This window comes from Acinonyx jubatus, chromosome E2 (genome assembly GCF_027475565.1).
Source record: "Acinonyx jubatus isolate Ajub_Pintada_27869175 chromosome E2, VMU_Ajub_asm_v1.0, whole genome shotgun sequence".
Lineage (NCBI taxonomy): Eukaryota > Metazoa > Chordata > Mammalia > Carnivora > Felidae > Acinonyx > Acinonyx jubatus.
Genome location: NC_069396.1, coordinates 47,367,609 through 47,505,762, shown reverse-complemented (window position 1 = coordinate 47,505,762; position 138,154 = coordinate 47,367,609). Strand labels below are relative to the sequence as shown.

Sequence of the window (138,154 nt, the reverse complement as noted above, 5' to 3'; positions counted from 1 at the left end):
TCTGGGTCCATTTTTCCAAAATTTCTCCCGATACCCACTTTGGCCTAAGACCTCACCCTACTTACCTCCAACCAAACGTGGCACACAGGTTCATATCTCCCTGTCTTTGCTCTTCTCCCTGAGATGTGTTTTGTGGGCCAAGCAGTGTTCAGGATCACTATGGGGGTAGCAGCGTGTGACCAGGGTCAGAATTCACTGAGTGACTAGGACCCAGCTCAGTGCCCAGGCTGAATCGGGGCTTGGGCTTCAGATTGTCAATTTCTCATTTTCTCAAAGTATTAACTGACCTGCTATCAGCTGATATTTGGAGATACCTGAGTCCTGGCCCATTCAGGTACCAGAAGAATCCAAAGTCTGGGGTCACAGGAGTCCATATCAGATCTGAGCACCTCAGTGACCTGCCTGCCCCGGACTTCCAGCACCCTTCCTTGTCCAGCTATCCCTGTGCCTCAGATCCACTCCCCTGCCCCTCCCTTCCCCCCTCCCCACCCGCACCATACATGCATGTGATTGATTGAGAATGAGGCTAGGAGAGGTTAAATTTTTGAAGAACTTATCTGCCAGATCTAGAACACCTTTGTCCTCAGTGAGTCTCTAAAACCACCCCATAAGGGGCGCTTGGGTGGCTCAATCAGTTAAGCATCCAACTCTTGATCTTAAGATGAGGTCATTGATTGGCTAAAATCCAATATGAGTGTGTCTTTATTTTTATTTTTTAACGTTTATTTTTGAGAGAGAGAGAGAGAGAGAAAGAGAGAAAGAAGGGGAGGGGCAGAGAGAGAGGGAAACACAGAATCCCAAGCAGGCTCCAGGCTCTGAGTTGTTGGTATAGAAGCTGATGCAGGGCTCAAACTCAGGAACTGTGAGATCATGACCTGAGCTGAAGTTGGATGCTTAACTGACTGAGCCACCCAGGTACCCATAAGTGTGTCTTTATAAAAAGAGGAAATTGAGGGACGTATGGGTGGCTTGGTCAGTTAGGTGTCTGACTCTTGATCTCAACTCAATTCCTGATCTTCTGGTTTGTGAGTTTGATCCCTGCAGGGGACTCTGCACTGACAGCTTGGGGACTGGAGCTTCTTTGGGATTCTGTTTCTCTTTCTCTCTGCCCCTCCCTTGCTTGTGCTCTCTCTCTCTCAAAACAAATAAACAAACTTTAAAAAACTAAAAAAGGAAATTCAGAAGGACTCTACATGAAGAAGAAGGCAGAGATCAGGTGATGCTCCCACAAGCCAAGGAACACCAGAGATGGCCCACCAATCACAGAAGAGTCTGGAACAGACTCTCCCTCACATACTTTGGGAGGAATAGCACTGTGACACTGATTTCACGCTCTTAGGTAACACATTTGTGGTGTTCAGGCCACCCGGTGTGTGGTACTTGGGTGTGGCAGCCCCCGCTGGGTAGCCTCCTAAGGGTAGCCCTCTGCCCTGTGGGCTGCCCATGCTGCTCTCCCTCAAGGCAGCCACAACAATCTCGTCAAAATACAGGTCCGATTGTGTCCCCACATTGCACTTGGGATAAAAGTCCAAGCCATGGCCCGGGCATTGTTGGCTCAACCTATCTGTCCAGTCCATGGGGATTTCCATGACTCATACCTTCAGTGCCTTGGGGCCGCTGCCGTGTGACATCCCCTCATCTGACTGCCCAGCTGAGGTGGCAGCCTCACTGAGCTCTGGTTTCCTTCAGAGCATTTACTGCCCAGCGTGGTGTTTCATCTGTGCTTACTGATGTATTGTCTGCCTCTCCACTAGAATGCAGGCCCCAAGCATCCGAGAAATGAACATCAGAATGTGTGGAATAAATGAAGGAATGGGTGGGTGAACTCGGAGTGAGTGAATTCTGTGCAGACCTTTGGTATTAGTTTCCAGGGCTGCTGTAACAAAGTGCCTCAGACTGGGCACCCTCAACAACAGAAATGTATCATCTCGGTTCTGGAAGCCATGAGTCCACCAGCAAGGTGTGGGCCAGGTCCGTTCCTTCTGAGGCTGTGGGCGATAACCTGTTCCCTGACTCGCTCCCAACTTCTGGTGGTTTGCTGGCATTCACTGGCATTCCTTAGCTTGCAGAATGCATGTCCCCGTATATGTGTCTGGGTCCAAATTCCCCCCTTTCATAAGGACGGTGGCCATATTGGATTTGGGGCCCACCCTACTGCAGTATGACCTCATCTTCATTAATTACTTCTGCGAAGGTCCTATTCCCAAATAAGGTCACATTCTGAGATACTGGGGGCTGAGAGTTTAACATGTGAATTTTGGGGAGGAGGATGGAGACACAAATCAGTTTCTGACCCAGTCAGTCACTTCACCTTGCCATTGCCTTGGGCTTTACTCTGCATCAGAATCAGGCTTTAAGGTGTCCTCACTCTCTGGGCCAAAGCCCCTCACAAGAGGCCTGGCACAGGCAGTCAGTGGGGTCTGGCTGCCCCCAATCAGTGTGGGTCCAGTTCTCTCTGAACCAGAACAGCCCTGTCCAGGAAGGCGTGTGGACAGGAGAGAGAGAACCGATGCCCTCTTTCAAGGGTACATGGCATTCTCCCATTCATTTCCGCTCCTCACCTTGAGTTCAGAAAATCTCCCTTGACTTCGGGGACAGAGTCGATTGTCTTCTCCCCTGAATGACTTGGATCCCACTGTGGGCTAGATTTGAGAAACTCCGGAGCAAAGAAATGACTCCTCTTTGTCCTGTTTCTCTTTTGTCCTCCCTTCCACAAAAGCAGTCATTGCAAAATATTCTCAAATATCCTGGCAGGCCAAAGGGGCCAAGGACCGAAGACACAGGAAGACACAGAATGGAAGCAAAATCCTGGTTACTATCTGTCTCAGGGTTCTAGCGGGAAACCAGCGTCATCCTCCCCTCAAGCCAGGTAGTCAGGAAGAGTTTCATACAGGGACTGTCAGCGTGCCAGGGCTGCTATAACAAAACACCACCGACTGGGTGGCTTGAACAATTGAAATTTATTTTCTCACCGTTCTGGAGGCTGGAGGTGCAAGATCAAGGGGTGGGTAGGGTTGGCTTCTGGCCAGCCCTGTGTCTTGGGCTTGCAGATGGCAGACTTGTCACTGTGTGACCACGTGGTCCTTCCTCCATGGGCATGTGCCCCTGGTGTCTCTCTGTGTGTCCAAACATCCTCTTCTTACAAGAACACGTGGGTTTAGGGCCCAACCTCATGGCTTCATTTTTGTTTATGGTCTTTCTGAGAGATTGGGGGCTTCCACATGGCTTCCAAATGTGAGTCCAGCCCATAGCACCAATCCCTCCTCTCTCCCTAATTTTCTTTTTTTTAATTTTTTAATGTTTATATTTGAAGGAGAGGAGAGAGAGACAGAGAGTGAGTGGGGGGAGGAACAGAGAGAGAGGGAGAAACAGAATCCAAAGCAGGCTCCAGGCTCTGAACTGTCAGCACAGAGTCTGATGCAGGACTTCAACTCACAAACCATGAGATCATGACCTGAGCCGAAATTGGACGCTCAACCAACTGAGCCACCCAGGTGCCCCCCTCTAATTTTCTGTTGTGGTTTCTCATTATCCCACTCAACTGGGGTCAAGGGCAGATGGAGAAGGGCAGAGAGTGGATCCAGAAGGCAAATCAAAGATACTTTTCATGGTGTTCTCCTGCCAGATTTCCCATCCTCATCAACTTTTGCCTACTTAGACGGAATCAGAGTTCCTCTTCCACCACTCCCCCGACCCATGTTTCAAAAGGGTGGGAATCAGGGCTCTAGCCCAAAGGGCTTATTTTGTTTTGTATTTTACAGAGAGAAGGGGGGGGGAGCATGAGTGGGGTAGAGGGGCAGAAGGAGAGAGAGAGAGAGAATCTCAAACAGGCTCCACACTCAGCATGGAGCCTGACAGGGAGGCTTAATCCCACGACCCTGGCATCATTACCTGAGCCAAAATCGAGAGTTGGTCACTCAACCGACTGAGCCACCCAGGCACCCTTTAAAACAGTGATTCTCACATGAAAGCAGCACGTGGCTCTGCAGGAGCTCCTTTCCCACCCTTGACCCCTCCAGCTCTCCAGGTTAGACAGGTGAGCCAGGAAACCAGCCACTACTCAGTCATCCAAAGGACTCTTCCTTCCCAACATGGCATGCATCCACATTCTATATTCTTTCCAGAATTTGGGAGCCCCATACATCTCCCCCTGAGCCACAATAGGCTCCTAATGGAATGGTAATCACCTATCGGAAGTAGCAACTAATTGTCTTTGTTCAGGTGATGACCATGGGATGCTCAGTCTGGGTCTTTATCTGTACCCTCTTCCTCCTCCTCAGCGTATCATCCTCCCCTTGGCCCTCAAATGTCTAATATGAAAAGGGAAATGGATGTTTACTGAGCTCATGCTCTTCTACTGTCCCCTTCTGGCTTCCCAAATTCCTAGTGGAGTCATGGAAATTGCCATCCACTGATACCATCCATGGTGAGTTTTCTAGAGCATAGCTAGATGGTGCCATTCCCTGCTTAAAACCTTTCCTGGCTCCCCATCATCCTTTGGGTGACAGTCACCTCTCAGCCTGACACTGAAGACTTGCACTGTCAACCCTCAGCCCCTTCTCCCACCATCTTCTCCACATGTCTCTTTTCTAAGTAGCCCATGCTTCTCACCAGGCTCCCAAACACTGTCCAGTTTCATGCCTGCTGGCTTTTCTCCTGCTGAATCTTCTGGAATGTAGAGGCTCATTCTGGAGCCAGGATAAGAACCCAGACTGCTAATTTTCCAATCTCTCTACTTTTTGGCAGTCACCTGCTATTCTGAGATTGTCCTGGCTCTGTTTATTTAGACCCAGGGGAAATATTTTAATTTTTAAGCATCAGATATGGAGCTCCCCAGAAGTCACTTTAGCCATGCCCCAGCCTCCACAGTCAGGGAGCACCACATCCTTAGAATCCTGTGATACCTCACTTATGGAAGTTCCCTCCATTTAGTAGCCTCTCCTGTGGGCATATTAGAAGAGGAAAGAAGGGAAAGTATGAGTACATATTGAAGTGAAATGTCTACGTCTCAGAAATACTCATCCACCACCTTGCTTAATCTTCTCAACAACCCATGGGTGTCATTATTACCTTTTCAAAGCTGAGAGGCGAGGTGATTTTGCCAAGCTCCCGACAATACTGAATTAGGATAAGTAACACCAGTTTCCCTAACAGATTCCAAAAGACCATTGACTTAACTCAATACAAGTTTACTTTCCACTTATGTAAATTAGGTGTATGTAGCTGGTGGGTGGACTTTCACGTGATCATTCAGAGACCCAGGCTCCATGCGTCTTCAGGCTCCATCCTCTCTCTCCTGGGTTCACAGAATCCATGCCGCTCAGCCAGCAATTGGGGTGGAGAGAGAATGAGCCCTGCACGTGGGAGGTTTTTGCAGAGCAAGTTTGCAACCTGCAGAGAACACTACTTCCGCTTGCATCCCATTGGCCAGAACGCATCACATGACAAGGCCTCCCTGCAAGGGAGACTGGGAAATGTCCTGGCGTGCGCGGGGGAAGAGGAGGGAAGGTGGGTGTTGATGTTTGTTAGCAGCCTCTGCCTCAACCATGCAGAAGGCGACCCTCGGAGGGGCGCGTATGCGGTGTGTTGGCCAAGGTTGGCCCCAAGAAGCAGGAGAGGAGCCCGCGTCCTTCCCTTCGTTGCAAGGAGTGGACCTATAGCTGAAGTATTTTGGTGGACAACACGGGGGATATTGGCAGGCCCCAGTAATGCTGAGTGGAGTACCTGGTCTGACCTCAGACCTAGTTCTGAAAGAAACTCCTCAGGAGATTAAGGGCTTGTTGCCCAGAGTATTTATTTGACCTTACAGGTGGTTTCAAATGAGGCCTGCGCTCAGGAATGTCTACTGAGAAGACGCCCTGGCTTTGGCCCGTGTTCCTACACTTCTGCTGGGTGAACTTGATGTTAATTTTTGGGCTGAAGATCCCACTTCCTTCCAGAAATGACACATGATAGGTCCAAGTAGGGGTGCCATTACCGGTGTCTGACACCTGAACAATAAGAGTAGACACCTGATGGATGGTAGGAGCAAGGTGGGGAGACTGAGGCTCGTGCTAACCCTTTCGGTGCTGGATTCTGGGAGGTCTGGAGGTGCTGGGGTGGGCCCGAGCCATATGGGAGCCACATGGGGAGACCCTCAGGGTAGTGACTCTTTACCAACCAGCATGGGAAGTACTTAGATATTTTACCGACATTACAACCATGTCGCCCTTGGCCCCACGATCCTACAATGCTGTAGCTCCATAATTCAAAGACTCCATAGCTCCTTGTGTCAGTGCAGCAATACCCGGGAAGAGCGTGGAGTTAAAATTTAGACACACTCGCTTTCAATTCTGCCCTTTCCAGTTCCTCCATCTCTTGGAGTTCCTGCATCGTGTAGCATGCCATACATAATAATGCCTGTCATGTATGAGGACAAGATTCACACGCAGCAGTGACCACGACATGGAATGGTTGCTGGGTTATTGTGACACAACATGATGTTATGGTTAAAAGCTTGACCTCTGAGGTCAGGCAGGTCCTGTTTAAGTCGTAGGTCTGTTGCCTACTAGCTGCGTGATCTTGACAAAGTCCTTCTTTTCTCACCTACCTCTCCCCCTCTTTCTTACTAAATTCCACCTGCACTGGCTCCCTTGCTGTTTGAGAGCACACCAGGCCCCCTGCCTCAGGGCCTTTGCACTGGTTATAGCTCTTCTGCTTGGTATGCTGTCCCTCGGTATATCCAAATGGCATATTTGAGAGACAAATGTCTAGACTCAGATATGATCAGACAGGCTTAAAGAACTAAGGTTGACTTTGTGGAACCAATGGAACCCCTTGGAAAAATTGGCCTGATACCTTCCTTGCAGGGATCCTGGCAGCCTTAGCAGGCGAGTAAGGAAGGTCACTTCCTGGTAGGCCCAGGAGCCTCAGGATATTTGGGGGACCTCGAGAAGAGAGGAATTCATTTAAATCTATAGGTTTTTCAGGCAAAATGTGATGATGAGTGCTTGGCTTGGCTCCTTAGCCTCCAGAGGCTTTTAAACATTCGATCTGAGATTCCTTATGAAACGTTCCAGCAAAGCAGACTTAAAAGTGTCTATATGGTCAATCACTATTTTTTTTTTCAACGTTTATTTATTTTTGGGACAGAGAGAGACAGAGCATGAACGGGGGAGGGGCAGAGAGAGAGGGAGACTCAGAATCGGAAACAGGCTCCAGGCTCTGAGCCATCAGCCCAGAGCCTGACGCGGGGCTCGAACCCACGGACCGCGAGATCGTGACCTGGCTGAAGTCGGACGCTTAACCGACTGCGCCACCCAGGCACCCCAAGTCAATCACTATGCTTGCTGCACTTATGTAGATGACCAGGCCAAGTTTAATGAGATTAGTTAGTCATATTTTGATTATCTTTGGTAGAAATGGGGGTTATTGTAGAGGGAAAAAATATGTTTCAGTGACACACCTTTGTGGCTATCAGATTCTAGTGCTGTTGTCTTTGAGGTTTTGTTTTCTAGCTATAAATTGGACTGGATACTGAATTCTCCCTACTTGCTCCCATATCTTGCTACAATTCTTCAAACTAATGATTCCAAGTTTTCTCCCACCTTCTGACTTGGACTCATTGAAAACAAACACTGCCTTTTTCCAATGCAATGTAAGCTGAGATGGGACAATTTGATAGAAACTTCAAAGAAGTCACCCCAGCAGCTCACGTATGGGCAACCTTTGTGCCTGTTGCTGTGTGGGCCACTCAGAAAGACCAGAGACATTCAAATTTCAAACCAGGAAAAGCATCAGACTATCACTGCCTGCCCTCACTCCATCTGAAGATGCTTTGAGCCTGACATCTGGAAATCTCCCCTGGCTGCTTTCAGAACTCAGAAGTGGGGATTATAACCTACTCCAATCATTAAACTTTGTTTTTTCTTTTGTTTCTGTAGAAATCACTCTTACTAAATACCTGAGGGGCACCTGGCTGGTTCAGTTGGTTAAGCGGTTCGACTTCAGCTCAGGTCATAAACACACAGCTTGTGGGTTCGAGCCCCACGTCGGGCTCTGTGCTGACAGCTCAGAGCCTGGAGCCTGATTCAGATTCTGTGTCTCCCTCTCTCTCTGTCCCTCTCCCGCCTGCGCTCTCTCTCTCTCTCTCTCTCTCTCTCTCTCTCTCTCAAAAATAAATAAACATTAAAAAAATGAATAAACTTAGGGGTGCTTGGGTGGCTCAGTCAGTTAAATGTTTGACCTCGCCTCAGGTCTTGATCTCACAGCTTGTAGGTACGAGCCCCGCGTCAGGCTCTGTGCTGACACCTCCAAGGCTGGACCTGCTTTGGATTCTGTGTCTCCCTCTCTCTCTGCCCCATCCCCTGCTCATGCTCTGTCTCTGTATCTCTCAACAATAAATAAATGTTTTAATTTTTTTTTTACAAATAGATAAACTTAAAAAAAAAAATACCTGATGCACCATGTAGGCCTAACGTGGGGGAACTCACCCACTTCCTCATCTCCTGAAATGAGACACAGCCCTTTAACTGAACTGGCCTACTCTCAGGAATAAAAAAACTGGTCTGATGAGATATGAAGCAATCTACCAACTCGGGACAGGTTCAAACCTACCTATACCAGCTGGCCCAAGGTGTTAAAATATCTTGCAATATTACCCAAATCCTTGAACAGATTTCCCCATGGTCACTAACCTGTTTTCATGGCTTGACCTTGTCAAGTTTGGGGCAATGTTTACAGACTGGATTTCAAATACTGCCTGTGTAATTATTATAAGATTTGCTACTATCCCACTTCCTGGTTACCGTGGGCCCTCCTCCTGATTTAGCACATCAGCCACCTAGGCAGTTAATGTTCTCACTATTGACTGGTGCCTTGGCATCACAAGGTGGATGGTAGTGTAAACCTTGACACTTTTTTTCCCTTTTCCTTTTTATAATGCAAGAGCCTGACTTAAGATTTGATTCCCAAAGCATCCACTTGGATGGCTTTCTCCAAGACGTACACTACCAGCCACACATCTAGATTAAGAGGCAGGCCATCTCCCACTACTCAGGCCCCTTACTTTTAGAGATCTTTGTTGATTTTGATAACTGTGTCATTTGGAACACTTCTTTTTTCCCTTTCCATGCTTTAAATTTCTGCTCTCATGGGGCGCCTGGGTGGCTTAGTCGGTTAAGCGTCAGACTTTGGCTCAGGTCATGGCCTTGCAGTCTGTGGGTTTGAGGCCTGTGTCGGGCCTCAGAGACAGCTGACAGCTGTGTGCTGTCAGCTCAGAGACTGGAGCCTGCTTTGGATTCTGTGTCTCTCTCTCCCTCTTTGCCCCTCCCCTGCTTGTGTTCTGTCTCTCTCGCTCTCACAAATAAAGAAACACTAAAAAAATTTTTAATTTCTGTTCTCAATTCACCAATAAAGAGTAAATCTTCAAAACCCTATTCCACCACCCTTAAGATCCCAATAAATGCAGAACCCCAAGGCCATGGGCTCCCTTTCTTTCTTCCTGCAACTTCGCTGCATGGCCCCAGGTGTGCTGTGTAATTCCCAGGTCCTTTAAGTAATGCATCTTTAGTTTTTTTTCAAAATTTCCTGATAGCTACTGCTGAAAGGCATCTTGCTCTCATAAGAACCACATGGGTCGGTCCAACCACAACACTGATGATTGACAGATGGAGATTGCACAGAACAGCAGGACATTTCAAGTCCCAGCTTCCCCACCTACTAGCTGGTTAACCTCTTCGGTTTCCTCAACTGTAATATGGAGAGAACAGTAATCACCTCTTGAAGCTGTGGGAGCATTGAATGACCTAATAACTGTAAAATATTGACAACATTGCCTGGCACAGAGTCAGTGGTTAATAAAGGCCAGCTATTTTGGGGGCACCTGGGTGGCTCAGGCAGTTAAGCGTCTGGCTCTTGGTTTTGGTTCAGGTTATGATCTCATGGTTCGTGGGTTTGAGCTCTACAAGTGTCTCTGTTCTGACAGGAGCCTGCTTGGGATTCTCTCTCCTCTCCCTCTCTCTCTGCCCCTCCTCAACTCGTGCTCTCTCTCTGTCTCTCTCTCAAAAAAAAATAGTAAAAATAAATAGATAACTTAAAAAAAATAAAGGTCAGCTATTTTGGTTGTTTGAAAGACCTACAATTCTAACATTCAACCTATTTATGCTATTAATGATTTAGTTTTAAAGCCTCTAAATCTTTTATTTTTTCCTAGATAGCTAGGCTGTAAAGTCAAAGTGCATTTTTGTTTTACTTAAAAAAAATTTTAATGTTTCTAATTTATTTTTGAGAAAGAGAAAGAGCACGAGCGGGGGAGGGGCAGAGAGAGAGAACGAGATACAGAATCCGAATCAGGCTCCAGACTGAGCTGTCAGCACAGAGCCCAATGTAGGGCTTGAATCCATGAACTGTGAGAACATGACCTGAGCCAAAGTTGGATGCTTTACTGACTGACCTACCCACGTGCCCTAAAATCAAAGTGCATTTAAGAGTCTCTTATATTTTGGCTCCCTCCCTCTCTAACCTTTATTTTTTCCTTCCCCTCCCCCATGGTACTCAGGAGGGCACCTGATGGGATGAGCACTGGGTGTTGTATGGAAACAAATTTGACAATAAATTGCATATTAAAAAACAAAAATAAAAAATAACAAGCAATTGTATAAAGCTGCAAAAAAAAGTGCATTTAAACCAGAGACAATATAATTCATTATCTTCACTAGGATTGTTTTCAGAGCAAAAGAGATGCTATTAATAATTAAGCCAGGGGCACCTGGGTGGCTCAGTAGTTGGGGCCTGAGACTCTTGATCTTGGGGTTGTGAGTTCCAATCCCATGTTGGGTGTAGAGATTGCTTAAAAATACAATATATTGTTTATTTATTATTATTTTAATATTTTTTTATTGTTGAGAAATAGAGCGTGAGTAGGGGAGGGTCAGAGAGAGGGAGACACAGAATCCGAAGAAGGCTCCAGGCTCCAAGCTGTCAGCACAGAACCTGATGCAGGGCTCGAACTTATGAACCCCGAGATCATGACCTGAGCCCAAGTCCGATGCCCAACTGACTGAGCCACCCAGGCGCCCCTACAGTATATTTAAATTAAGGCATGTACATGGTTAAAACATTTTTTTTAATGTTTATTTTTGAGAGAGACAGATTGCAAGCGGGGAAGGGGCAGAGAGAGAGAGAGAGACAGAATCCAAGCTCTGAGCTGCCAGCACAGAGCCTGATGGGGAGCTCAAACTCACAAACTGTGAGCTCATGACCCGAACCGAAGTTGGATGTTTAACCGACTGAGCTACCCAGGCACCTGTACATGTTTTTATTAAAAAAAAACACAAACTTTTAAGTTTATTTATTTTGAGACACACACACACACACACACACACACACACAGCAGCATGAGTGTGGGAGGCACGGAGAGAGAGGGAAAGAGAGAATCCGTGCTGTCAGCACATGGAGCCCAATGTGGGGCTGGATCTCATGAACTGTGAGATCATGAACTGGGTGGAAATCAAGAGTTGGATGCTTAGCCAACTGAGCCACCAGGTGCCCCTGTTTTTTAGACATGGTGCTATTGCACACTTAACAGACTATAGCATAGTATAAATGGAACTTTTAAATGCACTGGGAAGCCCAAATATTAATTTGGCTCATTTTATTGCATTAGTAGCTTTATTGCAGTGGTCTGGAACTGCACCTGCAATACATCCAAGGAAGGCCTGTTTTTCTGCTGTAACTCGGGCCTGGAGAGGGCGTCTGAAGGGGGCTTCTCAGAAACAGATCCAGGCCTGGGGCGCCTGGGTGGCTCCGTTGGTTAAGCTTGTGACTTTGGCTCAGGTCATGATCTCGTGGGCCATGGGTTCGAGCCACACATCAGGTTCTATCATGGCAGCTCAGAGCCTGGAGCCTGTTTCAGATTCTGTGTCTCCTTCTCTCTGACCCTCCCCTGCTTGTGCTCTGTCTCTCTGTCTCTTGAAAAATAAATAAATGTTAAAAATTTTTTTAAAAAAAGGAAAGGAAAAAAAAAACCCAGATCCAGGCCTGGGTATATATCCAAAATATGTGAAAGCAGACAGAGACTTGGAAAGATAGTTGTATGTTCGTGTTCATAACAGCGTTATTCACAATAGCCAAAAGGTGGAAGCAACTCAGGTGTCCATCAACAGATGAATGGATACACAAAATATGGCCTATCCATACAACAGAATATTACTCAGCCTTAAAAAAGCAAGAGAGTCTGAGATGAGCTAGAACATGGATGAACCTTGAGAACATTATGTTAAGTGAAACATACCAGTCACAAAAGGACAAATACTGTATGGTTTTTCTTTTTCTTTTTAATTTTTGATGTTTTATTTATTTTTGAGAGAGTGCAAGTGGGGGAGGGGCACACAGAGGGGGTCAGAGGATCTGCAACAGGTTCTGTGCTGAGACTAGCAAGCCTGATATGGGGTTTGAACTCATGAACTGTGAGATCATGACCCGAGCTGAAGTCGGATGCTCAACTGACTGAGCCACCCAGGTGCCCTTGGTTTTTCTTACATGAGCTGATTCACAGAGACAGAAAGAGTGGTCCTTACCAGGGGCTGGAGGGAAGGAGAAATAGGAGGTGATACGTAATGGGTAAGAGTTTCAGTTTTGCAAGGTGATGAGTGTGGGAGATGGATGGTGGTGATGGTTTCACAAAACGTGAAGGTACTTAATGCCGCCTAATTGTACACTTAAAAATGGTTAAAATGGTAAATTGTATGTTAGCACAATGTAAAGAAAGGAGGAGGAGGAAGAAGAGGAAGAAGAAATAGATCTAGACCTTCTGACCCTCCTCCAGCCATGCCCAGGAGGAGGGAGGAGCCTGTGGGCTGAGGGTTCCTGCTTTCCTGGAACCCATGACTCTGCTGTGGACTTTCCCTTTGGGACTGTAGAATTCCCTGTCTGATGGCCTCAGATGCCTCTTCTCCAGGTCCACCCTCCAAGGGCAGTCTACATCTTTGGCGTGTGCACACCTTGACCTGAGGGATGGTCAAGAGGTGGCTGGATATGGGTGTGGACAGAGCTTGGCACATATGGGCTGGGGGACAGGACGGAGCTGTAAGTGGGAAGGAAACAGAGGTGGGTCTGGGGCAGGGTGACTCTCTCTGAACGGTCACATCCTCTTGAGGAGCTCAAGATCATCCAGAACTCCAGAAAACATCCAGATCAAAGCTTGCTTTCCAGGTTGTTGGGAAGGGTTCTTTGTCAGGGAAGGAGAAGGCAAGCTTTACTGGGTGGTTGTTGGTTGATGTGATGTTGCCAAATACTCAGAGAAGGCGGGACCTTCCTTGGTGTCCTGCCCTGTGTAGGGGAAGCTAAGGTGGCCACCCAGGCCTGCTTTGTGACTGAGATGCTCACTTCTAGCCCCTGCGAGTGTCCACTGCTAATGGATCAGAGCTGATTGATATATAAGAATCGAAGAAAGGCCTTTGGCCAAAGGGAGCTACCTCACCGAGTCGGTGGTGTCCCCCAGAGGAAGCCACATCCAGCCACTGGTTGATGCAGGAGTATGAAGCCAGCCCCTTGCTTCAGTTTGGGACAGCTCCACATGGGACTGACTGGGTCCTCTGTGCATCCGGGTCACAGTCCACCACCACCTGTGGCCCTGACTTCCCTGCAGGTGTCATTATGTGCACCTCCATCTCAGAGTCTGTTTCTAGGGATCCGATCCAAGACATTCTGTGCTCACTGATGGTAGTGATGGACCTGGGACTTCTCTCTCTAGGCAATTTCCTGAAGGCCAGGAGCCTCATCTCTCTTTCATGGTGACATCTCCACTACTCCTTCCCCCTGACAGACACAATGCCCCACTTGGACCAAACCAGACAGAGTATAAAAATTATACAGTCCCGGATAAAGTGTACAAAGAGTTGTTCACTTGGGGGCCAGGGAAGCCCTCCCTGAGAAGGTGATTTCTGAGCAAGTTCTGAAGGAGAGGAGAGGGTGAGCTGCGAGGGTGTCTGAGGGAAGGGCAATCTAGGTAGGAGAACAGGCAGTGCGAAGGCCCTGAGGTGAGAGAAGCCCTGGAATATGCAAAGATAATGAGGAGGCTGAGTGTTCTGGAGTGAGCTAGGAAGAGAGAGTAGGAGATAAACTCAGAGGGGTGTCTGGAGGCCATGCAGGGTCATTTGGTTTTTACTCAAAGTGAGATGGGAGCCGGGGGAGTTTTAAGCAGAGGAGGGATGTGACCCAACAAGTTGTATTAGATCACTCTGGCACTGGCATTGACAACAGACATCTGGTTGTAATAATAATCAAATACCTAAAAATGTTGAGCCTTTACTATGTACCAGTAAGCCGCTGGATCATGGAGGCAGTACTATTGTGTCCACTGTATGGAAGAAGAGAGCAAGTCTCAGAGAGGTTGAGTCACTTGTCCAGAGTAACAGAGCTGGGAACTGGAGGTGCAGGGATTCGAGGGGACTTCAGAGCCCTAGATCTTAACTGTGGTACTTTGGTGCTCCATCAGGGAGCTGGCAATCTCAGCCCTGGTTGGGTTGAAGGAGGTCAGGTGGGGATCAGGCTCTGGAAGGACCCAGGAGCCAACACTCCCCAGTCTGGCAGCCCTACCTAGGAGATCTGAAACACCAGCTGAACTCAGAGGACCCATACTCAGCCTATACCTTGAGGATGTGGTATCCCCAGAACTGGGTGTCCTGGTTGACAGCATGGGGCACACCCAGAGGCAGGATGTCTAGGAACCTAAGGAGCTCGTGGAGGACAACATCTGTGTCTGGCATCCAGGCCCCGTCCCCCAGGCAGGGTAGTCTCTCTGGCCTCATGACTCAGTCAGTCTCTCACTCTATAAGCTCCATTCAGAAAAGGGTGGGAAAAAGTTCTGGCCACGGGAAGGCTTATTGCCTTGGGCATCTATCTCCACCCTCAGCATCCCAGTCTTCAAGCCCACGATTGTGATCGCGTTAACAGCAGTCATCCTGCATCCTCTCAAATGATACTCTCCCCATCCCCCAGCAATGTGCTGGGAGTCCCAGGTCCTTGCACCCAGCCTGCTGACTTCAGGCTGAAAGCCTGAGTACTTTAGAGGGGTCAAGAGCCCATATGTGAGGGTGGTATTGGTGGTCTCCATCCTGGCAAAAAAAGATGTCACGAGCAGAACTGAAAAAATTCTTTTGGCTGAATTGTGTGCGTGGGTCCCTTGCTTCTACACACAAAACCACACAATGTCAGAATCAGAGAGAAGCCAAAAGAAGCCATCTATCTAGACCAGGGACGGCAGACAGATGGCATTCCTTAGTACACTTCCACTTCCTTGGTCTTTGTCCACAGCAGGCATTATCAATCAATCTCAGCACTCTTTTTTTTTTTTTAATGTTTATTTATTTTTGAGACAGAGAGAGACAGAGCATGAACGGGGGAGGGGCAGAGAGAGGGAGACACAGAATTTGAAGCAGGCTCCAGGCTCTGAGCCATCAGCCCAGAGCCCTACGCGGGGCTCAAACTCATGGACCGCGAGATCGTGACCTGAGCTGAAGTCGGACCCTTAACCAACTGAGCCACCCAGGCGCCCCTCAGTCTCAGCACTCTTGTGCACTAAACCTCAGAATCTTTCTCAGACTCTCATGAAATGAACGTTGACACATGAGATGAAGCCCATTTATAGTCCTAGATCTAGACCAAAACCTCTGTTATCAGGACATCAATTTTACTGATGGAAAACCCGAGATCCAGAGATGTGGGGAAAACTACCCGGTCACGCAGGCAACTAAAAGGTAGAGTGGGGGATTTGGGACCCAGGTCTCCTGAGTCCCATCCAAGGATGCTCCAAGACCCTCAGCCCCCACAGATCCCAGAATGGAATGAATCTTACTCCAAGGCTTCCCTGCTCCCCATGTGGATGGGAAAGGTGTCAGTGAAGATCCAGGGAGAAAGGGGCCCTGGAGAGAAAGTATCTTGGTACCTGTTGCTCCCTCTCCCTTGAACACTGTTCCCCACCATTCTTCTCACTTCTCCTGGGTCATGCCTATTTATCACTTGGGTCTCAAATTAGATGGAGTCTCCTCCAGAAAGCCTTCTCTGACCTCCAGACTGGCAGGCACTGCTTGAGCTTCAACTCTGACCCCTCTCCCCGAGCCTCCCTACCCCCCAACACTGTCCATGAGCCAAACGCTGAACTGGCCACTGAAAACACCAAACAGATTAGGCCCTTGCCCTGGAGGAACCAGAATTTGTACATCTGAAAATCTGCCTCCTGCCCCTCACTCTTCACTTCCACTTCTGAAGACCTCTGTTTATTGCTGTTAATTCGGTGGTGCATTTGGTCCATATTCTTGTTTAATGCTTGTAACAATTTGGGAAAAATTTACGACTCCCCATTTTATAGATGAGGGAACTGAGGTCCATCGGGGAGGACAGCCACTTGCCAAGACTTACACGTGGTAGAACTTGCTTTTAAATTCAGGCGTACAGGACTCCAGGGTGGCTCAGTCGGTTAAGCGTCCGACTTCGGCTCAGGTCATGATCTCATGGTTTGTGGGTTCGAGCCCCGCGTCAGGCTCTGTGCTGACAGCTCAGAGCCTGAAGCCTGTGTCAGATTCTGTCTCCCTCTCTCTCTGCCCCTCCCCCACTCGCGCTCTGTCTCTCTGTCTCAAAAATAAATAAACATTAAAAAAAAAAATAAATAAATTCAGGCGTACAGGACTCCAGGGTGCAGGTTTGAAGCCTCTAGAGCAAGAGTTCTTGAACTGGGGTCCAGGCACCCCTAGAATTCAGGGGGCCCTTGAACTTGGGTGGAAAATAAAATTGCAGTTTTTCACTTACCTCTATCTGAAAGGTGGCCTTTCCTTCGGTTACGAAGGCAGATGACGGTGACCGTGGTGTTAAGCCGTAATGGTGCCTTTATCACCCGTGGAGACCATAGGCATTCTCATAGCACATTACAGGTCTAGTTCTTTTTTTTTTTTAATTTTTTAATGTTTATTTATTTATTTATTATTTATTCTTTTAATGTTTATTTTTGAGAGAGAGTGAGACAGAGCATGAACGGGGGAGGGTCAGAGAGAGAGAGAGAGAGAGAGAGAGAGGGAGACACAGCAGAATCCAAAGCAGGCTCCAGGCTCTGAGCTGTCAGCACAGAGCCTGACACAGGGCTTGAACTCACGGTGCACGAGATCATGACCTGAGCTGCAGTTGGACGCTTAACCGACTGACCCACCCAGGCGCCCCGAATTAAATTTTTTTAGAATCAAGTTAGTTCACATACAGTGTAGTCTTGGCTTCAGGAGTAGAAACCAGTGATTCATCTCTTACGTACGACACCCAATGCTTATCCCGAAAAGTACCCTCCTTTAATGCCCATCACCCATTTAAACCATCCCTCCACCCACCTCCCCTCCAAAAACCTTCAGTTTGTTCTCTGCATTGAAGAATCTCTTATGGTTTGCCTCCTTCTCTGTTTTTATCTTATTTTTCCTTCCCTTCCCCTATGTTCATCTGCTGTGGTTCTCAAATTCCACACATGAGGGAAATCATATGATATCTGTCTTTCTCTGCCTTATTTCACTTAGCATAATACGCTCTAGTTCCATCCATGTTGTTGCAAATGGCAAGATTTCACTCTTTTCATTGCTGAGTAGTATTCCATTGTGTACATACACTACACCTTCCTTATCCATTCATGGACGTTGAAGGACGTTTTGGCTGTTTCCATAGTTTGGCTATTGTTGGTAGCACTGCTATAAACATTGGGCAGGCACATGCACCCTAATGAATTAATTTTTTCTAAGTTTATTTATTTTGAGAGAGAAAGAGAGAGCACACGTGCACAAGCAGGGGAGGGGCAGAGAGGGAGAATCCCAAGCAGGTCCTGCACTGTCAGTTCAGAGCCTGACGCAAGGCTTGAACTGATGAACCAAGCTGTGAGATCACGACCTGAGCCGAAGTTGGATGCTTAACCTACTGAGCCACGCAGGTACACCATGAATTAAATGTTTTTAGTTGTGGTAAAATACACATAAAATTTACCATTTTAATTATTTTAAATTGTATATTTCAGTGGCATTAAGTCCACGCACGATATTGTACATCCCCCCCTGGAGCTAGTTCCTGAACTTTTTCATCACCCCAAAAGGAAAACCCTGTGGTTTTAGGCAGTTGCCCCCCCACCCCCCCTTACTCCCCTGGTCTCTGGCAAAGACAGATCTGCTTTCTGTGTCTGTGGATTTGCCTCCTCTGGACATTTCATATCAAGAGAATCATAGTCATAGACCCTTTTATGTCTGGCTTATTTCATGAATTGAATTCTATGCAGTTTTAAAAAAAAGTATCCTAAGAGGCCCATGGTACCATCATGCACTGTAATGCGTAAATGGGCCAAAGAGGATTTGTAGCAAACCTCTTGTCTCATGAATTGGGTTTTAGCAGAAAAACATGTTCAGTGAGCACATACTATGTGTCAGGGTCTATCTAAGTGCTTTACACACATAACTGACTGAAATCTCACAGCATCCCTGGGGATGGGGAGAGAGCATTTTACAGATGAGGAAAGAGGCACAGAGAGCTTAAATAACCCTATAGCTGTCCTATGGAAAGGGCTGGGGCTGGGATTTGAACCCAAGTCCTCTGGTTCTAGCAGCACTGGGCCATGATGCACTGGCTCCCCCCTTAGCCTCTCAGCCTAGCTCTGAACTCTCACTGCCCCAGCTCCCCACTCATGCCCCCTGACCCTCACTAATCTCTCACTAGCTCCCCCTGCACCTTGCTAGTCCCTCAGCCCCTCACTAGTCCCTCAGCCCCTCACTAGCTCCCTCTGCCCCTCATTAGTCCCTCTGTCCCTCACTAGTCCCTCAGCCCTTTATTAGCTCCCTCTACCCCTCACTAGCTTCCCCTGCACCTCACCTGTCCCTCAGCCCCTCATTAGCTCCCTCTGCCCCTTATTAGTCCCTCTGTCCCTCACTAGTCCCTCAGCCCTTTATTAGCTCCCTCTACCCCTCACTAGCTTCCCCTGCACCTGACCTGTCCCTCAGCCCCTCACTAGCTCCCCCTGCCCTTCACTAACTCCCCTTACCCTTCACTAGTCCCTCAGCCCTTCACTAGTCCTTCAGCCCCTCACTAGCTCCCCCTGCACCTCACTAACTCCCCTTAGCCCTCACTAGTCCCTCAGCCCCTCACTAGCTCCCCCTGCACCTCACTAGTCCCTCAGCCCCTCACTAACTCCCCCTGCCCCTCACTAACTCCCCTTAGCCCTCACTAGTCCCTCAGCCCCTCACTAGTCCCTCAGCCCCTCATTAGCTCCCCCTGCCCCTCATTAGTCCCTCAGCCCCTCACTAGTACTCCCTGCCCCTCACTAGTCCCTCAGCTTTTTATTAGCTGCTTCTACCCTTCGCTAGCTCCCCCTGCTCCTCACTAATTCCCCCTACCCCTCATTAGTCCCTCAGCCCCTCACTAAGTCCCCCTGCATCTCACTAGTCCCTCAGCACCCCTGTCTTTCCTGTTCTGTCTCTCAGTGAGGCTTCAATCTCCATAGGTCTGTGTGTCTGTCTGTCCTCAGTCTCTGGGCTCCCGCATTTCTCTGGCCATCTCCTCATCTCTCCACCTGCCTCTGTGCCATCTTTACCCTCACAGCCTCAGGTGTCATGGTTCCATCTTTGTACTTTCTGCCCTGATAGTGACACGTGCCGCTCTCCAATGTGAGGGTCTCGCTACCTTCCATTCAATACGCGCAGCCACTGAGGACCACACCGGGTGCTGGAGGGGAAACCACCAGGAAGGACAATCGAGGGCAGGATGCCTGAATATTGCCCTGTCACTCTGAATCATTCTGTATTGATTCCTGTCTTATTGTCATCTGTCCCTCCCACTAGCATGTTAGCTCTGTAAGAGCCAGGTATTTATTTACCTGTCCTGTTCATTGCTGCCTCCCCCATGCCTAGAATAGCGCCTCCACACAGGTGTCCAATAAATGTTTGTTGAATGAATGAATGAGTGTTTACCACGTGTCTTGTTGTCTTAGGAGAGCGGGTTTCTCATTCTCTTACCATCTTGTCACATGACGAGTCTCCTTCAGGGTGTGTCTGATCTTCCACTCCCTTTAGCCTTGGCCTCTGGGTCTCTGGGTCTCTCCTGTGGCCATTGTGCATTCACCGAGCACTTAGTGTGTCCCAAGCCGTGCACATTGGGTCTCTTCTCCATCCTCGCGGTGACCCCATAGGGTAGGTACTCACACTTCCCAGAGGGAGAAACCTGACGCTTGTCTAGGTGTCTCTGACACAATAAATACATGACAAGGCTGAGGTTTGAGACTGAGTCTGCCTGACTCAAAATTAGTGCTTTATTTTCACGTATGAACACTTCCTAGAATGTCTTCCCTCAGAGTCCCTAGACTCTCAGATGTGCTGGGGAGCTGCTATTGACCCTCCTGCCCTCTTGCTGGGTTATTAACAGTGCAAATTAGCATTCTAAAGGCCCTGAGAAGTCCTGCAAGAAAGGAACCTGCTTGCCTTTTTCAATCCAATCTCTCCCTAGTTAATTTTTCCAAAGAATCCCTTTTCCCCAGAATTTACAGTTCTCTTCTGTCTCTTGTCCTCTCTCTTTTTCTCTCTGCTTCTCACTGTCTGCTATTTCTCTCCATGTCTCCGTGTCTCTGTATCTCTCTCAGAAAGGCAGCAGAGGGAAGTGGTTGAATAGCAGGTTCTGCAACGAGACCAGATTTGACACCGGATTCTACTTCTAGACTGCTATGTGAGCTTGGGCAAGGTCTTAAGCTCTCTGGGTTTCACTCTCCCCATCTATGGGGATGACAGCAATACCTGCCTCAGAGGGTGAGGATTAGGTACCTTACTCTGTGCAAAGCACTTCACGGCTCCCTATCAGTGACTCCTGGGGCTGAAATGAGGCCCCAGGCTCAGTGCTAGATCACACAGGACAGAGGGAACCAGGACTTCGCTGGGGCCAGGGAAGTCCACAGTGGCACCTCTCCAAGGTCAGGAAAGTACAGGTTCCACCCCTGATTTCACAGTATCAGGATTATCAGTGCCCTCCTCCTGGGTTAGAGGTGTATGGGGAGAAGCTGGGCCTGGCAGTTTCGACTTTCAGACTCAGATAAAGCATAACCTTGCCTCCCCCTCATGCATGTGGGGTGACTCAGCCACCTCACCTCCTAGATCAGGATTTTTGTTGCTGGCAGGTGGCTTGTTTAGCTTTGTAAACAAACTGCTGGTTCCCCATTTTAAAGGAAAGAGAAAACGGGTGCCTGGATGGTTCAGTTGGTTAAGTGTCCTACTTTGGCTCAGGCCATGATCTCACGGTTTGTGGGTTTGAGCCCCATGTTGGGCTCTGTGCTGACAGCTCAGAGCCTGGAGGCTGCTTTGGATTCTGTATGTCTCTCTCTCCGCCTCTCTCCCCACTCTCTCTCTCTCAAAATAATAAATAAATATTAAAAAAACATTAAAGGGATGGCACAAAAACAGACACTCAGATCAATGGAACAGAATACAGAGCCCAGAAATGGATCCACAAACATATGGCCAACTAATCTTTGACAAAGCAGGAAAGAATATCCAATGAAATAAAGACAATATCTTCAGCAATGGTGCTGGGAAAACTGGACAGTGACATGCATAAGAACGGACCTGGACCACTTTCTTACACCAGACACAAAAATAAACTCAAATGGATGAAAGACCTAAATGTAAGACAAGAAGCCATCAAAATCCTCAAGGAGAAAGCAGGCGAAAACCTCTTTGATCTTGGCCGCATCAACCTGTTACTCAACATGTCTCCAGAGGCAAGAGAAACAAAAGCAAAAATGAACCATTGGGATCACATCAAAATAAAAAGCTTCTGCACAGTGAAGGAAACAATCAGCAAAACTAAAAGGCAACAGACAGAATTGGATAAGATATTTGCATACAACATATCAGATAAAAGGTTATTATCCAAATCTATAAAGAACTTATCAAACTCAACACCCAAAAAACAAATGATCCATTTTGATTTCTTCAAAATGGGCAAAAGACATGAATAGACACTTCTCCAGAGAAGACATCCAGATGGCCAACAGACACATGAAAATATGCTCAACATCACTCATCATCAGGGAAATACAAATCAAAGCCACAATGAGATACCAGCTCACATTTGTCAGAATGGCTAACATTAACAACTCAGGCAACAGATATTGGCAAGGATGCAGAGAAAGAGGATCTCTTTTGCATTGCTGGTGGGAATGCAAGCTGGTGTAGCCACTCTGGAAAACAGTATGGAACTTCCTCAAAAAATTGAAATTAGAACTACCCTATGACCCAGCAATTGCACTACTAGGTATTTATCCAAGGGATACAGGTATGCTGTTTCGAAGGGGCACATACATTCCAATGTTCATAGTGGCACAATTGACAATAGCGATACATGGATAAAGAAGATGTTGTGTATTTATACACACAGTGGAGTATTACTCAGCAATCAAAAAGAATGAAATCTTGCCATTTGTAATGATGTGGATGGAACTAGAGGGTATTATGCTGAGTGAAATTAGTCAGTCAGAGAAAGACAAATATCATATGACTTCACTCATATGAGGACTTTAAGACACAAAACAGATGAACACAAGGGAAGGGAAGCAAAAATAATATAAAAACAGGAAGGGGGACAAAACATAAGAGATTCTTAAATATAGAGAACAAACAGAGGGTTCCTGGAGGGGTTGTGGGAGGGGGGATGGGCTAAATGGCAATGGGTAAAGGGCATTAAGGAATCTACTCTTGAAATCATTGTTGCACTATATGCTAACTAATTTGAATGTAAATTAAAAACAAATTAAAATTAGAAATGAAAAAAAAATTTAAAGGAGAGAGAAAGAAAGGGGCTGATAGCCAGGCAGAGACACAGAGAGAGGTGAGGATAGAAAACAATTTGAAAAAATAATGGCCGAAAAAAGTTCCAAATTTGGCAAAAATGTAAAAAACACAGATCTAAGAATCTTAACTAAACTCAAGCGTGCATGCGCACGCGCGCACACACACACACACACACACACCAAACTTATTACAGGAAAAAAAAAACTACCCCAAGACATGTCATAATCAAATTCCTCAGAACTACTCTTAAAAAGAAAATCTTCGGGCTCCTGGGTGGCTCAATCAGTTAAGTGTCTCACCCTTGATCTCAGGGTCATAAGTTCAAGCCCCTGCATAAGGCTCCATGCTGGGCATGGAGTCTTCTTAAAAAAAAAAAGAAAAGAAAAAAGAAAATGTTAAGGCAGACACAGAAGAAAGACACATGATGTAGAGAGCAATAAAGCGGGCATCAGATTTCTCATCAGACACAGTACAGCTAAGAAAACACTGGAGCCACATCTTAAAATCCGACATGGCAAACCTCTAAATCTAGAATTCTACATCCAGCTAAAAATCTTCTATAAACAAAGACAAGACACAGGTGTTTTCAGATACACCAACTTTAAGGAATTCCTCACCAGCAGCCCTGTACCCCCAGAAATGTGAAAGGGAGTCCCCCAGGCAGAAGGAAAATGATGTCAAATGGAAATATAGGGATCTACACCAAAGAATGAAGAACCTGGACATGTAATTGTAATAGGCAATAGGTAAGATTTTCCCCCCAACTATCTAAATCTTTTAAAAAGATATTTGAATGTTTAAATAAGATAGTTACAATGTAGTGTGAGGCTTACAGCATATGTAAAAATAATCCATGTGAAAACAGTAGCCCAGAGCTCCAGAATATTTTATGGACAGGTTCTTATGAGATATGTGACGTGACATAATACTACCTGAAGAGAGACTACGACAAGGTAAGGATGTATTCTGTGAACACTAAAGCAACCACAAAGATAAATCAAACAGTTGAAGCCAGTAAGCCAGTGACGGAGATTAAAGGGGATTTGTTAAAAACAAAACAAAACAAAACACACACACACACACACACACAAAACAAACCCAAAAAACATCAAGTTCAAGATGTATGCTGTCAACCACAAAAGTAAGCTAGCAGACAAAATGGAATTATGGAAACTATGTGATCCCAAAGAAGTCTGAAAAAGAAGAAAGAGAATGAAGAACACACAGATACCAGACTGAACACCGAGAAACATCTCTGATCATATTCAGTGCAGACGGTTGGAACACCCAAATGAAAAGGTCTGGGAATGGAGGGAAACAAAAGCAAGACTTAACAATATGCTGCCCACAAGAAACATACTTGAGATGCAAAGACACAAGTAAATTAAAAGGGAAGGATGGGGGTGGGGGGAAGGCACCGTAGCAATGCTAATCAGAAGAAATCTCAAAAGGACTAATATTAATATCAGAAGAATCAGATTTCTGAGAAAAGAATCTTACCAGGGATAGAGAAAGCTATTTCATGATGATAAAAGTCAATTCATCAAGAAGACATGACAGTCCCAAAGGTGTATACGCTTGAAAACTGAGCTTTAAAATGCATTCAGCAAAAACAAATAGAACTGCAAGGGGACACAGGCAAATCTCAGTTATACTCAGAGATGGGATTACCCCTCTTTTAATAACTGATAGAACAAAGGGGGTGGAAATTCAGCAAGGATATAGTAGCAGAGAACAGCACTACCAAACACTTTACCTGAGTGACATTTATTGCACACTGAACCCTGTAAGGGCAGAACACATTGCTTCCATGTCTTGGCTCTTGTAAATGATGCTGCAATCGGCAATATGTTTGTGTGTGTGTGTGTGTGTGTGTGTGTGTGTGTGTGTGCACGCATGCTTGCCCAGGCAGATATCTTTTTGAGTCAATGTTTTCTTTAGATAAATGCCCAGAATTGCAATTGTTGGACCCTATGGTTCATCTATCTATGTATCTATCTATCTATCATCTGTCTACCTATGTATCTATGTACCTATGTATCTATGTATCTATCTATGTGAGGCAGAGGTGGGGGGGGCGGGGAGAGGCAGAGGGAGAGAGAGAGTCCCAAGCAGGCTCCTTGCCCAGAGCGGAGCCCAACACAGGGCTCGATCCCATAACCCTGGGATCATGACCTGAGCCGAAATCAAGAGTTAGATGCTCAACCAACTGAGCCAACCAGGTGCCCAGGTATTTCTATTTGTAATTTTTGAAGGGACCTACCTACTATTTTCCACAGTGGCTGCACCAGCTTACAATCCCACCAACAGTGCACGAGCGTTCCCTTTTCTCCACATTGTCGCCAACACCTATGTTTCTTGTCTTTTTAATAACAGCCATTCTAACAGGTGTGAAGTGATGTCTCATTGTGGTTTTGACTGGCATTTCCCTGATGATGAATGATGTTGAACACATTTTCATGTATTTGGCATCCTTATCATTGGCCAAGTGATTGCAACATTGGCCTATTTATATAGTCCAGGATAATCTCCCCATTTGACAATCCTTCATTTAATCCCATCTCCAAAATCTCTTCTACCATTTTAGGTAACACTCACAGGTTATGGGGATTAGGACAAGGACACATTTGAGAGGCCACTATTCAGTTTACCCAGACTGCAAAATAATGAATACCTAGTGGAAAGAAGGTAGGCAAAAAAGTATATACCATATGATTCTACTTAACAGAAAATTTACAAAGTGCAAGCTAATCTCTAGAGACAAACAGCAGATCAGTGGTTGCCTGGTAAGGGGATTAAAAATGGGGGAGGGAGAGGAGTGCCTGGGTGGCTCAGTTGGGTGAGCACTGGACTCTTGATCTTGGCTCAGGTCATGATCTCACAGTTCGTGGGTTTGAGCCCCATGTCGGGCTCTGCACTGTGTCACCACGGAGCCTGCTTGGGATTCTCTCTCTCTCTCTCTCTGCCCCTACCCTACTCCTGCTCTTTCTCTGTCAAAATAGATAAATCAACATTAAACAAACAAAACCCACAACTCTTCCACAGCTGGCGGCCCCACTTGTGCCCCCTGCAGACTCTGTCCCCATGTTTCTGTATCTCTGCCTCTCTCTTGCTCTTCTGTTCTCTTGCTGTTTCTTTTGTTCCCTCCCTTCCTCTGCCTCCATCCCTACACTATATTCCTTGTCTATTTCTTGGCTTCTCCCTGTCCTGCCTCTGACTCTCAGCATATCTTTTTTTGTAATCTGGTGTGTATTTCGCACTTACACAACACCTTGATTGGGACCCTGAATTTTCTTCAGAAATACTTAATCTGTGTTTAGATTTCATGAAATTTGTAACTGAAAAACTAGGTTCACATACCCAAGTTGCTCCAAATGTACTTGTAAGTTTTCTAATCACTGAAGTGAGTATCAATTTCTAACTAAAATTAAGTTTCACATTTTCTGCTAGCCATGTTTCGAGCGCTTAATAGTTGCATGTGGCAAGTGGCTACCATATTGAATGATGCAGCTCTAACCTGCCGTTGTGTCTCTTGGTAAAACTGTCCACCTCTCTTTGCCTCACTCTCCCCATTTATAAAGTGGGGATGACAACCATACCTACCTTAAAGGGTGGGGATTCAGTGAGTTAGTCTGTGTAAGGCACTTTATGGCTCTCCTTCAGTGATACCCGGGGCTCGAATGGGGCCATGGCTCAGTGCCAGATACACAGCACAGCAGGGGCCAGGTCCTGGGTCAGGAAAGTCCATGGTGGCACCTCTCCCACATCAACGAAGTTAGGGCTCCACCCGTGAATTCAAGATATCGGGACTATCAGTCCTTTTCTCCTGGATCGGAAGGGTATGATTCAACCTCTGAGGCCAGGGTCCTGCAGCCTGCAAAGGGTTTGTCCGACACTGCAAGATACACCTCGCCTCGTGTCCCCCCGGTCTCTTTTGAGGGAGAGAGTGACAGAATGAGGTGGAAAGCCAGGCCCAGGGCACGACAGGTGGATGTGGCCACATTCATTTACATCCTGGGCATATCTGGACTGAGTCTGCCGGAGGCCCAGAGGCCCAGCGTGATGATGGAGACACACATGAGCCCAGGGGACATCAACCAAAATGTACCTAGTCCCCGCAATACAGGAGCTGAGAGTCTAAAGGCAGAAACAGAGACACCAAGAAGTGAGAGATGGCAAGAGATAGAGTCACATAAGACTGTTCCAGAGGGTCAGAGAAATGTCCTTCACTGTAAGGGCAGAGCCAGAGGCGGGGACAGAAGTGCCAGGCACTGCTCAGAGCAATCACAGAGCCAGGGGTAGCCGTGGGGGTGGGGAGGGACCTGAACGCTGCACCCGCCATGCCTCTGTCTCTATCCCTCTCTCTCTCTCTCTCTGAGTCTCCCCAGTTCTGTGCCTCTCCCCTCCTCCTGTCGTCATCATCACTCTCATCAGTGGCTGTCACTGGGGGGGGGGGGGAGGGAATAGGGGGGTGGAGGTAGACACCGGGCACCTAAAAGTCCCACACAGACAGGGACCGGGAGACGCACAAACAACGCAGGCACACCCAGACTCACGCACGGAGACGTGCACCCAGATGCACACAGCCTTTCCCAAATGAATCCACACAAATACATGTAAGCCCCCACACATGCAAAAACATATATGCAACCTCATGCAGACGCATACACAGAAACACGCCAGCACGTTCACGTGAATACAAACACCACTCTGCATAACGCACACGCACAGACGCAAGCAGGCGTAGGGAAACGTATGCAAGCGCGAGCACGTCGAGGCGAAGCTCATGCTCACCCATAGCCGCAAGCAAATACGCCCAATGTGTGCACCAGGCACATGCACTCTTGTGGACTTTGGAATCGGTACCACCTGGTCTCTGCCAACATGTACAGGGTTGTGTGAGCCGGAAGAATGGGACGTCCCATACTTGAAAAAGCACATCACTCTTTAAAGTTCACACTCCTGGACATGATGAGAAGGGAGGCGGGGAGTGAATGCAGTTACATAACTGGGTGGGGCAGCCAGCTCAGGATAAAAAGCCCAGGATCAATCAAGGCTGAAGTTGGGACAAAGACAGTTGGGCCGGGCCATGGAGCTCAGTGTCGTTCTCCTTCTTGCTGTCCTCACGGGACTCCTGCTTCTGCTGGCCAGGGGCCATCCGAAGGCCCATGGCCGCCTCCCGCCAGGCCCCCGTCCTCTGGCCTTCTTGGGGAATATTCTGCAGATGGACAGAAGAGGCTTACTCAAATCCTTCCTGAGGGTGAGATGCCGATGCATGGGCTCTGAGGGTGTCTCCCTGCCCCTGGATCTGGGGGTCACTCCCCAGAAGGAGTGAAGGCATCCTTTCAGGCTCCAGGTGGGGTGTATGAAGGTGGCAAGGAAGGTGCATGGAGGTGAAGCATGGTAGCTGGTGGTCAGATGGTCAGAGGCGTCCCTGCTCAGTTGAAGTGTGTGGGCACTGGCCCCGGAGTGGGTGGGTGGGTGGGCACGCGGAGGCGTCTGGGCGCAAGCCATGGGTATAGAATTTCATACTCTTCTGCCTCTGCCTGTGGAGTCTCTGGGCGTCTGCCCGGCCCTGGAAGAGAAAAAAGAAGGGGCAGAGTCACCAACTGTAAGTTTCTCCTCTGGCAAGAAAAGAGAGCGGAGATTGGTCCAGGTGGACGCCAGGAGGAGAAGGATGACGGGAGGAGGCACAAGGTTCTTATCAATAACGGCCACAAACAAATGTGCAGTAATGGCTGACACTGGAGTGTTTACCAGGCTCTGTATCACTGCTTTCTATGCATGCTTTTACATGTGATTATCGATTTATTTATGAATAATGTAATCTACATCGGTGCACCCTCTTGGCAACAGAAGAACTGGGTCACTGACATAACTGCCAGCTTACGTACCCCGAGGCCACCACACTCCTGAATCTTGGGTTTGTCATCCCTTTGCTTTTAAGAGAGAGAATTTTCCCACAAGTGGAGGGATGGGTATGCACAGACCCCGAGTACTTGTTACTTCAGTGCCTCCCAAGGGCACCATGCTTTTCTGTAAACTCCTGGGCTTGATTTCTTTGCTCAGATTTACATGGCTAGGATTTATCTGTATCGCCGTGGGAATTCATCAGGTCTGGCTTACCACACGCCTGCGGGCGAGGTGAGGTGCTATCCTTATGGACCGTGAGGCTCAGCCTGGGGAAGACACTTGTCCTCAGTCACACAGCTGGGACTTCATGGAGGGAAAGCTGGGGTCTGGCACAGAGGTGTCCTCATCTCCAATGTCCTCCTGGGCCAAAGCTACCTAATGATTTGGGGATCACAAATCCTTTGAGAATTTGGTTAAGCTGTGGGCTCTCTCCCCTCCAAATGTCCACAAAGATTTTTACATAAAATTTTGAGAGTTCCAGACCCCCTCAAGTTCTTCCATGGAACTTCCAGGATTCTTTAGGGGTCCATGATCCTCCATTATTATTGCATGTTTGGAGACAGGAAGGGAGAGAATGGACTAAGGGGTGTCACGATGGGACAGGCCGGAGAAGGTGGCCCCGCTCCTCCTCCATTCCCTAGTATGCTCCCAGATCTTTCTAGAGTCAGACAGATGTGGATTTTGTGTTCCAGAGTCAACTCTTACTCATTGAGTCTCAGTTTCCTCCTCTGTTAAAATGAGATGGTGGTAAGAATGTGTGTCTTATAACATTAATGAGGACTGGGTGGCATACTGCATAGAGCCTGGTGTATATAGTAAGTGCTCATTAAATGGCAGCTCTTTTGATCCATTCATTCAACAGTCCTTTACAGGGCACCTTCTGTGTCCTGGGAATATTCTAGGCATTGATGATGTGGCTTTGGACAAGGCATACAAGTTAAGCAAATAAGGAAATACTAGGTAGACAAGAGCTATGATTAAAAGAAAGCCAGGTGCTATTTTAGAAAGTGGTGGAGCTACTTTAGATTGAATAGTGGGGGAGAGGCTCAGTCTCGCTGTGTCTGTGAGCAGACACCTTGCAAGATGTAGGAGCAAAGCACCGTAGAGAGGCAGGTGTCAGTGCAAGAACACTGAAGTGAGAGCAAGCTCGGCATGTTTGGGGGAGAACATGGAGGCTGGATCTGAAGGAGGGAAGGGGCGAGGGGGAGGACAAGCAGAGGGGTGATGCAGCCACCTCATGCAGGGCGATGTGGATCAAGGTGGAGACCTCAGATCTTACCCTCAGCGCAGTGGGGGGCATTGGAGGGTTTGGAGCCAGTTAGGGGTATTAATTAATTTACATTTTCATAGGGAATACTCTGGCTTCAGACTGGGGTGAGGTGGGTGGCCAACTGATCATAAGGGGATGGGAATGGCAGTAGGGAGACCATAAGGAGGCTCTGCAGAGATCAGTGGGAGAGATTTTGCAGTAAACTTAACCTTTTCATGATTTTAAGTCAAATTTTAGTGAGGCTTAACATGACCCCTAAAAGTGCACAAGTCCTAAACGTTAGCTCAGTGAATTCTCTCAAGCGACATACTCCTGTAATTGATATATAGGTAAGTAACGACACGTCCTGTCCCCAGAAACCACCCTCCAGTCCCCTTCCAGTCACCACCCTCTCACTATCTTGACTTCATAGAAATAGAGTTAGACATATGGACACTTTTGTGTCTGGTTGATTTGGCTCAACACTACGCCTGTGAGTTTCATTCAAGTCTTGGCAGTAGCGTGGGTTCTTTTTCATTGCTGCATAATTATTCCATGGCATGACTATATCGCCATATATTTATTCTCTATCAGCGTTGCTGAGAATTTTATTTGAAAAACTTCAATGGGCGCCTGGGTGGCTCAGTCTGTTACGCTTCCGACTTTGGCTCAGGTTATGAACTCGCGGTTTGTGGGTTCAAACCTGCATCGGGCTCTGTGCTGACCGCTCAGAGCCTGAAGCCCGCTTTGGATTCTGTGTCTCCTTCTTTCTCTGCTCCTCCCCTCTTCACACTCTGTCTGTCTCTCAAAAATACATAAACAAAAGTTTTAAAAAAATCTTCAGCGAATCAGGTTGTTGGTATTTTGGTGAACCCACGTACACATTTTGGTTGGGCGCACATCTGGGAGTGAAGTTAATGAGTCATTGAATGTGCATGTGTTTAGCTTCAGTAAATACCACGGAGCAGTTTTTCAAATGCCTGTGCTGATGTTCTGTCACGATCATCCCCGAAGCCATCATTTTCTCTTCATATCTACCAAGCGGTTTAGGGTAGTTCTCTGGGGAAATTGTCAGGAGAAAGACAGCAGGTTGACGTTGGGTCACAGGAAGGATGACCCTTCAGTTTCACTGCTGGGGAGCTCTGGTTTGACTCAAGGGTATAGGCAGAAGTAAGAGATATTTAACCATCTGTACTGCTTAGGGCACCAACCATGCAGACTCTGGCTGGGTCATGGGTTAATCCTTTAGTTGCCGGGTCCTGGGAGGGGAAGGCACCCTGGGGTGGAGGGTCTTGGGGTACTCAGTAGCTAATTGCCAATCTATACATGAGTGTTTTTGTGGTTTAACAACTGGGATGGCCACATGGGTGCACATTGGCTAACAGTAACCTTGGGCGTGGATATGCTTCACAGCTCCGAGAGAAATACGGGGATGTCTTCACGGTGTACCTGGGGCCAAGGCCTGTGGTCATGCTGTGTGGGATAGAGGCCATACGGGAGGCCCTGGTGGACCAAGCTGAGGCCTTCTCTGGCCGCGGGAGAGTCTCTACTGTAGAACGAATCTTCCAAGGCTATGGTAAGGACCTCAAAGGCACCTGGAGGGGAATGATGGAAGATGGAAATTGGGGAGGGTGAGTCTGGGAAGGGGGGATAAGAGGCGCAGAGGGGCCCGGAGTCCCCTTCCAACCCTCTTGGCAATCCATGCCTTCCCTACACCCGCAGGTGTGATCTTTGCCAACGGGGAACGCTGGAAGCTCCTTCGGCGATTCTCTCTGGCCAACATGAAGAACTTCGGGATGGGGAAGCGGAGTATAGAGGAGCGGATTCAGGAGGAGTGTCAGTGTGTGGTAGAGGAACTGTGGAAAACCCAGGGTGAGTCCCCGGAGAATGGGTATGCAGGGTGCGTGGCAACAGAAAGACTGAGGTGTATCTGTGGGCAGAGAAAGAGAGGCAGAGACAGAGAACGACCCTGAGAGACCATCCAACAGAGGGACAGACAGAGATGGGTAGGAATGGAACACAGGGAGCCAGAAGAGATATGGGGTGTATAGTGTCAAGAGTAACTCAAGGACATAAACTTGGTTATGTATTAGCACGCTATTTACTTGGGTTCAGGGAAACCAATCCATGGATGACGTGTATCTGCAAGGGCAAAAATAAGACTTACATAAAAGCAGGCAAAGAGAGAAAGGGGAAAATGATAGACACTTTGCAAATGCCAAAGTGGGTTTTCATTCTTCTTGAGTAGACTATTGACAAGCTGTCAGCGAGCAAGGAGGGCAGCTGGGGCGTCCTGCCCTCAGGCAGCTGGGATGGGCTATCAAAGAAGCACTTCTGAGGGGGGCCTGGGTGGCTCAGCTGGTGAAGCATCTGACTCTTGCTTTCGGCTCAGGTCATGATCTTACGGTTTGTGAGTCGAGCCCTGCGTCCAGCTCTGCACTGACAGCACAGATTCTCTCTCTTTCCCCCTCTCTCTTTGCCTCTCCCCCACTCATTCTCTCTCTTTCTCTCTCAAAATAAATAGACTTAAAAAAAAAAGAGAAAAGCACTTCTACTTACTTTTGGATTCTCCATAGAAGGGTGTTTATGAGACATAAAGATGACAGGGTCCTTTCATAAGAGATTTCGAGAGGTAAATGTACAGGCTGGGAGGGAGAGGCAGAGGCAGAGACATAGGGAGCAATAGAGGACTAGGGGCAGCAGACCATGAAGACAGACTCAGATGGAAAAAGAGCGACTCAGATGGAGAGAGATAGGGAAGGGAAAAGAGACACAGATGGAGAGATGAAGACAAAGAGAGACTGGAAGAGACCGGGAGAAGCAAAAAGAAACCAAGGCAGAGAGAAACCAAGGTAGTGAAAATGAGACTGACAGACAAGCTCAGGAAAGGGTGTGCAGGGGAGCAAGAGAAGACGGACAGGTGAGACCTGCAGAGAGAGGCTGATGCCATGACACTTCCGGGTGGGTGCACAGTCCCTGCTCCCCTCCCATCCAGGGAGGTCAAGTGCAGAACGATTCCCTGGAGACCAAAGAGCCCTGGAGGTGGAGAGAAGAGATGAAGGGAGGGGATGACAGACAAGGGACAGGGAGAGCAGAGCTTTTAAACTTGCACATGTGATTGACTGAACACCTGCCCTGCACCCATCTGCCCCTGGGACTTAACTACCTGCCCCCAGGGTCAGAGCTGAGGCCTGAGAGGGATCCACCACACAGCCTCCATAGCCCGACGACCCTGCAGACAATAACAGAACGGCACTTTCCCCCCAGGGTTGTGCTGGGAATTTAGTAAAATAATACCTGAAGTGCTGAGAACAGGACCTGGCTGGCCCATCATCTGGGCTGGTGAACGTTAGCGGTTCCTGTTCCTGCTTCTTTGTCATCACTGAGCAAGGGAGGGCAGTCACATGCAGACGGGGCAGTGGTCAAGTGCTCCCAAGGCCTTTGTTTGAGTCCGTGTCCCATGACCTGTGCCTCCTCCTCCTAGGAGCCTTCCAGGACCCCACCTTCCTTTTCCACTCCATGACTGCCAACATCATCTGCTCCATTGTCTTTGGAACACGCTTTAGCTACAAAGATCCCAAGTTCCTGCGCTTGCTGGACTTGTTCTACCGGAACTTCACGCTCCTCAGCTCCTTCTCCAGCCAGGTCAGGGAGCTGGTGTGGGAGGCTGGTGTGTGAGGTGGATGTCTAGGGCACAGGGAAAGGGGTGATCTGCTTTGGTGTCCCCGAAATGCAGCTTTGGGCTGGAAGGGGGGCACAGACAGCAGGGAGGGACAGGGACACTGAGCAGTAGAGGGCGGGAGGGATGGGAGACAGGGATGGGGAGCCTAGGATGAGGAGACAGAGATGGAGAGTCAGAGAGTCAGCAAGAGAGACCAAGACATGAGGGTTTGGAAGAGGAGAGAGAAGGACAGGGCGAAAGTGACAAGGAAGAGCAGAGATCAGAGACTCTGAGAGGCAGAGTGGCGGAGACAGAGGGAGAGAATAGGACTCAGACTGTCAGGCTCTCTATTCTTCTGCTCCTGATTCCTGCAAATCTTCACCTCTGTCTTTGGCAAATCTCCTCAATTGAAGAAATTCAAGGATACGTGAAAATAAGGGACCACATTTCTTCATTTTCCCCATTTCCCCACCCACTTTTGGTCTTTTTAAAAATATCTCCCAGATTATAAAGTAATATGCTCCTCTTTTAAAACAAAATAGCGTGGTTTCTGTTTCTCAACGAATCTGGAAATACCCCAATTGTACATTAAGTTTAAAAAATTAAACTGCAGAACAGTATGCCTCATTATGGTTCGTACCCAGGAGCGTATGTCAGATTTGTGTGTAGGACTGTTCCAAATGGTTAGTCACAAACTCCCATGACCTCCTGCTAGACAGTCTGATACAAAAAGCTAGGATGGGGCCCAGAGTGAATATTTGCAACAGGTGCAGCAGGTGATTTCACTTTTCTCTTCCCACAGAGAACCACAGAGAGAGAAAAATCTAGAACGAGATTGACTAGAGAGTTATCAATGGTTATCGCTAAAAATTAAGAAAGATTGGGGTGCCTGGGTGGCTCCATTGGTTAAGTGTCCAACTTTGGCTCAGGTCATGATCTCGCAGTTCAAGTGTGCGAGCCCCGCATCGGGCTCTGTGCTGACAGCTCGGAGTCTGGAGCCTGCTTTGGATTCTGTGTCTCCCTCTCTCTGCTCCTCCCCCACTCATGCTGGCATGCTCTCTCTCTCTGTGTCTGTCAGAAATAAAGAAACTTGAAAAAAATTTTTTTTAATTAACAAAGAATTTTACATTGTACTCTCTGTTTCCACCTTTTTTTTTGGCAATTATTTGCAACAGTTAGGTATTACATTAATCCTAGACAATCCAGTAGAAATATGTTCCAAAATAAATAGTCTTAAGCAGGCAGTAGGCTCATCTTGTGTATGCATCATGTTATCAATGTTTGGTGCAGCAAAGGAGATGTGAGGGGTGGAAAGAGTCAGAGAGGTCCGAGCCAAACAGATCCACTGGGCAAAGTAGGCAATAGAAGCACAGAGAGCCAACCACCTGGCTGACTCAGTCAGTAGACCAGGTGACTCCTGATCTCAGGGTTGTGAGTTCGAGCTCCACACTGGGTGTAGAGATGATTTAAAAGAAAAAAGTAGCTGCAGGGAGACAAGTGAGAAGAGACACACATGGGTAAGGAGAGGCGCCAAGGAGAGAGGTGTGGCAGCAACCAAAACAGGACGGGAGGATGAGGGAGGAAGAGACAGAAGGAGAAAACTGGGAGAACAACAGATCAAAGGAGACTTAGAATCAGTGAGTGAGAGGCAGAGACAGAAACAGAGAGGCAGAGCAAGATGCGATTCTGCCCTACCCAGGCCCCAGGAGGGCTCTCCTCCCTGTGACTCACTGGCTCCACCTCAGAAGGACCTCACAGCCCCTTCTCTGCTGCAGGTGTTCGAGCTTTTCTACAACTTCTTGAAGTACTTTCCAGGTACACACAGGCAAATCTACAAAAACACGCAGGAAATCATAGCCTTCATAGAGGACGCTGTGGAGAAGCACCGTGAAACCCTGGACCCCAGCACCCCCCGGGACTTCATCGATGCCTACCTGATCCGCATGGACAAAGTGGGGGTTGGGGGAGGGGAACAGGAGGGGGCAGGGAGGGAGGAAAAGATGGCAGCGAAGAGAAGAAGGGTGGGGAAAGGGGGAAGGGAGTGGGGAAGAGGGGAGGGAGATTGGGAAAGGGAGGAGAGACTCAGGAACCAACTGAGGGGAAGAGGAAAAAAGGGGAAAGTTGGGAGGAGAGAGGGAGAGAGAGACAGGTGGTGTGAGACCCAGCAGCAGGGGAGGGCGCCCCCAGGCAAGAGCGTGCAGCAAAGCCCCCGCTCCCCTGACACGCCCCCTACCGCTCGGATTCAGGAGAAGTCCGACCCCAACAGCGAATTCCACCATCGGAACCTCATCTGCACGGTGCTCTCCCTCTTCTTCGCCGGCACGGAGACCACCAGCAGCACGCTCCGCTATGGTTTCCAGCTCATGCTCAAGTACCCTCACGTCACAGGTGGGTGGGCGGGGACAACCGATCGAGGCAGGGGGCGGGGGCTTCTCACCCCTTTGGGAGCTGCAAAAGTGCAGCTGGGATCCTTCCTGAATGAGAGAGGAAGTGTTCACCTCCTATATATACCAGGAGCGCTGCAGGTTTTGAATGAGCCCCTGACTAAGGCAGCCCCGCCGGTGGATGGATGAACAATCCGTCGGTGTGTTCTTCCATCATGTAAAGACAGACTCCTCTCTCTGCCCACCCATCCATCCACTTGTCTATCCTTTTATTTGGTACCTGTATTGATTACCTGTATACTCAGATTCTTTCACCTATGATTGATTCAAGGACCTAGGCTTCCATTATTTACTTGGATTAATTGATTCAATTGTTGATCTTTTGAAACAGGGATTAATGAATGAAGTACTTGTCATTGATTCATTGGCTCGTTTGTCCATGCATGCATCCATCTGCCCTATGAACTAGATTTCATACCTTAATTCTTCCATCGGTCTTTCAATCCACCCTTCATCCATTTATTATGCATTTAGTTCAATTAATTCATCACTGATTATTTATCTGTCATTCAATCCCTCCACCTATTTGTTCCTTTTTTATACCTATTTTATTTTATCTATTTTTATACCTATTTCATCACTTTTTGATACCTGTTATTTCACTAATCTATTTATTTATTTATTGCTCTATAGATCTAGCCATCCATTCATTAATGCAATTGATTTACTGGTTAATCAGGTTCACTTATTTGTCTGTGGGCCATTTATTAATTAATGGCCCAATAATTCATATATTGATTGATAAACAAATACATACATCCATTCACTAATGTTCTTCCATTCATCACTCTTTCCATTCATAAGTCGACTGGCTTATGTACTCATTTATCCAGGTGTTTGTGGGTTAATCTATTGATCTATTTCATGGTTATATTCCTGAGTACCTAGCACAGTGTCTCATCTATAATACACACACAATAAATATTAGGTCATTTTCTACTCTTTTTGTTTTTAAAAATTTCAATGTTTATTTTTGAGAGAGGGAGAGAGGGGAGAGGGTGAATGGGGGAGGAGCTGAGACCAAGGGGACAAAAAATCCAAAGCAGGTTCTGTAATGACTGATGTGGGGCTCAAAGTCATGAACCTTGAGATCAGGACCTGAGCCGAGGTCAGACATTTAACCGCTTAATTGACTGAGCCACCCAGGCTCCTCTTCAGTCTTTTTAGAGGGAGAATTTTGACAGGTTTATAGCCTTGAGTTCTTATGTGAAATTCTGTGCAAAATTGTGGGGTGTGCATGTGCGCACGCACACACGCACGTGAGTGTGTGTGTGTGTGTGTGTGTTTACCTGTGCCTGTGGGAAGATAATTCATAAGATTCAATAGATTTGAAAGGGTGAGAATTCTTGCTTCCCACCGGCCCCCCCCCCGCCTCCCCCTCTTCCAGGCTTGTTGCTCTGAGGGGTGTCGATGACCTAACCCTTTATTACAGGTTTTTCCTGGCTCATTAGCCCACACAAAGCAGTGTCCCTGCTGAAATGTCTCTTTAAAATGAGGTTCCCTCAAACTGAGAGTTGATGGGGGGTGGGAGGGCAGGGAGGGTGGGTGATGGTTACTGAGGAGGGCACCTTTTGGGATGAGCACTGGGTGTTGTATGGAAACCAATTTGACAATAAATTTCATATATTGGAAAAAATAAAATAAAATGAGGTTCCCTGGTCCCACTCTTCTGTTCAGAGAGAGTCCACAAGGAGATTGACCAGGTGATTGGCCCACACCGCCTTCCATCCCTTGATGACCGAGCCAAAATGCCATACACTGACGCAGTCATCCATGAGATTCAGAGATTCAGTGACCTCTTCCCTATTGGCGCGCCGCACTTGGTCACCAAAGACACTCACTTCAGAGGGTACTTCATGCCCAAGGTGAAGCCAGCTGGGCTCCCACATTTTTCCTGTGTGGGCATCCTGGGTTCTCTTAATCTCTGCACTTGACCTGTTTTTGGTTTTATCACTAGGGCCCTCTTGGTTTTTCGTTTGTCTGTTTGTTTGGTTTTGTTTTGTTTTTAAGGGTGGGCTGAGGAAAGGAATGGCAGTATCTGTTGACCTTGTGACTCTCCCTCAGGGCACTGAAGTATATCCCCTCCTGCACTCTGCTCTCAATGACCCACATTACTTTGAAAAACCAGATGCCTTCAACCCTGACCACTTTCTGGATGCCAATGGGGCACTGAAGAAGACTGAAGCTTTTATCCCCTTCTCCATGGGTAAGCCAGGCCTGCACTCTCTATCCCAGACACCAGAGTGAAAGGCTACTCTCTCTTTGAGACAGTCCAGGAGAGATCTTGGTTCATTGAGCAGCTACTATATGCCAGTTGCTTTACCTTTAACCCACTTCATCTTCCCTGCAGCCCTAGACAGGGCTTAAGAAGACCACATCCCAAAGGCACATCTTGGTAAGCTGGACCTTGGGAAAGTATTTTAACCTCTCTATGCCTTGGTATAGAGATACACCTTGGTATAAAATAGCTGATGAGCACTACTCTGAGCTCAGTGCTTTAATGGGGGCTGAAGATGACGCACTGGGCAAGTCACATAGAGACACAGTCCCTGCCCTGGGAAATTTACAGTCCAGCAGGGGAGATAGGCATTTATCATTTGACCACAAAATAATACCTAATTAAACTTAATTAATGCTTGCAATGTGCTTAGAACTGCTTGGCACAAAGTCGATGCTCATGGATGTGATGATGATTATTATCATTAATCATAACTGTGATAAATGCTCTGAAAGGGACTTTGGGAACACAAAGAGGAAATACTGACTACTCTTGGTGGTTCGGTGAGGAAAAGCTTTCCTCGAAGCACTGGCTTCTAAGCTAAGACCTCAGGGGTGAGTATCAATCAGCCACTAGGAAGAGTGTTCCAGGCAGAGGGAACAGCAAGTCAAAGCCTGAAGGTGGAGACAGCATGGCGTATTTGAGAAACGAGACAAACCCAGGGAGTCTGGAGTGTGGATTCTAAAAGGGGAGAAGGGTGAAGATCTCAGCTGGAGGGCCTTGGAAGCTGGGGGGAAGTTTGGGCTTGACATGCCCTGACCTGTCTCTTTCCCCGTTCTCCACTATGTGGCCCTGTCTTGAGAAAACACCAATGCCCAGAATCCTCATCCTTTGGGAGAAAGGAGGACCCCCGAACCAAGGCCCTAGTCTTGAGTTCCATCAGTGACCCCAGTGACCCAGATCCCCTGGCTCTGCCCAGTGCTACGGCTTCCCTCATTTCATCTTAAGTGAGAGTTGGGGGACTTGTGGGATGGTGGGGTGGGGCCCATGATCCCATTCACTAGTCCTGTTCTAAGGTTAGAGAGAGAGGCAGAGATGTAGAGAGGGAAGGAGAGAGAGAGACAAAGGAAGAATGAGTGAGAAAAATGGAGAGAAGGACAAAGACAGACACAGAGAGAGATAATGACAGGGGACAAGTGACAGAGACTGAGGCACAATGAGACAATACAGTGAGGAAGGGGAAACAGAGAGGGAATAGGAGACAGAGAGAGAGAGGGGGAGGGAGGGAGAGAGTTTCAGATGGAATCAGATCCAAATGGACAGAGACAGGGAGCTCAAGATTGAAGAAAGTGGGCAAAAGAGGAAGGAGACAGAGGAGCAATGTCTGATGGGAGGTCAATCAGAGCAAAAGACTGATGCAAGATTGCCATGAGTGGAAAGAACGACAAACCAAGCCAAAAGATGTTAGAGCCAACGGGATAGTGAAGGGTGTCCCAGTGGACAGTCCCAGGGATTGGGATTGGAAGAGAGGATGGGAGGGAGACAGTAGGAGTCAGGCTGTTCTGGAAAGAACTGGGTCACAGAACCAGTCACAGGAGAACTAGTCTAGAGCCCTGCTCTGAGTATCTCTAAGTCCCTGTTACCTAACTTCTGATGTGCCAAAAAGATACAGACATTTCCCCCAGAGCTGTCCACATAGGCGTAATGTCTGACACCTTGACTGGTCTAGGAAATATCTGAATGGCCTTGCCATGGTGGCCAGCTTGCAGATCAAGAGCCATTGAGGTGGGGTGCCTGGGTGGCTCAGTCAGTTAAATGTGGGGCTTTAGCTCAGGTCATGATCCACCCTTGGTGAGGTCGAGCCCTGTGTCAGGCTCTGTGCTCAGAGCTGAGAGCCTGCTTCAGATTCTGTCTCCTTCTCTCTCTGCCCCACCCCCCTGCTCCCACTCTGTGTATTTGAGAGCGCTCTCTCAAAACTAAGTAAACATTAAAAAAGAAAGAGCCACTGAGGTAAAGGAGGATTTCGGTGCCTCTTCCTGGGGTTCCTACTCCCTTTGTGTTATTTCTCTTCAAGCCCATGCTTCATAACCTACTGGAGGCTCTCACACCTCTGGGAATCCAAGGAAGCAGACCCGTTCACAATTCTTTTTATTTATTTATTTATTTTAATAGCACGTGAGCATGGGCTCCTGAGCAGGGTAGGGGCCGAGAGAGAGGGAGAGAGAAAATCCAAAGCAGGCTCCGTACTATTCATGCAGAGATCAAGACCTGGGAGCCAAAATCAAGAGTCAGACACTCAACCAACTGAGCCACCCAGGTGCCCCGCCCCATTCACAATTTTAAGTGTAGTTTGGTTTTTCCCCCAAACTTTTGAAGCTCATGGGTCTCGGACTGAGATAAAATGACAACCCAGATACAGAAAAACACACACAGTGCCAGATACACCCTCATGCTCCCAACCGCACACACTGCCTCCATGTGTTCCCTGCCCCCCAATCCTCCTCACACTCTCCACCCTCATACACTCCCCACACAACTCTCCTCCACACTCCCCTCCATACTCTCCCCACATGTTCCCCACACAACTCCCCTCTACATTCCCTCCACACACTCCTCCCACACACCCCCCCCACACACCTCCCACCCCTCCCTTTCCTCATTACCTACTCCCCCCAACACACTGCCCACCCCCACCCCTCCCCACACCCCCTCACCCCCACACTCCCCACACAATTGCCCTCCACACTCCCCACACAACTCCTCTTCACACTACCTCTCATACCCCCACACACAGTCTCCCCCCAATACTCCCCTCCCATTCCCCCCTACCCACTCCGGGCCAACATACTCTCTGCCCCCACCCCTCCCCACACCCCTGCCCAGCTCTCACCCCACACAACTCCCCTCCCCACTCCCCTCCATACTCTCCCCACATATTCCCCACACAACTCGCCTCTACATTCCCTCCACACACTCCTCCCACACACACCCACACACACCTCCTGCCCCTCCCTTTCCTCCTTACCCACTCCCCCCAACACACTCTCCACCCCCACCCCTCCCCACACCCTCACCCCCCCACACTCCCCACACTCCCCACACATACTCCCCACACACACCTGTTCCCAGCCCACCCCTACCTCCAAACACTCTCCACACATTCCCCTCCACATTCTCCCCACACACGCTCCACACACTCCTCCTGACTCCCCCTACACACACCCCACACCCCTCCCACACAAACTGCCCACCACATATACATTCCTTACCAGACACACACACCCCCCCTACCAGATACACACCCTACCACAAGCATACACTCCCCACCCCCCACCCACTCCCACACACTCTTCTCACTGCACACACCCAGAAACATACACAAACAATAACTACACCTATAGTATCCTTAGTACAGGCCAGGTCCTAGTCTGAGAATTTTTACAAATGTTAATTTCTTTAAGTTCATAATAGTCCTTTGAAATAAGTACCATCCTCCTCATATTAGAGATGAAGGACATTAAAAATGTTGTCAGAAATGTGCACACACCTGCACATGTGGAGGCAGACACACACACACACACACACACACACACACACGCACACACATCTAACCTGAAGTGGGTGTTTATTCTCCAAGTGGCCACTGAAGCCTCTGGAAATCTCACAGAAGCTACAAACTCTGCTGGAAAAATGTGCAAGGCACCTCCACCCAAACGTTAGCCCCTGGTTTCAGAGGGCTCGGGACGCCCCTAAAACACCACCCTGGATTGCAGGTTGAAGGCCAGTCCCATACAAATCTGTTGTTGATGGACACAGAAGTCTGGGCTTTGGGATGTGACCGGCAAGGGATGTGCATCGGCTCTGTGCCCACATTGGTGACCTTCTGTGTTCACAGGGAAGCGCATTTGTCTTGGTGAAGGCATCGCCCACATGGAATTATTCCTCTTCTTCACCACCATCCTCCAGAACTTCTCTGTGGCCAGCCCTGTGGCCCCCAAGGACATCGACCTCACACCCCAGGAGAGTGGCATAGGAAGAGTGCCCCCAGTATACCAGATCAGCTTTCGGTCCCGCAGAGGGGACTGAGAGAAGGGCCTCAAAGGATCCCAGGATCAGGAAGTATTCCCACCTCTGCAGAAGCCAGTTCCTTGACTGGCCCTGGGTCTTCCTGCTGCTGAGAGACCCACCACAAGCCAGTGTCTCCCCCCTCCTCGGTTGCTGCCTCTGTGGGAGAGTCCTTTCTGCAGCCTCATCTCAGACCATCACTCTGCAGCTCTTGTATAGACTCATGGAAGTGTTTTCCTTTCCTTTGTTAACAGAGTTCCCAGTGTGGTGTATATATAGAAGCTGGGGGCTAAGACGGGAGACTTGACTCAGATGCTCTTTGCATTTGTGCCTCCCAGGCCACGGCTTCCCCCAGGGGCTTCTCCCTTCCTCAGAACAACCACAGTCTCCATTTAGCAACTGTTTGCGCTCCATGATCTGTACATACGTGACCTCCCTGGAATCCTCTAGCAGTCACTCCCCATTCCCCCTTCCCCTCAGCTCCTGGCAACCACCAATCTGCTTTTGGTCTTTATGTATTTGCCTATTCCGTGTGTTTCATGCAAATGGAATCATACAATACGTGCTCTTTTGTGTCCGGCTTCTTTCACTTGGCATAATATTTTGGGGTTCATCCACATTGTAGACCATTGCTTGTACACTGCCATCCCCATTCTTACTGAATTTCCCTACTTCCGTCCCTCTATGCAAGGGCCTCCTCGGCCCCTTCAGCTGCATGATTCTCCCCTGGTGCCTTGGATTCCCTGGTATTCCCCTTCAAATCCCCTGAGACTGAAACAAACATCCAAATCCTGACATCCCCTGGGAAGATGGTGATCCATGCCATCTTACGTGAACCCACTTATTGTCAGGTCACTAGGGATCTTTCTAGAAGATGAGAACTTCTTCACCTCAAAACCAGGCCCAAGAAGGCAAATATTTGCTAAGGAATGAATGAATGAATGGTTAAATCAGGCAGCCTCAAACCCACCCAACATGGAGCTAGGCTTCCCCCATCAGACCTTATCTTTTTCTTCATTTCTCATTCTCTTCTGAGGCCCATAGCAAATCCTTCTTTCCAGCGATCTCAGGATGCCTCAGTTCGGTCTTCTAGCGATTTCCAATCCGTCATGATGCAATGCCACCCTCTAAGAAAATCAGCCAAGAGCCACCCTTGCAGTAGACCATCCTACACCAGGCTCTGCCAGCTGGCACCACCGCCCTTCCCTCAAGAAGGTACCCCAGGTTCAAGGGCATTGCCTGCTAAGATACGTCCGGCCAGCCAGGGGCCAATGGGAAGCCAGTTTGGGGATCCAATAGAGAGGCTAAACTTCCTGGCTTTTGTAGCACCTGCCATCTTTGGGTTCCCTGATGCCACTGGGGAGTTACCAAGAGCTGTGCTAAAGTATATTTTTGGCACATCCGCCCCGACGATCACAGAAAAGAGAAGGTGACACACAACAGAGCAGCCTACCTTTTAAGAGGGACAGCAGGATGGAAGGAAGACATAGGCGGGACCATGGCAGTCACAGCCCCTTGCTGCTCTGGGGCCACCCGGCTTCTCGGAGTCAAGTCCCTCCGGGACTGTGGCCTCTGCCCTTCCTGGGGAACTTTTTGCAAATAAACCCCAAGGGCTTTCTCAAGTCCTTCCAAGCGGTGAAATGGGATGGGGAAAGCGGGTGGAATGCAGGAGGTCGGTGGACAGGAGACAGCTCACAGGCAGGAAGGCACTTGAGGGTCAAACTGTGGGGGGACTTCGCAGGCCAGCTTGGGGACTGACTTCTCCCAGCTGGGATCGGGCCCATGAGAGAAGCTTCTGGAATTCTTATAAGAAGGAATGCAGGGAAGGTAAACCGGAGAGAGAAAATTCTGATAGACATGAGGCTTTGAGCTCTGGTTCTGCTGGGGTGGGAAGGGAGAGGTACTAGAGCTTATGTGTGAGGATTCTCTGTAATTTTTAAAATTCAAACCTGGGAGAGTTCTTGTAAAAGCTGAAAGAGGAGGGCATTTGGGGCAAGGGCACATGACATTTGGGGCAAGGGCTTGGAGGAGGCCACAGCGTTCAAGTGTTCATGCTTCCCTGATAAGGATGCAGTGGGGAGGGAGTAGTGGTGGTTTGGTTAGGCTGGCACATGTGATCCACGTGTGAGGGTGGATACTCTTTCCTTACTCTTCTCTGGAGTGAGAGTGAGATCTGCACCCTGCCCCCACAGCTGCGGGTGAAGTACTGGATGCCCTCACCATCTACCTGGGCCAGTCATCAACCTGTGTGGGTACAAGGCAGTGAGGGAGGCCCTGGTGGGTCAGGCTGAGGCTTTCCCTGGCTGAGGGCACATCGCCATCATTGATCCCATCCTCAGGGAAAGAGGTGAGTGGGGCATAGGGGTGGGTTTGGGGAAAAGAGGTGGGGACATCCCATGTGTCCTCCCAATCTTCCATCTATATCCCACCAATCAGGTATGATCTTCGCTAATGGAAAGTGTTAGAAGGCCCTTCAACAAACCTCTCAGGTCACCATGAGGGACTTTGGGATGGGGAAGCGGAACATTGAGAAACGAAACCAGGATGAGGCTCAGTGTCTGGTGGAGGAACTGAGGAAATCCCAGGGTGAGCCCTGGGGACTTCTCAGGAGTTGGAGGGGCAGGCAGAGGGTGGGACAGAGAGATCCAGAGACAGAGAGATGCAGAGACAAGTTCAGGGAAAGGGAGAAGGAGACAGAAAAAGAGAAAAATAATGAGGAAAACAGGGAAGGAGACAGAGAGGTGGAGAAAGCAGACAGAGAAAGCAAGACAGAGGAAAAACCCAGGATACCAACAAAGATCAATCCAGAAGTAGAAACTATAAGGAAAAGACTTAGAAAGAAAAAGGTAAGGAGAGAAATAGAGTCAGGGGAAACAAAGACTGACAGTGAGGCCAAGGACAGGGCCACAAAGACAGACGGGACACAGAAAGAGAGAGAACAGAGTAGAAGGGGCTGATTCTCAAACAAAGACTCAAACACAAGACCAGACAAAGACACAGGTGCACCAGGAAGGTCACACCAAGACAGAGCCCAAGAAAACCATGAGACACAAAGTGCAAAATGCCCAGAAAGAGGTGTGATAAGAGACATAGTGAAAGCCAGGCTGGCCAAGAGAAAGAGAAAGAAACCAACCAAGCTAAGAAGGCACCAGCCAGGTCAGAGCCTTCCAGAAGGACAATGCAGTCCTCCACCCACCGCCCACCCCCATCACCCTGTGACCTATCTGGATCCCACTTTCCTCTTTCACTCCACCAGGGCCAACATCATCTGTACCATCATCTTTGGCCAGTACTTTAAGTACCAGGACCCCAGAATCTTAAGGCTGCTACATTGAATGAATGATCTCTCCACTTTTGCCAGCTCTTTCTACAACCAGGTGAGGCCAAAGTTTCCATGGTGGGCCAGGAATTGGGATGGGTGGAACTTGGGAAGGGATCAGATGTTTTTTCTCCTAACACTGAGGCAAGAAGGCATCGAGATCGGTTTTCTGTGCACACACTTACCCTCTACACCCTTCTAAGTGAGGCAATGAGTCCAACTGGAGGTAGGAATCAGGCCTCAGGAGAGGGTGGCCTGTGAGAGAAATCCCAGCAGAGGTAACAACGCACTTGTTCACGTGCCACTGAGAGTATTTGTATGAGTGCTCAACTGGGAGGCACATTCCCGAAGGCTACGGGATGAATTAAGCCTGTCAGATATTGCTGTGCTGTGCAGGTACAGCCTCAACCCTTGTAGCACCAGCCCAGAGAGAACAGATTCTGGGAACTCCTTGCTTCTTCCCTGGAGATGTTTGAACTCCTTTCCGGCATCCTGAAACACTTTCCTGGTACCCACACTCGAGTGTACAACAAAATTCAAGAAATGGAAGATTTTGTCCCTGAGAACATCAAGAGGCTGGACCCCAGGGCCCCGCAGGACTTCATTAATTCCTTCCTGGTCCACATGGACAAGGCAAGGGCGAGCTGGATGGGGGGCAGGTGGGAAAGAGAGTGATGGGCACATTACTGACATTGAGCTAATATGTTTGGATATGATGTATGCATTGTTTAAATGCTGAACTACTTCCCTATGTGTTGGTAAGAAAGCCACTAGTCCATCCCCCTTCGCACCCCCTATTCCCTCCTCAGCTTCCCTAGGCTCTCCTGGAATTCCTGTTATGAGATAGCAACTGCCCCTGCAGGGGGTCTTCAAGACCCTTCTCCACCTTCTCCCATTCTGATTGGTCGGAAGGCCCTGTCTGTTCTGATTGGTCGGAGGTTCATGTCTGTTCTGATTGGCCAGACCCCCCTGTCTGTTCTAATTGGTTGGAGGCCCGTGTCTGCTCCATTGGCCAGACACCCATGTCTATTCTGATTGGTCAAAGGTCCATGTTTTTTTCTGATTGGTCGGAAGCCCCTGTCTGTTCTGATTGGTCGGAGGTCCATGTCTGTTCTGATTGGTCAGGGGCCCACGTCTATTCTGATTGGTTTGGCAAGTGTCATACTGGTTGTTAAACATCTTCAATATCACTCCTGGATGCGCAGCTGCAAGGAAAGCAAAGACACCCAAAGACAGAAAAGATGAAAACCAAAAAATATCAATCCCTAACATATATTGAGTACTTACATACCTAGTATCAAAATAACCCCAGATGATGAACTACACGATAGAGAGGTTAAGTTCCTTATCCAAAGACATCCAACCAGGGAATGGTAGGGCTTGAGTTTGAACCTGGGCAGTTTGGTTCCAGAGCCCACACTTTTTGCTACATTGCTGACCTTGGATAGAGAGAAAAGGAAATAAGAAAAAAAGAAAAACTGGTACAGAGTAACAGGGGAGTGGGCGAGAAGAAAAGAAGACCCAGAAGCTGGGTATCTTTGCAAGGGGAGATGTTAAGTAAAGTAATGTCCTTTGTATTCCCCAGGAGTTCCTGAATCCTGAGAGTGAGTTCCACTGTAAGAATCTCGTCTACACAGCGGTCTTACTGTTGTTTGCTGGCACAGAGAGCTCCAGCACCTCTCTCTAGTTTGGGATTCTACTCCTTCTTAAGAACCCCGATATTTTAGGTGAGCTGGGCTTAGGGTGGTTGAGGGCCAGAAAGGGTGGAGGGTCTTGCAGCCATGCTGGAAGGTGGTCACGTGATGGGTAAGGACATACAACTTCTAGCCTGGTCAGTCCAAAAAATAAAAGATTCACCCCTGTGAAGATTGGTAACTTATGATAAAGCTTTGTTGCTAACAAGGCACTTTGAAGTTGACAGAATAATTTAGCTTACAAAATATTTTTCATTCAATTAAGCAACCCATGGACAGCACATGGCTCTTTTTTTTTTAACCTCTTAAAAAAATTTTTTTTTATTTGTTATTTTTGAGAGAGACAGAGAGAGACAGAGGGCAAGCAGGGAAGGGGCAGAGAGAGAGGGAGGCACAGAATTGGAAGCAGGCTCCAGGCTCTGAGCTCTCAGGACAGAGCCCGAAGCAGGGCTTAAACCCACAGACTGAGAGATTGTGACTTGAGCTGTAGTCGGCTGCCCAATCGACTGAACCACCCAGGTGCCCCCTTAAAGCACATGGCTCTTGACACAACGCTTTGAGATTGACACTTTGAACTTGACAAAGAACTTGACTCTTTGGAGCAGCTTGCTGATTTACTAATTAAAAAGCCCCTCAATTGTTTCTCATGTTGGTGGTCTGCAGATCAGACTTGGAGAAATTCTCATCTAATCAAATTCCCCTATTTCACAGGTAATCAATTTCAAGGTCAGAGTGGGGAAGTGGCTTATCTAAAAATCACATAGCAAATCACTGGGACCAAAGGATATGACACCAGTTTCAGCCATAATCCATCTTTAGTTAAAAAAAAAAGTGGCCAAAGTTTGATGAATTTCCACCCACCCATCATTACCCAAGTGAGCCCCACTCATAACTAGAGTGGAAACATCAGACAAGACTTCCCTACAAGGCCATTGACTTTCTTTCTCCATGCTTTCATTGAGAAGGAACAATAACATGACACCTTAAGAAAAGTTCACAAGACCCTCCCCCCACAGTCTGTAGGTCATGTTTTGGGTGACTTGGTTGAACCCACATTACGGTCATTCATTGATGTTACCCACCCTGCCACTCTCATCATTTTTAGAGAAAGTCCGGTGGAGATTGACAGAGTGATTGGCTCACACCGTCTTCTAGCCCTGGAAGATTTGGCAAAAATACCTTATACAGATGCTGTCATCTGCAAAATTCAGAGATTCAGTGACATCATGCCCCTTGGCATCCCCCACTCTGTCATCAAGGACACTCACTTCTGGAGATACCATCTGAGACAGGCAGGATCACAGAATCCTGATGCAGTCTTATGATTCATGTCTCTGGTTGTTGGACTATAACGAGAATTTTTATTTCCAGATTTCTGTGGGAAGAAGGGAGATTTTAGAAATGTAGAAATGTCCTCTCTCTTCTGTGCTTTTTTTTTTTTTTACTGTATTAGATGTCAAGAAGACTGAAAAAATACCTCTTGAAATATGTTGTACAATAGAGCTGTCTTTTTTTACAAGCTATTTTGTCATCTCTCCTACTTTCCTCCTTCATGAGAAGACATTCAAAATTTGATGTTTCTCTTTCCACGATTTCTTTAAGTTTATATGAATACGTACTGCATATATACACACACAAAGATCGGTTCATATTGTATCTATCACTTTGCGGCTTGTGTGTCCAGTGTGCCTGTCTCCTTTCCACCTGTCTTTATGTCTATCTCATTGCAACGTGTCATTTGTCTTGTGTGTGCGTGTGTGTGTGTATCTTTCTTTTTATAATATAACAACAGTATGCTGTTGATATATTGTCAAGTCAATAGGCATGGTTCTAATAATTTTCTCTGTGGTCGCACATGTTCCCAAGCATAGACATACCTAGGGTTAGTATTCATATTATCTAATCACCTAATGGCACTAACCCATGAGAACACAGGCATACCTCATTTTATTGCATGTCGCTCTTTTGCGATTTGCAGGAACCGCGTTTTTATAGATTGAAAGTTGCGGCACCTCTGCATCGAGCAAGTCTCTCAGTGCCATTTTCCCACCAGCATTTGCTTACTTTGTGTCTGTGTGTCATAGTTTGGTAATTCTTGCAATATGTCAAACTTTGTCATTATTATCATATTTGTTAAGGTGATCTGTAATGAGTGGTTTTCTGAGATGGAATCTACTCCTGGCGGGCATGCTGGGGAGACTGTTGATATGACAACAAAGGACTTAGAATATCACATAAACTTACATGATAAAGCGGTGGCAGGGTTTGAGAGGACTGATTCCAATTGTGAAAGAAGTTCTCCTGTGGGTAAAACACTATCAAACAGCATCGCATGCTATAGAGAAATCATTTGTGAAAGGAAGAGTCAATCTATGAAGCAAATTTCATTGTTGTCTTATTTTAGGAAGTTGCCACAACCAGGGGTGCCTGGATGGCTCAGTTGGTAGAGCATGTGACTCTTGATCTCAGCATTGTGAGTTCAAGCCCTGCTCTGGGCATGGAGCTTACTTCAGGAAAGAAGGAAGGAAGGAAGGAAGGAAGGAAGGAAGGAAGGAAGGAAGGAAGGAAGGAAGGAAGGGAGGGAGGGAGAGTGGGAGGGAGGGGAAGAAGAAAGAAAGAAAGAAAGAAAGAAAGAAAGAAAGAAAGAAAGAAAGAAAGAAAGTGCCATAGCCACCCCAACCTTCAGCAACCACCACCCTGATCCATCAGCAGCCATCAACATTGGGCAAGACCCTTCATCAGCAAGATTAGGACTTGCTGAAATCCCCAAAAATGGTTGGCATTTCTTAGCAGAGTATTTTTAAATTAACTAATTTTAACTATTAAACTTTGTTTCAGACATAATGCTATTGCACACCTAATAGACTATAGCATAGTGTAAACATAACTTCTATATACACTGGGAAACAAAAAAATTCATTTGACTCACTTTATCGGGCTACCCACTTCATTGCAGTGGCCTGGAATAACACCTGCAATATTTCCAAGGTATGTCTGTAGATCCTGCCTCTTGTATTTGAGTTGGGTCTTTGGAGGCTTCCAGTGATCCAGATGTGAATCTTTTAGTTGATGGGTTATAGAGAAGTCCAAAGAGATTTGGGGAAGAGGGTAGTCTGTGAGGATAGCTAGAGGGATCGGGACACAACTATTAACCAAATAGGGCATTGTTCTTCCAAGTATACTTTTAAATGATTTTGTCAAGGTCTCAAAAAATCCCACTAGGGTTTTACCAGGATGAATTTAAATTTGCAGATTAATTTAGATAGCTTTGACAACTTTAAAATTTGAGATATCCCCAACAAAAAGGTAATGTGTCCATTGAAGACACGGTCATACCATTTGCTGGCAAGTGGGACTTTCGTTTTCTTAATTAGGTTTTACATATTTCTTGCTAAGTTTTTTTCTAAGAAACACAGGAGGAGATTGGGGCTATAGTTCAAAGTGCCTCTTTGTCTCACCGAGCTCAGGATGACATAGACATAACTCAGGGTGGGGGGCTTACCCAGCAGACATTTATTTTCCCACAGTTGTGAAGGTTGAAAGTCTAAGATCAGGGTGTCACTATGGGTGGGTTCTCATGAAGTCTCTTCTCCTGGCTTGCAGACAGCTGCCTCCTTGCTGTGTCCTCACAAGGCAGAGAGAGAGAGAGTTCTGGGCTCTGGTGTCTCTACCTCTCTTTACACGGACACTAATCCCATCATACAGGCCCCACCCCTGTGACCTCATTGAAGAAGAAAGCCTCTTCTCCAAATACCATCACACTGGGAGGTAAGGCTTCGACATATGAATTTGGGGGTGCGGCGGGGGGGACACAATTCAGGCCGTAGCACTCTTTTAACATAGTATTTAAAATTTTTAAATGTTTATTTTTGAGAGAGAGAGAGAGAGAGAGAGAGAGAGAGACAGAGCATGAATGGGGGAGAGGCAGAGAGAGAGGAAGACAGAATCTGAAGTAGCTCCAGGCTCTGAGCCATCAGCACAGAGCCTGATGTGGAGCTCAAACCACCAACTGTGAGATCATGACCCGAGCCGAAATGGGATGTTTAATTGACTGAGCCACTCAGGTGCCCCTTAACATAGTATTTTAAATTGTTTTAATTAGTATATCAGAAGTTCAGTGGGCTTTTTGGGGGTAGGATATTTTTGTCAAAACTGGGCAATTTCCTTATATTACTTTTATCTATAATAGTTTTTTTTATTTATTCTCTTGGTGTTAACATCTGAAAATAATGATATTTTGACTTAATTTTTTCTTATGTTAAATCATAACATAAGATTTTCCCTAATGTCATGGTCTAGCACTTACAGAATCATGTTAAATAATAGTGGTGATAGTGAGAAATCTTGACTGTTCTGAACCTTAAGAAGGAATATTTTCTCAGGGAACCTGGGTGGTTCAGTCGGTTAAGCATCTGACTCTTGATCTCAGCTCAGGTCCTGATCTCACAGTTTGTATGTTCAAGCCCCAGGTCAGGTTCTGTGCTGGCAGCACAGAGCCTGCTTGGGACTCTCTCTGTCTGCCCCTCCCCTGCTCATGTGCACACTCTCTCTCATAAATAAATATATGAGCTTAAAAAAAAAAAGAATATTTTCTTTTTCTCTGTTAAGCTTAATGCTGTCTATGACCCTTTCCATATATTTTATGGTTATTCTATTATATATTCTTCTCAATTTTATTATTTTATTTTTTTAATATGAAATTTATTGTCAAATTGGTTTCCATACAACACCCAGTGCTCATTCCAACAGGTGCCCTCCCCTATGACCCAGCAATAGCACTGCTAGGAATTTACCCAAGGGATACAGGAGTGCTGATGCATAGGGGCACTTGTACCCCAATGTTTATAGCAGCACTTTCAACAATAGCCAAATTATTTTTCTCAATTTTAAATCAAATTAAGGAAAGACCTTTGCCCCCCTCTATTTTACATCAGATTCTTCATTTTTAAACATCTTGATCAGGATTTGATTTGGGTATTCTTTTGTTTTTTAATATTTTGAGAGAGAGCGCAAGTGGGTAAGGGGCAGAGAGAGATGGAGAGAGAGAATCCAAAGTAGGCTCTGCACCATCAGCACAGAGCCCAATGCAGGGCTTGAATTTACAAACCATGAGATCATGACCTGAGTGGAAATCAAGAGTCGGATGCTTAATTGACTGAGCCACCCAGGTGCCCTTGGTTTGAGTATTCTTAAATATCTTTTCAGCTCCTGTCATAATGGGCAAATTATTTTTCTCCTTTGATCTGTCTAAAAAATAGTAGGTGTCTTAGTGTTGAATCATGCTGTCCCCTAGAGCTGGAATAAGAGAGGCCCAGGAGGGCAGGGGACTTGACCGAGGCCCCGCAGAAAGTTGTGGCCTATGTTAGGGCGTGTGAGGCTGTGATGAGCAACCTGAACATCTTGGCTTAAGGCCAACAAGTTAATTTCATGCTCACACAGCGTTTATCCCTTCATCAAGTGATGGGCACATGGATTGTTTTCTCCTTTTGGCTCATGTGAACGGTGCCACTGTGGACACTGAATACAGGGTGGCCCTGCATTTGTTTTACTCTTCATCGGGAATGGAAAGCAGATGTTTTTCATTCTCTGCCTTTGGGTCTCTGTGAAGACCCAGGCAGTACTGAAGATTGAATGAGGCCATACTGACAGAGGAGCTTGGCACCAAATGAGTGTTATTGAAGTGACTGCCATGTAAATAAATCCTCACCTTTGAGTTGAGGCTCCAGGAGGCAAAGTCACTGGCCTGAGGGCAGAGCTGGACACATAGGAGCCTGACGACTCCCAAGGGTGCCATGGAGAGAGATGGCCTGTAGGTAGCTAGTTCCTATGTTTGAGACAATAGATGTGGGGGTAGGGGGGTTCCAGTCAGGAAAAGTAACCCCCCTTTCCCATTCCATCCTCTCTGCCTCAACCCCAGGCAGTTGCTTGGTCCCAGTGCTCAGGACAAGGGAGGCTGGGGGTCTGAGGTGGGTGAGAGACTTACTACATCTCAGATTATGGTCCTTAGACAGTCCGAGCTACAACTTCACAGCTGTGGGATAGGTCGCAGTTGAGGTCACACATGGAGCTAACCAATGTTCCTTCCCTTCCTTATTGGGGCGCCAGACAGCAAGACTCAGGCTCAACCAGAGCAGGTGGCCAGAAGGAAAGCTGGGGAAGCTATACTCTAACGTTAGGAGGAAAACAGGGCATTGATCTTTCCTCCAAGGGCTCTGGCCCATGGCTGTGCTGTGTGGGATTGAGGTTTCTTGGGAGGGGCTGAGGGAACAGTCCAGGGATTCTCCAGCAGGGGCAAGATCAGGGCTCCTGGCACCAGTCTTACGGGGAATCAGAGAATGGAGGGTGGAGCACAGAGAGAGCCAGGTGGGAAACTCTTGCCTTTTAGGACTTTGCTTTGGAAGTCTGGCAGTGTCACTTCCCCTGCATTCTGCTGGCCAGTGCAGCTATGAATTCCACCCAGGTTCAAGAGGAAGGGAAGGAGAGGACATTGGATAGCCAACAAATTACACACATAACAAAGCAGGTTACCATCAACAAACATGCAGATATTTACAAATTACTTTGTTATCTAGTGTGCTCAGTACTTTATGATGTGGAAATGTTGGGGTTTGGAGCAAACAGTCAAGAAAGAATTCCTGGGGCACCTGGGTGGCTCAGTCGGTTAGGCGTCCGACTTCAGCTCAGGCCATAATCTCACGGTCCGTGAGTTCAAGCCCCGCGTTGGGCTCTGTGCTGACCGCTCAGAGCCTGGAGCCTGTTTCGGATTCCGTGTCTCCCTCTCTCTCTGACCCTCCCCCGTTCATGCTCTGTCTCTCTCTGTCTCAAAAATAAATAAACATTAACAAAAAATTAAAAAAAAGAAAGAATTCCTGAGACATCTTCGGTGCAAAAGGTGGTTTTATTAAAGCACGGGGACAGGACCTATGGGCAAAAAGAGCTGCACTGGGGTTTGTGAGGGCAATTATGTGCCTTCAAGTTGGGAGAGGGTTAGGGACATCACAAGCCTCGAAGGTATTTGTAAAACAAGGTTTCCAGGACTCTGAGGGGACTAGCTATAGTTAGGAAAAGGTCATTTATGAATGTTTAGTAAAATCTCAGTCATGAGACCCTTCAGATGTGTATCAGTGGGCCATATGCTTGGAGAATGATTGTTAGAGAAGGTAGAGATAAAGGATGTTTTCAAAGGTATTTCTATTATGTTTAAAGTAGACACAGGACCCTGAGGCAGGGGTCTGGAAAATGTTAAGCTAAGATTGCCGCTTACCCTTAGCAAAGGGTCAACATCCAGGCAGCTGAGATCCCAGATGAAGGTCACTGCCTGTCTCAAGGACTTGTCAATTGGCTGTAAGTTGTAAGGATACTTAATTTTTTTTCTTTTGCCTTTGTTTCCCACCTCACTTTACACTGTGTAAGAGACTTTGCCTCTTGTCAATAATTTATTATGAAGCATATAGCAATGTATTTATCTCTCCAAATTATTAAGTGTTTTGCAGTGTAAGAGCACTTTGTAATTAATTACCAGACAATTTGACGTGAACAGATCATTTTGCATTTAAAAATATTCTTTGCTTTCAGCAAGACTGTTTGAGATTTGTGGAATATTCTGTAGTATACAGGATGCCTTGTTGTTTACAGGGCATTTTGTAGTTTTTAAAAATGGTTTGACATTTACAAAGCACTTTAACATTTACAAAGATTCCAAATGGCCCAAGTGATAAGAGTATTTGTAAACACTGTATGTGGTTTGCACAGCATTTTGTAACATAAAAAATTTTTTCTCTTTACAAAAGACCTCAACAGAATGGCAGGGTGCATTGTTATGAAGTGATTTTCCATTTTACAGAGTTCATATTTGTTAATTCCCTTGTAACATTCACAAAAAAGCTGCCATTCACAAAGGGCTTTCCTTCTACCTATAGAACAGGTCACAATAGAACAGCACTTGATGAAGGCTTAAATGTTTCCAAAGCACTTGGGGAGTAGTTTATAAGTCTTCCAGCTTTCATCTGATAAATGTTCATTTGGTGCCTACCTGGAGCAGACAGTGTGCTAAGGTGAAGGTTAAGCAACAAACCAGGGAGACATCCTTGCCCTATGGAACTGCCATCAAGTGCGGGAGAAAATAAAAAAACAAAATCATGGCAGACAGTGATAAGCGCTATGAAGAGAGAGAAGAATTGACAAACGTAGGAAATAAATAGGAAGAGGCAGGGAGCTTAGTTAGAGCAAAGGTTTTCAGTCACAGAGCACTGCAAAATACTTCCCCCAACAAACTGGGTGTCTACAAAGTGCTTTCCTGTTTACAAAGCACTTTTGAAGTCATCGTAACACTTGACTTTAAAAAAAAATTTTAATGTTTATTTATTTTTGAGAGAGAGAGAGAGAGACAAAGCACGAGCAAGGGAGGGGCAGAGAGAGAGGAAGACACAGAATCCCAAGCAGGCTCCAGGCTCTGAGCTGTCAGCACACAGCCAGATGTGGGGCTCAAGCTCGGGAACTGGAAGATCATGACCTGGGCCAAAGTTGAATGCTTAACCTCCTGAACCACCCAGGCGCCCCTTGACGCTTTTTTTTTTTTAAGTTTATTTATTTATTTTGAGAGGGAGACAGAGACAGAGAGAAAGTAGGGAAGGGGCAGAGAGAGAGATGTGGAGAGAGAGAATCTCTGTTTTTAAAAATGGTTTGACATTTACAAAGCACTTTAACATTTACAAAGATTCCAAATGGCCCAAGTGATAAGAGTATTTGTAACACAGCACAGTACTTTGTGCTGTCAGTGCAGCGCCTGATGCAGGGTTCAAACCCAGGAATAGTGACATCACAGACTGAGCTGAAACCAAGAATCGGATACTCAACTGACTGAGCCACCAAGTGCCCCCACACTTGACTCTTAAAATAACTTTGGCAGATGAATAAATATCATAAACTAGTCTTGATTCTGGAAGATATTATCTAGACCAACCCAACATCTCAGACATTAGGATCTAAGAAGGGAGGTGGTTATCCAATATCTCAAAGGAGATCAATGGGGTGGGCAAAAAAATTGGAGTCCAGGATTCCGGACTCCTCACAACTTCCCCACTCTATCACAATGCATGTTTACAAAAATGAGCTGGAATTAAAAATTAAAGTCATGTCCATATAGGACTTTTTACCCAGATGACACTTGATGATCCCACTAAATAGTGGATGTCTGAGACCTGGCTTTTGGTCCTATTGGTTAGAGTATGGAATGGAAATGACTCCCCTGTTTAGTACCAATTTTCCCAGATTCACCAGTCCTTCCAAGGCTTTCTTGGAAAGCTGCTCCTTGTCAGTGAGGTTCCCTGACACTTACTTCATCCAGAGGAAACACAGGAAGAGGTTTACAAGGTGATTGGCCAGCTCACCCATACGCACTTGGCCACCAAGAAAAAAATCTCTGAACTAAAGCTGCTCCTTGTGAGATCCAGAGACCCTGTAATCTCTCCCCTTGTTCAAGTGCTTTGCCCTCCCCAGAAGTCTTTGTTTCAACAATAACTCACCCCCAAGACAAGACTAGCTAGGGCCAGGAAAATTTGGAATGAGGGTCTTTATTCTAATGAGAATCTCTTTTGTTCACCAAAGTGTTCTGAGGGTCTTCTGCCAGGCTGTCTTTGGGAAGGAGACTTGTGTAACTCTCCTAGGATCACTCAATCCCAGGATATACTCTACCCCTAGCTTAATCCTTTATGACTTCACTGCTGTGAGAAGTGAGACATCATCTCTCTTAGCCTCGATGAGGAAGAGACATTCAAGGAGGATCCCATCTTTGCCCCTTCTCTCGAGGTAAGCAGACCACATCTACTCTCCACATTTAGGGTCTTGGGATGGGGACTGACTTTTCCTACTGGACCAGGGAACAGCAGTGGACCCTATTTATTCAGTCCCCCTATGGGAAACAAATAGACAAATTTTAAATATAAGAAAATGAGATGAGGATGCCTGGGTGTCTCAGTCAGTTAAGTGTCCGACTTCAGCTCAGGTCATGATCTTGCGGTCTATGAGTTTGAGCCCTGCATCAGGCTCTGTGCTGACAGCTTGGAGCCTGGAGCCTGCTTTGGATTCTGTGTCTCTGTCTCTCTCTTTTCCCCTTCCCTCCCCCTCAAAACTAAACATTAAAAAACTTTAGAATAATGATATTAAAACTATAGTCCTAAGTATAGTGTTTTGCTAAGTTCTGTGAGTTGTTCTAGTGAATTAGGGAACTACTGAGAGGGCTGTAGGAAGCCCTGAATTTGTAGCCAGCTAGGCAGAAGTGTGGATGGCTTGGGGATACCTGAAATTTGTAGGTAGAAGCTGAAGTGGGGACAGTCCTGTGGGATGGAGCCCTTAAACCTGTGGAATCCGATGCGAATGCCAGGCAATCAGTGTCAGAATGGAATTGACACTCACTGGTCACCTCACTGGTGTCAGTGAATGAATGACGAGACAGACACAGGAGCAAAGGAAGTATGTGAGGGAAATAATCAGGGAAAGAAGGAGAGGAGGAGGGGCCAAGGAAAAGAAGGGCAAGACCAGAAGGAGGGGGAATAGTGGGTAATAGAGTGACAAAGACACTCAGGAAGATGGTGAATGAATGAGTGAATAAATGAATGAATGAATGAAATGACCTTTTATGTGCCAGGCAATGTAGCAGGTATGTTCGTATGGTTTGGTAATGCATATTATGTAAATAATATATAATGTAAATAATGTATAATGCATATTTATTATGTATATATATGTATTATGCATGTATATAATAGATTTTATATGTATATGCCAGAAAATCTGTTTGTTAAGACCTGAATCCAACTGAAAGTCTGGAGTCCTTCATTCTGGGGCCCAAGCTAATGGGGAAGCAGCTACCTCTCCTGCTCCTCTCCTGCTCCTCTCCTGCAGATGACAGCAGCATAAGAAGCTATCAAACCTGGGCAGCAGAGTTAAAGCATCTGTTTGCATCCCATTGGTTAAAGCAAGTCACATGGTCAAGTCCAACATGGAGGGGTCTATATATTCTGCTCACAATGGGAGGTGTTGCAAAGGTACATGGCAAAGAATGTGGGTGTGTATATTCCTATAACAGAGGAGTGAAAATTTGGGAACAAATCAGTCTCTCTCAGGGAGTAAGGTTCTTCCCTTACCCAGTCACCATATAGCCAGAGGTCAGGCATGTGATCCAATCTATATTCATCAAGCGGTCATTCCTTGGAGTTTGAGCCTTGAGTCACTGGCAAGGAAGGAGAGACAGTAGCCATGGAATCTATGACTCATTTATGTCTTTCCAAAACATTTTCTCTGTTTAAGAATCAGAGTCATGCCTATCCCCTGTACCAAACACTTCTACCACTTTTTATCTCTAGAGTGACTCTTCTTCAAGGGCTCACACTTTCTACCAGTTCTGCCCTGTACATTACTTAGAGTATCTATTCTTCCTAAGCCATCCAGTTGTTAATATTTTTTTAAATTTTTTAATGTTCATTTATTTTTGAGATAGAGAGACAGTGAGCAGGAGAGAGGCAGAGAGAGGGAGACACAGAATCTGAAGGAGGCTCCAGGCTCTGAACTGTCAGCACAGAGCCTGACGCAGGACTTGAACTCACGGACCATGAGATCATGACCTGAGCTGAAGTCAGACGCTCAAGTGACTGAGCCACCCAGGCGCCCCAAGTTGTTAATATTTTTTTAATCCACACATTCAAACATTCATGTAAGCCTTCAGCAACATGAGTTCTGCCAGAGTTCATCCTTGTAGACCTCTTGCCCCCAGGTCTTTCTTGTTACAACAGTTTTAGGAGCCCTGAAGGATTCAGTACTTAGGAGAGAGTCCAGAAGATACTTGGAAAAGTGTTCTGGAAAGGAAGCCATCAGAGCCTCAGAATCTGCTTTTGAGAAAAGAGCTGGTTGATTCCTTCTACATTAGTTTCTGTGATTCACATCATGTGACCCTGTTCTCTTGTCCAGAGATTCCACATCTGCACCAAAAGAAGGCAGCTTTCTAGAGGCTGGGTGGGTGGTCAATGAGATTGACAAAAATCTGGCCAAAGGGACATTTTGAAATTATTCCCCACCCTTGGTGCCTTCCAAAGGGATGTTTTGGGCAGTCATATCATTTTTACTACATTACCTCACTGTCTTGTCCACAGTTGTTTGGCTTAAAGACAATCTTCAAAAAGACAATCTTCTCATCTGCTGAGAGGACAAGGAGTCAATCCATGGGTTAGATCAATCCAATTCACTTTTCCAACACTATGAACCCAAAGTCACTTTGCTTGAGTAAGTCACGATGCCAGGGAAAGCCAGAAACACATTCAAGCCAAATGTTGTGGGTTCACAAAAGCCTTCAAGTAGGCATGTTGAGGGAAGCAAAACAGGAAGCTATGAGTCCCCAGGGAGATACTGAGAGATACAGCCTTAATTCCCATAATGTGTTCCATGAAAGTACTTTCTGTATTTTTACTTGCATTTCCTTAACTCAATCTCAACAGGGAAATTATCCTGGGTGGGCTTGGCTTAATCACGAGCCCAGTCAGACCCTTCATCCACCAGCTCAAATAGAAGTAAGTGGGGAAGTCAGACTTTCAGGAGAAGGGGCATCAGACGCCCTCCCTGACTGGAGGAGTGTGAAAGCATTTTAAGGCGTGTCTAAAACCCATCACGACATCCTTGAAAAGGTTTGGGAGAGAATAGGAATAGGAGGTTTGTGGCCGCTGTTCGTGGTGCTGATGAGTGGTTGCCTTTCGGGCCTGTGGCTACTTTTCCCAGCCCTGAAACAATGGGGCTCGCACAAACCTCTCCAAGCATCTGATGCAGCAGAGGAAGGAATGATAGGGAAAGAAAAGGAAGGGCGCCTGGACAGAGGGAGAAACAAACGTACAAAATCTGCCGAGGTGGCAGCATCACAGACAGCTAGGAGGAAGCAGAGATTTGTATTGACATCATTTTCCAATAATTGCGCCTCTTAAGAAGTACGTATTTTGTTCTCACTGGGGGTGAAGCTCTTGTGCCATTGAAATAGTACAATTGATAGCTTTCGTTGTGCCCTCCCAGCTTCCGCTCCTCCTTCTTCAGATAGCAGCACCGGTACTTAGCTCTGGGTATCTCAACATCCCCACTAGATGAAATCTACTTGGGGGTTGATCAAGTTGCCCCATGCAAGTTTCCCTGGCCACATGACCCAAGTCAGGTCCACCAGGTATTTAGTCCTCTCTGGATTTTGAATTTTGAGTGGTTGAGTGCTGCAAACAATGAAGACCCAGACACCCTACTGTGGCTTCCAGACCTAGCTGTCAATCAACACACCGCTGTCCCACTGGCCTCTCTCTTTCCTGAACCTCAGGAGTCCTTTCAGGCTGAGGACTGCTACACTTGCTCCCTTTACCTGCAATTCTCTTTCCTCTTTATTTCTCAACTGGCTTCACTTTCATCCTCCAGACCTCTGCATAAACGCTCTCTTTAGAAGATTGAATCAACTTATTTAAAGTAGCCCTCTAGGGGAGCCAGGGTAGCTCAGTCCATTAAGCAGCTGACTTCAGTTCAGGTCATGATCTCACACTCCGTGAGTCTGAGCCCCATGTTGGGCTCTGTGCTGACAGCTCAGAGCCTGCAGCCTGCTTCAGATTCCATGTCTCCCTCTCTCTCTGCCCCTACACTACTCACACTCTGTCTCTGTCTCTCTGTCTAAAAATAAACATTAAAAACATTAAAAATAAATAAATAAAGTAGCCCTCTAATTAAATTACTTTTAATTTTCTTACTCTGTTTTCTTTTCCTTTTTACAATTTTTATTTATTTTTGAGACAGCGAGCGCGCGCGCGCACAGGCACAAGCAGTGGAGGGGCAGAGAGAGGGAGACACAGACACAGGATCTGAAGCAGGCTCTGAAGCAGGCTCTGCACTGTGAGCGCAGAGCCCAGTGAAGGGCTCAAACTCACAAACTGTGAGATCATGACCTGAGCCAAAATCAAGAGTCGGCCGCTTAACTGACTGAGCCACCCAGGTGCCCCACTCTGTTTTATTTTCTTGGTCCCACTCACTAGCCAACACCTTGTGTATGTATTAACTTGTTTATTATAGTCTACTTCCTCTACACTATGATGTCACTCTCTGCAGTATCTGTAGTGCCTGGAACACTGCCTGGCCCACACTAAGATCATATGGTCTATTTCCCCTTTGACCTATTAATGTAATGGCTTACGTTAATACATTTCCTAATACTGAAACATCTTCTGTTTTTTAGACTTAGGAGAACTGAGGCTCAGATATCTAGAAGGGACTTTTCCAAAGTCACATAATCAGTCTGTTATGTTTCTCTAGGTCCTTTCCTTTTTTGTTGGGATTGCAGCAAGAGGGTTCCAAATAGATCAAAGAGACATTTAAAAAAATTAAAAATAAGAAAAACGCACAGCTTAAATAGTCCAAGGCTAGGATGACAACTCCATGTGTCTAGGGCACCATGAAATCAAGGACTTAGGTGCCTTCTTCCTGCCTGGCCACTTTCAGCGAGTGCTTTAGTTCCTATGTTGTGCTTTTTTTATCTGCCTGGTTTCACATCCTTGCCTGATTCCACGTTAGAATTAGCAAGAAGCAAGGATGTATGGGATTTTTGAGGTGGAAACCAAGGAGCAGCCATTTTTCTTTGAAGACTGCCGTAAGTCAGAGACATTGGGAGACAGATTTAGAATTGGTGAAGGGTTCTGATTTGCCCTCGATCTTATTTTTCTACATACAGCTCTCCTTCCCAACTGCTGGTCCTGCTGATCAAAAGTGGCCCCAAACCCACCATCAGCCATCTCACTTTGAACTCACAGAAGTGGTAGCCCAAAAAGCCAATAAGCTTCTAGAGAAGTTCCTCCCCCTTCGTGGTCTTTCTCTAACAATGGATGTGCCTAACATCCAGATTTCTGACTCACTCATCTGTCTCAGGGCTGTTTAATGAGCTTTCTCTGGTTCTTGATTCCCTGTTCAGATCTTTATCTTTCTAGCTAGTCCCACCATTTTGTAAGGTCTAATTTCTATAATAAATTCCTTATTCTGTAGTATTATAGTCACTTGAGTGGACTCAGGAATGAATCTTGCAGCCTCAGCCAAGCCTTCGGATCAATTTAGCCCCAGGCAGCAACCTCACGAGAGACCCAAAATAAAGTTTCCACCAGTATCATTTCTACCCAGTTTACCTAGTCTCTGTTGTTTCATATTTACTATGGCTTTACAGTTTGCATGGCTCAGGATATGAGAACAGAACGGCACAGAAGGGATATCTTTGGCAACTCATCTGGATGCACCTGAATCCACTTGGGACATCTCAGTCCAGACCAAAGAAACTTGGCAGCATCTGAAGAGTCTCAGAGGTCTTAAAAGCTCCTGAAATGGTACCAGGCCTCAGAATCTCTCTCCAGTTTCTTCCTCTGTATGAAGTGGATGTGGCACATAACAGCATGAAAGATACAGAGCAGATAGCCAGAAGGTGATAGGCATGTCCTGAATGCACTTCTTAGCACATCTACAACAATGGGTGCTCACCACATGGTTAACTTCTATACACTTAGATGACTGTCTTCATCCAGTACGTGGCTGTTGCTGGTTGGGTTCTTTGGGAAGCAGACTCTGACATGGAGTTTGGTCTGTAGGATAGTTATTAGGCAGTGTTGTTGGCATCAACCAACACCCATAGAAGGGAGACCAGGAAGCAGGAGTGGGTGGAGGAAGAAGTTAGCTCTGTGGCTGATTCCATACCAGCCTCAGCTAACTCCATGGGTGCTCTGGAGCAATATGGCTCATCAGAATTGTCCTGCATCTCCATCAATCGCTGAAGTGGGCTGCCCCAGAAAAGGCATGACCTTGGGTGAGGTGCACCCCCCCACCTCTAACTTGTATAGAAAGTTTGATTCAACGTGCAATATTTTCCAGCAAAAAGGCAACGTACAGGAAGGGGTGCTGTACACAACTGCTACAGAAACAAACACGATGCTGGAAAAGAAATAAAAAAAGGTGGGATTTATTGGTGCTATTTTCCTGCACTCGAAACTAGACAGGCAGTTGTCATTAGCTCCAAAGTAGAAGAAAACAAAGCTGACACTGAAATAACAACATACAGGCTAATGTCAATATCAGTGAAATTTACTCACTGACTCACCCAACAGAAGGTCACTGCCAACAAGTGTTACTCTACACATCCATTAGTTAAATATACAATTTCATTTTTTCCAGTTTTTCTTTCTTTTATTTTATTTTTTGTTTTTGTTTGTTTGTTTGTTTGTTTTTAAGTTTTAATGCAAAGCCAACATCTTTGCTATCCTGGTGAGCATGCCCTTTTGCTCAGAGGGTCTCCTTCTTTGTTGAGCAGAGGTGGACCCTGAGGCTGACAGCTGGGGGCCGGTGACACTCTCAGCCACTGGGCTTGCAATTCTGCCTTGAAGGAGGGTGGGGACGACAAAGCTAATCCACCACCATGGGTCACAGGAATCCCCACATCTAAGGGGATTTTTTAATATTTAAAAAATTTTTTTAATGTTCATTTTATTTTTTATTTTTTAAAAATTCTTTTTAATGTTTATTTTTGAGAGACAGAGAGAGCACGAGTGGGGGAGAGGCAGAGAGAGAGAGGGAGACAGAATCTGATGCAGGCTCCAGGCTCCAAGCTGTCAGCAAAGACCCAGACATGGGGCTTAAACTCACAAACCATGGGATCATGACCTGGTGGAAGTAGGTTGCTTAACCAACCGAGCCACCCAGGCTCCCCTAGGGGGTAAATATTGTGGAACATGTTTCCTCTTCATTGGCTTAAATGTTTTTGATCCTTAATGAGCCTTTGGCTTTCCTTTTGCACAACTGAAGGGCTCACTGAAGCATCTTTCCCTAAAGAAAAAGGACTAAAACATGTCTTAATGCTAATTACAGTCAGAAAACTTTGGGCTTCCTCAAAATAGCAGTTTGGTCCTCTTTTCTAGCCTTTTGGATTTAAAAATTGTCAGGTCCTTGAAAATAGATGTTCAAACAAAAACTTTAACATGGATGTTTGTAGCAACACTATTCACAACAGTCAAGAGGTGGACACAACCCAATTGGCCATCAGCACCAAAATGTGTTCTATCCATACAATAAAATATTATTCAGCCATAAAAAGGAACAAAATTCTGATTCATGCTCCAACACTGAAACATTTTGAAAGCCTTGAAAACATGTTAAGTAGAAGAAGCCAATCGAGGGGAGCCTGGGTGGCTCAGTTGGTTAAGCGTCTGACTTTAGCTCGGGTTATGATCTCATGATTCATGACTTCAAGCCCCAAGTTGGGCTCTGTGCTGACAGCTTGGAGCCTGGAGCCTGCTTCAGATTCTGTGTCTCCCTCTCTCTCTGTCCCTCTCCTGCTTGTGCTCTGTCTGTCTGTCTGTCTCTCTCTCAACATAAATAAACATTAAAAAGAAGAAGAAGAAGAAGAAGAAGAAGAAGAAGAAGAAGAAGCAGCCAGTCACAGAAGACCACATATCACAGTTGACTCTTGAACAGCGTAGGGGTTAGGTGGCACTGACCTCTTTTGTAGTTGAAAATCCATAATTAACTTTGACTCCCCCCAAACGTAACTACTAATATTTACTATTGACCAGAAGTCTTACCAATAATATAACCAGTTGATTAACACATATTTGGTGTGTTATATGCAATATATATTATATTCTTATAATAAAGGAAGCTAGAGAAAAGAAAATGTTATTAAGAAAGTCATAAGGAAGGGGTGACTGGGAGACTCAGTCAGTTAAGCATCCAACTCTTGACTTCCTCTCAGATCATGATCTTGCAGTTCATAGGTTCAAGCCTCATGTTGGGCTCCATGCTGACAGTGTGGAACCTGCTTAGGATTCTCTCTCTCTCTCTCTCTCTCTCTCTCTCTCTCTGCCTCTCCTTTGCTCGCTCGCTCTCTCTCTCTCTCTTGAAAATAAATAAATAAACCTAAAAAAAAGAAAATCATAAGGAAGAAAAAATACATTTAACAGGGATATCCTTGGAATCTCACCTGGGTTCACCTGAATCCACTTGGGACATCACAGTCCAGGCCAAAGAAACTTGGCAGCATCTGAAAAGTCCCCCAGATCTTAGAAGTTCCTGAAACGGTACCAGGTCTCAGAATCTCTCTCCAGTTTCCTCCCTCTGTGGTGTATGAAGTGGTTGTAGCACATATCAATATGGCAGACACAGAACAGACAGCCAGCAGGTGGTAGGCATGTCCTCAATGTACTTCTTAGCACATCCAAAGCAATCCACACATGTTTATTGGGGGAAACATCCACATATAAGCAGACCCGCACAGTTCAAACCCACTGTTGAAGGGTCACCTGTATATGCTTTCATTTACACCAAATGTCCAGAGTAGATAATCCATAGAGACAGAGTGTAGACTAGTGGTTGCCAGGGGCTGGGGAGGAAGGAGGGGGACTGGGTGGTGGCTGCCTAATAGATATGGGATTTCCACTTGGGGTGGTGAAAAAGTTCTGGAACTAGGTGGTGGTAACGGCCGCACAGTACTGTGACTGTAGTTAATGTCACTGAGTTGCACACTTCCAAGTAGTTGAAATGGCAAGCTTTATGTTATGTGTATTTTGCCAAAATAAAAAAATAAAATATTAAAAACTTATTAGGATAAATAAATTTTTTTTTAAAAGGGGCGCCTGGGTGGCTCAGTTGGTTAAGTGTTCGACTTCAGCACAGATCATGATCTCACAGCCCTTGAGTTTGAGCCCCACATCGGGCTCTGTGCTGACAGCTCAGAGCCTGGAGCCTGCTTTGGATTCTGTGTCTCCTTCTATATCTCTCTCTGCCCCTCCCCCCGCTCATGCTCTGTCTGTCTGTCTCTCTCTCTCAAAAATAAATAAACATTAAAAATTAAAAAAAAATACTTATTGGGTCCTGGAGCGCTTGGGTGGCTCAGTGGGTTGAGCGACCAACTTCGTTCAGGTCATGATCTCATGGTTCATGGGTTTGAGCCCCACATCGGGCTGTGCGCTGACAGCTCAGAACCTGGAGCCTGTTTTGGATTCTATGTCTCCATCTCTCTCTCTCTCAATCTCTCTCTCTCTCTGTGTCCCTCTCCTGCTCACTCTCTGTCTCTGTCTCTCTCTCAAAAATAAACATTAAAAAAAAACTGATTATAGTTAAAAAAAAAACAAACAAAAACTTATTGGTCCTGCAGTAGTCAGTCACATCACCTGGTGCTTCTTCCCCATTACCCTCCTGGCACCGAACGGCTTCCGCCCTGGTACCCAAAGCTCCTTTCACTTGGGGGAAGCAGACCCCAGAGGAAAAAGTCGGGTATCCGCCTTCCTTCTAAAACCTCACCGCACAGCAGACGGTGGTTGTTCCTCAGGGAAATCCCTGCAGCCCCAGCCCAACCGCCGCAGCCGCTGGGCCCTACGGTCGCAGCCCCTCCTCCCGCAGGGGGCGCACGAGCCCTACGGTGACCCGCTTGACAGGCGGGCCCCACCGAGGTCCTCTGGCCAGAGCTGCAGTCACACCCACCCCGCCGCCTCCCAGGCCTGATCTGTGGGTGGGTGGGGAAGGGGCCAGCCTCGGCCAAGGTTGGTGCTTGTTTTGTTTCCAAAGGAAACAGTTTCAACATCAGGAGCCAGAACTTAGATTATGAAATCAGAAGTCAGGCCTTGTCGGGAATGGGTGAGAGGGATGGGGCAGTTGGGGGGTGGGGAGGGTGAGAGGAAGCAGGGAGGAGAAGCAAGAGGAGGAGGGGGAGAAGAAAAAGAGAGGGCCAGCCACCTTCACCCCTGCCCTGCTCTAGAGCCCCAACTCAGGCCTCAGCTGCACCTCTCACCTGGAATGTTGCTGTCTACTATTAAGTTATCCCTTATTATTTCCTGTGGAGTAGCCTCTCAAGGGGCAGCAACACAGCAGGGATTGAGACAGTAGGTGTCCTGCCCTCACAGAGCACATGGTGGGAGAGACAAACCTGCCCCCCCCCCCCCACCAAGAGCGACAGTCCAGAGGGGTCAGGGCTGGGCTGGGAGATACAGGCAGGGGGTCACCACCCAGATGGTAAGCTCTCGGGGAGTTTGGACAACCAGCCTCTCTCTGTTCCTCCCTGCCCTCCTGCCTCCTGCTTCTCCCTGCATGTCCTTCTCCTTCATCTCTTTACTCCCCCAGATTTCTCACAGGTATCTGCTCAGCTGAGTGGGAGGTTCACTCCCAACCTCCCCAAGCAGGCCTCTCTCACTCAGGAAATGTGAGGCTGGGAGAACTGGAGTGTGTGTCCCTGAGCATGTGTCAACAGGAGCCAGGCCCTGGGAGATGGCTGCCTGCCTGGACACAGCTGTCTCCCCGACTGGGGACATGGTGAGGGAGGCACTGGGCCGCCGGGGTCACTGCTGTGTCCCCAGCACCTCGCACTGTAATATTTTGGTGAAATCTAATGAAGGAAGTTTCCTTCCTAAAAGTATTTCCAGCTTGATATTCCTTTTTTTTTTTGAGAGAGAGAGACAGACAGACAGAACTGTCTGTGGGGACAAGTGGGGAAAGGGCAGAGAGAGAGGGAGCACAGTATATGAAGCACATTCTAGGTTCTGAGCCGTGAGCACAGAGCCTGACACGGGGCTCGAAGTCACAAACCGTGAGATCATGACCTGAACCGAAGTCGGACACTTAACTGCTGAGCCACACGGGCACCCCCGAGGTGGATATTCTTTACTCTGTTAATTTACCATAATTTGGGATCTGGTTCTTAACCTTTGTTTTCTTAGATTCCGTATTTGTGTGTGACTTTGAATCATCCAGTGCTGTGACTTGGAGCAAGTTTCTTAAGCTTTTTGTCTCACTTTCCCCATCCACAATCCCTCCTCCAAGGCATGTGGAGATTAACTGAGTTAATACTTGTGAGAAAGGCAGATAGAGCCACTAGTGGTCCAGGGGGAGCCTTATACATGACTTTATTGTCTTTACCAATCAACAAAGGTTTAGTGAGCACGTACTACATGCTAATGTAGGCACAGGGGCTGTATAGCAAAGAATATGAAAATCAAAGTCCCTTCCCTCATGAAGGCTGTAAATTCTAGCAGGTGCAGCCAACTAAAAGCAAGCAGCATACCAAATAAATACAATAACTTCAGCCAGTGATAAACACCATGACGAAAATTAAGCAAGGAAACATAAAAGGTACTGAATGATGGGGGCTGCTGGAGATTGGGTGGTCAGGAAGGGCTTCTTTGAGGAGGTGATTTCTGAGACTCAGCCATGGGAAACTGTGGGGAGAAGCATTCCTGGCAGAGGAAATGCCTTGGTGAGGGCAAAAGGCTTGAGGCAAGTGCCAGCCTGAAGAACTTTGGGAGCCATCAGTGACTCTTCCTGTCCAAATGACAGCTATGAGGACAGGGATTCTCATTGATTTATTTATTGTTGTTGCAACTGTTTGCTTTGGTCCCTGTGGACCCCCATCCTTCAGAACAGCACCCAACATGTAGTAAGGTTAATAATAACCATGTGTAGAACAAATTAGAGCTATACCTTCCAGGGATCCAGAATACTTGAGCTCAGTTTCTCCAGGTGGGCATTATGGAACCCCATGATTCACAATCATTTTGAGGGCATTCAGAGGCTCCTTCCAACAATTTTTGGACTCTGGATTAAGAACTCTCACTTCTGCAAATTTAGGGGGCACAATTTTAGGGTCCCCAGTTCTCTCTCTCTCTCTTGGGAGTGGAGGACTTAAAATGGCAGATTGGAGCCAGACAGCCTGGGTGTTGCCTCCTCACTAGTGACCTTGACTTAACCTTCTGCATGCTCAGTCTCCCCCTCTGTGAAATGGAGGTCACAGTTGCCCTTACTGTGTGGGGTTGCTGTGGGACCAGCTGGGTGTGTGCAGAGTGCTCAGACCATTCCCAGACATAGTCAGGGCTCTGTAAGTGTTACCTGTTGTCCTTGTCACTGAAGCAGGTAGTTGGGATTACAAGGGATCAGGTCTGTCAGGGCCCGACACATAAAACGTACTAGAAAAATATAATGTCTGCTGGCTGTTCACAAGGCTGGGCCAGGTCGCCAGCCCTCTGAGGAGATCATCTGTCTGGTCCTCACTGTCACTCTGTTTCTGCCTCAGGCAGGTCTCTGTCTCCTTCCCTGGACTCTTGTGGCTCTTCTTTGTGTCTCTGTGTCCCTCTCCCTCGCCTTCTATCTCAGGCTCTATTTCTTCCTTCTCTAGATCTCTCCATGTACCCAGGTCTCTCTCTTTGTCTGTGTTATCTCTGAGTGAGTGTCCCCTAACTCTACCTCTTCCCTCCTCTGTCTGTGTCTTTCCCTCCTGGGCTCTGTCTGTCTTGTGCCTTCCTCTGATTCCTTCTCCTTGCCACTCGGGGTCCCAGTTGACCCCTCCCTCCTGTCCTCTCCACCTCTCTCTCTCCTCATCTCTCTCTGACACTCTCTCTCTGTCCCCTGCCACTCTTTCTCTTGCTTTCTGTCACCCTGAGCTTGCTTTCTTTGCTCCCTTCTTACTTACATATGTTCTTTGCCCAGATCCCTCCCCTTCTGACTCCTGCCAAGTAAGACGGGGCTGATTATGTAATTGTTTGTTATGCATACGGGCAGTGGGGGATGAGAGGGAGACCAGGAAGGAACATTTTCTTTCTATGCGCCCTTCTTAGCTCTCTCTCTCTCTTTTTTTTTTTTCAGTCCACCAACCTGGCCTCATAGATGCTCTCCCAGCTCATTCTTCCTGCAGAGATCGGGTAAATGCCTCCCTCATCTGTAGACAGAATAAAACAGTTCAGACCAGAGGGCTGAGGACAAAGCTTTTGAAGGACAAAAGCTTGCAGTCATGGGGAGCTTCCAGGAGGAGATAGACAAGCACTTGGGCTGTCCCTCAGCCCCTAGAAAAATTGTAAAACAATGCAAATGAAGTGTTAGTGGAAACTGGAGAATCATCCAATTCAGCTGAGCTTGGGTCTCTGAGGACAGAAGGAAGGACGCCTGGCTTCCAGCCCAGCCCACTGACTTTGAGCTTCAGCAAAGGAGACAATGCTTTATTTTCTCCCTTCTTTCTGGGGGCTCTTGGTCACCATGGTGCTCCTGAAAATTCTATAGGTCACTTCCCCACCCACCAGAGAAAAATAGTAAGCAGCTACCCTCCCAACACCCCCATTTCAGCAGCAGGGACCTCCACACCCCACTCATAGTCTCCCTAGTTCTTACCCCCTCTCTGATACATACCAGCTGGTCCCACCCCAAATCTTCCCAGGAGCCCCAAGCCAGTCACTGGTGGGAGATAGTTCCTGGAGGGGCAAACTGAGGTGCTAATAATCCTAACTCTGCCCCTGAGAGCCCTATAACCTGGGCAAGCCTCAGCCTGTCCATGTGTAAAATGGAAATGATGCACAAAGACGTGAAGATCCATATGAGTGTGACAGTCGGGAATCTAGCACAGAGCTAGCGCATAGAAGATGCTCAGGAATGGGCAACCCCCACCTCTTCTCCCTGCTGGTCTAGCACCCACTGGCGGTCTGTGCTGTGATCTGTCTATGACCTGCCACTGACTATAGTCTGCACTCAGCCCTGCTCAGTCTCTCTGCCCTCTCCAGTGTCCCCAGTTACAGTAAATTCCTCCCTGAGAACAGATTTCAAAGGGCTGAGGACCCCGGATTAGAGAGAATTGATTGTTGAATGATAGTAATGCCACAGTGCTGACAGCTTTAAATACATCCAATCTGCACAAACATCCAGGTTTGGCAAGGAAGGTACTGTTATGGGTATCTCATTTTATGGGAATGGAAACTGAGGCTCAAAGAAATTAGGTGTCTTGTTCAAAGTCACACTCACCAATAAAGAAGCAGAGGCAGAGCTCAAACCTAGTTCTCCCTGACCCTAGAATATTCCATGACCTTGGACCTGTTCTCAAAATTGGAAGGTGCAGACATGAGTGAGGAGGGGCTGGGGGGGGATGAAGACACAGCACTCAATAGTGAGCTCAGAGGAGACTAGAAGTTACATAAACTCCACACCTGTGGCAACTCCCACGTGGGATCCAACCCCCAGGATTTTAATCCAAAGGTATTCAGGTTACTGAAGAGGCTGAATCCCAGGATCTCTGATTCCAGGGCCCATGGCCAAGGACGGTTCCTTCTTCCTGGTAACATGGACATCTGAGAGGTCTTTACCTCTTCCTGTCTGCCACATGTCTGTCCTGGTGATCTTTGCCATCTGAAAGCATGTGAATAAAAAGAGCAAGTTGCCCAAAGTATTCATCTCTGCCACGTCCAGGAACCTGTCTGGGACCCCACTCACTATTCCAGACCTTCATAATAATGAGTGCATCAGCTGAATATCAACGGTGTTGTTTGCAGATTGTTTTTCTTTTGTTTCCCTATCAGCTCTGAGTTGATCCCCAAGGCAGACACTGTTCATTGTTCCTCTATGTCCATTTACTCCTTCTAGCCCAAGACCATCCAAAGTAAGACTGCATTCCCCAGCCTCTCTTGCACTAGGCATGACATTGAGACTGTGCCCAAATGAGATCTGGGGTTGAAGGGGTGATGTGTGACCACCTCCACTCCCGTGCCCCATTGCCCTGCTGGTTGGAATGCAGTCCCAGCGCATGAGATGGTGAGCTGGGAAAATCAAGGCAATGCCTTGGGAAATTGTGGAGTGAAAGACAGATGAAATCTGGGTTCTTAGCACTGGAGCTCCCATATCAGCCTCTGACTGCTGACACTCAAACGGGCGTGTCAGAGATATGTTATCTTGCATAAGCCACTGTTATGTTTGGGTCTCTGATACTAACAGATACAACATTTATTCCACTTATGACTACAACTGAACAGCCCTCGGCCCCAAATCTGTAGGAACCATACACCTCCAGCCTCAGAGAGATGTAGTACTCTAAGATCCATCCATTCATCCCTAACTACCCCCCCCCCCCCGCACCATTTTCAAAAAGAATTTACCCCCCCACAGTGGTTCATTCAACCTTCCCTTCATTCTGCCCATCAACAGGCATTCTTCCCTCCATTCACATTCAACCAGGCAAACCTTTCCAGTATCATCCATTCTTCTCTCCTACTGGGCATCCATTTAGCCATCTATCCACTCTTTTGTCATTACGTCCTCTTATCCATCTATCAGTGCATTTATTTGTTCATCCTCCCCTTCACCAGTCCACACAACCTTCCGCACATTTGCCACCCTCCTACTCGCTAATCCATCAATCCACCCACATCCAGTGATTCTCCTCCATTTGTCCACCCATGCTGTTGTCCATCCTCCCAACCATTCATCCTCCTTTCCCTCATTCAGTCATACATGCTTCCACCCAGTCCTTGCTTGTATCCATTTCTACCAGTTTTGATCCTTCCCCCTCTCCATGTCGCCCTCATCAGGAAATTCCACACTGACTGATTCGCTTTCCCTCTTTTCCAGTGTGACCCTCTCCTTGAGTCCTGAGCTCTCTTTTGACTTTTTTTTAGGAGTGAAAAAGTTGGGGTCTGATCTCCTTGTCCAATTTTAGAAGAAAAGAGGAAGGGATTGGAAGGAACAATGAGATGGGCCCTTCTGGGGAGAAGGCACAGCAGGAAGAATCAGAAATGGGCTTCCAGAAGGTTCCAGATGATCCAGGCTGGGCTCTTCATCATCAATCATACACCAGTCTCATCCCACCACATAAGCTCACTCCCCATCACCGTCTGAACCACCACCCTATGTTATCTACTTGAAGTCCTCTTATCCTGGGTTTCAGCCTCCCAGGCTGTGAGAGACAGAAGGAGGGATGAAGAAGAAGGGGCCTCACAAGGATGTGACACAGGGACTGGTGTTGTCCCCACCCCACTCTCCCTACAGCATGGCTTGCCATGAATCTGGGAACATGAAGGAAGGAGGGAGATCCTTAAAAGAAGGACCCAGACAGATCCTATCATGTCTCCAGCCCTGGTCTATGAGTAGGAGGAAGCAAAAACAGACATTAAGGTGCTAGCAGGTGCGACTGGTCAACAGGGAACATAGGAAGATCTTTTGCTACTTCTTGATGTTTCTGCAGGATTTGAGGTTGGGGAAAAAAGAGCAGATCCAAAAGGAGGCTGGCCTTCTGTTAGAGGTGTCCTAGGAGAGACTATGGTATGGGGTGCAGAAAAGATGAGGAAAGGGATATGGTATTGTACTGGGTTGAATAGTATGTAACGCCCCCATTCATGTCCAACCAGAACCTCAAAATGGAACATTATTTGGAAACAGGGTCTTTGCAGGTATAATTACTTAAGATGAGGTATACTAGACCAGGGTGGGCCCTAATCCAATGGCTAATGTCATAAGAAGAGAAAATAGAGACACAGACACGGAGAGAACACAATGTGAAGTCACACATAGACACACAAGGAGAATGCCATGTGATGATGGAGGTGGAGATTGGAAGAATGCATCTAGAAGCCAAGGAACACCAAGGATTGCCAGCAATCACCAGAAGCCAGGCAGACTTAAGGAATAATAATCCCCTAAAGGCTTCAGAGAGAGCATGGCTGACACCTTGATTTTGGATTTCTAGCCTCCAGAACTGTGAGAGAATACATTTCTGTTGTTTAAGCCACCTAGTTTGTAGTGCTTGCTTACAGCAACCCTAAGAAACTAATATGGGAATTATGGGGTCAGGCCTGAGAAGCTTAAACCACGTGGTCGGGGTCTTATCAAGTCTGGAGTGAATTGGTCTCCTTGGGAAGGTCTGGGCTTGGTGTTCCTGGATACAAGCTGGGGCCCCTGGCTGACTCTTTATAGGAAAGGTCATTAAAGTTCTTCTTGCCAGGGAAATCTAATCCAGGGTCCATAACTAGGATTAGAGAGTTTCTGTGAAATCCTTAAAATAATGTGCAAGACCCCCTTAGCAGAAATATCCCTGCAATCCAGTTTGGATATAGGGTCATGTTCAGTAAAACATGGTCCTGCTTCAAAATTAATTCAAAGTCTGTTAAAACATGTATTTGTCTTTCTATCAGGACAGTAAGAAGAGCTCATGATGGAATGGAAATGACAAATGTCATCGTGGCAGAGACTGGTTAAGCGTTCGCCAATGCTGTTTCTTTCTCCTGGGCACACAAGATTACATTTCCCAGTATCCCTTGCAGCTAGGTTAGGAGCAGGAACATCAGCATGAGCCTTGTATAAGTGAGAAATAAAACTTTTTGTGTTAAGATAATGAGATTTTGGGCTTGTTAGAGCAACTAGCTGAATAACTTGTGGAATCAAGCACATAGCCCTTGGGATGTTATTAAAATCTCCTTTCTGAGGCACCTGGGTGGCTAGGTCGGTTGAGTGTCCAACTTCCGCTCAGGTCATGATCTCATAGTTCATGGTTTCGAGCCCCGAGTGGGACTCTGCACTGTCATCCTGTCAGCACGGAGTCCACTTTGGGATTCTCTGTCTCCCTCGCTCTGCCCTTCCCCCGCTTGCACTCGCCCAAAAGTAAATAAATATTTTTTTTTTAATCTCCTTTCTTCTCTTCCTCAATTGATCAGCTCTTTGCAATTCTCTGAAGACACTGCCTCACCTCATGCCATTCCCTCACCACCATCTCTTCCCTCATCACTCTGTCCTTCATCGGCCACTCCCCTCATTTGGCCTCCATGCATACCTTATACGTTCCCCTGGGACTGGTGTTTCCACCAGAATAGCCCCTTCAGAATTATAAATTATCTTACGGTCTCACTGTTTTTCTGATCAAAGCATTCACAAATCCACCCCTATTATCATTGTCTCTTACAGTCTACCTCTTTCCTCAGTTTTTTAAGTGGAATTGGCTGTGGTCAACCATTTCTTTTGTTTTCATTACCTATGCACATTTGAGTGTGGTGGAGGGTGGGTTCACCTGAAAATAACCAGAAAAGAAAAAAATAACAGGGGTTTAAGTAAGATAATGTAATTCTCTTACATATTGGACACTTTCAGAGGTTGTCAGTGTAGGGTGCTCCACAGGGTCTGGCTCTTCTCTCTTGTTCTATGATGTGTGTTTTCCATTCCCAAGATCATGTCATGATGCAAATGACTGCTAGAGCTCCAGCCATCAATTCCACATCCCAGCTATCAGAAAGGGACAGAAATTCCAACAGTTAAATACTACTAATAAAAATATATTATTCTTACAGAAACTCAGAAATGTTTTAAGAATCTAGTATTAGGGGTGCTTGGGTGGCTCAGTGGGTTCAGCCAACTCTTGATTTCAGCTCTGCAAGCGACTCTGTGCTGACAGTGCTGAGACTACTTAAGATCCTCTATCTCCCTCTCTCTCTGCCACTCCCCTACTCACCTACTCACACTCTCTCTCTCAAAAAAGAATTAAAAAACAAAACCAAACCAGGGATGCCTGGGTGGCTCAGTCGGTTAAGCATCCGACTTCGGCTCAGGTCATGATCCTGCCATTTGAACCCCACGTTGGGCTTTGTGCTGACAGCTCACAGCCTGGAGCCTGTTTTAGATTCTGTGTCTCCCTCTCTCTCTGCTCCTCCCCTGCTCGTGCTCTGTCTCTCTCGCTCAAAAACAAATAAATATTAAAAACAATTAACAATATCAAGTCTTTAATCCATGGACATGGTAACTTTCTCCCTTTCTTTAGATCGACACCACAAAAAGTCAATGTAGTAAACCATATTATTAAGGAAAAAATGCTACCAAATTCATTATACAGTACCACATACTACTACTACTATTTCTCCTTCTCCTCCTCCTCATCTTCTTCCTCCTCCTCTTCCTCCTCCTCCTCCTCTTCCTCCCTCTTCTTCAGGTTTTCAACTACAACTTCAATTTCTTTAATCGGCATAGGGTCATTCAGGTTATCTGTTTCTTCTTTTGTGAGTTTTGGTAGTTTACATCTTTCGAACGATTGGTATGTTTCACCTAAACTTTCAAAAGTCCTTTTGACTTTCAAAAGTTGCAAAAGTCCTCTACTATCTTTATAAAAGATGTCTGTTTGTTTATTTATTTATTTATTTATTTATTTATTTATTTAGAGAGGGAGGGAGAGAGGAGGGGCAAAGAGAGAGGAGAGGGAAAATCCCAAGCAAGATTTGCACTGACAGCTCCCACTGAGATCCCACAAACTGAGATCATGACCTGAGCTGAAATCAGGAGTGGAACACTCAGCCGACTGAGCCTCCCAGGTGCACCCCCTACTATCTTTTTTATGTCTATGGATCAGTACTGATGTTCCTCTTTCATTCCTGATATTGGTAATTTGTGTCTTTTTCCTTTTTATCTCCATTAAACTGGCTATACCAATTTTATTGGTCTTTTCTAAAGAATCAGCTTTTGACTTTATTGATTCCATTTTTTTTCCTACTGTCAATTTCATTGGTTCCTGCTCTAATTTTTATTACTTCCTTCCTTCTCCTTACTTTAGATTTAATTTTTTCTTTCTCTAGTTTCCTAAGATGAAAACTTAGGTTATCGATATTAGATCTTTCTTCTTTTCTGATATATGCTTTCAGTGTTACAGAGTTCCTGTAAGCATTGTTTCAACTATATCCCACAAATTTTGACTTTCATTTAGTTCAAATATTTGTAAGTTACATTTGTGACTGTCTGCTTGACAGATGGATTATTTGGAAGAGTGTTAATTTCCATTAATTTTTTATTTTTCAAAAAAATTTGTTAACGTTTATTTATTTTTGAGACAGAGAGAGACAGAGCATGAACGGGGGAGGGGCAGAGAGAGAGGGAGACACAGAACTGGAAGCAGGCTCCAGGCTCTGAGCCATCAGCCCAGAGCCCGACGAAGGGCTCGAACTCACGGACCACAAGATCGTGGCCTGAGCCGAAGTCGGACGCTCAACCGACTGAGCCACCCAGGCGCCCCTCCATTAATTTTTTAAAAATCTTTATTTTTGAGAGAGAGAGAGAGAGAGAGACAGAGTGCGAGTGGGGGAGGGTCAGAGAGAGAGAGGGAGACACAGACTCTGAAGCAGGCTTCAGGCTCTAAGCTGTCAGCACAGAGCCCGAAGCAGGGCCCAAACTCAAGAACCGCGAGATCATGACCTGAGCCAAAGTTGGACACTTAACCGACTAAGCCACCCAGGTGCCCCTAATTTCCATTTTAAAAACATATTTCCTCTTATTAATTCCTAGTTTAATTCCTTTATGGTCCAAGAATGCACAATATATTATTTCTATTCTTTTTAATCTGTTAAGACTTGCTTTATAGCCAAGAATTATAGCCTATCTTAGTGAGTGTTTCATGTTTATTTGAGAAGAAAGTGTGTTCTGCTATTGTTGGATGGAGTCTTATGGATGCCAAGTAGGTCAAATTGGTTCATGGTACCATTTAGGTCATCTATAACCTTACTTATTTTCTTCCTTCTTGTTCTATCAATTATTGGGAGAGGAATGTTGATGTCACCAACTATATTTGGGGATTTTTCTCTTTCTCCTTTCAGATCAGTTTTTGCCTTGTATATTTTGAAGCTCTGTTATTATATAATATGTTATTATATTAATTAGGATTGTTTTGTCTTCATGAAGAATTGACTTCTTTTTTATTATGTAACATCCCTCTTTCTGATAATTTTTTTTGTTATGAAATCTACAGTTTAAATCAAAATTAATATAGCTATTCTAGCTTTCTTTGAATTAGGCTTTCATAGTATATCTTTCTTCATTATTTTGATTTTTTAATCTAGGTCTTTATATTGGATACGGATTTCTTATAGACAACATATAGTTGAGTCTTGCTTTTTTACCCAATCAGGCAATCTGTGTTTTTTCATTAGTATATTTAAATTTTATTTTATTTTATTTTATTTTATTTTATTATTTTTGAGAGAGAGCACTCATGTGCATACACACACACACACACACACACACACACACACACACACAAGTGGGGAGGGGTAGAGGGAGAGGAGGCGAGAGAATCTTAAGCAGGCTACACACTTAGTGCAGAGTGCAACACACGGCTTGATTCCACAACTGTGAGATCATGACCTGAGCTGAAATCAAGAGTCAGATGCTTAACCAACTGAACCACTCAGGTGCCTCTTTCATTAGTATATTTAGACCATTGACATTTAAGCTGGTTATTGATGTATTTGGATTAAAATTTACCATCTGCTAGGTGTTTTATATTGGTTATATTGTTTTTTTCTTACTGCTCTGATTTTAACTGAGTATATTTTATGATACCATTTTCTTTATGCTTGTGACATATTATTTATACCTTTTTTAAAAAAAAAGTTTAGTGGTTGCTCCAGACAATATATAATGTTAAATTGTAGGTCTTTATTTTCAAATAAAACTATACCATTTTGTGTGCAGTGAAAGGACCTTAGATGGTATATTACTAATTCCTCCTTCCTATCTCTTATGCCATCGTTGTCATATATTTCACTTCCACACATGCTATAAGGACCCAATACATTATTACTGCTTTTGTTTTAAATAGTTATTTGGGTGGCAATTCAAAGCAAAAAGCAAAAATAAAAAATACTATATATTGAAACTTTATTTATTAAATTTCTAACTCTCTTCACGTATTTTGTAGATACAAGTTTGACCTTAATCATGTTTTTCTGACTGAAGAAATTCCTCTAACATTTCTTTTTTTTTTTAATATTTATTTATTTTGGGGAAAACACAAGTCAGGGAGAGTCAGAGAGAGGGGGACAGAAGATTCAAAGCAGGCTCTGCACTGACAGGCTGACAGTAGTGAGCCTGATATGGGCTCAAACTCATGAGCCAAGAGATCATGACCCAAGGTGAAGAAGGACGCTCAACCACTGAGCCACCCAGGTGACCCTCCTTTAATATTCCTTTTTAAAAATTTTTTTAAATGTTTATTTATTTTTGAGAGAGAGAGACAGAGCATGATCAGAGGAGGGGCAGAGAGAGAAGGGGACACAGAATCTGAAGCAGGCTCCAGGGTCTGAACTGTCAGCCCAGAGCCCATCATGGGGCTCGAACTCACAAACTGTGAGATCATGACCTGAGCCGAAGTCCGACGCTTAACTGACTAAGCCACCCAGGAGCCCCTTCCTTTAATATTTCTTATAAGGATAAGTATGGGGGCAATATAACCCCTTTCCCCCAGCCCTAGTTTGTTTTGTTTTGTTTTGTTTTATTTTTGTCTATGAGAGTCTTTATTTGCCCTTCATTTTTACATTTTGGTAAAATATATGTAACATAAAATAAACCATTTTCATCACTTTTAAGTGTACAGTATAATGACATTAAGTACAGTCACAATGTTGTGCAACCATCACCACTATCCATTTCCAGTTTTTTCATCATCCCAAACTGAAACCGTGCTCATTTATCCTTTACTTAACAAATGATTTTAATGTGAGTTTAGTCGACACACAACATGACGTTAGTTTCAGGTGTACAATATAGTGACTCAATATGTTTATATATTATGCTATGCTCACCACACATATAGCTACCATCGGCCACACATACATCACTATTATAATTTCTCCTTTACTTTTGAATGATGTTTTCACTCAACAGTATACAGAATACTGTATATAGAATTCTTGATTGACAGTTTTTTCTGTCAACACTTAGAAGATGTCACTCCATTTTTTTCTTGCTCACATGATTTCTTTTTTTTTTTTTAAGTTTATGTATTTATTTTGAGAGAGAGACAGGAGGGGCAGAGGGAGAGGGAGAAAGAAAATACCAAGCAGGTTCTACGCTGTCAGTGAGGAGCCCAATGTGGGACTCAAATTCATGAACCATGAGATCATGACCTGAGCCAAAACCTAGAGTCAGACACTTAACTGACTGAGCCACCCAGGCACCCCTCTTGCTTGCATGATTTCTGAGAAAAGTTTGTTGTACTTATCCTTGTTCCTCATAGGTAAGGTGTATTTTTTTGTCTGGCTTCCTGCAAAGTTTTTTCTTTGTCTTTGGTTTCCTGAAGTTTGAATATAATACACTTACATGTGGGTTTTTTGGTATTTACTCAGTTGGTGTTCTTTGAACTTCTTGAATCTGTGGTTTGGTGTGTGTTGCTACTTTTGGGGGAAAAAAAACTTGGCCATTCTTTTTTGTAATATTTTCACTGTCCCGTTATGTCTCTCTTCTTCATCTTCTTCTGGCATTACAGATATGCACATGTTACACCATTTGGTTGAGGAAGGGTTGGAAGATGGGGGAAGAAAGAAAGAAGAGAGAAAAGACAAAATGAGGGAAGCAGCGAGATGAGAGAGAATCAAGGAAGAAAGAAGGAAGATAGGGAGGAGAGTCTTCAAAAGAGGGAAGAGAGGGGAGAAGGAGGATAGAGAGAGAAAGAGATGAGAAGAAGGGGGGGAATGGAGGGAGGGGAAAAGTGAAGGGAGACAGGAAGGAAGAGAAGAAGAAAATGAGGAAAATAAAGGAAGGATAATTCTCAAAATGATAAGAACATAATTCTCAAAGTAGATGTACACGTGACAAAGATTATTTAATCCATTAATGAGGGAACCAGATGTAAACAAAGCTGGTTCAAAAGACAAATGAAACACTAGGATTTTTTATAGGAAAAAAAAGAAGTTCTGAGTTAAACACAAAATTACTACTGTCTGATTTTATGGCATTATTATTTTTTTTAATTTTGGTGGAGGGTCACCATCTCTACCAAACAGAAAAGATAGTCATCATGACTTAGCTGTTTGGCAGAATTGTAAAAACCTTGGACCCTGGTTAATTGTGTAAACAAAGTAACATTCCAATTTTGGAATGAGATTATCTTTAAATGGGCCTGTTAGAAAGTATGCCTAGCTTGACATGAAAAAGTCCTATAATCATTTTTTTCTTTATTAGATTGTTTTTGAATAATTTCTGAATAATTTTTCTTAGCAGAAGAAAAGAAATTCAGAAGCCCCATTTACTATCCTTCCCATTCTCCAATAGAAAAATGATCCCTACACCACAGTCACCATCTAGAATGTGGTTCCTAAGACTTTACAAGTTTATTTTGGTTGTGAAGGAGAGCAACAGGTATGCACCAGCTGTACCTTCCTGCTGCTGCTGAAAACATCCAGGAGGAGGTGAGAAGTCATTCTGCCCCTCTCCCCACAGTTCCTCCCTTCTCTAAAGCTCATCTCCACTTCCAACTGGAAGAACCCACAGATCACTGAAAGCTGAAAATCATAGAATTCCAGAATCTCAAAAATTAGAACAGATTCTGAGAACCACAGAATCTTAGAAAATTGCCAGCTTGGGGCGCCTGGGTGGCTCGGTTGGTTAAGCATCTGACCTCAGCTCAGGTCATGATCTCGTGGTTCATGGCTTTGAGCCCCGCATCGGGTTCTGTGCTGACAGCTCAGAGCATGGAGCCTGTTTCCAATTCTGTGTCTCCCTCTTTCTCTGCCGCTCTCCTGCTCATTGTCTCTCTCTCTCTCTCTCTCTCTCTCTCTCTCTCTCTCAAAAATACATAAACATTAAAAAATAAAAATTAAAAAAATGCCAACTTGGAGAAGTTGTTTATCTCAGTCTTGGAACCATCCCATAAAACACCTCCCATAATGGGTCTTCTTAGATGATGCATGATGATCTCCCAGACACTTGTCTTGCCTCCTTAAAAAAAAAAAATCAGTTCTAGGCATTCTCCCTTCTACCACAGCCAAAAGCGATTTCTCCAGATTTCCATGTCCTTTCTCCACTCAGCTTTTCCTGGTCCTGGCTCCTTGACCAGTGGTGCTGTAATTTTCATTTTAACTAATTTGTTAAGTACTTGCTGTGTGCCATAACTCACTGAATAGTCCCAAACCCCAAAAGATCAATACAATCATTTGTACCATTTTCCAGATGAGAAAACTGAGGCACAGATACTGTCCAAGGTGTATTCAGGCAATCTTAGGATCATGCTATTTTACAACCATCTAATGATGCTAAAAACCTCACATTGGTTGAGCTCTTTATTCTGTGGCAAACTTCAAAAATCCTATGAAGGAGGTACTCATGTTATCATACCCCAAATACAGAGGAGGAAGGCTCCAGGAGGGAGAGGCTCACTTTCCTAAGGGTTTCATGTCAGTCTCCAGACCCCTAGAGTGTTGCCTCCCGTATGCCATTATCCACGTGCCCTGCCTTGTAAGCTGCTCATTTGGGTTAGAAGGTATCCTGCTTGTTAGGCACACAACTCAGTGCCTGGCACAAAGATGACAATAAATAAATAATGACATCCCTGGTAGCATCATAGCATGTCTTGGTCCCAGAAGGAGGGGCAGATGGCTAGGCATAAAAGGATCCAGGCTCCATTTCATACACACACCCTGTGAAGCTCAAATCATTGTTTCTCCATTTCACTTTGCTCTGGGTGTTTCTCTGTCTCCGTATCTCTTTGTTTCTTTGACTTGTCTCCCTGACCATCTCCGCCTCTGAGTCAATGGTTTTTTGGTAATGATTGAGAGAGGAGGAGAGAGAGGGAGGGGGCGCTAGCTCTCTAGGTTCCTCTTGTTTCTTCTTTCTTGGCCATGTTTCTCTTTCTCAGTCTCTAGGTCTGTCTCCTGAAGCTTCCTTGTTTTTTTTCCTGATTGTCTCTCCTTCTCTCTGTTTCTTTGAATTTCCTTTGGTCTCTGTGTCTTCCTTGATACCTATAGTTGACTCATTCTCTGTCTCTCTCCGCTCTATTTTGATCTCACTCAGGTTCTGTTTCTCTGCACCTTTCTTTTCTCCTTTGTTTCTCTCCAGTCTTGGTCTCTATCTTGGCACAACCTGCCTGTCCATGCATTTCTCTGCAGTTAATTTTCCTCTTTAACTTGCTTGCACCGTTTAGTTCAAGTGTCTCTCCTCCTGGCTTCTTGACTAGAGTGGGATGGTGAAGGGGACTGTTCTAAGGACACTTTCTCTTTTCCTGTCTGAACAGAAAGACCAGACTCAACCACCACCATCACAGACAATTAATTAAGGACTATTCCCGAATGGGTGTAAGTGTATGTGTGTGTCGGGAAGGAGGTCAGAATGGAAGGGAGAAGCCAAAACTGTGAGGGTCATAGGAGGCAGCCTAAAGCTAACTCTTACCCCACAAAAGACATCCTGGTGGCCCATAGAAGATCCAAAAGGTGGTGCACTGGGAGTCACTCAGTTTTCACAGAATCCCCACCACTTCTCTTGGACACAGCATACCTCAGCCCAGCCAGCCAGGTCTTATTCCAAAACCTACAGGTTCGCTAAGGGATTTATTTTCCAAGTCTGAGAATCTGGACACATGAGAAGGGCATTTGATTTTGTTTAATAACATGTATAGGTAGGATATAATACCCAGGAATTTTGCTTCAGAACAGTAAAGAAGATTGGCAGGTATTTGGTACAAAAAGTGCTGAAAACTGTTTATTTAGATAAACAGACAGCAATCAGTAGGCCATGTTTCTAGAGGTGGGGCTCAGAGGTGTCCTCTATATCTTAGACTTTGAAAATAAATGTGCACACACAGACACACACCAGCAAAGTCCTGCTAAATCAACCCAAGTATTCTTTGATTATTACCATTTAGCAATGGTAGCACTTTGAGTAGAAACAAGAGAACTTATTGAATAAAACCCTTTCAACTGAGTTATTTCTTTTGCTATTCCAAATCTTCATCTTACTGTATTTTTTTTAATTGATGAATTAGGGTCTGGCAAAGAGAAAGGAGTCATCTTTGTTCTCTACCAAGACTTTCTAAGACAGTGTGGTTACCCTATTTTTGACAGATAGGGAAACTGAGGCCAAGAAGGTTAGGTGCCCTACCCAGTGAAGAAAAGGTGGAGCTGAAATTTGAACCCAGATTATCTGATTCCTAAACACAACAGCCTAAAAATGATGTTCAACTGCCTCCCATATCCTACCAGGACATGTTGAACTAGGTTGAGCTGGGGGACTGGAAATATAAAGAAAGAGGGATGGCCCCATTGGATTTCCCTGGGTGAATTCAATCCACCTTTATTCAGGTGGTTGATTATAGGTTATATAACCACCCTCCAGATAAAGCAATATCCTCTCTAATGGCATCCCTACCCGGAAAACTTGAATCTCAGGGTGTTCAGATTTCTGCACAGCTGATTTTCCAGAACATATTTAAGAAGGATCTGGTGCCCTGGACACAACCTTTCAACCTGGCACCATGGAGCTGGGAGGGGCCTTCACCATCTTTCTGGCACTCTCCTTATCTTGCCTACTTATCCTCATTGCCTGGAAAAGGAGACACAAGGGGGGGAAGCTGCCCCCTGGTCCCACACCAATACCTTTCCTGGGGAACCTGTTGCAAGTCCGTACTGATGCCACTTTTCAGTCTTTCATGAAGGTAAGTCTGACTACTCCTCTCACAGGGCCAAAAGCAATGGATTCCATAGAAACATGTATAACCTTCTAATGTCCAAAACACAGACTCTTGGAAACATAGACTTCATAAACCTTAGAATACTGAAATTGCAGAATCTTAAACTCTTGGAAACACAGACTCCTGGCACACTGGAACTTAAGACTCTCACAATCTCAGGACTTTGGAATCACAGCACCTTACACCCTTAAACACAAGAACTCGTGCTCTCTGATGATCTTAGAACGTTGACACTTAGTATCATGAAATCTTAAGGATCTAGAAATTAAGCATTGCAGATAGAGAATCATAGATCTTGGAGCTTAGCTCACCCAGGTCCACCATTTTACAGATGAGGAAACTAAGGCTTATGGAGGTGTTGGGGGGGGTGTCTTACCCAGGATCACAGGATCCAAGGCATCTGTGCCTTTTTCTCAATAGTCCTTCCAAGCCCAAGACTCACTTTTATCTGTTATTCCCACATTTATGTTCCCTTGAAATTTCCACCCCTAAAGTCCTTGATTGGTCTATACTTGGTGCTCCAGATAGGTCCTTCCTCTTATGTCTTCCTTCACTCCTAGCTCAGGGAGAAGTATGGCCCAGTCTTCACTGTGTACATGGGTCCACGGCCTGTAGTTGTTTTGTGTGGGCATGAGGCAGTGAAGGAGGCCCTGGTAGACCGAGCTGATGAGTTCAGTGGCCGTGGAGAACTGGCTTCAATAGAGCGAAACTTCCAAGGTTATGGTAAGTAACAACAACAACAAAATGATTATACACTCCCTATGTCCCCAGTTCTTTGATAAGTGCTCTACATGAATTATTACATTGACTCCTTTGAGAGAATATTAATGTCTTACTAATTTTGCAGATGAGGAAACTGAGGGTGAGAAAGGTTAGGTAATATCATATAGTAAGTGGTAGAACCATTTTGTTTTGAACCCAAGCCCTCTGATTCTTGAGTATCCGCCCCATTACTTTTGTTTTTAATGTGTATCCACTGAAGCCCTTATAGCCAAACTTCTTATTTCTCTATACATATACACACACTCAACCCATAGGTCTCTGCCGCCTCCATTTAAGTAGATACCTTTTTAGTGTTATCTATACACCCATCTCTAACTGCCCACACCTTTCAATTCCAAGCTCTGTCATGCTCTTCTTTCCATACTTCCTTCTATCCATCCATCCACATACATCTCCTTCCATTTATCCACTTTTCCATTGACCTATACATCCACCAAAAAATCCATTTATTAATTAGCCTTTCTTATTCTTTCTTTCTTTATTTTTTTAGAGAAGAGAGTTCATGAGCAAGAGAGAGGGGCAGAGGGGGAGAGAGAGTCTTAAGCAGCCTCCATACTCAGTGTGGAGCCCAACGGGGGGCTTGATCCCAAAACCCTGGGATCATAACCTGAGCTGAAATCAAGAGTCAGATGCTCAACCAACTAAGCCACCCAAGCATCTATCTTTCTATCCAATTTATCTATCAAATCCAATTTATCTATCTATCCAATTTATCTATCAAATATCTTTCTATCCAATTTATCTAGACATCTGTGAATTAACTTTCCATTTACCCCTCTATCCATCATTCATCCATTCATTCATTAATCTTTCCATCATTCACTCATCTATTAATCTTTCCATCCTTATATCTTTCCAACCAATTATACTCTTATCTCAAACTATCTATTATTAACTCTTTATTCATCCATTGAGTCTTTCTCCATTCATCAGTCATTCCAGTCAAAAGCTCTTCCTTCCATTCATTAATCCACTGAAATAATCCATTAAGTTTCCAAACATTAATTCATCAATCCATGCACATCTAGTAATTTCTAAATGTTTCTTACTAGAAGGGAATTCCTTTTGTGTAGGTATATTGATGTACAGGTGTAAGCTTCTGTGTATATGCATGCTTATGTCTAGAGAATCCAAATGGTATGAGAAAATAGAAGTAGTTCCCCATTCCAGGTTATTGTGTATGGCATTCTATCTGTACCTCCCTCCACATTCCTATGCATCCATCCAGTTATTTATCCTGTTCTGGGTTTTTATCCTGTAAGAAACTCTCCTTCATCTCCCCCAGTCATTGCCAGCCTAATTTCCTTTCCCTCCATCTCAATCCTAGACTGTTTTTGAGGTCCTGTAGGGAGGGAACCACAGTCTCTCCATCAAGCCTAGGAAGTTGGGAGGGGCTTCCTTGAGAGCAGAGTCTAGAGCTTTCATAATTTATCCCAATCCTTGTGTATCACAGAGTTGGACACAGGAAGGGGAGGGGAGGCAAGAGGCTGACATTGAGATTCTGGCAGGTGTAGCTCTGGCTAATGGAGAACGATGGAGGATTCTCCGACGCTTCTCCCTGACCATTCTTCGGGACTTCGGGATGGGAAAACGGAGCATTGAGGAGCGGATCCAGGAGGAGGCTGGCTTCTTACTAGAAGAATTACGGAAGACCAAGGGTATGGAGGTCACAAGGGGCAGGGCTACAAGATGACTGAATGGTTATAGAGAGCTCAGTCATGAGAAGATGGGCCTTGGTGGGAGAAAGCTCTAGAATGGGAAAGGATGAAAAAGACTAAGGGTTCACTAAGATTTCCAGCCAGGTTCCATGTTAAAAGTTAACATGAAAGACCCTTCAAGACCACTTGTGCAGAAGCTTTAATCAGTGGATCTCAAGAATTTTATGAGCTCCTGAAATCATATGCAGACTTTTACAATGTGTAAATTAGCACCTTTTTCTGGTGACAGGATCAAATTTAATTACATATATCTGTATACATATAACACATACATACAATTGTTATAAAAACATAACATAAATTTTTACCATCCTAACCATTCCTCAGTGTACTTTTCAGTGTTGAGTATGTTTACATTGTTGTGAAACATATCTTTAGAATTTTTTCATCTTGCAGATCTGAAACTCTTAAGCCCATTTGATTATATTTTTTAAGGAGTCTGATCGCTGCCCCAAAATAAGGTCTGGAACCAATGGGATTTGGAGAAGAAAAGACATGGAAGCTAAGAACTACAGAGATGAATAGATAAGAGATAGATAAATTTCTCAAAATCAGAGATTTTTCTTCTGGGTCTCATGGATGCTAAACAGTCTACATAAAGGCTTTGAACATTCATGTACCCCCAGAAATTATTTGCAAAATTGTGTATTTGTGACTATGAAGCGTTGTGTTGGAGAAATTGTCCCCCAATCCAGCATCCTGTTTTATTTTTTAATTTTTTTAATTATTTTTTAATGTTTATTTATTTTTGAGAGAAAGAGAGAGAGTATGAACAGGGGAGGGGCAGAGAGAGAGGGAGACACAGAATCAGAAGCAGGCTCCAGGCTTTGAGCTGTCAGCACAGAGCCCGATGTGGAACTCAAACCCACGAGCAGTGACATCATGACCTGAGCTGAAGTCCGATGTTTGACTGAGCCACCCAGGCACCCCCAGAATCCTATTTTAAATGGTGCAGCTGAGGCCAAGGAAAAATTTTTCTTAATAGCTCAAATGGAGTCATTGATAGAGATACACAGAATTCAGCCATCCTTTTTTCCCCTAATGTGTCCCATACCACAACTTCTTTCCCAAATCTGTGACTACAGCACAAACACAATTAATTAAATACTAATGCCAAAAGGTGATGATTAAACTCCACTAGCATTTTCTGAGTACTTACTACATGCAGGGACTGTGCTAAGCATTTCACATGGATAATTATATTGAAACCTCAGGTTTAGTGGTTACTAAACCAATTTGCAGCCTGGGAAATCTAGACTCAAAATACAAACAAAACAAAACAAAACAAAACAAAACAAATGAAGTAACTAACACGTGCAATGAACCAGTGGAGTCAGGACTCATATCTGTGACTGAATGATTCCCCATCCCATGCTCCTAATCATTGCCTCTAACATAGACAATTTCTATCACCCAGGTTCCCCCATCGAACCCACCTTCTTCCTGAGCCGCACTGTCTCAAATGTCATCAGTTCTGTCGTCTTTGGAAGCCGCTTTGACTATGAAGACAAGCAGTTCCTGAAGCTGCTGCAGATGATCAATGAGAGTTTCATTGAGATGAGCACACCCTGGGCCCAGGTGCCCACCAGCCACCTCCCTGCCCACCCCCAATCTCAGTTAACTAAGCATCTGCCTATACCTCGCTTAATCCTCCCCACAGCCCAGGGAGGCAAGTATCAATATGCCCTGAGTCTCCAAGAAGCAAATGGACTCACCCAATCCTCAGACCCAGTGCTGGATGTTCAGCCTGACTATCCGGCTCCAGACTCAGCCTATGCTGACCCCAGGTGCCCATTGTTGACAAACCCTCTTTGCCTATTCCCCACAGCTATATGACATGTATTCTGGAGTCATGCAATATTTGCCAGGAAGACACAATCGCATCTACTACTTGATAGAGGAGCTCAAGGACTTCATTGCCTCGAGGGTCAAGATCAACGAAGTATCTCTTGACCCACAAAACCCTCGGGACTTCATTGACTGCTTCCTCATCAAGATGCACCAGGTACTTCTTCCCTTTTCCCCAATCATTTCCTCTCATCATCATTAGCCTATAAACTGCAACTTTAACCTATAAACGTGTTATAGACAAAAGAGAAAGTATTGTTTCACATGGTTGACTTTTATTTATGGATGAGATATAGAAACTGTAAAAGCATACATAAACTCTTACACCTTTAAAATAAACTTTGAATCTAAAAATTTTAGGAGCAATGAAACTTAAAACCTGACCCCTTTTAAATCATTTATGATTACAACTACCAGAGACTTACAAATACAGAAAACCAGTCTTTACAGTCTTAGAATTTGAGAAGCTTAGACTTTTAAGTCTTTAAGCATGAGTTTAAACTTAAAAGTCTTCAATATGGGGGCGCCTGGGTGGCGCAGTCGGTTGGGCGTCCGACTTCAGCCAGGTCACGATCTCGCGGTCCGGGAGTTCGAGCCCCGCGTCAGGCTCTGGGCTGATGGCTCAGAGCCTGGAGCCTGTTTCCCATTCTGTGTCTCCCTCTCTCTCTGCCCCTCCCCCGTTCATGCTCTGTCTCTCTCTGTCCCAAAAATAAATAAACGTTGAAAAAAAAATTATAAAAAAGTCTTCAATATGTAGAAATTTAACTTCTGTATCACAGAGTCTTAGAATTTTAGAAACATATATATTTTTTATTATACAAACCTCAGCACTTGGAAGTTTACAATTATATAGCTTAATGTCCTAGAACTTTCAAATCTGTACTTTTTTCTCCTCCTGTTCCCCTCACTGTCCACTCCAACCGCACTGGCCTCCTCCGTGTTATTTCTCTAACACACCAGGCGCCCTCTTGCCCCAGGAACTTTGCTTTGGCTATTTCCTCTCCCAGATACCCACTTAGTTTACCCATCAGTTGTGTTTTCACAAAGGGAGAAAAGAAGAAGATAAAGACAGAAGGTAATTCGATTTCCTATCCCTCTCGTTTTCAGGATAAAAATAATCCCCACACGGAATTCAATCTCAAGAACTTGGTCCTCACCACTCTCAACCTCTTCTTTGCGGGCACAGAGACTGTGAGCTCTACACTACGTTATGGATTGCTGCTAATGATGAAGCATCCTGAGGTGGAAGGTGAGGGTCCACTTGAACTGCTTACCTGGTGACTCCCACTCCCAACAGAGAAGAAGATGTACACTCAATACTTTATAACCCCATAGCTTTACACTCTTCACACTTCAGAATCTCAGGATATGGAATCTCACAATCTCTGGCTTGGAAGGCCATTTAATTGAATCTTCTACTTGGTGCCTATGTTAGTTTCCTATGGCTGTCATAATAAAATAAACAAAAACTATTATCTTAGAGTGCTGGAGTTCAGAAGTTCACACAGGTTTTCACTGGGCCAAACCAAGGTAAAATCAGATTCCTTGCTTTTTTCAGCTCTGAGAGCTGTATTTCTTGCATTCCTGGGCTCATGACCCTTCCTCCATCTTCAAAGTCAGTAGCATAGCATCTTCAGATCTCTCTGCCTCAGTTGTCCTATCTTCTTCTCTGACTCTGACCCTTCTGCTTCCCTCTTATACGGACACTTGTGATTATATTTAGGGCCAACCTGAATAATCCAGGATAATCACCACATCTCAAGATCCTTAACTTAATGATGTCTTCAAAGTCTTTTTTGTCCTATGTGGTAACATGCATGGGTTCCAGGGATTAAGAGGTAGATATATTTGATGGACATTATTTAGCTGACTATAGTGCCAGAATCAGACAGACTCCATCTCCAACAAATTGCAATCTGGTCTGGTTGGGTAACTCTAGCAATGAGGAACTTATTCCTTGCTTAAGGAAAACCCCTAATTTTGGCCTCTCTCCCTTCTAATGCAGTTCAAAACAAGCCAAAAAATTTTTTTCCTCATTATAGATGATGGGAGAGATTAACTTGATTCCACTCAAACTTTTCTAGTCTCTCTCCTCCATTGTCCTAGTCATGTTTTACTAATCTAAACAATCACATATTTAATGGACACCTGCTATGTGCTAGGTGCTGTTCTAGTTACTTGCATACTGGATTTTATGTAAATTTTACAACTCTGTGAACTTGGACCATCACACCCATTTGGAAGATGAAGAAACAGGCTCAGAAGGTAAAGCCATTTGCCTCAAGGTCACTCATCCAGGAGGTGCAGGGAGGGGTAACTGCACCAATAGTGTTCTTAATTCCTGTTACATAATTGCTGTCACTTGCTTCCATCTTATCCTCGTTATGTATTGTACTTTTTTCCCAGTCTGTCAAAAGTCTGTGTATGAAAGCCTATCTGGGATGGGGACACTGACCTGCTCATTCGTGCTTTCAAGATAAATACCAAACATCCCAGTGGGCACTCAAGGCTCCAGGCTGTGTGCCTCCCAATGGTCTGACGAGTATTTATTAACCCCACCAATGTGTCAGGTGTTAAGAATAAAGGGGCAATGCAAACACGCATGGTTGGCTCCCTCAGGGTCCACAGGTATTAAAGATACAAACCCATAGCCTAGCCTTGGCTTTTAGAAACACGCCCTGTGTCCTTGTCTGCTTTGTTTTCTGGCCCCTTCTAGCCAAGATCCATGAAGAGATTGACCAGGTGATTGGACCACACCGAATCCCAAGTGTGGATGACCGAGCCAAGATGCCCTACACAGACGCTGTGATCCATGAGATACAGAGACTGACAGATATCGTACCCATGGGTGTCCCCCATAATGTCATCCGGGACACTCATTTCCGAGGCTACCTTCTGCCCAAGGTGGAGTTGGGTTCATTGTTACCCTTTCTTCCTCTGCCCCACCCGTCTCTCCCCCTGGTACCCCGCTCGCATCCTCCAACACTGATTTCTCATAACTTTCCATTTTCATCCCAGGGCACCGATGTGTTCCCTCTACTTGGCTCTGTCCTCAAAGACCCCAAATACTTCCGCAACCCAGATGCCTTCTATCCCCAACACTTCCTGGATGAGCAAGGCCGCTTCAAGAAGAATGAAGCCTTTGTACCTTTTTCCTCTGGTAGGTTTCTATGGCCTGAGTTCACCCCAGGAACATGCTAGATGTGCCCCCCCAACCATTGGTCTGTATTTGACATTCAAGTCTGAATGGAAGTTGAATGCTATTTCCCAGAATCCCAGAATCTTGGAATCATAGGATATTAAAAGCATTGACTCTGATAATTAGAAAAGGAGTAGCACTAAACAGAGGTCAGCAAACTCTTTTTGTTAAGGATGGAATAGAAAATATTTTAGTTTTTACCAGCCATATTGCATCTGTCTGAACTATACAGTCTGAACTACTCAACTGCCCCACTGTCCTGCAGAAGTGATCACGGACAGTACAAAAATGCATGAGAAAGTCTGTGATGCCAAAAACCTTTATTTATGAAATTTGAATAGGCATAGAAATTTAAATTTCATTGAATTCACATGTCACAGAATGTTACCTTTCTTTTGATTGTTTCAACCATTTAAAATGTGAAAATCATTCTTAATTTTCTTAAAGTATATTTTTTAAATTTTTTAATGTTTATTTATTTTTGAGAGACAGAGAGTGACAGAGCATGAGCATGGGTGGGGCAGAGAGAGAGGCACACACAGAATCCAAAGCAGGCTCCAGACTCTGAGCTGTCAGCACAGAGCCTGATGCAGGGCTCGAACTCACAGGCTGCAAGATCATGACCTGAGCCAAAGTCAGACGCTTAACCGACTGAGCCACCCAGGTGCCCCTGCATTCTTAGTTTTCTTAAAGAACAAATATTCAGTTGAGTGAATTTGAATATATAATTGGATTTATTAAGTGATTTGTAGAAATGGAAGGTCTTTATAGGAAGGAGGGTGGCCAAGAAGTTATTAGCAAAGGAAAAGAAAGGATTGTTTCAGGCAAGGTCACCTTCCCCTAGGGGAAAAGCAGGGGGCCTTATTAGATGAATTACCTCATTTTCCTTTGGGGGATGGAGAGGGTACATGTGACAGCTCACCTCATTGGAGTTGATCAAACAATTCCTAACTGGTTAAGACTCCATTTCAGGAGGGGAGGTTGAAACTGCCATTAGGTTAGATATTGAGCCTGGTTTGATGACTTGGCCTAACATAAGTGATTCCATTTGGGGCCTGTGGTTTTCTTTTTAATAGTTTACAGGCAGTACAAAAATAGGCAGCAGGTGGTTTTGCCTAATGAACAGTAGCTTGTGACCCATGACATACTAGCTTAGAATAGTATTTTAAGTATAAACCACATTGAACCTGGAGTCAGTGCTGTGGTTAGGAAAGAGGACCCCACCCCATCATTTACAAATGGTAGAATCATAGGGCACCTGGGTGGTTCAGTTGGTTGAGCTTCCAACTCTGGATTTTGGCTCAGGTCATGATCCCAGGGTCTTGGGATATAGCCCAGCCACTGGCTCTGCGCTGAAGGTAGAGCCTGCTTAAGAGCCACCCCCCCCCCCCCGCTCTCCCCTCTACCTTTCCCCAGCTTATGGTTGTGTTCTCTCCCTAAAAAAAAAAAATAATCTCATAGTTCTCATAATCTCATAGTTCGTGAGTTCAAGCCCCACACTGGGCTCTGTGCTGACAGCTCAGAGCCTGGAGCCTGCTTGGGATTCTGTGCCTCCCTCTCTCTCTCCCCCTCCCTCGCTCACTTGCACGTGCTCTCTTTCTCTCTAAAAAATTAAAAAGAAAAATATTTAAAATGGAGATTCATTTCTCCAAACTATTCGAAGAGTGACCAACAAATACTAAGCACTCTTTAAGTGTGAGCTTTCTTTTCAAAAATTTTTTTCCTCACTAGTATCTGGCACCTAGTAGGCATTTGATAAAGCTTTGAGAAATTGAAATGCACAGAATCTTCAAATTCAAGGATTTTTTAGAACCATTCCATCTTGGGATCTGGTGGAATCAAACCATCAGAGAAGTAGCTGCCACGTGTTGAGCCCCCTTATAAATGGCAAATCCAAGCTGAGCACTCTCTGTAAGAGTCTTTATAATAACCCCACAAAGTAGGTATTATGACCCCAGGGATGCTGAGCAGGGTCAGAAGGGTGATGGGGCCAGAAAGCTCCCCACACCCTTATCATCCCAGTGCAGATATGAGCCGACTTCTCACCCTCCCCTGTGCCCACAGGAAAGCGCATCTGCCTGGGCGAGGCCATGGCCCGCATGGAACTCTTTCTGTACTTCACCTCCATCCTTCAGAACTTCTCTTTACACCCGCTGGTGCCGCCGGATGACATAGATATCACACCCAGGGTCTCAGGCTTTGGCAACATCCCTCCGACCTATGAGCTCTGCCTCAAAGCCCGCTGAGCGCCCCCTATTGGGCGCGAAAGGAACCGTGGGAGAACACAGCTCTTTCCACCGGTACAGGTGCACCACCTCATCTCTAAATTCTCCCAACAGCTCTAAGAGAAGGTACTATTCCTACTGTCATGGCTCTGCAGGTCAGTGAGGGTCACCTGCAAATATTGAGCTGTGTATCGGCTGCATCCAGTAGAAAAGCAATGCGCTGTCCCAGATTTCAGCAACAACCTGGAGTATTTGCATTCTCACGTTCCCCTCCACCCGCATTTCCCATCTCCACCAAATTCTTGCTGTAGATTCTATGTCTTCATGTGTAGGTGTGCACTGATAGTGACCCAAATGTAGTTCACCAATCTTCTCCCTGATTATCATCTCCCACATAAAATAAAATAAAATAAAATAAAATAAAATAAAATAAAATAAAATAAATGCAGCCAGAGTATCAAGACTGTTGTGTGTAGCAGGCTTCTTGTGTGTTGTGTGTGCTATCACTGTAGGACTTCGAAAACAACTTAAAATGACATTTTAGACATCCCTGTTATTCTTTTAATGTTTATTTCTTTATTTTTGAGAGGCAAGCGGGGTAGAAGGAGGGAGAGGAGCAAAGAGAGAGGGAGAGAGAGGATCCCAAGCAAGATCCGCACTGTCATCGCAGAGCCGGACCCGGGGCTTGATCCAACAGTGAGATCATGACCTGAGCTGAAATTAAGAGTTGGAGGCTTAACTGATTGAGCCACCCAGGGGCCCTCAAGACATCCCTGTTACTAATTATCCTTCCTAGCAGTCAACCACCAGGGATTTCCCACTTGATGGTTCACCCCCTTAATACTCCATGTTCAACCGTCTTGCTGGCTCCTTGACCCCACCTCCATCAATCTTCTCTCCCTCTAAACCTGCCTTCCTGGTCTAGAAGGAACTTCTTTCACAAGTCCCAGTTCCAAATTCTCCTCATTCCATTTTGATGAATAGTTCAGCCACCCTGACTTCTATTATTCTATTTCCAAACTCCATCAACATGCTTGCTGGATGAAAGCTTTCCTTCATATTTCATTTTACTCAACCAATGTTTATTGAATATGCAACATGTGCCAGTACCTTCTTCAGGTACTTGGGATCCATCAGTGAACAAAACACACCCAAACTCCTGTCCTGGTGGAGTTTCATTCTAGTGGGAGAGGTAGACAATGAAGAATAAACATAACCAATGAGTAAATGATACAGCATGTTAGAACAGCACAGATTCCAAGTTTGGGATTATAATCAGGCCAGGGTAGGTCTCACAAGGTGTTGGAGGAGCAAGTTATGCAGGTATCTGGGAATAAGTGTTTCTGGCAAGGAGATTAAAAACAGCAGAGTGGTAAGGTGGGAGGCTGTGCATGTGTGTTCTAGAATCCGCAAAGAGACTGTAGTTGGAGTGGAGGAGGGAGGGAGGGAGTAGGGGTAAATGGGAAGAGGGCAGGGCATGAAAAGGCCAGATTGTGTGGAGTCTCACGGACCTCAATAAGGACCTGGGCTTTTAGTCTGAGTGAGATAATGGTTCCTGGTGAGCATAGGGTGGCACACACTGACGTTTTTTTGGTAATTTCTAAAAATGTTTATTTATTTTTGAGAGAAAGAGAGAGAGTGCGAGCAAGGGAGGGGCAGAGAGAGAGGGAGACACAGAATCCAAAGCGGGCTCCAGGCTCCAAGCTGTCAGCACAGAGCCCGACGCAGGGCTCAAACCCAAACCGCAAGATCATGACCTGAGCTGAAGTCAAATGCTCAACTGACTGAGCCACCCAGGCGCCCCCATACACTGACTTATTTTAAAAGCAAACTCTAGCTGATGCATGAAGAATAGATTTAGGGAGGGATAGCAGAAATACCAGTTGTGCAAGCGGGGAAAAGTAGGTGGATTTGGAATCTGCTATGAAGATAGAACTGGCAGGGTTTGCTGATTAATTGGAGGCAGGGTGGGAGACATAGAGGGTCAGGGATGAGACCTCATTCTTTGGAATCTCTCTCTTAACCTCATGTGTCCCAGGCACATGAGTCCCCATAATGGTTGGTTTTGTAATTTTAGGGAACATGAACAGATTTTGGCTACTTAAGTATATAGGGCTGCTGGCTGCTGTAAGTTTATCAATAAGTGCATATTATTTTCTGAATTCTGGAGACACAGGCTCAGACTGTGAGTAGGAAAAAAAAAAAAGAGTTAACAGCCAGGGGCTGCTGCCTCCATTGTCCCCCCAATGACACCTGCAACCCTGGCACTGGACCACTGCCATGGGACTCTTGACCCATTGGCACCACTGTGGACAACTTCCTGATGGTATTTGTGATTTTGTGTTACTTCCTCATGATTCAGAGTTCCAGGCAGGACTATCCAGTAAGTCACATGTTAAAGCTTTAGAGCTCAGGGTTTGGTGAGGAAGAATAAATGGCTCTTCCATCTGCTGTGATGGATGGCAAAACCTTGCTCCTCACCAAGAATTTCAGAATAGGGAATTTTCCAAAAACTGGAAGGGATTTTGAGATGGGGTGAGCCAGAAACAACAAACGTCATTCTTATGTACACAATATGTCCATTGGGTGTTCTGGGAAGCAGAGGATGGGTAAGCATTTCACAGAGGGGTAATGCCTGTGAATGATTAGAGAGAGAAGAAACAGAATGGGTCAGGAAGGTCTTCAAATCCAGGTGTTGATGTGACACCTGCGAATGAAAAAAGAATGTATGAAAAAAATTGGGCAGGAAGAGACCCAGATCTCCACACAAAACTGACAGAGTCTCATTCCATCAAAAAAAGTACATCGAGGGGCACTTGAGTGGCTCAATCAGTTAAGCACTACAGTGTAGAGCCTGCTTGGGATTCTCTATCTCCTGTCTCTGTCTCTGTCTCTGTCTCTCTCAAAAATAAATAAGTAAACTAAAAAAAAAAAAAAAAAAAAAAAAAAAAAAAAAACCAGACACATTCCTATCCTCAGTCCTGCACATGGTTGGGATCTGCTGACACTAAGGTGACCAGGATAGAGTCACAGACCACATGGCTCATAGTCCAGCACATTAATTACTGGTATCAAGGAAGACCAGTAATATATGGGTTTCATCTAACAAAGACCAAAACCAGAGTTACATAACAGAAAGATGATAGACACAGAAGGAAAAGCTAGGCATTAGGGGAATATGGACTTCATTTTCCTTTTCTTGAATGGGCTGCTGATGAGCTGGCCACTATCAGAGGCTAGTTCTGCCCTTGAGCAGTTAGATGGGTCATCAATAAAAGCAAATGAATTCTTTATGGATTGTCCAGAAGCTCTTGAGACTTTAACTCTGTAGTGTGTGAAAAGCCCTCTCTATCCATATCCATCATTGTCCTTAACACCTTCATGTTTGGTTTTTATCATTTCTTTACCAAAATTTCCCACACTGCTCCCTCATGAGACACATATAGTGTCATTCTTTTCAAAATTTGCCAATTTAATGATCAAGTAAAGGCAACATGCTATGAGTTTAGGTTTTTGTTTCTTTGATTAGTAATGAGACAGGACTTTTGTGTGTTCATCCTTGCATTTCTACTTTTCTGAGTTATCAGTTTCTATCTCTGACCCATGTACCTACTCTATATTCAGAATTTGGGTTTTGGGTAAAGAGATTTTCATGATGCATTTTCCCTTGAATTCAGATTTCTTAAATAATTTATTACTTATGAAGTCAAATTCTTTCTATTTTTTGTGATTTGTCTAATTATCTCTAGTTTTAGAAACATCTTCTCATTGGAGCACCTGGGTGACTCAGTCAGTTAAGTGCCTGACTCTTGATTTCAGCTCAGGTCATGATCTTGCGACATCAGGCTCTGTGCACTGATCGTGGAACCTGCTTGGGATTCTCTCTATCCCTCTCCTTCTCTGCCCTTCCTCTGCTCTCTCTCTCTCTCTCTCTCTCAAAAAATAAATAAACTAATAAAAATTTTTCAAAAAAAGAAACGTCTTCTCTGTACATACCTTTCGACCCAACAATTATACTTCAGAAAAGCATGCAGAGATGGAAACACAGGGATGTTTATTTCAACTGTGTTTAGAAAGACAAAAATAAGATAAATAATCCACATGTGCATTGTCTAGCAGAGCAGCATGCATTGGTTATCAATCCCAAGAGAGCAGAACCACCATGCACTGGCTACCAATCCCAGGAGAGGACACCAACTACGTGGAGGGTAGGAAAAATCATCACCATGACAACCACCAGAAATAGAAATCCAAACATTTTGCCCACCGCATCTTGGTGTCAGAGTTGCCAAGGAAAATACAGCATAGTCAAGTACTGGATGGAACAATGATGAATTGACATTGAGAAGAGATGGCAAGATCAGCTTTAATAGTGCTTATTCGTCCCCCATAGTCTTTTCTAGCAGTGATACAGGGCAATTCAGCTCTAGTGCACCTCTCTTTTGCCACATGGAAGGACCTTGTCCCCATCCCATGGGAATAGACATAGCACTGGCATTGGTCAGGTGCTATATGATACACATGCTTAAGCAGAACAGAGGGGTACTCACTGAGCTTAAACATGGAAAGATAGGGTGGCTCAGTCAGTTAAACGTCCGACTTCAGCTCAGGTCATGATCTTGTAGTTCGTAAGTTTGAGCCCTACGTCAGGCTCTGTGCTGACAGCTCAGAGCCTGGAGCCTGCTTTGGATTCTGTGTCTCCCTCTCTCTGCCCCTCCCGCGCTTGCACTCTGTCTCTCTCTGTCTCTCAAAAATAAATAAACATTAAAATTTTTTTTTTCATTTTAAACTTCCAGTGTTTCTCTCTAGCCCCTGACATCTTTCTGCCCATCTCCTTGGGATTAGCAGAAAAAGCCATAATGCAGAGAGGGATAAAATGTTGACCTTATGGGGCACCTGGGTAACTCAGTCAATTAAGTGTCTCACTCTTGATTTCAGCTCAGGTCATGATCTCACGATTCATGAGATTGAGCCCTGAGTTGGGCTCTGTGCTGACAGCATGGAGCCTGCTTGGGATTCTCTCTCTCCCTCACTCTCTGCCCCTCCCCCACTTGCACATGCTCTCTCTCTTTCTCTCTCTCTTTCAAAGTAAATAAATAAACTTTAAAAAATGTTGACCTTGCTAATTCTGAAATTACAGGAAGTGCAAACTACTTTGTGTGCATTTCCCCAAGATTTTAAAATCCCCTCTCTCTGACTTACCTTAACAGCAAGGCTGACTCAGACTTGAAATCTGGTCAGAAATTGTGGAAATTCTCAAATGCAGGCCAACTCCGAAAGGTGTCCCAAAAGACCAAACTCCTTAAAAGAGCCCAAAGCCATGCTCTCAAAACCGAGTGTGAACTTCATGTAAGGATTAAAGTGTATGTATCACTAGCTATTGAAGCTGTATGTGAACTGATTTCACTCAAACCAGCCTGTTGTTGTTCCTCTTACTATTTCCAACGCCTGCCTGGTAGGCTACCATATGGTCTAGTGATTAAAAGATGGAGCCCTTTGAACAGGCAGACTTGATTCCTTAGCTCTGCAACTTCTGAGTTGGTGATCTCAGCTTCTTCACTTGAAAGCTGTAAAGAATAACATAACCAGGGGCACCCGGGTGGCTCAGTCAGTTAAGCATCTGACTTCAGCTCAGGTCATGATCTCACGGCTTGTGAGTTCAAGCCCTACGTCGGGCTCTATGCTGACAACTCAGAGCCTGGAGCCTGCTTTGGATTCTGTCTCCCTCTCTCTCTGCCCCTCCCCTGCTCATGCTCTGTGTGTGTGTGTCTCAAAAATAAATAAACATTAAAAAATTTAAAAAAGAATAACATACCCTATCTCACAGAGCTGTTGCTAAAATCTCACTTAGCATAGTTCTCGCATGGCATTTGATAATCATTAGCTATAATAATAAATATGGCCATTATTATTATCTGCTGGCTTGTTATAACACCATTTATTTCCTTCCTGCTTCCATGACCCTTTCCCCAAATGGGTTTCTGAGCAGAATGTCTTTGACCTAAATTCCTGGACACATTTAGAATGTAACCACACAGGGTCAGAGCTGGACCGTTTGCTTGACTGCTATATCCTCAACCACTGAAACAGCACCTGGCACATAGTCAGTGTCCTATTAATATTTGCTTCATACATAAACTGCTTGTCCAAATTTTCTGTCCATTTCCCAATCTTATTCAAAACAGGCTCTCCTCTCAAGAGCACAGCTTTCCCTAACACTCTCTCCAATGAAGGTGACACATTTGACCACCTCTGATGAGTCTCACGGTCAGAAGGTAGGTCAATACCTCTTGCTTCTCAAAACCACAGACATCTTTGAACATGGACATAATAGGTGCTTCTAAATCTCCTCATAAATTCCAACACTATGAACATGTCAGGCTCAATCTCCATCAATTGCCTTTTCTCTTGAGTATGGTCATATATTCCTGTATCTTCCTATGCCCATATATTTTGGATTTTATCCTGGATATGACAAGTAATATACTATAAAGACTCTGGATTCTCTAATGTTCTACTGAAGAATATTAATCTCTTTCGTTTTGTTTCAGGGAGCAGTTAACTTGACTGAACTCAAATGCACAGCTCTGAAATCTCTTTTAAGTTCTTTTAACCTCACCTGCCACCTCGGGGAGTTTCCGAGCACCTAAGCACTTCAACAAACAGTCAGACATGTGGGCAGAGTTTTTACAGATTTGGGGCTCCCCAACTCCAGCTCTCACCTTTTGGAGACCCTATCACCGCTGCCACCAGGCTCTGTAGTCACTCTGCATTCTGTCCTCTAGTCCTTCAACTCAGAAAACTTAACAAAGCTTCTGCCTGGGTTCCAGCCATCCTCAAGGCACTGTCCCCACCTGCCTCAAGCCAAAAGCTTTAATCACTGGAAATTCCTTTCTTTTGACCTCATTCAGTATCTGCCTGCTTTGATCCACTCTCCAGTGATGTCAGGGAATCATTTGTTGTTGTTGTTGTTGCTGCTGCTGCTGCTGCTGCTGTTTTTAACATTTTATTTGGAGTTGGTGGCTGTTATTTTCAGGATGCTTGATCCAGTAGGAGCTACTTAACCATGACCAGAGTCAGAAACTCCCCACAGCACCTCTAGAGTATAGCCCTCCACCCTCTTAGGAAAACCCTTTCCTTTTTTTTAATCTGTCTCCTTTGGCCCTGTCTTCTCTCAAACCTTCTCCCTCTCTCTCCTCCAAGAGCAGCCCTGCTCCTGCAAGAAGGCATGAGAGTGGCCTTTGGCAAGAGCTGTCCCAGCAACCAGACAGAAAGCACCTTGACTTTCTCCTTCTCCTTGGCCTTCCCTTGATGCCATTTCAGCCACACTCCCGCAGCCCACCCTGATCCTGACTGCCATCTGAAACCTGAACACAAACACTTCAGTCTCTGATCAAACACCTTGTTCTACTCATTCCCCCCTTCACTGTGTGACACTGGTTACTGGTGTTTTGGTTAATGTCCCAAAGAAGCAAACACAGCTGAAGGTCAAGCCTCCCTCCTATTGAAAGACCGGTTTTACTTTTATTTCCTTTTGAACATTTGAAATCTTTTAGGCTTACAAGGAAGTTTTCAAACCACAGGATTATCAGCAACAATTTGCTGATGTCTCAAAAAGAAAAAAGGCGGGGCTTGGCAGCCCAGAGTGGGGTTAAGAGCATGAAATCTAGAGTCAATGCAAGGCCAGGCCCAGGCTCTACCCTGATCATCCGTGGAGCCCCAAACAACTCATTTCCACTTCTTTGGGCCTTACTTAACTCATCTGCAAACTGGCCATGATAAACCCAACCTCACAGGCTTGCAGTGAGGACTTGAATAAGATGCCCATAGAGAGCTTCACAGGGTCAGATCATAGGCTCACGGAATGCTATCATTGTCAGCAGTACTAGCATTTAGATTTAAACCAAGAAGGGGCACCTGGTGGCTCAATCTGTTAAGTGTCCGACTTTGGCTCAGGACATGATCTCTCAGTTCATGAATTTGAGCTCCATGTTGGGCTCTGTGCTGACAGCTCGGCCCTAGAGCCTGCTTCGGATTCTGTGTCTCCCTCTCTGTTTGCCCCCCCACCCCCCGACAGATACCTCATGCTCTGTCTCTCTCTCTGTCTCTCAAAAACAAACATTAAAAAGATAAATTTAAACCAAGAAGGCTTACCTAAAATTCTCATTTGGAAATCCTTTGAAACTAGTGAGACGTGGTTCATTTATCACCTCTGTGAATGTAGTAAATTGTAGTAAATGCTATGAACTGTTTTCATTAAAAGGGTTAATTTTTTAGATAAGTATTTTCTTGATTTATTTACTTACATATATGCATATACATATATACATATATCCACATACATATAAATGTATATACGCATGTATGTATATGTATAAATGTATATATACATATAAACTGTACACCCAGTGTGGGGCTTGAAATCACAACCCCAAGATCAAGAGCCATACGCTCTACTGACTGAAAGAGCCAAGGTGCCCCTCTACTTCAATTAAACAAAAAATCTCATTTGGGAGAGGGTCATAGATTTCAGGCACACTTGTGACCATGAGCCAGCTTTTTCTGGAGTTTGGGTCAGGCTGGGGGTAGAGGACAGAAAGTTGATTGATGAGGATGGCAGAGGGAGCAGGGGGTGTAGCGGTTACAGATGTCTGCTCTGTCCCACCATCTCACACGGCCAAGCCTGGCTTGTGAGGCTCTCTCTGCCCTGCCCTCCTCTCCTCCCCCACCTGTGAGCTCACCCTGCAAGACCCAGTTCAAACGACACCGCCTCTAGGAAGCACTCCCAATCCTCAACCCCAAGTAGTAAATTATCACAAATAATTATTAATGAATACTAATGGGATCATTGAAGATTTTGGTTTATCCGGATCTGCTCTCTCACCAGGCTAAGAAATCCCTAGAAGCAGGGATTGTGCCCGGTTCCCCAACGTGTCTCCTGCCTCAAACCTGCTCCTGATCTGTGTCCCCAAACCAATACATGGCACTCCCACCTACCCCCACACTGGGCTCTACCCCACCTTACCCCACACAACCACCGCATAACCAAGGAAGAATTCGTTTGTCCTTCCATATCTTTCTCCAGCCCATGCCTCCTCCCCATGCTCATGGCCCTGTCCTCTGTCACCTGGAGCCTATAGAAGCTACTTCTATGTCTCTCCATCTGTAGTCTCAGCTTCTCCAACAATCTGAACAATCCCTCTGAAACACAAATTTAACCATCTTCTTCCCCTGCCTACACCCCTTCTGGGGCTCCCCATCATCTTAGGACACGGTCCAGCTCCCCACCAAGTCACATAAGGTCCAGCAGGTCTGACCCCTGCTGATGGCTACAGCCTCATCAGTGCGCAGGGCCCCAGATCCTTCCACCCTAACAGCACCTGACCATGCTCCACTGCCTTGGCACTTGGATTCCTCTGCCCAGAATTCTCCCTCTCTACTCTCCCTATCCTGCCCTGAAAAATCCCTACTTTGCCCTCAGGTGACTCAGCCTGAGTTGACAAGGTTGAAACAGGTACCACTTCTGGGCCCCTACAGAGACCTGTGCCACCCAATCCTGCCCTGATCCCTCTGTCTGTCTCCCCCAACCTTGCCCTGACTCCTCTGTCTCCCCCATCCCCACCATGACTCCTCTGTCTGTGACTTCTCACCCCAGCCCTGTGTGTTCTGAGCTTCACTGACTTGTAGCTTCTCTGTCTCCCTTGTGGCATGACAGCTTCATGAGGGTGGGGCACAGTCTGTCTTGGTCACCTTAGTGTCCTCAGCATCCCTCAGCACAGGCGTCATGGAGTGGTGAGTTGACTGAGCACTGGTTGGATGACTGTCTGGAAATATTTTAATATGTTTTTAAGATGTTTATTCATTTTTGAGAGAGAGAGAGAGAGAGAGAGAACTAGTGGGGGAGGAGCAGAGAGAGGGGTAGACACGGAATGGGAAGCAGGCTCCAGGCTCTGAGCTGTCAGCAGAGTCCGACATGAGGCTGGAACCCACGAACAGCGAGAACATGAACTGAGACCAAGTCGGACACTTACCCGACTGAGCCACGCAAGCACCCCTGGATGACTGTCTTAAAAGTGTTGAATGGCTCAGGAGCCTGAGGGAGACTATGGGAGAGAATTTTCTGAGTGGATATTTGAGTTCATGCAATAGGAGTTGACCCACCTCAGAATGCTCTCAGGACACACGCGTCCGATGCAGGCTTTTTCTGCTGAGTGTAACCCTTGACAACTGAGCGAGGCAATACCCTGAAAAATAAGGGAATCAGCTGGTATTTAGAGAAGGGAGACAGAGCCGGGTCAGCATTGTTTGAATGCAAACACAGACAGGCACAAGCAGATCTCAGACATGTGTACACAACGTGACCCACGTGCCTACACACTGTGCCCGAATACACACACACGTGTCCATCCACATGCCCATACCCAGTCACCAGTAGTACGTGCACATACACCATTAGCACACAGTCAGACATGAGGGTGCACACACAGACATATGTGTAGACATCCCTTAACAGGCATACCCCAAAGCATGTACTCAGTTACCCATAGACAGACAAGGGCTGGTGTGCATTCAGGCACACTGGTCTGCACACACACCCAAGGTCAATGTCGTATTATCAGCCCCAGGGGGGAAGGCTCAGCTGTGCCAAGGAAGGAAAGGCAGAGAGGTTCCCACAAGGCTTTCTCTCCCTTCCTCTTTTCCCAAAGAAGAAGTAATGAGAACTTTAGACCAGAAAAGATCAAATCCAGAAGGGGATTTAGAGAACCCCTTACTCATGTCCTTCATCCTGTGGAGTAATAGGAACAGCTACCATTCGTTGGCACTCACTGCCATGTACTTCACACGCATGAACCCATGACTCCTCTGAAAATAGGCTAAGAGGTGGGTCCTGTCATTGGCCCCATGAGACTCAGGTGAGGTGACCTGTTCAAGGTCCCACAACAAAGAAGGGACAAGGGATTCCAATCCAGAGCTTAATCATACTCTTAATTGTTAATATAGGCTTGGTTGGCTTTAGGGAAACTGATACCTGCCAAGCCTGTACTAATACCTCTCCCTTCATTAAAACCAAAAACATTCCCTGCCAAGGCACACACACACATACAATAAAACAAACCAACAAAAAAAGCACAACTCAACAACAACATTCCTCTTCTGCTTTGTTCTCTGCCCCTTGTTCCCTCCCCCATAGGACTCTGGCTCAGGGACCTAGAGCAACATACCAGTACTGAGAGTGCCAACCTCATGCACCTGCACTCCTCTAAGGTTAGGGCTGGCATCTGAGCAGGGGGTCCAGCTATCAGATGCTGCCTTGTGCCCATCGGGGCCTCTCTCAGGCCCACTGAAGACCAGTCCAGCACCCACATGGTGCTCATGTCAGAGTCTGCTGGGACCAACCCCAGAGCTGCATGATGCCACCCTGAAGCCACCCCGATGGCCAACTGGGCCTGCTCTCAGACCCTCCTGGCACCAGACATGGCTCTGTTAACGATCTCCTGATATCAAGTTCAGGGCCAACCTGTTTTCAATCCTAGTGTCTAGGATTGAAAACAGAGCCTGCCACTGTATCTCTGCGTCCAACACTGATGCTAGTCTCCACACCACCCATTGCTAAACTTGGTCTCCACTTGGCCTTCAGGGTGGGCTAGGCCAGTCAATGGATGAAGGAATGGACAGGGTTCAAATCCCAGATCCCTACCTGCCACCTGTGTGACTTCCAGCAGGTGGCTGCAGGGAGGCTTGTTCTTCTGAACAGCAAAATGAAGATGCTGTGACGGAACCCCACTGCCAGAAGGATTCCATGAGATCACAGTTTGCACACTGCTCCCCTTTGGTGAGCACCCTCTTGTTAAGGAAGAAGGTCACCGAGGAGAGGACAGCAGGGCCACCATCTGTCCTCACACCCACTTTCAGCATCCAGGGCCTGGCTCTCTCCTGACTCAGGAGTTTTCCCAAAGCTCTCCTGCTGTCATTCCCTTTGCCTGCTGCCGACCACCCTGCCCAATCCCCAATCACCCCTAGGGTACCTCACACACTCTCCCATCCCCCACCTTCTCTTCTCAAGTGCTCCCCTTCTACTGGCAGGGAATCCCAGCCCCAGAAAGGGGGAGTAAGCGTACAGTTCAGAGACACAGGAGCCCTTGCCCACCCTCTGTTGTCTGTCCTCAGTCTTCTCACTTACGAAATGGGAAACATCAGTATTGCTACTAGTACCAACAACCATGGAAATGATGAACCTAGCGAGCTCCCCTAGGGACTGGGTAGGACCGGTGTGGCTCTCTGTAAATTACACCCCTTGAGACAGTTGGGACTTTTTTGACAACATATTGGTGGATGTCATTACTTATTTCCAAGTCCTGCCCAGTCCCTCTGCCACTGAGACCATGAATTACTCTTCTTTCCTAAGGAAAGTTCTACTTGAATGTGGCTCTGGACTTCTACCCCTTTCCCAACCACAGACAGGCCATGACACTGATTCTGACCTTGCTCTGAGGTCCCAGTGAGGATTCTGGGCACCAGAGGTGACACTGTGTCCAAAGCAAAAGCAGGTCAAAGCCTGGGGCAGGTGCTTGCTCTTGATCCCTCTGGATTCCTGTATACTTCTCCCAGGAACCTCTATCACAGCCAGGGGTCACTCCAAGACCCCCAAATTCACTCCCTGGAATTTCCCCTCCTGAGAAAGACTTTTCATCATACATCCCTCCTCAGCAAGAAACCCCAAATCTTCAGCCACACATTCTGTCTCACTGCAACACCCTTAAACCCAGATCTTGGATTCTTTTCTCCCAAGATGCCCTAACCCATAACTTTTGGGTCACTTCTCACTCTGACCTCAAATCCAAAGCTTCAGAATCTGAAACCAAATATTCCAAAATCCGGAGGTTCCAAATTTTTCTACTGCTTTACCCAAGTCTACAGCTCTGGGGTGGCCCCTCCTGAGGGGCAACAACATTCTGCCTTAGGGGCCCCTCCCTATTGATCTCCCTGGGGTCACTTCTTCCTGCCTTGCTGGCTTGTCCCAAGCTCAGCGGTGAGCCCGGGGCAGGAGGGGGTGGGGGAAGGCACTATAGCTGGTAAGTGAAATGGCACAATTAACAAACAGAACCAAAGTCCACCCTTCTCTCCTAGGTGGTATAAAGGCAAACCACCCCAGCCATCTGTCACTCCCACTGCCACCATGCTGGCCTCAGAGCTCCTTCTGGTGGCTTTGCTCACCTGCCTGACAATGATGGTCTTGATGTCTGCCTGGAGACAGAGGAAGCTCTGGGGGAAGCTCCCTCCAGGACCCATCCCATTGCCCCTCATTGGGAACTACCTGCAGCTGAACACAAAGCAGCTGTCGGATTCCTTCACGAAGGTGTCATGAGGCAGGGGATGGTGGAAGGGGGTGGGGCTGGGGGCCTGCCTAATTGAGCTGGGGCATTGTGGCAGGGGGCAGGCAAGGTTGGATGGGAGTCTTAGGAAAGTGGAATTGTGCAGTTGGGGCAGCAGGGTCCTAAGCAGGGAAGAGCAGATCCTGGGATACCAGCCCCTTGAGTGCCAGAACCTGGAGGAAATGCATGCAATGGATGAGGTCTGGGCACAGGGCCAGTTCCCAGTGGGGCCGCTCCCTCTAAGCACTCTCACTTTGGTTAGATCAGCGAGCGCTATGGCCCCGTGTTCACGGTCCACCTGGGGCCGCGGCGCATTGTGGTGCTGTGTGGACACGAGGCCGTGAAGGAGGCGCTGGTGGACCAGGCTGAGGAATTCAGTGGGCGAGGCGGGCAGGCCACCTTCGACTTACTCTTCAAAGGCTATGGTGAGGGGCTCGGGATGGGGGCATGTGGTCAGGAGCACTCGATGGCCTCAGTTTCCCCACTGTTCTCTTGACTCACCTTCCCACCCAAGGCTGAGGCCGAGTTCTCCCCCTGCTCCCCTCTGTCCCTGTCCCTGCTTATTGTCCCTTCTCCCTGGTCTTCTCTAACTTGACCCTGAGTGCCTGCGTCTCTATTTCCCCTGCTTCTTGGCCCCATGTCCCTGTTCTCTCTCAGATATGCCTCTTCTTTCTGTGTGTCTTTGAGGAGCTCTTGGGATTTCTGACTCAGAACCGTGGTCAGTCCATCTCCACGTCCTTGTCTCTCTCCTGATTCTTTTCTTCCAACTCGGTTTCTATCTCTTTCAATATTTCTCTGACTCTTGAGTTGTATCTCCCTGTCTCCTCTGAACCCTTCCTTCCCCCACTCCTGCTCTCTGCTCACCTCCCTCCACCTCTGCCCCCACCCCTCCCAGCCTCCCCCAACTGTATCCTCCCTCCCCAGGGGTGACGTTCAGCAATGGCGAGCGAGCCAAGCAGCTCCGGCGCTTCTCCATCACCACGCTGCGGGACTTTGGTGTGGGCAAGCGTGGCATCGAGGAGCGGATCCAGGAGGAGGCGGGCTTCCTCATTGAGGCTTTCCGGGGCACGCAAGGTGAGCCAGATGGGCGTGGGCAAGAAGGAGGAGAGTACCCACGAGGATGCAAGAACTTTCTGGTCCTGGAAGGGGACTGGCCTGGGGGAAGGCATCTAGGCTCATGGCTCTGAGTTCTTGTGCTGAGAGCTTGGCTCATCATTCCGGTGCCCTCCTCCACTTCTCAGGCTGGTGTCAGACTGCCCAGTGGATGCTCCCCCAGATCCCTGTCTCTCCTCAACCCCATCCCATTCCCCAGGCACCTTCATCGATCCCACCTTCTTCCTGAGCCGCACAGTGTCCAATGTCATCAGCTCCATTGTCTTTGGGGACCGCTTTGACTATGAGGATAAAGAGTTCCTGTCACTGCTGCGTATGATGCTGGGAAGCTTCCAGTTCACAGCTACATCTATGGGTCAGGTAACCCATCCCAGTCTGTCTCTACAACACCCCTACTACAACCCTCCAATTTCTTTCTCACATGGAGACGGGTGCCCCAAATACCATCTTCTTCTGGTAGGGTACCTTCAAAATCAGTCCCCATCTTTGGACAACTAAACAGCTGCACCAGAACTCAGGACAGGTACCCAATACCCAGTTTCCAGAGACACCTGTATATCGACAGTAGCTCCTCAACAAAAGAGGAAGGAGAAGGAGAAGGAGGAGAAGGAGGAGGAGGAGGAGAAGAAGAAGAAGAAGAAGAAGAAGAAGAAGAAGAAGAAGAAGAAGAAGAAAGAAGAAAGAGGAGGGCCAGGAAGAGGGGAAGGAGGAAAAGTAGGTGGGACAGGAGGAGGAATAGAAAAAGAAAGAGGAGAAGAAAGAGGAGAAAGAAGAGGAGGAAGGGGATGGGGGAGCAGAAGAAGAAGGAAGGGAGAAGGAGAAGGAAAAAGCCAGAGCCTATAGATAAGAAACACACCCTCAAACCAGCCTCTTCCTCAGGCAGGTACTCCCATCCCTACCTACCTTAATATCTAACAGTTGCTCCCTATTAAAATATTCCATCTTTCCATGAATATCCTAACATCTGTACAAGAAGTCACCTCAGCCCACCTCTTGAATACCTGAAGACCAGGTGCTATAAATCTAGCCCAACAAAATCATTTGATATTTACACAAGCATCCTACACTGGCCCACTAGAATAGCTAGTAAGTGCTACCTCCCGAGCCCAGTTAAATATCTGAACATCAGGACAGGTTCCAACAATGATTCCCTAAATGTGTAAACACCTGGATAGACTGTTCCCCAAACCATGAAATAAGTGTCCCCCAACCCAGCTCACTCAAACACATACAGATGTGCCCCTATCAGCCCATGTGAATAACTGAAACACATGAACAGGTGTGTCCCCCACTTTAACACCTACACACCAGCCCAAATTAACTGGAATACCTAGAAAAAAGCCCCCAATTCAAATCCCTTAAATATATGGACAATTACCTCAAAATTGTGAGACCACATGAATGCCTAAACACCTAGACATGTGTCTCCCAACAAAACCCAACCCGACTATCTGAACACCTACATGTGTTCGCTAATCCAGCCTCACTTGAACACCTGAAACCTGGATATGGGTCCCAATCCATCTCAACGATATGCTGGGAAAGGAGCCCTCACACTTAAGTCATGTAAAAACTTAGATATCTCCTCCCATCAGCTCCATGTAAATCTTAAACACCTGACAGGTGCCTTTAACGCACTGCCTACCTTGCCCCAAGAAAGGTCCCACTCCCATCAAGACCTGCCTGCTGACAGCTGTCTTTCCCATCCCTTCTTCTCTCCCCAACCCCAGCTCTGTGAAATGTTCCCATCAGTCATGAAACACCTGCCAGGACCACAGCAACAGGCATTTAAGGATCTGAAAGGTCTGGAGGACTTCATAGCCAAGAAGGTGGAGCAGAACCAACGCACGCTAGATCCCAACTCCCCGCGGGACTTCATCGACTCCTTCCTCATCCGCATGCAGGAGGTACACCCCAACAACCAGTGCAGAGAGCTGCAGAGCCAGGCAGAGGGAAACCAGGCTGGCATGGGGAGAGCAGAGGCTCGTTCAAACCATTCCCCTCATAACATCCTCACAATCCCAAGTATAGTAACTATGGCTGCTCCCTCTACTGAGCCCCTGCCCATGGGCAGGACCTGTGTGTGCCAACCATAATAGCAAGCAATTCCGTACCATGCACTCACTGACTCTATTCCTCTCCTTCTCAATATTCCCACCATAAAAAAGTGTTCTTGAAGAGTAAAGGACAGATAGGCAGGTGGGTAAGGAGTGTGGGAAGGGCATTTTGGGCAGAGCCAGCAGCCTGAACAAAGAGCTAGTGGAACCAAGTCCCTCCTCCCACCTCTGGTCTGGATCTAAGAGAGAGGGGTCCAAAGAGAAAGACCCCAGAAGGGCCCTGAGAGCCCTGAGGGGAGTGGGCTTGGCCTGAAGCCCTCTCTCCCTATAGGAGCAGAACAACCCCAACACAGAGTTCTACTTGAAGAACCTGGTGCTGACCACACTGAACCTCTTCTTTGCGGGCACTGAGACAGTCAGCACGACCCTGCGGTATGGCTTCCTGCTGCTCATGAAGCACCCAGATGTGGAGGGTAAGGCTGCAGGGTGGGGGGCAACAAAGTGGCAGCCACAGGCCCTCAAACTTCCTCTGAGCCCACTGCAACATCCCCACCTTCCCCAGATCCCTGAAGCCTCAGACATACCCTGTTATCCGGAGACTAGGTGATATTCTGCTGATGAGCACCAGCCAAGTTTCACTAGGTGTTTAAGTATTGAAAATATCTGAACGGATTGGTAAATAGCTTCCATGCTGGGTCAAATGTATATCCACTGCCTGCTCTCCAAACCATTCCCCAAACTCCTCCCTTATGCCTACTCATGATTCTAGCACGACCGGGTGACCAGGATGCTGCACCAACACTGCGTATGGCCAACGTCTGTTTTGAATGGTCTAAGTCCATGGCACACATGGGTGTACATATTTGGACTATCATCGCTGCCCCGAGACCCCAGATACCTAAATACCTTCCCCCTCCTTCCACAGCCAAAATCCATGAGGAGATTGACCAGGTGATTGGCAAGAACCGGCAGCCCAAGTTTGAGGACAGGGCCAAGATGCCCTACACAGAGGCGGTGATCCATGAGATCCAAAGATTTGGAGACATAATCCCCCTGAGCCTGGCCCGCAGAGTCACCAAGGACACCAAGTTTCGGGAGTTCTTCCTCCCCAAGGTATCTTCCTGTCCCACCTTGGGGGACCTCCAACCTGCTCCCTGTGACCCAGCAATCCATTCCCTTAGAAGCTTCCCAGGCCCTGTCCCATTGCTTCAATCAAACACTGTTCCAACCACCATGTCCCTTCAATCCCCTCAGAGATTCCTGAAGCCCGTGTCTCCCCAGAGCTCTTTCCATAAGGAATATGAACCCCATACCCCCAAACTTCCTCTCTCAAGAGACATGAACTTCATGTCTAGACCTCCTCCCTCAAGGACACGGATCTCATGTCCCCCAACATCCTGCCTAGAGAAACACAAACCTGATGTCTCTCAATCCCAGTCCCAGAGAGCATGAACCCCCATGTCCTCTCAACCTCCTGCCTTGAGAGACATGAACTGTGGGTCCCCCACACCTTCTGTCCTAAGAGACACAGAACCTGTGCTCCCCAAACTTCCCTTCTCAGGAGACATGAACCCCCATGTCTGCCAAGCTTCCTGGTTCAGAGACCTGAGTCTCATGTCCCCAGGGGACCCACACTCCCCCGCCTCCCATTTCTTATCACTCAGGGCACCCGCATTGTCCCATCAACCTCCATGTGCTTTCAGCACACCCTGCCCCCACTCCACCTTATCAAATGCCCCTCTCCTCCTCACCAGGGCACTGAAGTGTTCCCTATGCTGGGCTCTGTGCTGAGAGACCCCAAGTTCTTTTCCCACCCCCGAGACTTCCACCCCCAGCACTTCCTGGATGAGAAGGGCCAGTTTAAGAAGAGTGATGCTTTTGTGCCCTTCTCCATCGGTAAGAGACCCCGGTCTGCTTGCTGCTAAGCTACTGCTCCCACCAACCGGGCCTCCTTCATCCCACATCCCGTCTCTAAGCTGTAGCCTGGGGTCTGTGTCCAGCTTGAAAGTCCCTCTAAGATCTACTCTAGAGCCAACCAGCTGTAAACCCCATGACTACCAAGTACCTGTGTCCAGGCAACTGGAAAGGGATGATTGTATCCATTTCACAGATGGGGAAAATCAAAGTCCTTAGTGAGTCAGGTATTTGTCCAAAGTCATTTAGATTCTTGAGATTCCTTGGGAGGAGATGAGAGCCCGGCAGCCATATCTGAGTGTGTGCTTGGAAGGAAGGGGCACCTAAATTTTCCATTGCTACAGCTTGGGATAGCTCACCCCTATCCCATGTACAAGAGAAACTGATGCTCAGAGAGGGTTAGAGATGTCTCTGAAAGTTTCTCAGTCCCTGCTCTCTGGGAGAATGCAGTTGGGGGTGGGTAGTGGAGAAGGGAGCAGTGAGAGTAGGCCTCACCTCCAGCCCTCCCATTCTGTCTCTTCAGGAAAGCGGTACTGTTTCGGAGAAGGTCTGGCTAGAATGGAGCTCTTTCTCTTCCTCACCACCATCTTGCAGAACTTCTGCCTCAAGTCCCCTCAGCTGCCCCAAGACATTGACGTGTCCCCCAAACTTGTGGGCTTAGCCACTATCCCACGAAATTACACCATGAGCTTCCAGCCCCGCTGAGCAAGGGCCATGCGGGGTGGGGGAGGGGCAGGATGGGGGTGGAGCAAAGAAGTGGGCGGGGCAGGGGCGGGGCTATCAGGAGGGAGGTGACTTAGGGAAATCTGAGGGGGCAAGATGGATAGAAGACGAAAGGAATGACAGACCTCAGATCAGACCCTGAGAGACATCGGAGAGAGAGAGAGAGAGGTCACCTCTCTCCTTCTTTCCCTTCTCCCCTTCTTTTTCCCTTCCTCTCTCTGTCTCCTTTTCCCTGTGTCTGTCCTCATTTTTTCACATTTCTACATCTTTTTCATGCTTCCCATCTGACACTGGTTGGTGCCTCTAAGTTGTTCAACGGGTGCCTCACGGTTTTTGTGCATGGAATGGGGTAGGGCAGTGGGAGAAAGTCCCAGAGCTGTTCTGACCATCTCCTGGGCAACAGGGAATTTTTCATGGCTCCCCTAATGGCTGAGTTGGGAGATGCGGAATTAGAAGACCCAGGGGTTGTCCCTTTCTTCCTCATGGCCCCTGGCCTCCTGTGTGGTAGACAAGGTGAGTGAGAATGTTGGTAACTCAGTATAGTACATCATGACTATTTTTTGGGTAACAGACAAAAATCCTGGAAACATTTACCTTTAGATCCAATCAATTTTAGAATTGTGAGACTTTAGGTTTGTAGTCTCCTCAATCTTCTAGAATGTAAGCTCCATGAAGCCAAAATTTTTGGACTGTGAATTTCCACACAAAACATCAGTGGCAGAGGTGGGCTAAGGTCCACGTCTCTATGACATACCCTTTGTACCTTTGCACTGTCATCTCCTGTTTAAGACCAGAATTCCCACCCCTAACTCCCTCATCTACTTTTCCTGTGCTATCCTGACAGCTTGGAGAAAGAGGGAGAAAAGCAGGTGCCCACATTCTCCTCCTTGTCCCTGGCTTCCCTACCACCTTCTTTGGGTATTTCAACAGGTTCTCTACATGCATACCCATGATAGTTCTTACAAAGTGCTTGTCTGCAGGGCTGATGAGGAAATGGCTAGAAGGTGAAGAGGAGAAAGACTGAGAGCCACACAGCAGTTACCAGGTCCTTTATTTTCTTGAATCACCACCATCATCTGCTCCCAGGTCTTATCAAGGCCTTTTGCATCAGGCCTGAAAGGAATGATGGGGGCAGGAGGTCCTGGGTGCCTCCTACTAAGTCAGTGTACCTGGCATCATGCTGGGTGTATTGGCTTGCTAGGGCTGTGGGTACTAAGTACCACATCTGAGTGGCATAAATGTCAGAAACCCATTGTCTCAGTTCTAGTAGTTGTTTCTCGGTTCACCTCAGGGACTGTGGTTGTTGGAGCCTAACTAATTGGCATTCTGGGACAGGACTGTGAGTAACAGGGTCCTCCTTAATGTGGCCATGGACTGTGCATCTTGGCCTGGTTTATTTGTATGTCTTAGAATGAAGCTGTGACTCATGCTAGGCTCAGGGAAAAGACTATACCCGTAACTGATTAGCTGTGTGTGTCCCAACCAGGCTTTGGCCCCAGATATAGAGCACTCAAAGGAAGGACTATACCCTGTGATAAATGGATCCATTGGCTCATGAAAGAGCCATCTCTAAGGAGCTAAAAAAAGAGAGGGAGAGGGGCTCCTGGGTGGCTCGGTTGAGCATCCAAATCTTGATTTCGGCTCAGGTCATGATCCCAGGGTTGTGGGATCAAGTCCCACATCAGGCTCCTCACTGAGCATGGAGGCCGCTTAAGATTCTCTCTCTCTCTCTCTCTCTCTCTCTCTCTCTCTCTCTCTCTCTCCCTATCTCACATGTTATGCTCTTTCTCTCCCCCACCCCACAAAAAAAGAGAGAAGAGGAAATAAGCAACTGTAGGTGACATGCTGAGGTCCACACTCCTAAAAATGGACTGCTCACCAGAACCCTTAAGTTCCCATGCTGCTGCTGCCTATGCCTCTGTTACAGCAAGAGTCTCTAATCCTCAGGGTTGTAGGGGAAAACATCCAGTGCCATGCTCAGCACAGTGAAGAGGTTAATTCAAACCTGACTTAAGCATTATTAAGTAATCACTGCCATGGTTCTCTATCCATTCATCTGTCAATGGACATCTAAACTGTTTCATATCTTGACTAATGTGATTTACACGGCAATGAACCTAAGAATGCAGATATCTCTTGGAGATAATGGTTTAATTTCCTTTTTATATATACCCAGAAGTGGGATTTCTGGATTGTACGGTACTTCTATTTTTAATATTTTGAGGAACTGCCATTCTGTTTTCCATCATGGCGGCATCAATTTACATTCACATGGACGGTGCACAAGGGTTCTAATCCACATCATCACCAGTATTTGTTATTGCTTATCTCTATGATAGCCATCCTAACAAGTATGAAATATCTCATTGTGGTTTGGATTTGCCTTTCTTTTATGATTAGTGATATTGAGCACCTTTTCATATATCTGTTGGCCATTTGTATGTCTTTTCTTGAATAATGTCTATTCATGTCCTTTGTCCAATTTTTAATCTGGTGAGTATCTTTTGTTTTGGGATGTTTTTGTTTTTGTTGTTGTTGTTTGTTGTTTTTGTTTTATTTTGTTTGGCTATCAAGTTGTGAGAGAGGCTGAATGACAAGGCATGGTGTGTATGTGTGTGCGTGTGTATGTATATCACATTTTCTTCATCTGTTCACTGATTTGTAAAGGAAAAATAAACAAGTGGAAGTACATCACTAAAAAGTTTCTGCACAGCAAGCAAATAATCAACAAAATGAGAAAGCAACCTCCAGAATGGGAGAAAATATGTGCAAACCATATACCTGATAAAGAGTTAATATCCAAAATATTTCCCCACTTCAGGATCCAATCTGTGACCATACATTATATTTAGTTGTAATGTCTTTGGTCTTCTTTAATCTAGCATAGATTCTCAACTTTTGTCTTTCTTCACCTTGATATTTTGAATAGCATAGAATAATTGTTTTGGAAATTGTCCAGACATCAATTTGGATTTGTTTCATGTTTTCTTATGCATTTTTCCAATACAATTTTTAACCCTTTGGAAGGCAAAGCCTTTTTCAATAGACACCAAACAAGGCATGTCACCAAAGCCTAAACTTTGGCTTCCATAAGCTCTACAGAAGTGAGCTTTGGAGAAAGCCCTTTCAATTTCCAGTGTCTGTTGTATTACAGTTTCATGAGGTTCTGTGGTCAAGGCCTTTATAGATAAAATTATTAAATGCCACATGACTGTTCACAGTGACCTCAAACTAACAGGAAATTTTAGATCATCTGCAGCTAAGATTTTTTTCCCTCATAATCTGCCTACAGATTTGGCTCACTTAAAAAATTCCTAGTTACTCTTTACAAAACACTATTTTTACATACAGTAAAACTTATATTTTACAATGAGGTTTTACAAATGCATAAACTCTTTTTTTTAATTTTTAAAAAATCTTTATTTTAAAAAAAAATTTTTTTTAATGTTTATTTATTTTTGAGACAGAGAGAGACACAGCATGAACAGAGGAGGGGCAGAGAGAGAGGGAGACACAGAATCTGAAACGGGCTCCAGGCTCTGAGCTGTCAGCACAGAGCCTGATGCGGGGCTCGAACTCACGGACCGCGAGATCATGACCTGAGCCGAAGTCGGACGTTTAACCGACCAAGCCACCCAGGCACCCCAAAAAATCTTTATTTTTGAGAGAGAGAGAGAGACAGAGTGCAAGCGGGGGAAGAATAGAGACAGGGAGACACAGAATCTGAAGCAGGCTTCAGGCTCCGAGCTGTCAGCACAAAGCCCAACACAGAGCTCGAACTCACGAACTGAGTGATCATGACCTGCGCCGAAGTTGGACACTTAACTGACTGAGCCACCCAGGCACCTCTACAAATGTGTAAACTCTTATCATCACGACCACAGACAGGTTACTGAATAATTCCAACACCCAAAGAGTTATCTGGTGTTATATTTTGTATTCATATCCTTACCCCACCTCTACTTCCTGGCAACCATGGGTGTGTTCTATGTATCAATATTTTTGCCTTTTCCAGGATTTCATATAAATGGAATAATGCAGTATATAACCTTTTGACACTGGGTTCTTTCACTTAGCTCAATACATTTGCAATTCATCCAAGTTGTGTGTATTAACAGTTGTTGGTTTTATTGCTGAGTAGTTTTGTTGCATGGATGTGACACAATTTGTTCATCCATTCAACTCTGAAGAACATTTGGGTTGTTTCCAGTTTATGAGGATGATCAATAAAGTTGCTCTAAGTATTCATGCACAGGTTTTGTCCAAGTATAAATTTTAATTTCTGAGAATAAATACCTGGAAATGGGATTCTGAGTCCTCTAGTTGAATGTACATTTAGCTTTTACAGAAACCACCAAATTGTTATGTAGTATTTTGTATTTCCATCAGCAAAATATAAGAATTCCAGATGCTCCACATCTTGGCCAGCACTAAGTGTTGTTAATATCTTTTATTTTTGTCATTCTAATAAGTGTATGGGGTATCTCATTGGGTTTTAATTTGCATTTCCCTAATGACTATGGTGTTGAGCATTGATTCATGAGCTTGTTTGTCATTCACGTATCTTTTTTAGTTAAGTGTGTGCCCAAAAATTTAGCCCATTTTTTAATTGGGTTGTTTGTTTTCTTATGTTGAGGTTTGAGGGTTATTTACATACTCTGTATATAAGTCCTTTGTTTGATATATGGGTGCTGGTTACCTGAATCTACAGGTGTGATAAAATTGCATTGAAACACACACACACGCACACACACACACGTGCCTGTAAAACTTGTGAAATCTGAACAAGTTCTGTAGTTTGTACCAACATGAATTTCCTGGCTTTTGATATTGTGCTATAGTCATCTAAAATGTTACCACTGGAGGAAACTGGATAAAGAATACACAGAACTTGTCTAGTTTTTTTTTTTTTACAACTTCTTGTGAAACTATAACTATCTCAAAATAAAAAGAAGAGAATCCAGAGTGTAGCCAAGTTGACAAAGATATTGAATCTACAATCTTCATAACAACTTAAAAGTTTTTTCCATTAATTTCTGAATTAATGCTTATTGTCTCCTCTTTTACACTATCTTTGAATGTTCTGTGCTGTTTTTTTCTAACTTTTATTTTATTTTTTTTAATGTTATTCATTTTTGAAAGAGAGAGAAAGCACAAGCACAGGGGGACAGAGAGAGGGGGGGTACGGAGGATCCAAAGCAGGCTCTGAGCTGACAGCAGAAAGCCTGATGTGGGGCTCAAACTCACACAACCACGAGATCATGACCTGAGCCAAAGTGAGATGCCTAACTGACTGAGCTACCCAGGCACCCCTTTTTCTAACTTTTAAAGATGGACATTTAGCACATTAATTTTGTAGACTTCCTTCCTCTCCAATATGAAAATGTAAGGCTACAAACTTATCTCTAAGCAGAGTTTTTGCTGAATCCCAAGGGAAAATAGGAAAATGTGATTTTTCACTTTTTCCTTCTTTAAAATTGTTTTAGCTCTTCCTTTGCCTTTCCATATAAATTTTCAAATAAATATCTAAATCCATTCCAAAAAAATCTTGCTGTCATTTCTATAGTACTTGTGTTAAGCCTATACACCAATTTGGGGAGAGTTGGCTTTACTGTACTGATCTTCCAATCCATGAACATGGTATGTCTCTCCTTATTTAAAAAATATCTGATTTCTGGGACACCTGAGTGGCGGACACCTGAAGAGACAGACTTTAGCTCAGGTCATGGTCTCGCGGTGTGTAGGATTCTACTTGGGATTCTCTCTCCCCTTCCCTGCCTCTCTGCTCCTCCCCCACTTGCACATGCTGTCTCTCTCTCTCTCAAAGTAAATAAATAAACATATATATATATATGTATATATATATATTTTTTTTTTATTACTTTTATTGGTATTTTGCAGCTTTCACCATACAGGCTCTGTGCATGTATTGTCAGACTCTACTTAAGTATTTCATTTATTTCAGTGACTACAAGAGTTATTGTGCTTTTAATTTTGATTTCCTAAAGTATATAGAAAAAAAAACAGGAAAAGACTTTTGTATGTTTAGTGCCATTTCTAAACTTATTAAAAGGATTTGTCCTTGTAGCTCCCTTGGGAATCAGTTAAGCTTTCTAAAATGGGCATGTGCACTGTGCCCTGTCACATAGATTTGTGAGAATTAAGTGCAGTAAGTGCATAATGTTTTTAGCCCAGAACTGATACAGAGATTCAACAAATAATAGGTGTTACTATTATTATTATTATTAACAGTAGGGTGTAAGGTTTCCCTTCCTCTTATCCCACCTCTGAAGCATCTATCTCTAGCAAGGTGAACACAGTCCATTCCTTTCCTCTTCATCTCCTGTCACCTTGCCCCTCAGATTTCCCAAAGTCACCTCCCTCTTGCTAGCTCCGCCCTCCACTAACCCGCCTTCCTGGTAGCCCCGCCTCTGCCCCGCCCACTCCTCCCGCAGCCCTCCCCGGATCCCCCAGCACAGCCCTTGTTCAGCGGGGCTGGAAGCTCATGGTGTAATTTCGTGGGATAGTGGCAAAGCCCACAAGTTTGGGGGACACGTCAATGTCTTGGGGCAGCTGAGGGGACTTGAGGCAGAAGTTCTGCAAGATGGTGGTGAGGAAGAGAAAGAGCTCCATTCTAGCCAGACCTTCTCCGAAACAGTACCGCTTTCCTGAAGAGACAGAATGGGAGGGCTGGAGGTGAGGCCTACTCTCACTGCTCCCTTCTCCACTACCCACCCCCAACTGCATTCTCCCAGAGAGCAGGGACTGAGAAACTTTCAGAGACATCTCTAACCCTCTCTGAGCATCAGTTTCTCTTGTACATGGGATAGGGGTGAGCTATCCCAAGCTGTAGCAATGGAAAATTTAGGTGCCCTTTCCTTCCAAGCACACACTCAGATATGGCTGCCGGGCTCTCATCTCCTCCCAAGGAATCTCAAGAATCTAAATGACTTTGGACAAATACCTGACTCACTAAGGACTTTGATTTTCCCCATCTGTGAAATGGATACAATCATCCCTTTCCAGTTGCCTGGACACAGGTACTTGGTAGTCATGGGGTTTACAGCTGGTTGGCTCTAGAGTAGATCTTAGAGGGACTTTCAAGCTGGACACAGACCCCAGGCTACAGCTTAGAGACGGGATGTGGGATGAAGGAGGCCCGGTTGGTGGGAGCAGTAGCTTAGCAGCAAGCAGACCGGGGTCTCTTACCGATGGAGAAGGGCACAAAAGCATCACTCTTCTTAAACTGGCCCTTCTCATCCAGGAAGTGCTGGGGGTGGAAGTCTCGGGGGTGGGAAAAGAACTTGGGGTCTCTCAGCACAGAGCCCAGCATAGGGAACACTTCAGTGCCCTGGTGAGGAGGAGAGGGGCATTTGATAAGGTGGAGTGGGGGCAGGGTGTGCTGAAAGCACATGGAGGTTGATGGGACAATGCGGGTGCCCTGAGTGATAAGAAATGGGAGGCGGGGGAGTGTGGGTCCCCTGGGGACATGAGACTCAGGTCTCTGAACCAGGAAGCTTGGCAGACATGGGGGTTCATGTCTCCTGAGAAGGGAAGTTTGGGGAGCACAGGTTCTGTGTCTCTTAGGACAGAAGGTGTGGGGGACCCACAGTTCATGTCTCTCAAGGCAGGAGGTTGAGAGGACATGGGGGTTCATGCTCTCTGGGACTGGGATTGAGAGACATCAGGTTTGTGTTTCTCTAGGCAGGATGTTTGGGGGACATGAGATCCGTGTCCTTGAGGGAGGAGGTCTAGACATGAAGTTCATGTCTCTTGAGAGAGGAAGTTTGGGGGTATGGGGTTCATATTCCTTATGGAAAGAGCTCTGGGGAGACACGGGCTTCAGGAATCTCTGAGGGGATTGAAGGGACATGGTGGTTGGAACAGTGTTTGATTGAAGCAATGGGACAGGGCCTGGGAAGCTTCTAAGGGAATGGATTGCTGGGTCACAGGGAGCAGGTTGGAGGTCCCCCAAGGTGGGACAGGAAGATACCTTGGGGAGGAAGAACTCCCGAAACTTGGTGTCCTTGGTGACTCTACGGGCCAATCCCATGGGGATCATATCTCCAAATCTTTGGATCTCATGGATCACCGCCTCTGTGTAGGGCATCTTGGCCCTGTCCTCAAACTTGGGCTGCCGGTTCTTGCCAATCACCTGGTCAATCTCCTCGTGGATTTTGGCTGTGGGAGGAGGGGGAAGGTATTTAGGTATCTGGGGTCTCGGGGCAGTGATGATAGTCCAAATATGTACACCCATGTGTGCCATGGACTTAGACCATTCAAAACAGACGTTGGCCATACGCAGTGTTGGTGCAGCATCCTGGTCACCCGGTCGTGCCAGAATCATGAGTAGGCATAAAGGAGGAGTTTGGGGAATGGTTTGGAGAGCAGGCAGTGGATATACATTTGACCCAGCATGGAAGCTATTTACCAATCCGTTCAGATATTTTCAATACTTAAACACCTAGTGAAACTTGGCTGGTGCTCATCAGCAGAATATCACCTAGTCTCCGGATAACAGGGTATGTCTGTGGTTTCAGGGATCTGGGGAAGGTGGGGATGTTGCAGTGGGCTCAGAGGAAGTTTGAGGGCCTGTGGCTGCCACTTTGTTGCCCCCCACCCTGCAGCCTTACCCTCCACATCTGGGTGCTTCATGAGCAGCAGGAAGCCATACCGCAGGGTCGTGCTGACTGTCTCAGTGCCCGCAAAGAAGAGGTTCAGTGTGGTCAGCACCAGGTTCTTCAAGTAGAACTCTGTGTTGGGGTTGTTCTGCTCCTATAGGGAGAGAGGGCTTCAGGCCAAGCCCACTCCCCTCAGGGCTCTCAGGGCCCTTCTGGGGTCTTTCTCTTTGGACCCCTCTCTCTTAGATCCAGACCAGAGGTGGGAGGAGGGACTTGGTTCCACTAGCTCTTTGTTCAGGCTGCTGGCTCTGCCCAAAATGCCCTTCCCACACTCCTTACCCACCTGCCTATCTGTCCTTTACTCTTCAAGAACACTTTTTTATGGTGGGAATATTGAGAAGGAGAGGAATAGAGTCAGTGAGTGCATGGTACGGAATTGCTTGCTATTATGGTTGGCACACACAGGTCCTGCCCATGGGCAGGGGCTCAGTAGAGGGAGCAGCCATAGTTACTATACTTGGGATTGTGAGGATGTTATGAGGGGAATGGTTTGAACGAGCCTCTGCTCTCCCCATGCCAGCCTGGTTTCCCTCTGCCTGGCTCTGCAGCTCTCTGCACTGGCTGTTGGGGTGTACCTCCTGCATGCGGATGAGGAAGGAGTCGATGAAGTCCCGCGGGGAGTTGGGATCTAGCGTGCGTTGGTTCTGCTCCACCTTCTTGGCTATGAAGTCCTCCAGACCTTTCAGATCCTTAAATGCCTGTTGCTGTGGTCCTGGAAGGTGTTTCATCACTGAATAAAACATCTCATAGAGCTGAGGATAGGGAGAGAAGAAAGGGCGGGAAGGACAGCTGTCAGCAGGCAGGTCTTGATAGGAGTGGAACTTTTCTCATGGCAAGGAAAGCACTGAATTAAAGACCCCCATCCAGATGTTAAGGATTTATATGGGACTGATGGGAGGAGATATCTAAGTTCTCACATGAGTTAAGTGTGAGACCCCCTATCCCAGCATGTTGGTGAGATGGTTTGGGACACATCCAGATATTCAGGTGAGGTTGCATTGGGAAACTCCTGTCCAGGTGTTTACCTATTTATTTCTGACTGATATGAGGGGGAGGTAGGTACCTGTTTAGGTCTCTAGACATCAAGTAGGCTCAGTTGGAGACAACTATCCAGATATTTACAGGCTATGGAATAGTGATTTCTATGCAGGTATTGAAGTATTAAAGTGTGGCAGGTATGCAAGTGTTGAGGTGGGGGAAATACCTGTTCATGTGTTTCAAATATTCACACTGGGCTGGAGGGGAGCACTGCTGTGTTTGAGTGAGCTGCATTGAGGAACATAATTTGGGTGTTTGGGGAACCATCTATCCAGATGTTTACATGTTTAGAGACCTTCTTGGTTGGCGTATCTGTCCAGATGTTCAGATATTTCAGTGGGCTATGAAGAAGTACTTATCTAGGTAGCCCAGTAGGCTGGTTTGGGACACCTGTGTAAATCTCAAATGATTTTGGCAGACTGTATTTTATAGCACCAGGTGTTCATGTATTCAGGACATGGACGGAGGTGGTCACTTGTTCAGCTGTTAAGATATTAAGATGAAAAGATGGAATGTCTTGACAGGGAGCCAGTTCTAGATATTAAGATAGGTAGGGTGGGGGCACATGCCAAGAAGGAAGGCTGGGCTTATAACAGCTGTCATGCCTGCAGGCTGTTTTTTGTATGTTTGGTTTGGGTTTTGGGTTTTTTGGTGGGAGAAACATGTGTTGAGATATTCAGGTGTCCTTGGAAATGGGGTATTCTGGTGTAGCTGTTCCATTGTCCAAGAGTGGTTTTGATGGAACCCTATCTGGGAGAGGAAGGGAGTTTGGGGCACCTGTCTTATGTGAGGAAGCAATTGGAGGGTTGTAGTAGGGTGTTGTAGAGACAGACTGGGACGGGTTACCTGACCCATAGATGTAGCTGTGAACTGGAAGCTTCCCAGCATCATACGCAGCAGTGACAGGAACTCTTTGTTCTCATAGTCAAAGCGGTCCCCAAAGACAATGGAGCTGATGACATTGGACGCTGTCCGGCTCAGGAAGAAGGTGGGATCGATGAAGGTGCCTAGGGAATGGGATGGGGTTGAGGAGAAACAGGGATCTGGGGGAGCATCCACTAGGCAGTCTGACACCAGGTCAAGAATTGGAGAAAAGCACCAGGGTGATGAGACAAGCTCCCAGCACAAGGCCTTAGAGCCAGGAGCCTGGACTCCTTCCCCCAGTCCAGTCAGTCCCCTTCCAGGACCAGAGAGCGCACATATCCACATGAGTGCTCCTGCTCCTTCTCCCTCATTCCCTCCTGGCTCACCATGCGTGCCCCGGAGGGCCTCGATGAGGAAGCCCACTTCCTCCTGGATGCGCTCCTCGATGCCGCGCTTGCCCACACCAAAGTCCCGCAGCGTGGTGATGGAGAAGCGCCGGAGCTGCTTGGCTCGCTCGCCATTGCTGAACGCCACACCTGGGGGCGGGGGGCGGGGGGGGGGGAGGGGCGCAACCGTGGGAGACAGAGATTCAACTCAAGGTCAGAGACATACTGAAAGAGATGGCGACATAGTTGGAAGAAAAGAATCGGAAGGAGAGAGGCAAGTCAGATGCCCAGAGAAACAGAGATTTGGAGACACATAAAGACAGAGAAAGAAGTAAGGGAGGGCCAGAGGGAGGTGACATCTGTGGATATCTGAGAGGTGGCAATAAAAATCCTGAAGGATCCTAACACTGAGCTGGGGAAAGAAGAAAATAGGGAAAGAGAACAAAGAAGGTCGGGAGAGAGGAAAGACTGTTTCCAGAGACAGAGGCATGGGGTGTGAAGCAGAAACAGGGTGAGATTCTCACACAGAAAAGGAAAAGAGTAGAGGGAGGATGAAGGGAGGGGAAGCACAGAAGCTTAGAGGGAGAAAAAGACAAGGACGTGGAGGTGAACTGACCACAGTTCTGAGGCAGAAATCCCCAGAGCTCTTCAAAGACACACAGAAAGAAGAGGCATATCTGAGAGAGAACAGGGCCATGGGGCCAAGAAGCAGGGGAAATAGAGACGCAGGCACTCAGGGTCAAGTTAGAGAAGACCAGGGAGAAGGGACAATTAGCAGGGACAGAGGGGAGCAGGGGGAGAACTCGGCCTCAGCCTTGGGTGGGAGGGTGAGTCAAGAGGACAGTGGGGAAACTGAGGCCACTGAGTGTTCCTGACCACATGCCCCCATCCCGAGCCCCTCACCATAGCCTTTGAAGAGCCAGTCGAAGGTGGCCTGCTCTCCTCGCCCGCCAAATTCCTCAGCCTGGTCCACCAGCGCCTCCTTCACGGCCTCGTGTCCACACAGCACCACAATGCGCCGCGGCCCCAGGTGGACCGTGAACACGGGGCCATAGCGCTCGCTGATCTAACCAAAGTGAGAGTGCTTAGAGGGAGCAGCCCCACGGGGAACTGGCCCTGTGCCCAGACCTCACCCACTCTATGCATTTCCCCCAGGTTCTGGCACTCAAGGGGCGGGTATCCCAGGATCTGCTCTTCCCTGCCTAGGACCCTGCTGCCCCAACTGCACAATTCCACTTTCCTAAGACTCCCATCCAACCTTGCCCGCCCCCTGCCACAATGCCCCAGCTCAATTAGGCAGGCGCCCAGCCCCACCCCCTTCCACCATCCCCTGCCTCAAGGTACCTTCATGAGAGAGTTGTACATTTGCTGTGTGTTCAGCTGCAGGTAATTCCCGATGAAGGGCAATGGGGTGGGTCCTGGAGGGAGCTTCCCCCAGAGCTTCCTCTGTCTCCAGGCAGACATCAAGACCATTATTGTCAGGCAGGTGAGCAAAGCCACCAGGAGGAGCCCTGAGGCCAGCATGATGGCAGTGGGAGTGACAGATTGCTGGGGTGGTTTGCCTTTATACCACTTGAGCAAGAAGGGTGGACTTTGATTCTAATTATGTAATTGTGCATTTCACCTCCAGCTACACCCTCCTGGGCTCACCACAGAACTTGAGACACAGCCAGCAAGGCAGGAGGAGGGAACCCCAAGGAGATTAACAGGGGGAGGGCCCCAAGACAGAATGTGTCACCCCTCAAGGGAGTCCACCCCAGGGCTGCAGACTTGGTGAGACATATATTCCAGAACTGAAGAGTTTATAATATTTGCATGGGGAGCTCCCTGAGCTTTGGATTTGGGATCTCAGAGTGAGAACAGACCCCAACATGTAGGTTTTGAGGTCTCCAGAGTGAAGAATCCAATATCTGGGTTTGAGGATGAGATTCCAGGGAGTCAATTTGAGGGTGTTGGGGCAAGGGAGGACCCCTGGCTGTGATGAGGGTTCCTGGGAGAAGTATATGGGAATCCAGCACGATCAGGGAATGACCACTTGACCCAAACTTTGACCTGCCTTTGCTTTGGACACAGTGTCACCTCGGGTACCCAGAATCCTCACTGGGGCCTCAGAGAAAGGTCAGGATCAGTATCACGGCCCATCTGTGGTTGGGAAAGGGGTAGAAGTCCAGAGCCACATTCAAGTGGAACTTTCCTTAGGAAAGAAGAGAAACTCATGGTCTTCCCCCCTGCATCTGTCTCCTTCTCTCTCTCTCTCAAAAATAAATAAACGTTTAAAATTTTTTCTTAACAAAAAAAAAAAAAAAAAAAAAAAAGACTAACTCATGGTCTCAATGGCAGAGAGACTGGGCAGAACTTGAAAATAGTAATGACATCCACCAATATGGTGCCAAAAAGCCCAGCTGTCTCAAAGGGTGTGATTTACAGAAAGCCACACTGGCCCTACCCAGGTCCCTGGGGGAGCTTGCTAGGTTCATCATTTCCATGTTTGTTTAGGAGATAGCTGGGCCCTGTATGCTGAAAGTGGGTGTGAGGACAGATGGTGGCCCTGCTGTCCTCTCCTTGGTGACCTTCTTCCTTAACAAGAGGGTGCTCACCAAAGGGGAGCAGTGTGCAAACTGTGATCTCATGGAATCCTTCTGGCAGTGGGGTTCCGTCACAGCATCTTCATTTTGCTGTTCAGAAGAACAAGCCTCCCTGCAGCCACCTGCTGGAAGTCACACAGGTGGCAGGTAGGGATCTGGGATTTGAACCCTGTCCATTCCTTCATCCATTGACTGGCCTAGCCCACCCTGAAGGCCAAGTGGAGACCAAGTTTAGCAATGGGTGGTGTGGAGACTAGCATCAGTGTTGGACGCAGAGATACAGTGGCAGGCTCTGTTTTCAATCCTAGACACTAGGATTGAAAACAGGTTGGCCCTGAACTTGATATCAGGAGATCGTTAACAGAGCCATGTCTGGTGCCAGGAGGGTCTGAGAGCAGGCCCAGTTGGCCATCGGGGTGGCTTCAGGGTGGCATCATGCAGCTCTGGGGTTGGTCCCAGCAGACTCTGACATGAGCACCATGTGGGTGCTGGACTGGTCTTCAGTGGGCCTGAGAGAGGCCCCGATGGGCACAAGGCAGCATCTGATAGCTGGACCCCCTGCTCAGATGCCAGCCCTAACCTTAGAGGAGTGCAGGTGCATGAGGTTGGCACTCTCAGTACTGGTATGTTGCTCTAGGTCCCTGAGCCAGAGTCCTATGGGGGAGGGAACAAGGGGCAGAGAACAAAGCAGAAAGAGGAATGTTGTTTGTTGGCTCTAAAGGGAGCACAGGAGGGAAAGAGATTAGCAGAAGCTTGGCAAGTATGAGTCCCCCAATCCCAACCACCAGTCTCTACCTGGCCAGACTGCAAGCCTGCCCCCCCCCCCGGCCACTTTCCCACTTTTTCTTGGCAAGGAGGGAGGTAGAATTTTGAGAGTTTGTTTCACAATGAGGTTGGGCACCAGTTAGGGCACTGAGTGTTCAGACGGCCTGTCATGAGCAGGGCAGAGAATCAGGTGCATGACAGGCAGAAGTACATCAGGAGAGAGAGGTCAAGTGAGATTGACCTTGTTGGTCACCCTGGAACTTGGAACGAAGCCAGCATCTGTCTTCACATGCCTTCTCCCCTAGAGGCAGGAGTGTGCCACGCCAGTGAGCAGGGGTCCTGGTATCAGCTTCCACAGTGAGGTAGTGGTGCACCCAGGAAAATCCCTTTCCCTTGCTGAGACTCAGTTTCCCTTTCTAGGCAATAGCACAGCAGTTAAGAGCATGGTTAAGGCATGGATTGGAATTCCTTGTCCTTTCTTTGTTGTGGGACCTTGAACAGGTCACCTCACCTCTCTGAGTCTCATGGGGCCAATAACAGGACCCACCTCTTAGCCTATTTTCAGAGGAGTCATGGGTTCATGCATGTGAAGTACATGGCAGTAAGTGCCAACGAATGGTAGCTGTTCCTACTACTCCACAGGATGAAGGACATGAGTAAGGGGTTCTCTAAATCCCCTTCTGGATTTGATCTTTTCTGGTCTAAAGTTCTGATTACTTCTTCTTTGGGAAAAGAGGAAGGGAGAGAAAGCCTTGTGGGAACCTCCCTGCCCTTCCTTCCTTGGCACAGCTGAGCCTTCCCCCCTGGGGCTGATAATACGACATTGACCTTGGGTGTGTGTGCAGACCAGTGTGCCTGAATGCACACCAGCCCTTGTCTGTCTATGGGTAACTGAGTACATGCTTTGGGGTATGCCTGTTAAGGGATGTCTACACATATGTCTGTGTGTGCACCCTCATGTCTGACTGTGTGCTAATGGTGTATGTGCACGTACTACTGGTGACTGGGTATGGGCATGTGGATGGACACGTGTGTGTGTATTCGGGCACAGTGTGTAGGCTCGTGGGTCACGCTGTGTGCACTTGTCTGAGATCTGCTTGTGCCTGTCTGTGTTTGCATTCAAACAATGTTGACCCGGCTCTGTCTCCCTTCTCTAAATACCAGCCGATTCTCTTATTTTTCAGGGTATTGCCTCGCTCAGTTGTCAAGGGTTACACTCAGCAGAAAAAGCCTGCATCGGACGCGTGTGTCCTGAGAGCATTCTGAGGTGGGTCAACTCCTATTGCATGAACTCAAATATCCACTCAGAAAATTCTCTCCCATAATCTCCCCCAGGCTCCTGAGCCATTCAACACTTTTAAGACAGTCATCCAGGGGTGCTTGCGTGGCTCAGTCGGGTAAGTGTCTGACTTGGTCTCAGTTCATGTTCTCGCCGTTTGTGGGTTCCAGCCTCATGTCGGACTCTGTGCTGACAGCTCCGAGTCTGGAGCCTGCTTCCCATTCTGTGTCTCCCCCTCTCTCTGCTCCTCCCCCACTAGTTCTCTCTCTTTCTCTCTCTCTCTCTCAAAAATGAATAAACATCTTAAAAACATATTAAAATATTTCCAGACAGTCATCCAACCAGTGCTCAGTCAACTCACCACTCCATGATGCCTGTGCTGAGGGATGCTGAGGACACTAAGGTGACCAAGACAGACTGTGCCCCACCCTCATGGAACTGTCATGCCACAAGGGAGACAGAGAAGCTACAAGTCAGTGAAGCTCAGAACACACAGGGCTGGGGTGAGAAGTCACAGACAGAGGAGTCATGGTGGGGATGGGGGAGACAGAGGAGTCAGGGCAAGGTTGGGGGAGACAGACAGAGGGGTCAGGGCAGGATTGGGTGGCACAGGTCTCTGTAGGGGCCCAGAAGTGGTACCTGTTTCAACCTTGTCAACTCAGGCTGAGTCACCTGAGGGCAAAGTAGGGATTTTTCAGGGCAGGATAGGGAGAGTAGAGAGGGAGAATTCTGGGCAGAGGAATCCAAGTGCCAAGGCAGTGGAGCATGGTCAGGTGCTGTTAGGGTGGAAGGATCTGGGGCCCTGCGCACTGATGAGGCTGTAGCCATCAGCAGGGGTCAGACCTGCTGGACCTTATGTGACTTGGTGGGGAGCTGGACCGTGTCCTAAGATGATGGGGAGCCCCAGAAGGGGTGTAGGCAGGGGAAGAAGATGGTTAAATTTGTGTTTCAGAGGGATTGTTCAGATTGTTGGAGAAGCTGAGACTACAGATGGAGAGACATAGAAGTAGCTTCTATAGGCTCCAGGTGACAGAGGACAGGGCCATGAGCATGGGGAGGAGGCATGGGCTGGAGAAAGATATGGAAGGACAAACGAATTCTTCCTTGGTTATGCGGTGGTTGTGTGGGGTAAGGTGGGGTAGAGCCCAGTGTGGGGGTAGGTGGGAGTGCCATGTATTGGTTTGGGGACACAGATCAGGAGCAGGTTTGAGGCAGGAGACACGTTGGGGAACCGGGCACAATCCCTGCTTCTAGGGATTTCTTAGCCTGGTGAGAGAGCAGATCCGGATAAACCAAAATCTTCAATGATCCCATTAGTATTCATTAATAATTATTTGTGATAATTTACTACTTGGGGTTGAGGATTGGGAGTGCTTCCTAGAGGCGGTGTCGTTTGAACTGGGTCTTGCAGGGTGAGCTCACAGGTGGGGGAGGAGAGGAGGGCAGGGCAGAGAGAGCCTCACAAGCCAGGCTTGGCCGTGTGAGATGGTGGGACAGAGCAGACATCTGTAACCGCTACACCCCCTGCTCCCTCTGCCATCCTCATCAATCAACTTTCTGTCCTCTACCCCCAGCCTGACCCAAACTCCAGAAAAAGCTGGCTCATGGTCACAAGTGTGCCTGAAATCTATGACCCTCTCCCAAATGAGATTTTTTGTTTAATTGAAGTAGAGGGGCACCTTGGCTCTTTCAGTCAGTAGAGCGTATGGCTCTTGATCTTGGGGTTGTGATTTCAAGCCCCACACTGGGTGTACAGTTTATATGTATATATACATTTATACATATACATACATGCGTATATACATTTATATGTATGTGGATATATGTATATGTATATATGTATATGCATATATGTAAGTAAATAAATCAAGAAAATACTTATCTAAAAAATTAACCCTTTTAATGAAAACAGTTCATAGCATTTACTACAATTTACTACATTCACAGAGGTGATAAATGAACCACGTCTCACTAGTTTCAAAGGATTTCCAAATGAGAATTTTAGGTAAGCCTTCTTGGTTTAAATTTATCTTTTTAATGTTTGTTTTTGAGAGACAGAGAGAGAGACAGAGCATGAGGTATCTGTCGGGGGGTGGGGGGGCAAACAGAGAGGGAGACACAGAATCCGAAGCAGGCTCTAGGGCCGAGCTGTCAGCACAGAGCCCAACATGGAGCTCAAATTCATGAACTGAGAGATCATGTCCTGAGCCAAAGTCGGACACTTAACAGATTGAGCCACCAGGTGCCCCTTCTTGGTTTAAATCTAAATGCTAGTACTGCTGACAATGATAGCATTCCGTGAGCCTATGATCTGACCCTGTGAAGCTCTCTATGGGCATCTTATTCAAGTCCTCACTGCAAGCCTGTGAGGTTGGGTTTATCATGGCCAGTTTGCAGATGAGTTAAGTAAGGCCCAAAGAAGTGGAAATGAGTTGTTTGGGGCTCCACGGATGATCAGGGTAGAGCCTGGGCCTGGCCTTGTGTTGACTCTAGATTTCATGCTCTTAACCCCACTCTGGGCTGCCAATCCCCACATTTTTTCTTTATTAGACATCAGCAAACTGTTGCTGATAATCCTGTGGTTCTTGAAAACTTCCCTGTAGGCCTAAAACCAAAGAATCCAAATATTAAACTAATAAAAGTAAAACCGGTCTTTCAATAGGAGGCAGGCTTGACCTTCAGCTGTGTTTGCATTCTTTGGGACATTAACCAAAGACTGGGTAACCAGTGTCACACGGTGAAGGGGGAATGAGTAGAACAAGGTGTTTGATCAGAGACTGAAGTGTTTGTGTTCAGGTTTCAGATGGCAGCCAGGATCAGGGTGGGCTGCGGGAGTGTGGCTGAAATGTCATCAAGGGAAGGCCAAGGAGAAGGAGAAAGTCAAGGTGTTTTCTGTCTGGTTGCTGGGACAGCTCTTGCCAAAGGCCACTCTCATGCCTTCTTGCAGGAGCAGGGCTGCTCTTGGAGGAGAGAGAGGGAGAAAGTTTGAGAGAAGACAGGGCCAAAGGAGACAGGTTCAAAAAAAGGAAAGGGTTTTCCTAAGAGGGTGGAGGGCTATACTCTAGAGGTGCTGTGGGGAGTTTCTGACTCTGGTCATGGTTGAGTAGCACCTACTGGATCAAGCATCCTGAAAATAACAGCCACCAACTCAGAATAAAATGTTTAAAAACAAATGAAAAGAAACAACAACAACAACAACAACAACTCCCTGTGCAGCCACTCTGGAAACAGTATGGAGGTTCCTCAAAAAACTAAAAATAGAACTACCCTACAACCCAGCAATTGCACGACTAGGCATTTATCCAAGGGATACAGGTGTGCTGTTTCGAAGGGACACATGCACCCCAATGTTTATAGCAGCACTATCAACAATAGCTAAAGTATGGAAAGAGACCAAATGTCCATTGATGGATGAATGGATAAAGAAGATGTGGTATAACCATTCACAAAAATAAACTCAAAATGGATAAAGGACCTGATTGTGAGACAGGAAACCATCAAAACCCTAGAGGAGAAAGCAGGAAAAGACCTCTCTGATCTCAGCCGTAGCAATTTCTTACCTGACACATCCCCAAAGGCAAGGGAATTAAAAGCAAAAATGAACTACTGGGACCTCATGAAGATAAAAAGCTTCTGCAAAGCAAAGGAAACAATCAACAAAACTAAAAAGCAACCAACGGAATGGGAAAAGATATTTGCAAATGACATATTGGACAAAGGGCTAGTATCCAAAATCTATAAAGAGCTCACCAAACTCCACACCCGAAAAACAAATAATCCAGTGAAGAAATGGGCAGAAAACATGAATAGACACTTCTCTAAAGAAGACATCCGGATGGCCAACAGGCACATGAAAAGATGCTCAATGTCGCTCCTCATCAGGGAAATACAAATCAAAACCACACTCAGATATCACCTCATGCCAGTCAGAGTGGCCAAAATGAACAGATCAGGAGACTATAGATGCTGGAGAGGATGTGGAGAAACGGGAACCCTCTTGCACTGTTGGTGGGAATGCAAACTGGTGCAGCCGCTCTGGAAAACAGTGTGGAGGTTCCTCAGAAAATTAAAAATAGACGTACCCTATGACCCAGCGGTAGCACTGCTAGGAATTTACCCAAGGGATACAGGCGTACTGGTGCATAGGGGCACTTGTACCCCAATGTTTATAGCAGCACTCTCAACAATAGCCAAATTATGGAAAGAGCCTAAATGTCCATCAACTGATGAATGGATAAAGAAATTGTGGTTTATATACACAATGAAGTACTACGTGGCAATGAGAAAGAATGAAATATGGCCCTTTGTAGCAACGTGGATGGAACTGGAGAGTGTGATGCTAAGTGAAATAAGCCATACAGAGAAAGATACCATATGTTTTCACTCTTATGTGGATCCTGAGAAACTTAACAGAAACCCATGGGGGAGGGGAAGGAAAAAAAAAAGAGGTTAGAGTGGGAGAGAGCCAAAGCATAAGAGACTCTTAAAAACTGAGAACAAACTGAAGGTTGATGGGGGGTGGGAGGGAGGGGAGGGTGGGTGATGGGTATTGAGGAGGACACCTTTTGGGATGAGCACTGGGTGTTGTATGGAAACCAATTTGACAATAAATTTCATATATTGAAAAAAAAAGAGGGGCGCCTGGGTAGCGCAGTCGGTTAAGCGTCCGACTTCAGCCAGGTCACGATCTCGCGGTCCGGGAGTTCGAGCCCCGCGTCAGGCTCTGGGCTGATGGCTCAGAGCCTGGAGCCTGCTTCCGATTCTGTGTCTCCCTCTCTCTCTGCCCCTCCCCCGTTCATGCTCTGTCTCTCTCTGTCCCAAAAATAAATAAAAAAAAAAAAAAAGAAAAAAAAAGAACACTGAGAATCAATGAAAATAAACTAATCAATATCAGGAATGCTTATAACAGTGAAAAATAAATATAAAACCATAAAAAAAAAGAAGATGTGGTATATATATACAATTGAGTTTTACTCGGCAATCAAAGAGAATGAAATCTTGCCATTTGCCACTACTTGGGTGGACCTGGAGGGTATTATACTAAGCAAACCTAGTCAGAGAAAGACAAATATCATATGACTTCACTCATATGAGGACTTTAAGAGGCAAAAAAGATGAACATAAGGGGAGGGAAACAAAAATAATATAAAAACAGGGAGGGGGACAAAACATAAGAGACTCTTAAATATGGAGAACAAACAGAGGGTTACTGGAGGGGTTGTGGGAGGGGGGATGGGCTAAATGGGTAAGGGGCATTAAGGAATCTACTTCTGAAATCATTGTTGCTCTATATGCTAACTAATTTGGATGTAAATTTTAAAAATAAATAAATACATACATACATACATACATATATACAATTCCCTGAGATCACTGGAGAGTGAATCAAAGCAGGAAGATACTGAATGGGGTTATAAGAAGGGAATGTCCTATTATTAAAGCTTTTGGTCTGAAGGCAGGTGGGGACCGTGCCTTGAGGATGGCTGACACCCAGGCAGAAGCTTTATTAAGTTTTCTGAGTTGAAGGACCAGAGGACAGAACGCAGGATGATTATAGAGCCTGGTGGTAGCAGTGATAGGATCTCAGAAAGGAATGATCTAGAGTCCGGGGGGGGACCCCACATTCTATATACATGCATACTATGTTTTGTTGCACTTCACAGATACAGCATATTTTCCAAACTGAAAGTCCATGGCAATCCTGTCTGGAATAAGTCTATTGTGCCATTTTTCCAATAGCATGAGCTTATTTTGTATCTCTGTGTCACATTTTGATAACTCTCACAATATTTCAAGACCGTTTATTATTGTTATATTTGCTCCGTTGACCTGAGATTAGTGACCTTTGCTGATACTATTTTAACTGTTTCAGGGGGCCACAAACTGTGCCCATATAAGACAGCAAACTTAATTGACACACATGTTATGTGTGTGTCCTGAGTGCTCCACCCACAGATTGTTTCCCTGTCTGTCTCCCACCCCTGGGCCTCCCTATTTGCTGAGACAAAATATTGAAATTAGGCCAATTAAGGGGCACCTGGGTGGCTCAGTCGGTTAAGTATCCAACTTCGGCTCAGGTCATGATCTAGCAGTTCATGGGTTCGAGATCCACATCAGGCTCTGTATTGTCAGCTCAGAGCCTGGAACCTGCCTCGGATTCTGTGTCTCCCTCTCTCTCTGCCCCTCCCCCATTCACTCTTGGTCTCTCTCTCTCTCTCTCTCTCAAAAATAAATCAACATAAAAAAAATTTTTTAATTAGGCTAATAAATAACTTTACAATGGCTTCTAAGTGTTCAAGTGAAGGAAAAAGTCACACATCTCTCACTTCAAATCAAAAGCTAGAAATAATTAAGCTCAGTGAGGAAGGCATGTCAAAAGCCAGCATAGTCCAAAAGCTCAGCCTCTTGTGCCAAACAGTTAGCCAAGTTGTTAAGGCAAAGGAAAAGTTTTGAAGGAAATTAAAAGTGCTACCCCAGTGAACATATGAATGATAAGAAAGCAAAGCAGTCTTATTGCCATTTAAAAACATTTTTTTTAAGTTTTTTTATTTTTGAGAGAGAGACAGAGTGAGAGAGGAGGAGGGGAAAAGAGAGAGGGAGACACAGAATCCGAAGCAGGCTCCAGGCTCCCAGCTGTCAGCACAGACAGTTCGTGGGGCTTGAACCCATGAACCGTGAGATCATGACCTGAGCCAAACAGACACTCAACCGACTGAGCCACCCAGGCATCCCCCAAAAAAATTTTTTTAAAGAAAGAAAGAAGGAGGGGCACCTGGGTGGCGCAGTCGGTTAAGCGTCCGACTTCAGCCAGGTCACGATCTCGCGGTCCGGGAGTTCGAGCCCCGTGTCAGGCTCTGGGCTGATGGCTCAGAGCCTGGAGCCTGTTTCCGATTCTGTGTCTCCCTCTCTCTCTGCCCCTCCCCCGTTCATGCTCTGTCTCTCTCTGTCCCCAAAAAAATAAATAAACGTTGAAAAAAAATTTTAATAAAAAAAAAAAGAAAGAAAGAAGGAAAAAAAGAAAGGAAGAAAAGATATATGCACCCCTATGTTTATTGCAGTGTTATTTACAATAGCCAAGATTTGGAAGCATCCCAAGTGTCCATTGACTGATGAATGGATAAAGAAGATGTGGTATGTATATGTACAATGGAATTTTACTCATCCATAAAAAAAGAATGAAATCTTTCCATTTGCAACAATGTGGATGGAGCTAGGGAGTATTACGCTGAGTGAAATAAGTCAGTCAAAGAAAGACAAATACCGTAATTTCACTCAAATGTGGAATTTGAGAAACAAAACAAATGAACAAAGAAAAAAGAGCAAACCAAAAAACAGACTCCTAACTATAGAGAACAAATTGATGGTCACCAGAAGGGAGGTGGGTGGGGGGATGGATGAAACAGGTGAAGGGGATCGAGAGTACACTTACCATGATGAGCACTGAGGAATGTATAGAATTGTTGAATCACTATATTGTACACCTGAAGCTAATATAACACTGTATGTTCATTATACTGGAATTTTAAAATAAATAAGAAAGAATTTGTCCAAACATTTAAGAAATATATAAGAACAATTGGGGGGGGTGGAATACGCTTACAGAAAATACAAAAAGAACTAAGGCTTCTCAACTTATTGACAAAAACTTGCAAAAGCTTACAAGAAAAGGAAATTTCAACTGAATATTTGTCATGAGAATAGGTGCCAAGAAAATCTATAACAATATATTAAATCAAGTACTGAAATACATAGATGGAATAATGTTCAAAGCCAAATGGGTTTACTGCAGGAAAATATGCCACTTCACAGCCACAGAAAAGCTAAAATAGAAAGACCAGGCACATCCAAGGATTGCCATTGATGTGGAACAATAAGAAGTTTCACACCTTGCTCTTGGAGTTGTACAGTAGCACAGTCTCTTTAGGAAACTGGCCGTTTACTGAAATTAAACATATGCCTAACCAGTGAGGAAGCAAAACCTTGGTACATACCCAAATGTGATGAGGGCACATGTAACTACTAGGATGTTTACAGAGAGTTGGTCAAAATAGCCAAACAGTGGAAATAACTCAACTGTCCACCAACTGTAGAGTAGGTAAATAAGTAATAGCCTATTCACACAATGATATTCTGCATAGTAGTTTAAAAAAGAACAAGCTGCTAGGATACCTGGGTGGCTCAGTCAGTTGAATCAGTCTGACTCTTGATTTTGGCTCAGGTCACAATCGTGGGATAACGCCCCATGTCAGCCTCCAAGCATGGAGCCTGCTTGCAATTCTCTGTCTCCCTCTACCCCTTCCCACCCCTTCTCTCATGGAGGGAAGGAGGGGAGGAAGGAAGGAAGGAAGGAAGGAAGGAAGGAAGGAAGGAAAGGAGGGAGGAGGGAGGGAAGAAGGAAGGAAGGAAGGCAGGGAGGAGGGAGGGAGGGAAGAAGGAAGGAAGGAAGGGAGGAAGGAAGGAAGGAGGAAATAATTTTTTTTAGGTAGTTTCCTTTGGCTGAGGGACATTAAAGTTAGCAGGATAGGTTGGAGAAAACCGATTTCACTTTATATCCATTTATAGTTTTTGAATTTGGAATCAAGTGAATGTGTTACTTGTTCAAACAGAGTAATTTCACAAACCTGAGCAGAGGGTGTGTCTGTTTCCAAATGAAGGAAAGAGGAATGATTGGGCCACAAGCCCCAGAGAAACCAGTTGACATAATCTCAAGTAATAGTCGCAGTGTTCTAATTGTCTTTAGGTTCTATTTGAAGGGATTCACATTTGGTAACTCACTTAATCCTTTAAGTAACCATTTGAAGTAGATACCATTATCACGTCCATCTCACAGATAATTAAACTGCATCACATCAAGGCCTAGTCATTGACCTAAGAGAGAGCAGAGACAAGAGACAGCAGAGAGCAAGAGGTAGACCCTTGCTCTATTTGACCCAGGCCAGCTTGATCTCAGAGTTGTGCACTTAACTATGGTGTT

General features: G+C 46.2%; 3 protein-coding genes and 2 long non-coding RNA genes across 10 annotated transcripts; 2 read left to right on the top strand and 3 right to left on the bottom strand.

Annotated features, from left to right (window-relative positions):
* Positions 1-27,804: 27,804 nt before the first annotated feature.
* Positions 27,805-42,936, top strand: LOC128313238 (cytochrome P450 2B11-like). Its single transcript, XM_053210571.1, has 9 exons — positions 27,805-28,080; positions 31,396-31,558; positions 31,705-31,854; positions 33,467-33,627; positions 35,419-35,595; positions 35,890-36,031; positions 37,765-37,952; positions 38,152-38,293; positions 42,201-42,936. The coding sequence occupies exons 1-9, from the start codon at positions 27,910-27,912 to the stop codon at positions 42,389-42,391; spliced, it is 1,485 nt and encodes a 494-aa protein (XP_053066546.1). The 5' UTR covers positions 27,805-27,909; the 3' UTR covers positions 42,392-42,936.
* Positions 42,937-44,326: 1,390 nt separating this feature from the next.
* Positions 44,327-51,158, bottom strand: LOC113595304 (uncharacterized). Its single transcript, XR_008293647.1, has 3 exons — positions 50,886-51,158; positions 50,313-50,508; positions 44,327-46,894 (listed from the first exon to the last, which is right to left on the bottom strand). It is a non-coding gene; the product is annotated as an uncharacterized LOC113595304 (long non-coding RNA).
* Positions 51,159-56,165: 5,007 nt separating this feature from the next.
* LOC106979618 (uncharacterized) lies at positions 56,166-106,168 on the bottom strand. 5 transcript variants are annotated; one of them, XR_008293642.1, is made up of 8 exons: positions 106,101-106,168; positions 104,564-104,646; positions 98,399-98,465; positions 88,567-88,657; positions 75,270-75,418; positions 71,365-71,563; positions 65,394-65,482; positions 56,166-59,572 (listed from the first exon to the last, which is right to left on the bottom strand). It is a non-coding gene; the product is annotated as an uncharacterized LOC106979618 (long non-coding RNA). The 5 variants fall into 5 exon arrangements; XR_008293643.1 differs by lacking the exons at positions 56,166-59,572; positions 98,399-98,465 and adding an exon at positions 61,552-63,352; XR_008293644.1 differs by lacking the exons at positions 71,365-71,563; positions 98,399-98,465.
* Positions 106,169-107,558: 1,390 nt separating this feature from the next.
* LOC106979615 (cytochrome P450 2A13) lies at positions 107,559-113,611 on the top strand. Its single transcript, XM_053210570.1, has 9 exons — positions 107,559-107,759; positions 108,038-108,200; positions 108,700-108,849; positions 109,088-109,248; positions 110,619-110,795; positions 111,277-111,418; positions 111,871-112,058; positions 112,700-112,841; positions 113,383-113,611. Exons 1-9 carry the CDS (start codon positions 107,580-107,582, stop codon positions 113,562-113,564), a joined length of 1,485 nt encoding a protein of 494 aa, XP_053066545.1. The 5' UTR covers positions 107,559-107,579; the 3' UTR covers positions 113,565-113,611.
* Positions 113,612-119,791: 6,180 nt separating this feature from the next.
* On the bottom strand, positions 119,792-126,103 carry LOC128313237 (cytochrome P450 2A13). 2 transcript variants are annotated; one of them, XM_053210569.1, is made up of 9 exons: positions 125,896-126,103; positions 125,455-125,617; positions 124,549-124,701; positions 124,148-124,305; positions 122,839-123,015; positions 122,216-122,357; positions 121,576-121,763; positions 120,792-120,933; positions 119,792-120,250 (listed from the first exon to the last, which is right to left on the bottom strand). In XM_053210569.1, exons 1-9 carry the CDS (start codon positions 126,073-126,075, stop codon positions 120,069-120,071), a joined length of 1,485 nt encoding a protein of 494 aa, XP_053066544.1. In that variant the 5' UTR covers positions 126,076-126,103; the 3' UTR covers positions 119,792-120,068. The 2 variants fall into 2 exon arrangements, with proteins under 2 accessions (XP_053066544.1, XP_053066542.1); XM_053210567.1 differs by having other exon boundaries at positions 124,148-124,308; positions 124,552-124,701.
* Positions 126,104-138,154: the final 12,051 nt, after the last annotated feature.

What these genes read in the sequence shown, in the direction of transcription:
- LOC128313238 (XM_053210571.1), top strand. Translation starts at nt 27,910, where the DNA reads ATGGAGCTCAGTGTCGTTCTCCTTCTTGCTGTCCTCACGGGACTCCTG. An exon ending in TACTCAAATCCTTCCTGAGG is followed by an intron (nt 28,081 to 31,395) that starts GTGAGATGCCGA and finishes TATGCTTCACAG; the next exon opens with CTCCGAGAGAAATACGGGGA. An exon ending in GGAACTGTGGAAAACCCAGG is followed by an intron (nt 31,855 to 33,466) that starts GTGAGTCCCCGG and finishes TCCTCCTCCTAG; the next exon opens with GAGCCTTCCAGGACCCCACC.
- LOC106979615 (XM_053210570.1), top strand. Translation starts at nt 107,580, where the DNA reads ATGCTGGCCTCAGAGCTCCTTCTGGTGGCTTTGCTCACCTGCCTGACA. An exon ending in CTTACTCTTCAAAGGCTATG is followed by an intron (nt 108,201 to 108,699) that starts GTGAGGGGCTCG and finishes CTCCCTCCCCAG; the next exon opens with GGGTGACGTTCAGCAATGGC. An exon ending in TTTTGTGCCCTTCTCCATCG is followed by an intron (nt 112,842 to 113,382) that starts GTAAGAGACCCC and finishes CTGTCTCTTCAG; the next exon opens with GAAAGCGGTACTGTTTCGGA.
- LOC128313237 (XM_053210569.1), bottom strand. Translation starts at nt 126,075, where the DNA reads ATGCTGGCCTCAGGGCTCCTCCTGGTGGCTTTGCTCACCTGCCTGACA. An exon ending in CTGGCTCTTCAAAGGCTATG is followed by an intron (nt 124,702 to 125,454) that starts GTGAGGGGCTCG and finishes CCCCGCCCCCAG; the next exon opens with GTGTGGCGTTCAGCAATGGC. An exon ending in CAGCTACATCTATGGGTCAG is followed by an intron (nt 123,016 to 124,147) that starts GTAACCCGTCCC and finishes CCCTATCCTCAG; the next exon opens with CTCTATGAGATGTTTTATTC.